Source organism: Meriones unguiculatus, chromosome 3 (genome assembly GCF_030254825.1).
Source record: "Meriones unguiculatus strain TT.TT164.6M chromosome 3, Bangor_MerUng_6.1, whole genome shotgun sequence".
Classification (NCBI taxonomy): domain Eukaryota; kingdom Metazoa; phylum Chordata; class Mammalia; order Rodentia; family Muridae; genus Meriones; species Meriones unguiculatus.
In genome coordinates this window covers 61,677,811-61,821,989 of record NC_083351.1, presented here as the reverse complement: position 1 = coordinate 61,821,989, position 144,179 = coordinate 61,677,811, and the positions used below count along the sequence as shown (strand labels likewise).

Below are 144,179 nucleotides of genomic sequence, written 5' to 3'. Positions count from 1 at the left end.
ATAGGGGAGGATAGCCCCCTAGAGAGGGTGCAGGGGTCATGGAGGTCAGGGAGGGGCGGGATGTCAGAAGATCACGTGTCTCTGTGCTGAATTTGGTTGCAATCTGTCCTTACTGTCAATCTTTTACAAATACACAAGCACTTTTCCAGAGGAAAAGCCAGTGCGTAAGTTCAGCCCTCCTCAGTGCTCTCTCCCGTTTTGGTGTATTGTTTTCTTCCTTCATTTTTCTGCCCCTCTCACAGATAGCTCAGTTTGTGATTGGTTCAACCCCAACTTTTTAGTCAGTTGTCCTATTCGTGCCCTACTGACTTCTCCAAATGGCACACGACTCCCATCAGACTTGGCTCCAGTCAGATACTTAGACTAGTGTAGGATGAACTCAGTGTGCCCGTGGCAGCCCAAGATGACCAGTGTGGAGTTTTGGGACGCAGAATTACTTCGTGTTTTAGATTCCTCGGGCACAAGGCTCTCAGTGCTAAAACTGGGGTGAATCAGAGCCTTAATTCTTTTCTATTACTGTAAGGAAATACTAGAAGCAGAATATTTTATAAAGGAAAAAAGGTTATTTGGGATTTTGTTTTGCTTGGGGATGTGAAGTGGAAGTTTTGGTGTCTTTAAAAACTCAGTTATGTTAAATAAATATGTTTTTGTTTTAATCCCAAGTGTGAGATATGGGGCTGCTTTTAGTTTGTCTGCAGCTGGTAATTGCCTCATGGGGCCCGGAGAGAGGCGTGGTCTTTGCCAACTACAGTCAGTTTAATTCTGAGGATTGTGAGAGGGTATAAATACCAGGGCACAGAGAAACTAAGATGGATGTTTTGAGGAGATGGTTGGAGGAAGAAGAAGGCAGCTGCTGCTCCCTGTGCTGCTGCTGCTGGTTTACCCTGCTGTGTTTGCTGCTGCTGGTTTGCTGGACTGCTAGATATTCTGACAACTGAGATTGGTGTTGTCCCAAAGAACCTAAGGACCCTCACCTGCCGGAAGTAACCAAAGAGAACTCTGCCCCCGCTTCCCACTAACCTTTTTTCTCTCCTACCTAGTGTTGGGCGGTTGGAAGGTATTAAGAGGGATAAAGGGTGGAGAAGGGAGGTAGAGACATAAGAAACCTAAATAAAATCAATCATAAAAAGTATGTGCAACAGGCGTGTTTTAGGTTTTGGTTTTGGGTTTTGTTTTTTGGGTTGTTGAGGTTTTTTTTTTTTTAGATTTATTTAATTTTTTACGTGTCTGAGTATTTTGCCTTCATGTATGTCTGTGTGCCACAGGCCTATCTGCTGGCCAAAGAGGCAGAAGAGGGCATCAGGTATCCTGGAACTGAAGTTATAAGTGTTTATGAGTCAATGTGGTGCTGGGAATCAAACGTGGCTTCTCCTCAAGAAAAGCACGAGCTCTGAAGCACTGAACCATCTCTCCACCCCAGACAAAAAGGGGATACTATAGCTCACAGTTCTAAAAACGAAGGCTGAAGGACTGTATATGGCAATGGCTTTCTTCTGGCAGAGCCCAAGAACATCTCGTTGGCAAGACATAGGGAGATCACATATCTGACCTCTGGTCTCTCTCCCTCTTCTTATAAAGCCACCAGATTCAATTATGGCATCTCCCCCCTAGTGAAATATCTAATCAATTACCCCCAGGAAGCCCCACCTCCAAACACCATAGTTGAATTAAGTTTCCATCCTCTTGATACCTTACGACAGGGATTAAACTTCAACACAAAGACCCTTGGGAGTCACACTCCAAGATCACAACCCACAGCTGTCAGTCACCTTGCTGCCACTCCTGGCATCTCATACTCACAAACGTTCAAGGGAATCAATTCAACAGACCTGATGTTTCATTATTTTATCTCTAAGTATAAGATAATATTTATATCACGTTCTTCTCATTAGAAAAAAATGACGCGGGGGGACTAGAGAGATCGCTCAGTGGTTAAGAGCATTTGTTGTTCAGAGGACCTAGGTTCAGCTCCCAGGAACCATACGGTGGCTATAGCCAGCCAGAACTCCAGTCCCAGGGAACTCAAGACCCTTTGCTGTCCTCTACAGGCACCAGGCACACACACGGTATGCATACATACATGCAGGCAAAACACTTGCACAGGTAAAATTAAATAAATGAATCCTGATCTGTGTGCATGCACAGCTTTAAACCCAGCACTCAGAAGGCAGCGGTAGATGGACCTCTCTGAACTGGAGGCCAGCCTTGTCTATACAGCAAGTTCCAGGCCAATCAGAGCTACTTGGTGAGACCCTGTCTAAAGGCCCTTGAAACATAAAATCCCCCACTTAATTAGATAATTAATGGAAGCCACACTAGTATCAACTTAGTAAAAACAAACCATGTGGCCCATGGCTCATGATCCTCACACTGGGCCCTGGGCACCAACCTGGGGCATGTCAGGGCATCACGTCACTGTTTTCCTACATGGGTTTCTCTGAGCCAAGTGCATTGTCTGAGACAAAATGCATTGTCTCTTCTTGACAAGCTAATACAACTGCCTATGAATACTACAAATAGTGACCATTGAATGGAGGACAGAATCCATTGTAAACAAGTGATAGAGCTCACAGCAAATCTTATTGAAAACATTCCCCCTCACACCATCTGATGAAAAAAACTCAGCAGCTCCCCTCCAACAGCGATCACTCTTCTGTGGATGGATGATTACAGTTCTGACTATAAGCAATAATTCAAAATATCTCATGTGGTCCAGTGAGGGTGCTTGCTGCCAAGACTGATGACCAGAGTTCAATCCCCTGAACCCACGTTGTAGAAGATAATCAATTCAGCAAGTTGTCCTCTGACCTCCTCATATGCCATGAGGCAATGGCACTTGTGGGCTTGCAAGCGCCACGTGTGCAAACATACATATGAATAAGTAAATTTTAAAGATAAAACAAAAATGTTAATATGGGATGTGAAACAAATACTTAAAAGTTTGTAGGTATTGCTGTGTTCTCCCTAAGCCTGTGCAATGCTGACAGTTTCTTTGCAGTCAGAGTGCAAAGAGAGCCCTGTGTATACAGGGCAGGACACTGCTGGAATGGCTGCCATGCCCGAGATGCTCACGCCGTCTGGCTCCTGGAACAGCAGGGCATGATGAAAAGGAGAGCTGTGTGACACTTTTCTTGTAGCTCCTGAGGAATTTGCCACATCTGACTACTCCTTCTATGTACTTGGCAGACTCCGGCATTCACTGTGCCTCTGAGTTTTGCGTATGCCATGCCTTCTGCCTAGGAAACAGTCGCCCTTGTCATGTGATGTTCTGTGGAAGGTAGACATGAGTATTGCTCTCTTGAAGCAGCTGTGGTCTCCAGCACAGAGCCCTCAGAGGTCGGGCCTATGAAGATTCCCGGGCAGAGATGGAGAAGGGTCACAAGGGCTTGCCCTCCTCCAGGATATGTAAGAGGTCAGCAATTGCTAGGACGCTCTTCCATAGGGCCCTCGTGGATCAAAAGGTAAGCTCTTAGCTACTGTTCTGTTGGCATCCCATCCACCTGCTGCCATGGTCCCCACCATAAAGCTCATGGACCCCAGACAATGCTGTTTTCATGAGCTGACATCCATGACAAGCTGCATCCATGATGCAGCTGCCCAGGTTATTCATGCTACTGTAAGAGGCCCCTCACCCGTGGGTCACCAAGCTGGTCCTGCATGGAACTGTCTGTTTGACCTCTATCTCGAATAAACAGAAGTGGATTCCCCAAGAAGAGTCACACAAAATCTCCCTCCCTGAATGCCAACCTCCAGTCATCCCTATAGATTTGCCCAGCATGGTATCTCTCTGTCTGATCATGCCAGCTGTGGCTACTTTCTCTTCTGCTCCCCTAAAGATGTTTCCTGACATCATTGCTAGCATATCTAGCTCTTTTTCTGTTATTCTTCACATTGAACCGTGAGTCCGAGAAAATGCAAGGTAGACATGACAGTTGGGAGACAGTTGATCATCAGCTTCTGTTGATCCTTGTCTCTAATTCCTCATTTCTAAATTTGAAGTGTGTTGATACATATGGCTCTTCATAGGTCCACACCCAAAGGTCTGGCACCATTGTACTGCACATAGTAAGGTATCTTAGTTAAGGATACTATTATTATGATAAAAACACCATGACCAAGAGCAACTTAGGGAGGAAACAATTTATTAGGCTTATACTTCCACAGCACTGTTCATCACTGAAGGAAGTCATGGCAGGAACTCAAGCAAGGCAGGAACCTGGAGGCAGTAGCTGATGCAGAGACCATGGAGGAGTGCTGCTTACTGGCTTATTCCTCTTGACTTGCTCAGCCTGCTTTATTACAGAGCCCAGGACCACCAGCACCCTCACATTAATCATTAATTTTAAAAAGTGCCCTACAGGCATGTCCACAGCCCAATCATTTTTTGTGTTTTGTTTTGTTTTTGAGTTTAAAGTTTCATTTCTTTTTTTTTTCTTATTTTATTTTTTATTTATTACAATTTATTCACTTTGTATCCCAGCTGTAGTCCCCTCCCTCATCCCCACACAATCCCACCCTCCCTCTTCTCCTCCCATGCCCCACCCCAAATCCACTGAAAGCTGAGGTCCTATTCCCCTTCCATCTGACCCTAGCCTATCAGGTCTCATCAGGACTGTCTGTATTGTCTTCCTCTGTGGCCTGGTAAGGCTGCTCCCCCCCGTCAGGGGGGAGTTCAAAGAGCCAGCCACTGAGTTCATGTCAGAGATAGCCAATGTTCCTCTTACTAGGACACCCACTTGGACACTAAGCTGCCATGGACTACATGTGTTCAGGGGTTCTAGGTTATTTCCATGCATGGTTCTTGGTTGGAGTATCAGTCTCAGAAAAGATCCCTGAGCCCAGATTTTTTTTGGTTCTATTGTCCTCCTTGTGGAGCTTCAGTCCCCTCCAGGTCTTTCTATCTCCCCCTTCTTTTATAAGATTCCCTGCATTCTGCCCAAAGTTTGGCTATGAGTGTCAATATCTGCTTTAATACCCTGCTGGGTAGTCTTTCAGAAACCCTCTGTAGTAGGCTCCTGTCTTGCCCCTTGTATCACCGTCTTCCACTGTCTATCTAGTCTGCCTTTCTGAATGAGGATTGATCATCTTACCCAGGGTCGTCCTCCTTGCTTACCTTCTTTAGGTGTATAGATTTTAGTATGTTTATCCTATATTATATGTCTAATATCCATTTGTCAGTGAGTATATATCATGTGTGTCTTTCTGTTTCTGGGATACCTCACTCAGGATGATCTTTTCTAGTTCCCACCATTTGCCTGCAAATTTCATGATTTCCTTGTTTTTAATTGCTGTGTAGATTTCCATTGTGTAAATGTACCACAATTTCTGTATCCATTCCTCCATTGAGGGACATCTGGGTTGTTTCCAGATTCTGACTATTATGAATAAAGCTGCTACAAACATGGCTGAGCAAATGTCCTTGTTGTGTACTTGAGCATCTTTTGGAGATATGCCTAGGAGTGGTATAACAGCTGGATCTTGTGGTAGCGCTATTCCTAATTGTCCTCCTCCATCACTGGTGAGAATGTAAACTTGTACAACAACTTTGGAAATCAATCTGGTGCTTTCTCACACAGTCCAATCTTATGGAGACAATTTCTAACTGAGTTCCCTCCTCTCAGATAACTCTACCCTACATCAACTTGACATAAAAATAGCCAGCACAATAGGACAAAAATAGAGTTGGTTGAATGAGATGCTGCAATGTTAGACACGTGTGCAAAGCTGACAATACCTTGTTCCCTGTTCTGCGCCATCTTAATCCAGATTGCATAGTGTTTCTCATTCTGAAAAGGACAGAATGGTAATTGCTAGATTTTTCCAAATTTACATAAACGATTATAGGAAACTAAGAGGCAAGCTACAGGTGGTTAAAAGTCACTCTTTGCCAACACACTGGAGCTGCCCTGATTTTCAGGCCTGAGACAGTCAGAGCCACCTAAAGCAGGTACAACAACCACATGCTAGGATGGAGCCCTGCAGGGATCGTAGCTGTTCGTGGTTTCAAAGCAAGGCCAAACATGGACAGAAATGGAAGCATGGGCTCACAAGCAGTCCCAGCGCTACAAACAGCAGCTGCTGGCCATGTAGCTCAGTTGACAGAGTGCTTGTCTAGGATAGAATAAAGTCCTGAGTTCAGTCCCTGGCACTGCAGAAACCAGGTGTGGTGACACACAGCTGTAATCCCAGTCTAAGGGGGTTGAATCAAGGAGGGACAGAAGTTCAAGGTCATCCTCAGTTACTTGGTAAGTCCAAGGCTAACCTAACCTGCATGAGTCCCTGTCCAAAAAAGAAGAGAAGAGAAGAGAAGAGAAGAGAAGAGAAGAGAAGAGAAGAGAAGAGAAAAGAAAAAGGCCCCAAGTATCTACTGCTTACTCCAACGAAAGCCACAGTCCTCCTCCTGAAAACCTGCCTTATCCTAGAGGCCAGAGCTGACCTGCGCAGGGAGGGGCACTCTGCCCGCTTGACTCCCATCTCTGCAGGAAGGACCCAGGCAGGAGCTTTCTGGCAGGAATTCTTCCTGTCTTAGCAGCCCCTTTCCTTGGCCCTGGTGTTCTCTGTCCGCGCTGCATCTTCATTCACACAAGCACATGTCTCAAAAGCTTTTCACTCTTCTTTCAGAGGCTCCAGGTTTGATCCCCAGCACCCAGATGGCAGCTCACCACTGTCTATAATTCCAGTTCCAGGGAATCTAATACTCTCTTCTGGCCTCTGAAAGCACCAAGTATGTGTGTGGTACACACAAACACCCATAGACATAAAATAAATAATTTTTTTTTTTTAATTTAGAGCTGTGCCTGAAATCCCTTGAGTCGTGTCTTATCTCTATCATTTCTGGACCTAAAAACTCAGCTCCAGTAACAGGGCCACAGGAACACTTTCCCCACTGAGGTATTTGGCACTGAACTCTTCTTATACCCAGCACCAGATACACAGCTCAAGTCATCAACCAGCAACTTAGCACAGGGGTCCGCTTGGCCTAACGGTGCCTGTGTGTGTTCAATATAATATTTTTATTAACTCTGTGAGAATTTCCTTCCTACACAGGATGTATTTTGATCATATGCATTTCCCCTTCTCCCCTTAATCCCCTCAGATCCACCCACCTCCCTGCTCCCTCTCAGTTTCGTATCCTCTGTGGCTGCTGGTGTTTATAACTCACTGAACCCAAATTGTGCTGTCCACACACTCGAGAGAATGGAGCTACCCACAGAAACATGGTCAACCTACCAGGGACCATAACCTTAAAAATACAATAAAAGCTGTCTCTCGCTCCTCCAACTGTCGGTAGCTCCTTAGGTCAGGGTGAGGGTTCACAAGTTCCTCCTCCATGCTGGAATATTCACTGGCTTGCTCATGCGCAGGCAACTATAGCTGCTATGCCTTCATTAGCGCAGTGATGTCCAGAAGACACTTATTTCACTCCAGTGTAGAAGGAATCTCTTGCGTATTATATGGAAGCAACACTTATCAATTAAAAATCCTATGGCCTATGGCTGAGGCAGGTAATAGGTGGGACATCCAGAGAGGATTCGAGGATAGAGCTAGGCAAGCAGGAATCAGCCACCAAGATGTAAAGAAGACGGATGCATGATGGCTGAGCTCAGGTAACCAGCCACGTGGCAGGATGTAAATGAAAATAATGGGTTATTTTAAGTTATTAGCTAGTTAGAGAAGAGCCTAGGTATTTGTAAAATAGTAATTGAGTCCCAAGAGTTGTTGTTCTGGGATCTAAGGGACTGGAGGAAAAATAACAAAACACAGAAAACATAATAGTATCCTATGACACTCCAGACTTTCCCAACCTCCAGCTCCGACAACTTTTCCACCCTGTGGTGGTTTGAGTGAGAATGTTGCCCCACACAACCACCATGGGTTCATATATTTGAATGACTGGTCCATAGTTGGTGGAACATTAGGGAAAGATTAAGAGGTGTGGCCTTGTTGGAAGAACATCACTGGAGATGGGTTTGGAGATTTCGAAAGCCCATACCAGGCTCAGTCTCTCTCTCTCTCTCTCTGCAACTTATAGATAAGATGTGGGCTTTCAGGTACTACTGCAGTGACTGCCTGCCTGCCTGCCTGCCACCATGATGCCCATTGTGATGACCCTGAACTAATCCTTTGAAACTGTAAGCAAGCCCTCATTTATTGGAGTAACTTTCCTTCTTTTTGTGTGAAGGAATGTCTCTGTATTCTCAGTTGTTAATTCAGTACTGGCAGAGAGCAAAGTTCTGGCAGGATTTTGGTATTGGCACTTCTATGGTCAATCACTGGCTTTATATTTGTAGACATTTGTCCTTCCACACCTGCTCAGATACTTGAAGGTCAGGCAGCTTCTTGCTGATTGGCTGTAATAAAGAGCTGACAACCAATATCTGGAGCAGGTTGTAATAAAGACTTGACAGCCTTTTTAACTTCCTGAGTTCTTTACATATTCTGGATATTAGCCCTCTGTCACATAGAGGGTTGGTGAAGATCCTTTCCCAGTCTGTAGGCTGTCATTTTGTTCTGATGTCAGTGTCCTTTGCTTTACAGAAGCTTTTCAGTTTCATGAGGTCCCATTTGTTACTTGTTGCTCTTAGAGCCTGTGCTGTTGGTGTTCTGTTCAGGAAGTTGTCTCCTGTGCCAATGAATTCAAGTTTCCCCCACTTTTTCTTCCAACAGATTTAGTGTGTTTGATTTTATGTTTAGGTCTTTGATCCACTTGGACTTTAGTTTTGTGCAGGGTGATCAGTATGGATCTATTTGTATTTTTCTACATGTAGACATCCAGTTAGACCAGCACCATTTGTTGAAGATGCTATCTTTTTTTCCATTGTATGGTTTTGGCCTCTTTGTCAAAAATCAAGATCCGTAGATGTGTGTGTTTATTTCTGGGCCTTCGATTCAATTCCATTGATCCACCATTCTGTTCCTATGCCAGTACCATGCAGTTTTTGTTGTTGCTCTGTAGTACAGCTTGAGATCAGGGATGGAGATACCTCCAGGTGATCTGTTGTTGAACAGGATTGCTTTAGCAATTCTTTGTTTTTTGTTTTTCCATATGAAATTGAGAATTTTTTTTCAAATTCTATGAAGAATTGTGTTGATAATTTGATGGGAATCTAACTGAATCTGTAGATTGCTTTTGGCAGGATGGCCATTTTCACTACATTAATCCTACCAATTCATGAGCATGGGAGATCTTTCCATCTCCTGATTATTTTCTTCAATTTCTTTCTTCAGAGACTTTAAGTTATATATAGGATAAACATACTAAAATCTGTACACCTAAAGAAATTAATCAAGAAAGAGGACCCTGGATAAGATGATCAATCCTCATTCAGAAAAGCAAACAGGACAGCCATCGGAAGAGGGAGAAAACAGGGAACAGGACAGGAGCCTACCACAGAAGGAAAGACTCTACCCAGCAGGGTATTGAGGCAGATGCTGAGATTCATAGCCAAACTTTGGACAGAATGCAGGGAATCTTATAAAAGAAGGGGGAGATAGAAAGACCTGGAGGGGACTGGAGCTCCACAAGGAGAACAACTAAACCAAAAAATCTGGGCCCAGGGATCTTTTTTGATATTGATACTCCAACCAAGGACCATGCATGGAAATAACCTAGAATGTACAGATGTAGCCCATGGCAGCTCAGTGTCCAAGTGGGTGTCCTAGTAAGAGGAACAGGGGCTGTCTCTGACATGAACTCAGTGGCTGGCTCTTTGAGCACCACCCCCTGAGGTGGGAGCAGCCTTACCAGGCCACAGAGAAAGACAGTGAAGCCAGTCCTGATAAGGCCTGATAGGCTATGGTCAGATGGAAGGGGAGGAGGAGCTCCCCTATCAGTGGACTTGGGGAGGGGCATAGGAGAAGAGGGAGGGAGGGTGGGATTGTGAGGGGATGAGGGAGGGGGCTACAGCTGGGATACAAAGTAAATAAATTGAAAATTAATAATAAATAAATAAATAAATTTTTAAAAAAGTTACAGCCAATATCTGGAGCAAGAGGGTGGAACTTCCAGGAGAGAATGGGATGCTGGAAGAAGAAATAAATGCAGTTGATTCAGAAGAGACACAGAAGAGAACAGATGGACATGACGAGGGGCAGAGAGGTAGCCACAGGGCAGGTCTCAAGTACAAGAGTTGGATTAAATCTAAATGGTAGTTGAGATTCTGCCCCATGAAGGCCTAAGCTTTAAACTATAAACTTTAAACTCTGTGTCATTATTGATACCACTGGCAAGTCCAAGAAAGTCCCACTACACCCAGTAAAACGCTGTCTTTTATAAGTTGTCTTGGTCATGGTGTATCTTCCTAGCAATAGAACAATAATTAATGCACACCCGCTCCTCCAGAGTGGTCCCTGAGCTTTGGGGAGGGGAATTTGATATAGATTTGTGGCTGATTACTCCACAGACACTACTCTCCACACTTTTACCAGTTGTGTCTGCATTAATTGAAAAAAAAAAAAATCCCCTCTGAGGTCTGGGAGCTTTACATTTGTTTTGCTTTATTTTTGTTTCTTGGGTTTTTTTTTTTTGTTTTGTTTTGTTTTGTTTTGTTTTTTTGGCTGTTGCTGGGGTTTTTGTTTTGTTTTGTTTTGAGACAAGGTTTCTCAGTGTAGCCTTGGCTGTCCTGGACTCATTTTGTAGACCAGGCTGTCCTCAAACTCACAGAGATCTGCCTGCCTCCTTGAGTGCTGGCATTACAGGCATGTACCACCACACCGGGCTCTGGATGTGTTAGTTTTTGTTTTATCTTATTATATTATATTTTATTATTATGTCTTAGAAACCTATTCACTTTATTTTACTCTCTTTTTTGATTTTTTGTTTGTTTGTTTTTCTTTGTTTTTTAAGACAGGGTTTCTCTGTGTAGCCCTGGCTGACCTGGAACTCACTTTGTAGAGTTGAACTTGAACTTGCAAAGATCCACCTACCTCTGCCTCTCCAAGTGCTGGGATTAAAGGTATGTGCCAACAAGTCTGTCTCTGAGAACTTTACTAACTTTTGGGTATAGAGACATGAACTTAGAAGGCAGTTGGATAATACAGCCATTTAGCAAAATAATGGTAGTAGGTTGGTTCCTGTCTTTTTTATCCAACTGTCATATTTTTAACTTGTAGTTTTTTGTTGTTGTTATTTTGTTTTATTTTTTACCAGCTGTCCGTATTTGAAAACAAAACAAAACAAAACAAAACTGTTCTGGGGCTAGACGGAAGATTCAGTGGTTAAGAGCACTTACTGCTCTTTCAGAGGACCTGAGTTTGGTCCCCAGCATAGACACTAGGCAGCTTACAACCATCTGTGACCCCACCTCCAGGGGCTCTCACACCTCTGGTCTCTGCAGGCACCTGCACTCGCATTTTCTCACTCACACACAAAAACAAAAATTTTAAATAAAATAAATTTTCTAAAAATGTAAAACAGAATAATATCCACTTTTAGATAATAAAAATCAGATCTGGATGATCTGCTGCCTTTTTTCCATGCAGCAGTGACCAGCTGAGTCGCGCTGTCTTCAGTGGAACATGGCCTCTCTGGGGCCATGATGCCCTGCCTTTTCATATGGTCCTCATTCTCTCTGTGTGCCAGCTTTCTCTTCTGATAGTAATTGATGGTGTCTACCCTGATCCGTTCAACTTAATTACCCCTTTACCTCTTCCCAGGTGTGTCCAACCTGCTGTCCACTGCCCACACTCACGCCAGGATAGCTATGAATGACAAAGCAAAAAAAAAAAAAATGTATTAAAATATGACAGGTTTTTTTGTAACTTGAATATACAGTTCTCAAACATGAACCTTGTAGATGACATTGTGTCCCAATGTCAAAAAGTTGGACACACCTTGTGAGATTATTAGGGGTTACTAATTCGGTTTATAAATTGAGGAAGAATACAATTTCTTCCATGACATTCTTTATTCTAATTTCCTGCTGTGGCTCCAGCATTGTTAGCCCTGTCATGAGTCTTGCCTCACACTTCTCACGGACCAGGCTCCAGAAAAGCTATTCTCAGACAGTCTCTGAAACAGTACCATATTCCCTAAGTCTGAGTCATTGCTCAAGCTGGTCCTCCTGCCTGGAGCATCCATTTCTTTTCCCGTCTTTATCACTTTCCGCTGTCCATCAGAACCCTCCAGTCTGTATCAGCCTTCCATGCCTGCCCTCTTTTCTGAACCTGCCTTGTTTCCTTGATGGGACTCATGTCCTTATTCCTGCTCTCCAGTACCACATTTCTTTGCCTCTCCCTTGCCTTGGGAGAACAGCTTTCCATTCTATCTGTATTTGTTGAAGCTTTTAGGGAGAGAAAGCCTACCCACCAATACAGTCATGTTATCCCCATCCAAATGATCTGGTCCTCTTTTCTGTGCCCTCACTTCTGAGTATAAACACACCAGACCAGGTGGTAGTTAGAATGGACCCATCTAGCCACTTTGGCCCCAGTGGCTCTTGAGTGCCTTCACACAACTGCCACTGCTGCCCTGCTTCCTGTCATTCTCCAGCATCTGCTCAGCTCCTCTTCTTTACTCAGTGAGCTACCTAGAATCCCTTCAGTAGACCCACTGCTTCCCCAGTGACCTAAGTGGAAATGGCGTTTATATAAACTCAGCCATCTGGTTGTGAACTTTGAGCCTGCAAAGCCCAGTCTGCTCATCTCTTAACACCCGGTGCCAGCCTAGGTGCCGATTCATGTTTCCCTTCATACTCTCTCCCTCAGGAAAGCCCCACTCCCTGCATTGACCTCGTCACCTTTGAGCAGTTATTCACTTCATGTGTGTTACGTAAGGAGATGAGAGAGAAGAAAAGAGAGAGGTGCTTCTTACTAAAAGAAACGCCTCACAGCAAGGCATAAAGGACAGGGCATCAGACACCATTTGAAATAGGACTCTCTATCTCACATGCTCCCCAAACCATAGGCTCCAGGATGAGGCATAAAAAGAAAAGACGCAGCAAATGCAGAAAGCTAAAATGCCACTTGGTCCTGAAAGGAAGATGCATTTTTTTTCCCTGTGCTCCAGGTATAACCTTAGCGTGGGAGGAAGACCTCATCAAAAACGAATAAAAAGAAATCAATGTGTGGTGTGTTTAAGCATGAGAGGAAGGGGCACATGCTTAACATGCAATCCCCAACGGCTCAAAGCCGCTGAGAAAATCAAAGGGTAGACCCTGAAAGAAGAGTGGCTGCCACAGCTGCCTGCAGGTGCTGATGAAGTAAAAACACAGGGTTGTGGTAGGGGCGTCCAGCGGGTAGCGCTGACCGGGACAGGAGGGCCATAAAGATAACCCCCTAATGCTTTCAGATTAAGTAAACTCCTTGAATTAGGAATGACCCAGAAAATGGTGGGAACCCCTAGTTAGTTTATTTCCATTTGGTAGAAAATGAGGTTCAGAACAGACATTAAGTTATTAAATGAAATAGAAAAAGAAGGTATTCTTTTTATTTGCATTTATAACGGTCTCTTAAGAGGTTATTGTAAACCACCTTCAAAGGCCGCAGGGGGGCGGGGGGGAGAGGACTATGTACAGCCTTTTGGGAAACAGGCAAGGAACTAAGGAGGACCAAGACGAGTCTAGCGCCTTGGAGGGCACATTCCCCAGGGAGGGGACCCTGAAAGGGAAAACAGACAATCCAGTTAGACTCCATGAAGAGCAAAACAAACAGGTCTGTGGTAACTCAACCCTGGGAAATAGGGCCTCTGCCTCTCCGGAGCTACAGTATGTTGCTGTGCAAGGATTAAAGTATACCTGGAGGAGGAGGTCGCATCCTGAGAGGGGCCCACGCCCATTGGAGCTCTTCAGCCCGGAACCATCCTCACTGGGAGACCCATTGAAAGCCTCTATGCCAGGAGGCAGGTCCATAATACCTGGAGGAGATGCCCCTCTGCCCACAGGTGGAGGAGGACCCCCTTGACCAAGTGGGTACTGAGGTGGGACTCCTGCCATCTTGGCTAGCTGCAACAGTGCCTCTTCCTTGTGGACTCACCACCTGCTGGGAAGGCCCTCCACCACCATGGCCTGGCCCAGCAGGTCCTGCAGGAGCCTGGGGCACGAGAACACCAGCTGAGATTCCTCTGCCCGCAGCCCTGCGGATACCCCCAGCAGCCCCAGCAAGTGGCACTTGGGCAATGCCACTGTGTCTGGGAGGAGGTCCTTCTAGTGCCCTGGAGACCAGGTTCTTCCCTCCAAGCAACACCGGACCAAGGGCTGCTTCTCTTCCCTCTCTGCTTGTTTGGAGTCCTTTGGCTTGATCTTCCTGAAAACATCACAGCGACAGAGGATCAAACTCATACGCTTATCAACAGCTTTGAAGGTCCCGATGAATATCCAGCCATCTTGCAGGATGCATCGTGTTTTGTAGTCAACGTGCGGCAGCATCTTGCTGCTCTTGCCCACAGTCATGTGGGGGCCCCAATGGCTCAGATTCCCACCGGATTTGCTTTCCCCACAAAGACCAGTAGCCAGCCAGCTGCTCAGTTCTCGCCACCGCTAACGGAAGTGCAGCTTGCAAAATCCTTGTGAAGCTGAAATTAGTCTTTCTTATCTGGCTTGAATACAAAGATTTCTATCCCTTGCATACATACTTCTGTACCAGTGCCCTCCTTCTGGCTAAACTCAAGAGAACGGAGACTGTCGTTCTCTTGTCCTTGCATCTCCTACAACTGCCATCACAGAAACTTATGCAAAGCAGACGCTCAGTAATGTAATTTGGTATTGAGTTGGATTGAACCAAGTTCAGATTGAGAAATTTCCAGCAGGGTTGGATTACTGACAGCTACAACAAGTTTATTTTTGATTTCTAGGCAGAGCTTTTAACATTTTGCATATTGCTGTGAGAAAATTAAAGGATTTCATCAATGGTCTGGGAAGATAGATGGAATTTGCTTCCTCAGCAGAATGAATTTTTTTTGTTTTTTTATTTTTTTATTTTTTTATTTTTTTTTGTCCTAGTGACTAGGAGAAGCTGGCAATGTCCCTCACTTACATCCAGAGAGTACTTAAACGTCTGCCAAGTTGAGCCACGGAATTTGAGAACTGGAAAGGAAGTTAATCAGAATCTAGCCAACACGCTTACTTACAAATGAAGAGAAAACACAAAGCCCAGGGCAATCTGCCTAGAATGGAAGAGGCCATTGGAGAGGCTGAGAATGAGTCTGCCCTCTCCGCCTTTCCCCATGCAGCAGAGATCCACGGCCCACCCTTTCACCTCATTTCTTGCAAACCCTCAACTCTCTTGTTCTATTGTCTCCACTGTCCACTCTCCCAGACACCCAACAAAACTCAAATGAGATCAAGCCAGGGTTTCTGACCTCTTTGTCCCCTTAGGCTGCAAGCTCTGTTTTGGATGAAAGGGCAGCCTCCCAGATTGGCGCTGCCGCATGCTCATAACTGCCCTTCACTGGGGCCCTTGGCGAAGCCAGCCAGCCATGACTTCTCTGGACTCTACTCTCTGAGTATCCACTCCAGTTACTTCACAAATGCATTCTCACTCTCTTCAAACTCTGTCCCACAGTCTCTGCCTTGAAGTGACGTTCTTTGATGAGAAAATACAGATTCACACCATCAAAACTAAATAAAACCTGCATCCATTCATAGTGGACACTTTTTTCCCTAAAGCTCATTCCTCCATCTGTGCCCTGAATTCCATCTCTTCCCAAAGAACACTTGCTCCCCGCTCTCTCTGCTCCTTCTCACATATCTTCTGATCAGCAGCAGTACTTGGGTAGATGCATATATGTGGTTATTTATGTGAGGGTTGGTGAGGGTATACATACATACATTTTCAGTGGGGGAGGAGGCAGATGCCAGAGGTCAATGTCAGGTAATTTCCTGTATTACTTTCTCGCTCATTTTTTGAGATTGTATTTCTCAGTAAATGTGGAATCAACTGATTAATCAAGAGTGGCTGGCCAGCAAGTTCCAGGGATTCTCCTGCCTCAGCGCTGAGACTAAGGGTGCAGGACACCACACCTGGCTTTCTACCTGAGCCCTGGTCTTCCAAACTCAGATCCTCATGCTTCTGCCAAAAGGGCTTTATCAACTGAGCCATCTCTTCAGTCCCACAGACAGATTATTCTTATAATTTCAAAGTCAAACAAACTTGCTTCCTACAGTCACTTCCCTACCTGTCCCCTATTGCCATTGGGCCCTCTTTTTCCACATTTCCCATACCAATCTGCCTGTCATCTCAGAAGCTGTTGCTAAGTCTCTCAGCCCTGACTTGTTGGGCAGCACTTGACCGGCCTGGCAGGCCTTCTCTTGATGGAAGCTTTCCTTCTCTTGAGTTCTATGTCTTCTGAGCTCTCTAGCCATATCCTGTCAGGCTCATTTTCAAGTAACTTCTCTCACACTCTTAAAAGTTCAGTGTCCCTTGGTGTGTGTGTGGGGTGGGGTGGGGGGAGGAGAGGCTAACTTCCCTAATCATCCTAAATACTTTCTCTAGGCAATTTCATGTATTCTTGGGTCCAGTTACAATCTGCACTGATGTCCCCAAATCTGCTTTTGCAAGAATTGGCCTGGCTTTAGGGCAGTAGATCTGTAATTCTTTCAGGCATCTCCATGTGACATCTGTAATTCAATAATCTCCTAAAAACGAAAACAAATCACCCTCTTCTCCCAGAGAAAGACCGTGCCCCTAACCAATTGTTATCCATACCTCTTCCTCTACCTCAAGACCTTCAGTGTGAAACAATAGTCAGACACTAGGATTTTGATCCCAGATAAATCTTTGGGCAAAGCAAGTAGCTTAGCATTTCCCTAGTTTCTTCATGTTAAAACCTAGATGATAACGGAACCTTCCTCATGTGGACACTAGCATGTCCTCTGAGTTCATGCATGTTAAAAAGCACCAGGCATAGTAGTGCAGGCCTGTGACTCAGCACTTGGGAGGCAGAGTCAAGAAAGTATCAGTTTCACAGTCAGCCTGGCTTACTGAGCGTGACCCTGTCTTAAGAAGACCAAATGAAAAAGCATTCAAAGAGCATTTTGCACATATGAGATGTTGGCTCTCATTTAAGCTTTCACTACCCTATCTACCACCCACGATCTCTTCCCTAGCTGTCCTGCAGAACCTCCAGGGTGGTCTCTGCATGTGATCTTGTCCCAACTCTAACCTAGTTCTCACACTACAGTCAAGAAGGCCTTTTTTTTTTTTTTTTTTAGTAAAAATTGACATGTCATTTCCTTCCTAAAAACCCAATAGTGGTATCCCGTTGCTCTTAAAATAAATTATGACAAAATCTAACATAACTATCTCTCATGCTCCCCTATTCCCTATCCCCTTTTCGTACTGATCTCCCGTCTCTCCTAAATCCCTTTTCCAGCCAGCCACACGAGTCATTCATTCCTGTTTTGGTTCCTAGCATACACCCCACTGTCTGTTGTTTCTCTTCGGAGCCTTCTCCATTGTTGGTCACTCTCCCAGAAGCACCTCTCCCCTTGTTCTTGTCAAGCTGTCACTCCTAAGCTGTCTCCACCCTCCTCACCCTTCCATCCTCAGCTCAGTCTGATTTGCTGGAGGATGATGGGCTTTGCCTTTCCATGGAGCATGTCGGTCTTCTATGCACATAGCACTTGGCTCCATCAATGCTTCTTTGTTTCCTATTGGAAGGGTGAAGTCTGATTTCTTTTTTTTTATATTTTAATTTTTTTTCTTCACAATTTATTCATTATATATCCCAATTGGAGTCCCGTCCCTCACCCCCCCCATTTCTACCCTCCCTCCCTCTTTCTCCTATTCCCTTCCCCTAGTCCACTGAAAGGGGAAGTTCTCCGCTACTGCCATCTACCCATAGATTGTTAGGTCTCATCAGGACTGCCTGGACCCTCTTCCTCGGTGGCCTGGCAAGGCTGCATCATCAGGAGTGAGTGATCAAAGAGAAGTTGTTTTGTGCATTATCACCTGTCTCCACACCAGGGGTCTTTGGAGAAGGGACTTCTGGTTTCCCATTATACCCCAAGAACCTTGAAGACTATCTGGCATATGAGACGTATTCCATGGTATTTCCCGACTGAATTAAATGATGCCAGGCTATTCTTTTCTCAGAATACATGTCAGCATTTTCAGGTGGCAGAAAATAATGCAATTCATTTTGGAACTGAACACCCAGCAAATGTTAAAATCATGTCTCTTGTCCTTTCTCGGAGACTCTCATCTTACGAGTCATGCTTGCTCTTCTCAAGATGACTTCACACTCCAGAATCCCTACTTCAGTAAACTCTCTGGAACAGGCTCCTGAGACTCTTCACTGTAGAGGACCCTGAGCTCTTTTTGTGGCTGTCAAACAACCTGTGTGCTGCATTAATATGAGATCTTAATCTGATCATAATCATATCTGACAACTCTTTTCACCCAAAATTATTTATGAGCTTCAAGCAAGCAGTTACAAAGTTAATGGCAGCTCTGACATTCAATGACCCTTCCTTCCTGATGCTATTGCTGCAATGGCTTTTAATGTGAGGTAGGGACCAGCAATTTTAAAAAAGTAACAAAAAAGGAAAAGGTGCCACAGTCAAAACACTTGATGATTTTGCAGAGGCCCTGGGCTTGAATTCCAACATACACCCACGACAGCAGCTTCCAACGCTCTGTAACTCCAGTTCTAGGGTATCCAATGTTCTCTTCCAACCATCAGAGATATGTCATGCCAGTGACATAACATAAACATACATGGAGGAAAAAAAACATACACTTAAATTAAAAGTGAAATGAAATTTAAAAAGAAAATGAACTTTCTCCATGTTATAGTTATCTTTCCAAATGACTTGCCTTCATCCAAAACACATGTGATTCTAAAAGAACATTACAATTAAACATTTATTCTCTTCACACCATTGTTCTGGCTTTCTTGGTTGGGTGGTGCTGTGACTCAAACCCAGAGCGTCACCCATGATAAGCAGCACTCCACCATCAAGCTACATCTTCAAGCCTTCTTGAGGATCTTTTGGACCACTGATTATGTTCTTTCTCCCTTTCCCTTTTCTCTTTCCTCCCAAACTTTTCAAGGGAAAAGAAGAAGGAAGATAAAGTGTTGTAGTTGAAAATTAATATTTACTAATGATTATCTTTTAGTAATGCTGATGTTAGTCCTAAACAGCTGTATAACAAAATCACCACACAAACACTGGGTTTATTTAGTTAACCTAGAACACAATGCTGGGCAATAGTTACTCTCTCCTAAACCTCCAAGCCTTCAGTTTCCTAACATTTAGATTTTACTCATTATACTTGCTTTTTGTGAAATATTATGTCCAGTCCATCTCCATGTAATTCCAAGATCTCTCCTCCAGCTCCATTCTCCTAGCTCTCCTCTCGCCCCTTCTCCTCACACTCATTTCCTGTCCTCTGGCTTTTCCCTTTGCACAACATTGTGGCTAGTTATTTTATTTGGGCCTGTTTACACACAGTTGAGACAGGATGCTTAGAATAAGTATCACAATACAATATCTGGATTGAAACCAGAGAGTGTGTGTGTGGGGGGGAGAAATCAGCATTTGAATGAACAAGGGTAAGGTGTGCACATTTCAAAAGAACATTATACCAACATTTCCCCCTTTAAGTCCAATAAAAGGCTCCTTTTCTTTCAATACAATAATAATTATGAAAACTGTTAGGTAAAATCTACATGTGCAATGCCCAGTCCATGTGTATTTAGCAACTTAGAAAGTATCTGATCATCCTATCTATCTTGACAAATTTAAACTTCTATAACTAAATTAACTTTTATCCTTATTGGTATTACCTATATGAAAGGGTTTCTTAACTTCTAAACAACTCAAGCCTAATTATGGCACTATAACTATTTGGTCTTCAACCCCATCAGAGATCTGAGAAGGAATAAAATTAGTTATTAGAGTAAACAGGAAGTGCATGTTAGCAGCTTCCAAAAAACAAAAATTTGACAGAGATAGTATGCTGCCTGAACAGTCACCTATAACTCTCCATAATGTTGGAGCATCATCTTTAGCCTTCTGGCTCAGAATATTTGACAGACATATATGTGAAACAGGAACCATTTAGGACTTGCTTACCCTGTCTTGGCAGAGTTTGGCAGTCGACTTGTCCTGCATTTAAGCTTGCCCATTTTAGGCAGAAATTGTCTGTCATGAAGCAAGGGTATTTTTTTTTTTTTACCTGAGTAGCTTGTTTGCCACATTCAAAGCCATCTCCATATGGAGGTTCTTCAATGCTCATTATCTTCTTTCAGGTAAGTGGGCTGCTGCCAGAAAATGACTTGTCTCATTGTCAAAGAATCTTTAAAGTAATAAAAACATTTTTAAATTCCATATTCTGTAGGTCTCTGAAGTTTCTGAAGACTACCTATCTTTATGTAATCCATCTGTATACAAAATCATATCTATCTGTTAAACCTAACATGTATACTCGTGGTAAATTAGACTAATGTCTGACATGACTATGAGATCAATAACTAGCAAATAACTTGCATTACCTAATATCCTTTTTAATAGCAGTTTAAAAGTATTGGAAGTAACCTTGACTTTCTATCAATATACTAAAGCTTATACCAATGTATCAAAATAGACTTATTTTTGCATCAATATGCAAAATCCTATACCAGAGTTAAAATTAACCTTATTCGAGAATAACAAAACCCAAAGTTGAGTAGATTCAATAATCTACCTTTTTTCTATTCCTATAAAATGTTCCTGTACATTCCTTGTTTCACTTTGAATAAGACCATTAATAATAAACATCTCCCAATGATAATAAAATTTCGTAGCCATAGCAAACAACCAAAAACATACCCAACTCTTTAGGAAAAGTGAATGCTGTTCTCATGGATTTCTTCTAGCTGACATTTTGGACATGTAGAAATACTGTAGGGGGCCCAAAAAAATTGGGAAATATGGTTAATTAAGCAAGCAATAACATCTGTGGTTCAGTCTTTGAGTATTGAAAAATTTCACGCTTAATAAAAGTCCTCTTTGGAACAGTCTAAAATGCTGGACCAATTAAGATTAGTAGCTTTCTTCAAAGTTCTTTTGGGAGCAGGCTTTGATGAGAAACAGCAATTGAAGCAGTTAAGGTGAAAGGGTTAAACTAACTTTGTAACCTATATGTCTTCTAAAGCCTATAGTTTTGAGTTTTAGGTCCAGGTTAAGCCAAAGCCTCTTAGTACCTTTCCAGAGAATGGAGAAATGTGACCCTATCTGTGAAGACAGAAAGAAAAAAAGCAAGGAAGCAATGACCTTCACTCAGCAAAAGAAGGACCAGACCCTTGTCCTTGAGATAGCGTTTCTTAGCAACAAACCTAGACTTCTTCTGAGTAGCTTTTGACCTCCAGCCAAAGTCCACAGCCCCTAATCTTCAAGGATGAGCTAACCACCCCCACCTTAAATTGCAGCTGCATCCACACTTGGCAGGACTGGCCAAGCTTGACCACCTAAGACTAACCAATTATCTTACTTTATAGCTTCCTCATCCAATCCTAAATTGCCAAAACTGCAACTTCAAATTTCCAGCAATTTTTCTTTTAAAAACCTAAAGGCCTTTGTCTCCCAGTGCCACTCTTTGCTGACCGGCAGGGGTGACCCCATTGTGCAATCGTTAATAAACCTCTTGCTTTTGCAACAAGTAGTGGTCTGGGAGAGTTTCTGGGAAGGGAGCGATCTTGAACTCCTGAGCTGTGAGACCCCAGGTCTTACAAAGGCAGGAACAAGCAGAATGCTGGAACATGCAAGATGCTAGAACAGATCTGTCATGTTTCAGCATGCTGAAGGATGAATCCTGTCAGGTTTAATACAGCTTCTCTGGTGTCCAGTTGTTTTGTTCTGCAAACATATAATTTCTCACAAGCATTATAGAGTTCTAAAATTATGAATGTATGAGATGTGCAGGATGAAACTAAACTGTAAGCCAATTAAAAGAATGGCATAATAAATTTTTTGAGGATATTATGGCCAAGGATATATTGACCAAGTATTGTGGAAGTTTTTGAGACATATTTTATGTCTCAGTCAGTTTTAGAGTTGTTCCTATGTAAAGGGATCAGTAATATAAGTTAGCATTAGTACTGAACATACATTCATTATCATGTTGAAATCAAAACTAGGTTGGATAGACTAAAATATCTTTTTGGGCTCTTGTGTGCATGTTGTGTTAGACCAAGCTGCTACAAACATGGTTGAGCAAATGACCTTATTGTGTACTTGAGCCTCTTTTGGATATATGCCTAGGAGTGGTATGGCTGGATCTTGAGGAAGCGCTATTCCTAGTAGTCTGAGAAAGCGCCAGATTGATTTCTAGAGTGGCTGTACAAGTTTACATTCCCACCAGCAGTGGAGCAGGGTTCCCCTTTCTCCACAGCCTCTCCAGCATGTGTTGTCACTTGAGTTTTTCATCTTGGCCATTCTGATGGGTGTAAGGTGAAATCTCAGGGTCGTTTTGATTTGCATTTCCCTAATGGCTAATGACGTTGAGCATTTGTTTAAGTGTTTCTCTGCCATTCTATATTCCTCTACAGAGAATTCTCTGTTTAGCTCTGTTCCCCATTTTTTAATTGGATTACTTGGTTTTCTGTTTTTCAGCTTCTTTAGTTCTTTATATATAATGGATATCAGTCCTCTGTCAGATAAAGGGTTGGAGAAGATTCTTTCCCAATCAGTAGGCAGTTCTTTTGTTTTGATGACGGTGTCCTTTGCTTTACAGAAGCTTTTCAGTTTCATGAGGCCCCATTTATGGATTGTTGCTCTTAGAGCCTGTGCTGTTGATGTTCTGTTCAGGAAGTTGTCTTCTGTACCGATGAGTTCTAGGGTCTTCCCCAATTTTTCTTCTAACAGATTTAATGTGTCAGGTTTTATGCTGAGGTCTTTGATCCACTTGGACTTTAGTTTTGTGCAGGGTGATAAGTATGGATCTATTTGCATTTTTCTACATATAGACATCCAGTTGAACCAGCACCATTTGTTGAAGATGTATCTTTTTTCCATTGTATGGTTTTGAAATCTTTGGCAAAGATCAGGTGTCCATAAGTTTGTGGGGTTATTTCTGGGTCCTCTGTTTGGTTCCATTGATCCACCATTCTGTTCCTATGCCAGTAACATGCAGTTTTTATTACTGTTGCTCTATAGTACAGCTTAAGATCAGGGATGGAGATACCTTCAGAAGATCTTTTATTGTAGAGGATTGTTTTAGCAATCCTGGGTTTCTTGTTATTCATATGAAGTTGAGAATTTTTCTTTCCAGGTCTGTAAAGAATTGTGTTGGTAATTTGATGGGAAGTGCATTGAATCTATAGATTGCTTTTGGTAAGATGGCCATTTTTACTATGTTAATCCTGCCAAGCCATGAACATGGGAGATCCTTCCTTCTTCTGATATCTTCTTCTAATTCTTTCTTCAGAGACTTGAAATTTTTTTTCATACAAGTCTTTGACTTGCTTGGTTAGGGTTACACCAAGGTACTTTATGTCATTTGTGGCTATTGTGAAGGGTGTTGTTTCCCTAATTTCTTTCTCAGCCCTTTTGTCTTTTGTATACAGGAGGGCTACTGATTTTTTTTTTTTTTGAGTTAATTTTGTATCCGGCCACTTTGCTGAAGGTGTTTATCAGCTGTAGGAGATCCCTGGTAGAGTTTTTGGGGTCACTCAGGTATACTATCATATCATCTGCAAATAGTGATAATTTGACTTCTTCCTTTCCAATTTGTATCCCCTTGATCTCCTTCAACTGTCTTATTGTTCTAGCAAGGACTTCCAGAACTATGTTGAAGAGAGTGGGCAGCCTTGCCTTGTCCCGATTTCAGTGGGATTGCTTTAAGTTTCTCTCTGTTTAGTTTGATGTTGGCTATAGGCTTGCTGTCTATTGCCTTTACTATGTTTAGATATGTGCCTTGTAACCCTGATCTTTCCAATACTTTAAACATGAATGGATGTTGGATTTTGTCAAATGCTTTTTCAGCATCTAAGGAGATTATCATGTGTTTTTTTTTTTCTTTCAGTTTGTTAATATGGTGGATCACATTGATGGATTTCTGTATATTGAACCACCCCTGCATACCTGGGATGAAGCCTACTTCGTCATAGGGGATCATATCTTTGATGTGATCTTGTATTTGGCTTGCAAGTATTTTGTTGAGTATTTTTGCATCAATGTTCATAAGGGAGATTGGCCTGAAATTCTCTTTCTTTGTTGGGTCTTTGTGAGGTTTAGGTACCAAGGTGACTGTGACTTCACAGAATGAGTTTGGTAGTGTTCCTTCTGTTTCTATTTTGTGGAATAATTTGAAGAGAACTGGAGTTAGCTCTTCTTTGAAGGTCTGGTAGAATTCTGCGCTGAAACCATCTGGTCCTGGGCTTTTTTTGGATGGGAGACTTTTGATGACTGCTTCTATTTCCTTGGGGGATGTAGGACTGTTGATTTGCCTGGTCTTGATTCAGTTTTGGTAAGTGGAATCAATCAAGAAAATTGTCTATTTCATTTAGATTTTCAAATTTTGTGGCATATAGACTTTTGAAGTAAGTCCTAATGATTGTTTGGATTTCCTCAGTGTCTGTAGTTATGTCCCCCTTTTCATTTCTGATTTTGTTGATTTGGATGGTGTCTCTCTGCCTTTTAGTTAGCTTGGCTAAGGGGTTGTCTATCTTGTTGATTTTCTCAAAAGAATCAGCTCTTGGTTTCATTGATTCTTTGAATTGTTTTATTTGTTTCTAATTGATTGATTTCAGCCATGAGTTTGATAATTTCCAGCTGTCTACTCCTTTTTGGTGTGTCTGCTTCTTTTTCTAGGGTTTTTAGGTGAGCCATTTAGTTGCTTGAATGAGCTGTCTCGAATTTCTTCTTGAAGGCACTTAGTGCTATGAACTTTCCTCTTAGCACTGCTTTCATTGTTTCCCACAAGTTTGGGTATGTTGTGCCTTCATTTTCATTGAATTCTAGGAAGACTTTATTTTCTTTATTTCTTCCCTGACCCAGCTGTCATTTAGTAGCAAGTTGCTCAGTTTCCATGTGTGTGCAGGCTTTTTGCTATTTCTGTTGTTGTTGAGGTCCAACTTTATTCCATGATGATCAGATAGGATACAAGGGATTATTTCAATCTTCTTGTATCTGTTGAGGCTCGCTTTGTGACCAACTGTATGGTCTATTTTGGAGAAAGTTCCATGAGGTGCTGAGAAGAAGGTAAATTCTTTTGTGTTTGGGTATAAGGTTCTGTAAATGTCTATTAGGTCCATTTGATTCATGACCTCTGTTAGAGACATTGTTTCTTTGTTTAATTTCTATTTTGTTGACCTGCCTTTTGTTGAGAGTGGGATATTGAAGTCTCCCACTATTAATGTGTGGGAATCTATGTGTGGTTTAGGTTTTATCAATGTTTCTTTTACAAATGTGAGTGCCCTTATATTTGGGGCATAGATGTTCAGGATTGTGATTTCTTCCTGGTGGAATTTTCCCTTGATGAGTATGAAGTGTCCTTCCCCATCTCTTTTGATTAATTTTGGTTGAAAGTCTGTTTTATCAGATATTAGAATGGCTACTCCTGCTTACTTCTTAGGTCCATTTGCTTGGAAAGCTGTTTTCCAACCCTTTATCCTCAGATAGTGTCTATCTTTATGGCTTGGGTGTGTTTCTTGTATGCAACAGATTGCTGGATCTTTTTTATGCATCCATTCTGTTAGTCTGTGTCTTTTTATTGGAGAATTGAATCCATTGATGTTGAAAGAGATTAATGACCAGTGGCTGTTAGATCCTTTGATTTCGATGTTGGCTGTGGTCATAAATTGGTGTGCTTGGTTGCTTTTTGTTTTACTGTAGTGAGATTATTTCCTGTGTTTCCTCGAAAGTAGCTAGTTTTCTTGGGTTGTTCCCTTCTAGTGTTTCTTGGGTTCCCTTCTAGTGTCTTCTGTAATGCTGGATTTGTGTGTAGGTATTGTTGAAATTTGTTTTTGTCATTGAATATCTTGTTTTCTCTATCTATGAGAACTGAGAGTTTTGCTGGGTATAGTAGCCTGTGATGACATCTGTGTTCTCTTAGGGTCTGCATGATATCTGTCCAGGCCCTTCTGGCTTTCATAGTCTCTGTTGAAAAGTCAGGTGTGATTCTGATGGGTTTGCTATTATATGTTACTTGGCCTTTTCCCCTTGCAGCTTTTAGTATTTTTTCTTTGTTCTGTATATTTACTGTTTTGATTAGTATTTGGCAGGAAGATTTTCTTTTCTGGTCTAATTCATTGGGTGTTCTCTAGACCTTATTGGCCTCTCCTTTAAGTTGGGGAAATTTTCTTCGATGATTTTGTTGAAAATATTTCCCGGGCCTTGGAGGAGGGAATCTTCTTTTTCCTCCATTCCTATTATTCTTAGGTTTTGTCTTTTTATGTTGTCTTGAAATTCTTGGACGGTCTGTGTCAGGAATGTTTTAGATTTGATTTCTTCCATTGTATCTTCCACAACTGAGATTCTTTCTTCCATCTCTTGTAGTCTATTGGTTATGCTTACCTCTGTAGTTCCTGTTTTCTTCCCTAAGTTCTTTCTCTCCACAATTTCCTCTATTTGTGTTTTCTTTAATTTTTCCAATTCTATCTTCAGATCTTGACCCGTTTTATTGATTTCCTTCACCTGTCTGACTGTATTTTCCTGTTTTTCCTTCAATTCCTTTGGCTGTTTGTTTGCACAATCCTTTGTTTCTTTTATTTCTTTCAGTGATTTAAGTATTTCCTCTCTAAAGGTCACAAACTGTTTGGCTGCAATTCCGGTGTTTCTTTACAGATGGCCATAATCTGTTTGTTTTTATCTTCCTCTATTTCTTTACAGATGGCCATATTCTGTTTGAGTTTATCTTCCTCTAGGTCTTTGTACATTTTATTTGTTTCCTCTATTATCCTCTTCATGAGAATAGATACTAGGTCATCTTCTTGAATTTCAATTATGCTGGGGTGTCCAGGGCTACTTGCCCCTGGATACCTGGGATCTGGAGATGCCATATTGCTCTGTCTTTTGTTGGTTGAGCTTTTACGCTGGCCTCTACCCATTGGGCTATCTTAGGTGTTTGGAGTTAGTTTCTGGTGATTCCTGAGATCCTGTGGTGGAGAGAATTCCCTTGGCAGGAAGATGTTTTTTCCTGAAAGAAGCCTCCTCAGCATTTTGGGTATAGTTGCTGTATGGCTGGTGTTTTTCAGGAGTTGCTACAGCTCACCTCAGGCATAGAGACCTGAGTGGGAACTGTGGACCTTGTTAGTTGAGAGGGCTCTCCTCTCACCCGGAGAAGTCCTGGAGACAGCTGCCCTGCTTCTGGGTTTCTTGCTGTAAATTTAGTGAGCTGCTGCTGTAACCTGTGTATCCCTTGGTTTGGTCAGTTTTGTTAGGGATAACTGGTTGCCCCTTGGAGCAGTATCTGGGGGTTGATCTCGGGGATCCTGGGCTTTTGTAGGTCTGAGGTTGGGGCTCTGTGCCCCAGTACTGCTGGAGCCCACCAGCAGAGTCGAACTGTTCTTGAGTCGGGAGTGAGAATTAAAATTAATAAACTAACACACAACACACAGGAAACTTTTTAAGAGGTTCCAGACTCAACCGCTGTAGCAGCCTTAGCAGCCTCAAGCCTGGCTTTTTTATTGCAGAGGGCTTTTAAGGCAGAGTAGAAACATCTCAGAACAATGGGTTAAATTTCCACAAGGAGGTGAAGCAAGAGGCATGATCTTCACAAGCTATCCCACCTGCTGTCACAAACAAAAGGAGATGGACTTGCAAATTCTTCCCTGACTTCAGTGAAGGCCTGGTAAAAGCAGTTTTTCTGCTGAGATTTAAATATCAAAGCAGCTGCCAGAGCCGCGGCTCCCAACACAGTACCCAAGTGGTTATCTGTGGCAGTGAGTACTGCTCTCCTGGTATCAGCAGGCTAGCTGGTTCACAGCAGGCCCCTGGGTTGGGCTGGTCTGTGGGACCTTTTCCAGGGATATACTGGGTGACCCAATTTGGGTCCCGTTTCCTTCCTTCCCTGTGGGGTTAACTCCCAAAAGGGACTCCCAGTCTCTGTTGCCCGGGGCACAGAGCTCTGTCTGTGCCAGAGAGCTGGGTGTACAACAACTGTCCGAGCTTGTGGCTTGAGCCCAGTTCAGTGATGGCGGCTCATACCCACCAGTCTGTGAGACCTTCCCCTCACAAAGCCTGGGTGACCCAAGCCAGCACCGTTTCCTTCCTTCCCTGTGGGGCCCTCTCCCAACAGGGACTCCCAGTCTCTGTTGTACTGGGGCGCACAGCTCTGTCTGTGCCGGAGAGCTGGGCGCACAACAACTGTCTGTGCTCGCGGCTTGGGCCCAGTTCAGTGATGGCGGCTCTAACTACCGGTCTGCGAGACCTTTTCCAGTGAAAAACTGGGTGACCCATGGCCAGTCCCGCTGTTTTCCTTCCCTGTGGGTTTTTTTTGCAACTGGGACTCCCAGTCTCTGGTGTTTTTGTGTCCACTGTTCAGCCTGGGAAGGTGACTGGGACACGCAGGCGTGTGGCTCTGGTCCAGTGACCTAGTGCCTGCACAACCCAAGATCTCTTCCAGGTTCTGGCTGGGTGACCTGAGAGTGGACCCGACTGATTCCCATGCCGTGGGGGTTTCCTCTCACCTGGGAAACACTATCACTGTTGTTTTAGGGCCCAGAATTCGGTCTCTTGGTCGCTGTACGGAAAATGTTGTCCTCCTGGCACTGCCATCTTGTCCCTTCCGTCATTTTGAATCTTAGACTATCACTGTAAGTGGATAAACAGCAGAAGTTGCCATCCTGGCTTTTATTATGTAAATTAGCTTGATCCTGAACTCAGAGATTTGCCTGTTTCTTTTGACTTTGTGTTGGGAAGAAAGGCATGTGCCTTCACCAACTTGTTTAAATATTTTTTCTCAAATTAACATCAGTGTAACTCAAAGCCTTTAAATGAAAATCAAAGAGACAAGAAATTTTTAAGTTTGGGGTCACTTGTGCCAACTTACGATGTAAAAACAAAGCCCAGTTGGTTATTTTTATTGATGTTTCAGTGAATTGGCGGACCCTTACCAGAAAGAGCTGACAAGTATCTTGCAGCCAGAAAGCTTTGGATTTTAGCCATTATTAATCTAATTATTAGGAAGAGTGCCCTTTTTCTTGTCTGTAACTTAGTACCCCAATCTTTGGTTTTTTCCCTATTTTCTCCTTGAACTTTCTTGGAGAAAGTATGGAGAAGAACCAACACCATTAAACATATTGCAACCAGATCCATGACTATGACATCCAAAACAAAGTCAAAAAGGATTAAAACACCCTCTGCCATGGCAATTTTTTTAATTTTAGATGCAGTTTAGGCCAAAATCTGTGTAGAGGTTTGTCTGCCTTCAGTTCCTTTTTTTTCCTGCCATGGCTGTGGAGCCGAGCCAGTTGAGCCAGCCACAGTATAAAAGAGCCATGCTTGCTTACCCCTCAGTTAAACTGCAGCAGCAGCCAGTTTTGTTATGGAAGTCTCAGGTCTGCCCACAGGAGGCTGTCTTTTGTTCCTGGGTGGGTTTAAGAGTCTCTCTTAAAGAGACAGTAACTGACCTGGGAGTTTTTAGGTTTTAAGTTTGGGTTTATCTCTGGGAGCTTATTCCTCCCACCAAATTATGATAAAGTTATGATTTAAAGGGTGTGGATATTAGGTTAGTTGGGCACCATTTGTTATATGAATCTATTAATATTTACTATTGATATATCTTCTGGTAATGCTTGCTGTTATTCTTAAACGGCTGTATAACCAAATCACCACACAAACACTGGGTTTATTTAGTTAACCTAGAACACAATGCTAGGCAATAGTTACTCCATCCTAAACCTCCAAGCCCTCATAGTTTCCTAACATTTAGATTTTACCCATTATACTTGCTTTTTGTGAAATATTATGTCTAGTCCATCTCCACGTAGTTCCAAGATCTCTCCTCCAGCTCTATTCTCCCAGCAATCCTCTTGCCCCTTCTCCTCATACTCATTTCCTGTCCTCTGGCTCCTCCCCTCTTTCCTGTCCTCTGGCTTTTCCCTTTGTACAACATTGTGGCTAGTTGTTTTATTTTGGCCTGTTTACACATAGTTGAGACAGGATGCTTAGAATAAGTATCACAATGCAATATCCAGATTGAAACCAGAGAGTGGGGGGGGGGGGGAATCAGCATTTGAATGAACAAGGGTAAGGTATACACATTTCAAAAGAACATTATACGAACAATAGAGAGAAGAGTGTACGATATATACAGATATACACACAGAGAAGAGAAACCTCATAGTGACCTTCATATATGAAGATCTGCACATAATTATATACAATCTAGATGTGTATGTGTACACATATATATTACTTACAATAAGCTCCAACACCTTTATTATTAACTTAGAAACATCTTGAAGTGGGTAAAATTTCCATAGATATGTAGACACATAAATATATATGCATGTATATGTCATATAAATTCATAGTCATATATAATAGATCACACAATATAGTATGTAATATAGTCTTGTCTTTAGTAAACATGTGCATATACGTTCACATAACATAGCTGTAATATTTACATGTACATATCTATACATGTATACAAATACAAACACTATACATGTATTATCATGTATAGTGATACTATGAATATATGCATAGTATCTGTATATGAGACACATGTACATTATATATATGAATAACATATATTAATATATATAATATATATAATAATATATTATATATAACACATATATGTTTATATATATGTTATATGAATACCAAAATAGTTACATGCATCTATGTAAGTTATATTTATGTATGAATATGATCCTGGAAATGAACTAAAACCCATGATAGAGACCACTAAGTGTAATGGTTAGTGTCAGAATCTAAAAATGCCTGAGAGACAAGCCTTTGGGCAAGCCTGAGGAGGAATATCTCAACTGCATTCGTTGAGGTAGGAAAACCTGCCCACTGTGGGTAGTGCCATTCCCTGGGTGGATCCTCAGCTACCTAAGTGGAGAAGGGTGATGAGCAGCAATGGCCTACGTTCACCTCTTTCTGCTTTCCAACAGTGAACACCATGTGCTCAGCTGCCTCCGACTCCTCCTGCCTCACTTCTCTGCCATGATGAGTCAGTCATGAACTATGAGCCTGAATAGGCCCTCCTCCCTCCCCGTCAAACTACTTGTGTCGGAATATTTGATCACAGCAACTGGAAAAGAAACCAAGACGCTAAGTATTTATGGCTCTTACAAAACTGCAGCAGTGTGTGTACTAGTTTGATATTTCTTGCTGCTGTTGTTAGCAATCTCCAACTTTTTGAGAGGAAATATTGCTAAACTCTCCATGTGGTCTAAATTTCTTTCCTTCCCCGAAGTGTCCCATGATAGCCAGAGTAAATCCAATGCCTCACAGATTTGTGCACTGGAAATCAGTGAAGCACCCCAGAAGGTGACAGTGGCAGGCCCACATATCCTGCTGAAGGCCAGCTTATGTTTCCTGCATGACATACTCCCTATGTGTGCCAAACAGGAGTCTATGCATCAACTCTGCTGTGTTCTTGTCTCAGAGGACAGGTGACCATTTTCTAGAAGATGCCAAGGCCTCCCTGCTGTCTGCCCCTGGCTGAGCCACTCCTTAGGAAGCCTGTGGGATGCTGTGTTTCTATGGACCAGAAAGCCTGGATTTTTACCAAGCCGTATTATTAATTAGCCGTGGATATTTCTTCCTTTCTTTGAACCGTGGTTCCTCTCTTTCAACTAAAGGATTTGAGCAAAGTTATCTCTAAGTTTCTGTCAGTTCCACAGTTGTTTTCTAACTTTCTTAATCTCCTTTCACAGATCTGGACATAAAAAACAGTCACTGCCATTCCAGTCTATTCCATGTGGTAAAAATGTTCGAGAGTTTAATTACAGTTAAATACTTTCTCTGCTACATACAAAATTAGGAGTCTCGGTAATTGAAAAGTAGATCTGATAGTAGTCAGTACTTGGGAAGAGGCTCTTGCAGCAAACATTCCTTCTACTAACTGAATCTTAGCAGAAGAAGCAGAATGGAAAAGCAGTTTGCAGACTAGCTTACCTCACTTAAGAGATCAGGAAACAACAGAACATACAATAGCAATATTTTTGGCACAGATTCTGTTGCAACAGGAAGAATATGTAGGAGAGAGTGGACAAGATGGATAATGGAAGACTTGACTCTTTACTGACGTATTTGCATTTGATATATAAAACCATATGCTACCTTCACACTTAAAAGAAAAAGGTACACAAAATTGGTCAGATGTAAAATTCCTACAGCGCATTTCTCATGTTCCCATAGGGTTTATTTTGTTCCTGGCTGCTCTCGGGTGTAACTCTGTTTCCCTTCTCCCCATCCACAAGAAGAAAGGAAAAGTCTTACAATTCAATTAAGTAGAATACTAGAACCTTGTACCACACGGCCGACAAGAGGGCCAGGAGCCCATCTGTCTTCTCTTCCCAATGAATGCTTACTTCACAGAACTTTGAATCTAGGAACGTCTTGCCAAGATCAGGCCAGACACAGTACTTTACCTGTGCAAAATGAAAGTCAGCATGACAAACAAAACACACGACGAAAGTCCCTTACTAGTCTTTCAAGGAGCCTTAGAGAAATTGTCTTACCACATCATTTTGCTGGCATTTCCTATTGATAATTTTACAGTAAAGGGAGGAATTAATACTCTAGTGAAGTATTTCATTTTTGTAAAATCTGAGTGTGTGTGCATGTGTGTGTGTGTGAGAGTGTGCGTGCTTGCGTGTGCACTGCTACCACAACATGCATGTGGGGGCCAGGCTGGCCCTGCAGCTTCTGAGAAGGTCTCCTGCCTCTGCCTCCCATCTTGATGTAGGGGTGCTGGGGGCCAAGGGGCTGTGCCACATCTGCCTTGCGTGTGGCTTGTGGAGACTGAGCTCTGTCAGCAGGCTTGCACAGCCGGCACCTCTACCTGCTGAAGTGTCATCACGCCCCATCCTGTGGCAGAAGCTGCCAGTTACCCTTAGTATCTTTTTACCCACTTTCTTCCTTTTCTATTGTTATTTCAATTGTACAGATTTATGGGCTATCGTGCGATAATGAAATACATGTGTAATGATCAAACCAGGTAAATAGCATTTCCAACTACTTAAACACTTAAATTTTTCTGATGGTACATATTTATTAGATACAGTATTTACTGCTGTTCCAGTCACAAGGTACAGGACCAATCTACCCTCCTATCAGTGGACGAATGGGTAAAGAAAACTATTTCACTGGCTTGATATTTGTTTTTAAGGAATAAAGTGTCACTGAAACACAGCAACATGCATTAATCTATGTGTTGCCCGTAGATACTTCACCACTGCAATAGCAGAGTGAGATGGTTCAGACAGAGGCAGAAAACTCACAAATATCGCCAGCTGGTCCTTTTCAGAAAAAGCTTATTGACCCTCATTCTGTAATAGAAGTCACAGTTTCAAGTGCGTTGGAGAATTCTTTGGCTTTCCTGGAGACATATCCTGTGTCTAAAGGTTAATAATAAAGCAACAGATAATAATGTGTGGTCACTGGTAAGTTGCTTATGCTCACATAACAACATTAATTGAACTCAATGGGCTATTTAAAGATAGGAAAGACAACTATTTCAGGGAGGGGGTGGATACGGGCAGTAATGCCAGGGGAACCGGGGTGAAAATGATCAGGCTACATTGTATACATGTATTAAAATGTCAATAAAGAAAAATATTTTAAAGAATAAGAGTGTAATAAAGTTGTTTTCAGCTATGCATAAAAATTTTGGAAAATAAATAATAGTCATCCTAGAAAAGACCCCTAGTCCATTCAACAAAAGCATTCTCATGGAGAGGTTCTCTCTCTCTCTCTCTCTCTCTCTCTCTCTCTCTCTCTCTCTCATTTTCATCTAACGCTCTAAGATCTCAGTTTATCATCCCTGTCCTTAATTAGATGAGGACAGGATGTAATTTCTTGTAACTGATAATAACTATTAAGCAAAGTTGTCACGCCCCAAGTAATTGAGAATGTTAAATTCAAAATTTCTGCTTTCCCAAATTATTTGACATTTGTTGAGAAGAATAAACCAGGGACATACTGGCTGTGTCCCTCTGGCTGTGACTTTCTGTCTGCCTTCTTTGTCAGGTGGTAAAACTATTCCATCATGCCAGGCGAGAAACCTGCACCTGGTGACACAGCAGGCGGGAGGCACATGTTTTAACAAAATGCCTTTTTATTAATTTAATTAGCACCTGTGATCCCGGATGCAAGAGTGAGAAGCCAAAACACATACTATGAAATCTCCCCTCCCCCACAGTCCCCGTCCCAAAGACATTTGTCATGTTTACTCCTCTCTGGCAGGTTAAAATGTGAAAATGGAGTTGGGATTCCAGTGCACACCTTAATTCCCAGCCCTGGAGAGGCAGCGGCGGTCGCATCTCTAAGAGTTTGAGGCCAAACTAATACACAAGTGAGTTCCAGAATAGCCAGTGATACCTAGCCACCCTGCCTTGAAAGGAGGGGGAGTGAAAATAAGTCCTTTTTTCTAGATCTGCAGTGATTTACCCAGCCAGTTCATTTTGTTTTGAGAGAGAAGGTTTGGATGTTGGAGACTCTGTGTAACTTAAATGCTCAGAGCAGAATTCCAGACTGTCAGTGGTAATAAGTAGCCTTGACATCTCCTGGTATCCCCTCCTTACTTTCCAGAGTTCTGGTGCTTGTGGAAGTGAAGCATTTGGTTCAAACTGATGGTAGGATGAGTTAGGAAGCCATCTTTGATCCTGTACTGCAGGCTCCTTCCACATGCTTCACATACATACCCTTTCAGCCTCAAGCCTTATCATTTTAAGGCCATTTGACACTGAGCTCATGTGACAGCTGGTGCCCCCATAGGGGAGGTTTCTCAGGCAGCTTGGACGTCTCATGGCATACCTACAGGGTTAGGATGATGACAGGCAAAGCACAGATGGCAGTAAACAAATCTACAAAGATTCTGCTGTCCAAGACAACAAGAAAACCCTACAAATTCATCAATCTTCTTAGTGTATGGACTTGGCTCCACGAGGAAACTATGGGATATGACCATCACTCCAAGTATCATGCCATTGCTTTTGTTTCGTTTATTTGAGACAGGGTCTCACTGCGTAGTCTTGGTTGGCCTGGAACTCACTAGGTGGACAGGCTGGCCTGGTACTCAGAGAGATCCGCCTACAGATCCTTGGGATGACAGGCATGTGCTACCTCATCTAGCCACGCCACTGCTTTGTTACTCTCTCTATGACCTAATAACAACACCGTTTTATTTCAGTTGCAGAAGATGGTCTTTAGTTCCTAGTGATAGACCAGAAATAGAGGACAAATGACTGATTAGATAACAGAAGAGTCTGAGAGGCAGTAACTTCAGACAAGCTTGGATGCAGATGTTAAGTGACATCATTCAGAGCCTGTTTCCATCTGTCTGCGTTGCTTCCTCCTCTGTTAGCTTCCATCTTGAGCCTCCTCTTGATTTGTAACGAGAAAAAGACAACAGCCAGCTGGGTGCCTACATCGATTGGTGACCCGGAGGGGTCATGAGTGTACCTTGGAATTGCTACCTGTGAGCACACGTGTATGAACTGAGAACTGCATGGCGGGGAAGGCCGGTTGCTGAAAGATGTTTAAACAAAGATTGGGACAAGACCCTCATTTGTAGTTTGTCAGCTTCCTCGTAAGCTTGCACTGGGCACAGGTTTCAAGTTACCGGGGTAGTTTCTGTACTGAGAGAATGTGTGGACTGTCACAAACCTTCCTTACTGATAAGTTTCAGCAGCTCTGAGACCATGGAAAGTCAGAAATTAGGGCAAAACAATTAAAAAGTAATGACTTCTGAGTATAGGTTAGACCCCCCCCCTTTTTTTTGAGACAGCTCTCATGTAGACCAGGATGGCCTCAGAATCCTTATGTAGCTGTAGATGACCTTGAATTCCTGATCCTCCTGCCTCTATCTCTCAAATGAGATTACAGACATGAGCCTTCCTGTACAGTTTATGCCCTGCTGAGGGTCAAACCCACATCTTTGTGCCTAACAGGCAAGCATTCTACCAACCCACTTACATCTCAACCCCTAAAAGTTTTATTTTTTGACATAATGTATTGAACTCATTGTAGCTTCTCTGCATCCCAAAGGTTGAGATTACAGGAGTGTGGCACTGTGCCTGTCTTAAATAAGTTTAGACACACAAGTGTGATGAGGTGACAGCACTTGGATACTTCTGACCTGAAGTGCTAGTGAGTACACAATAGCTGAGGGACCACACTGGTTACCCTGGACAGTGGCCTTCTAACATACTGCTCCCATTCTAAGCTCTGAGCTGAGATCAGGCTGTGCCCCACTCTCAGTCATTCCTTGTGCAAACAGTAGCTTCCAGAACTGCTTTTCCCCTAGTGACAGATCTTTATAAGCAGCACTGACTCCATTTTAAACTCGAATGCTGAGAAGGAATGACCCTGTGCTTGTTTAAACGCGTAAACAACCACTGCGTTTCTGGCACTAGCCACGACACTTAGTGATGCCTAACTCACTGGAGTGAAATATTCTCAGCTATGAACCTGTGAAAGTAAGTCAGGAGGCCTACGCATACATCGACCCTATGCTAGAGGGGGCTTTGCCCAGGAAAGCGGTCTCCATGGGAAAGTCAATGTATTCTGCTGTTTCCTTGCATTTGAACATGGTGAGTGCCAACGCAGTGTTCCTGACACACACAAAAAAGTGCGGAGGGGTAGCTTCTCAAGTCCCAGGAAGGCGTTGGCGCTCCTCCACTTCTATTACTAATTCTCTATTACTTCAGTCAGGGAAAGCTGAAAATACGAATTCAAGGGGGAATCCAGTTTGTCTATGCCCAACTCCCAAGCAGCAAAATGGAACTTAGATGGCTAGGCTGATGGCGCCACAGTTAAGAGCGCTGCCTACTCTACAGTGGACTTGGAGTTGGTTTCCAGCACTCATGTGACAGCTAACAACCATCTGTGATTCCAGTGCTGAAGGATCTGACCCGCTCTTCTGGCCTCCAAAAGCACCAGATATGCACATAGTCCACAAACATACATACAGGCCAACGCTTATACACTTAAAGTAAATTAAGATTTTAAAAGAGGGAATCAGAGAACTGCTCAGGTTGTCCCCTTAAGATGCTGAAAAAGGGAATCTGAAGATGGGGAGCTGGGGGGGGAGGGGGGAAGGAGGCAGTGGCTTAGCACACACCAAGAGAAAAGGATGTGGTGAGAGTCCATCACAGATACTGAAAAGGAACAGAACTTTCTTATTTATCTTAGAATAACAATGTCCCCTGTTTAATCTGGCATTCTATGTAAATTCTGGCACGTGCTCATTTAATAGGCTTATTAAATTTGTTTTTAAAGTGAAGATAGAATTTGGTGATTCCAAAGGAACTAGGTATGGTCTAGAGATGCAGCTCAGCCAGCAGAGCATCCCCCTAGCACACACAAAGCTTGATTCCCAGCTCTGAATAAAACAAGGCATGGTGGTCACATAAAACCAGCACTCAGCAGGTGGAGGCAGAAGGATTAGGGATGAGAGGATATCCTCAGCTACATAGTGAGTTTGAAACAAGCCTGGGCTGCATGTGACCCTGTCTTAAAACTAAACTAAACTAAACCAAACCAAAACCACAACTATTTATGAAATTGTAAGATTTGTAAGATTATGATCATGTAGTTTAATATTTAATGTAATGTGGTATGTCATTTATTTTACGTGTGTCCTTGCTAAAATCAAATCTTTGCAAGGTATTCTGGCTACTACTAATCTGCCTCCTTGAGATGGGCTTACATCTTTGTGCTGGAGCCATTTTTAAGCATGTGATTATTGGAATGATGCTATATTCTTATTTAAACGTGACATCTGTACACTTAAAATTACTATTAATTAAATTGACTCTCTATCATCTTAATTTTTAAAACGTTTTTATCTGTTTTATTGGGTGGCATGTGTATCCCACAGTATGTGCGTGGAGGTCAGAGGATCCCTGTGAGCACCTGTTCCTGTTAAGCTGTCTCACCAGCACCAAAGCTTCTAAAAGGCAGATGGGGTGGAGACACGGCTCAGTGGGTAAGAATGTGCAGTGCTCTTTCAGAGGACCTGAGCTTGAGTCCCAGCACACATCCCAGCATGCATGTATGTCACAGCCTCCCATAACTCCAGCTCCGGGGGATCTGACATCTCTGGCCATTGAGGGCACCTGCACTCAGATGCACAGACCACCACCCCCCTACATGCATAATTAAGAGACACATGAATAAATCTTTAAAGTTGTTAGTCAATAAAGCACCATAGTCCACGTTCGCCCTCAGCACAGAACTATGCATTCCTTATTTTCTAGCATGTTTTCAAGAATACCAGTGTCTTGGAGAGGTAGGCCAGATAGCACTTGTTAGCTGACATTCTTGCTTCCTTGTCACACATTTCGTTTTGCTGACAATTTTCAAAATCAACCAGGTTTTTAGCAGGCATCATTTTTGTGTGTGAAATGTGTTTGAAGTAAATGCATAACTCCACGCATAAATACACACACACTCAGAAAAACAGGTTGGTGAAACAACCTGCTTATCAAAACAACAAAAGTTATAGTCCTTTAACTTGGTCCATATAAAAGGAACAACCCCTTTGTTGTAAGTGACTATTAATATTTACTATGGGTTTATCTTCTGGAATGCTGCTGTTAATCCTCAGCAGCTGTATAACCAAATCACCACACAGAGACTAGGTTTTTAGTTAACCTAGAACACAATGCTGGGCAATATTTACTCCCTCCTAAACCTCCACGCCCTCAGTTTCCTAACATTTAGATTTCCCACACTATACTTGCTTTCTGTGAAATCTTAGGTCTGGTTCATGCTCCACGTCCTCCAAGATCTCTCCTCCAGCTCTGGCTCTCCCAGCTCTCCTCCTCGCCCCTTCTCCTCCCACTCATCTCCTGCCTTCTGGCTCCTCCCCTCTTTCCTGTCCTCTGGCTCCTCCCTGCTCAACATTGTGTCTAGTTGCTTTTATTTTGTTCCTGTTTACACAAGAGTTGAGACAGGATGCTTAGAAGGAGTATCACAATGCAATATGCAGATTGAAACCAGAGAGTTGGGGGTGGGGTGGGGGAGAAATCAGTATTTAAATGAACAAGGGTAAGGTGTATACATTAAAAAAAATTATACCAACACCCCTTAAACTAGGATATGGCAGCATCAGACCATTTAGTATGCTTACCACCAGACTGACAGGTGGCCAGAGCTCTCATCTCTGTCCCTGGGACTACAGCTCGGCCTTTGATTGAAAATGGCCATTCACATGGCCATATGCCCACACACAGGGCACAGGTGGCCCTACAGCCCTGTGCCCCATGGCCTTGCCTGAGTTTACCTGGAGCTTTAAACCTGCTCTTCGCCTTCCAACAACTCCCTGCTTGCCTTCTTTATCTAACCATCTACATACTTTTGATACTTTTCTTTGCTTCTCCTCAGCTCTCTGCCTCTCCCTTCTGTGCCAGCTTCTTTGAATATAGTAGCTCCTTTAACCCATTCTTAGCCATTTTAATACATACATACATACCATTGTGTGATGCTCAATAAGTGAGCTGGGAATAAAAGAAGCTATAATTGCCAGCAGCTACACTATCAAGTGAAATCAGAGTTAGTGATTTAGAGCCAACAATTTCAATGTCACTTGTGAACTTACTATTATTAAATAAGTTCTAAAAAGACACAAACACATCCACCTGTATTTCTGTGTGTGAATTAATAATTGAAAATAAATTCAGAAAAGCCCTGTATAAACCAATGGAATTCTGCAGTGTGTGTGTGTGTGTGTGTGTGTGTGTTCAGGAAAGATGTCAGTTCTCCTGGAACAAGAGTTAAAGAGGGTAAGAAAACCTTTCTGTGTATAGCCAGTTATATGTCACTGTGACAAAATAACTAAAGAAAGCAGCGTACAAGAAGGGCTTACTTCTGCTCCTGGTTTCTGAGGCTTTAGTCTGTAGGAACTTGGCTTCATTGCTTTTAAGGCTATACTTGGTAATACAGAAGATCATAGCAGAGCACCATTGGAGCAAAGTGGGTCATTGCATGGTGGGCAGAAAGCAGAGAGCCATAGAAAGGGCTTGGAAACAAAACACAACCTTGTAGATAGTGGTAGAACCCAACTATCTACTTCCTCCAATGCAGACCCACCTCTTAGCTTCCACTACTATAGAAGGAAGCCCCCATGTTTGAAAGTGATGTTTAATTGAGTGGCAGAAAAACTGACAAATCAGAGAAAATTTGACAGAATATATACCCAACTCTCATTAGAAAGGAGAGGAAAGTGAAGCTACTTGAGGGGTGATACGGAGAGAAAGAGGGAGCTGTTTTAACGGAACAGTAATAGAGAGACAGGTTGCAGAGAGACAATTCAGGTGAAGACCAGATGACCTAGAGAATGAGAAGGAGCCAGAACATTAGAAAAAATTGCTGGAGTTAGTTTGAAGCTAAGCAGAGCAATAGAGAAGATGAAAAAAGACAAATTGAATAAGTGAGCTTATTGAATAAGAGGAGCTTGGGCCAGAACAGCTGAGTTAAACCAGCCAGCCAGAGTTCAAAAAGAACAAGAAAGGGTGAGCTTATTAAGCAGTAAGTCTCAGAGGCTGAAAATGGGCCTAGGTTAGATTGTACAGAAATTAGAAGTTTCTGGAACTAGGCCTAGGTTAGCAGACAGAGGCAGTAAGCCTCCGAGACAACAATTACTTCAGGTGAATAAAAGTTCCTTTGACACACCACCTCCCAATATGATGTTTTCCAGAAACGCCATCAAATTAGGAATCTATTAATGGAGTCATTCATTGATTAGGTCAGAGCACTCCTGATCCAATTGCTTCTACAAAGCTCCAACTTAGTCTTTGCCTTAGTAACAAGGCCTTCAATGCACTAAATTTCAGGAGACATTTTATAATCCAAACTACAGCCTTATCCTCGTGACAGACATCCTGTCCTAAATCTACCCTCACTAGCTCACAATGCATTAACTTCCACCTCTCTGAAGCTCCGCAATCCTTAATCATGTCACAGTTTATACTATTAAAAACTTTGTTATATTTTTAAAAATCTGATGAGACTAGAGAGATGATTGGTTAAGTGTAATTAATGGCTGTTCTTCTAAAGGACCCTGATACCATTCCCAGAACCCACATGGGGGCTCATAACTGTTAGTACAGTTCCAGGGGACCTGGCACCCTCTTCTGATGTCCTCTAGCACCAGGAACACGCATAGTTTTAGCCTGCTAATCTGGTCATTGGCTTTTCAATATTTATCTTTATCCTCAATAGTTCTGAGCATTTTTATTAAGCGTATACAATGGGCTCCATTAAAAGTATATTGACAAGAGAAATGCACATAGAGCAACAATTTTCTGACTCCTACATGTTACATTATAGAAGACAATAATGATTTGGTGAGCAAGACAGTCAACGACATTCAAATGAGACATGTAAATGCTAAAGAGTGCCTGAAAATCATTTACTCCCTTTGAAATTTTACTAGTAATGCAAATTTGTAAGTTTTACAAAGATTGTATACTGGGTGGTGGTTCAGGTGAGAATGGCTCCCCTGGGTTCATATGTTAATGATCGGTCCCCAGCTGGTAGAACGGTTTGGAAAGGATTACGGTGTGTGACTTCGCTGGAGGCGGTGTGTCAGCGGGCGGGGGGGGGGGGGGGGGGGGGAGATGAGGTTTCAAAATCTCCCACCACTCCCGGTTCCCTCCCTCCGCCTCATGCTTGTGGATCAAGGCGTGAGAGTCAAGTTACTGCTCCAGCTCCAAAGCCGCCTGCCTGCCGGCACGATCCGGGCCGGGCCATCGTGGACTTTAACCCACCCTCTGGAACTGTAAGGCCCAAATGAACTCTTCCTTTTATAAGTTGCTTTGCTCATGGCATCTTATCATAGCAAGAGAAAAGCAACTAAGACAACTGGTAAACTGTGTTAGACCCAAGTTAAATCAAAATTATATCCATCTGGGCTAGCATACAAGATTTCATTGAGAATTAATAGCAGCAACTCTATCTTTGTCAGTCCATTATAGCCACCACATACAAGATGTCTGTCCATAACAGGGCAAGGAGGCATACAACGATAACTGAGCTGTGGGGAGACTGAAGCAGGAAGAGCTCAAGATCAGTGCTGTCCTGGATTAACTAATAAGACACTCTCTCTCTGTGTCAGTCTCTCTCTCACACTCTCTCTTTCTTACACACACACACACACACACACACACACACAAATAAAAAAGAAAGAAGAAAATAATTAAATAAATGAATAAATAAAGGTGGGGGAGGAGAGGTGGGAAGAGGGAAGGGGAGGAAGAAAAGACCCTGATGAGCTGATGCTTTCTTCTGATGGTTGGAAGTCAGGTGGCCAGTTTCTTACCACAGAGCTTAAGGTTAGACATCATCTCCAGCAGGGCTTTCCAAGATGAATGTGAAAATCAGCACTAAGTCAGTAATCATTTCATCTACCTTGGGAGGCAAAGTCATCTTTCTGGTTAGAAAGCCAGAACAATTATCACTTAATCATCTTAATTGTTCATACCACACATTGGGAAAAGTCAGAGTCTCTAATAGTGTGATTACGGCATCTATGCCGCCTCTGTGCTGCAGCTGTTCCCTAGACACCCTGCAAAATACCTTCCAGCTAGAGGCCCCACTTTAAAGGAGATTTACACTGTGTTTCCTTCTGATTTTTATGTCGCAGTCTTGTTGGGCCAGCTGCCTTAAGCAGATGGGGATTTGGTCCCTTAAATAGTCTGCGTCTGTTGTGTACCCACTGACATCATTGCATCCCATTTGTGTTGAATTGCAGATACCTTTGCCTGTAGGCTTCTCCAGCCACACCTTAAATTACAACCAAATTTAACTTTCATTCTAAGCACAGTCTCTTAGAATGGCAAATAAAAACACCTAATTAGAACTGTGCAAGTTCCTCGTATAGCACTATATGGAGAACAGGGGGAAATGGTATAAATGCTGAATTTAAGAAGGGGCATGCCTAGCCTAGCAAGATGGCTCAGCCAATAAAGGCACTTTTTATGAAACCTAATGTTGTGGGACGGATGCCCATGAGCCATGCCATAGAAAGACGGGATGGACATCAACTCGGACAAGTTGACTTGCACACACACACACACACACACACACACACATCATAGCACAGGCATGCCCACACTATCCCAATTCTCATAAAATAAATAGATAAAGAGAAAGCATGTGCCATGCTCACAGTACTGTTAAACATCCCTTTACCTAGATACAGAGAGAATGCAATATTTTGTTTTAAATTGTTTTTTTTAATTTCATGTGCATGTATGTGTGTGTTAGCCTGTGTGTATGCATATGAATCACATGCATGCAGTGTCTTGGAGAGGCCAGAAGAGGGCATGAGGTCCCCCGGAACTGTACGTGCAGGTTGTTCTGAGCCTCCCGGTGTGGGTGCTGGACGTTGAACCAGCAAGAGCAGCCAGTTAGTTCTCTTAACTTCCAAGCTATTTCCCAAGCTGCAGAAATAGAATCTTTTCAAACTATCACCAAATATTCCTGATATCCCAAAGATTCGCAGAATGTGATTTTTGCACAGCTGGCTTTCTCACACAGCTAAACAACTATGCCTTTAAGAATCAAACCTTCGGACACCACCACAGCTACCAGCCCAGTGGTGCCAGGGCGCGAAGAGACCAGCCGCCCGACCTCCCCCGGTCGCCGCCACGTCCTTACATTTGTTCCAACACTGTTAAAACATGGTGGATTACAATGAAGTTCTGGGCGTGCAGAGACATGCCTCACCTGAGGACATTGAAAAGGCATATCAGAAACAGGCACTTAAATGGCACCCAGACAAAAATCCTGAAAACGAAGAAGAAGCAGAGTGGAAATTCAAACAAATAGCCGAGGCATAGGAGGTATTATCGGATGCCAAAAAGCGGGACATCCATGACAGATACAACAAAGAAGGATTAAATGGTGGTGGAGGAGATGGAGATCACTTTGACAGTCCATTTGAGTCTGGCTTCATGGTCCGGAATCCAGATGATGTCTTCAGGGAATTTTTTGAAGGAAGAGACCCATTTTCATTTGACTTCTTTGAAGACCCGTTTGATGACTTTTTGGGGAACCGGAGAGGTCACCGAGGAAGTAGAAACCGAGGTACTGGCTCGTTTTTCTCTGCCTTCGGTGGATTTCCTGCTTTTGATACAGGCTTCTCTTCGTTTGGGTCAATAGGTCATGGGGGTCTTACTTCATTCTCTTCATATGGCGGCAGTGAAATGGGCAACTTTAAATCAATATCAACTTCCGCTAAGATAATTAATGGCAAAAAAAAATCACTACAAAGAGAATTGTGGAGAATGGTCAAGAAAGAGTAGAAGTTGAAGAAGACAGACAGTTAAAGTCCTTGACAATAAATGGTAAGGAGCACCTCTACGCTTGGATAACAATTCAACGCACGCATATAACTGAAATGTTAAACCATAACAAGCACCATTTGAGGAATAACAGGAATTTTTTTTTTTTGAAGATTTCAAATAACTCAACTTTCTGTATAACTGTAGCTAATCTAAAGTATTTATAAAACAGCTCATCGGAGCCCCTATTTGTCATAGATTTCTGAGTTTGTTGTTTGGACCACAAAATAGGACCATTTTTTTTTCTTTAAAATTGTTGTAATCTCTGTAGGCACTTTGATTTAAACAAAACGTAATCTGAGGTGAGCCCTGTGACTCTTGAGCAGTACGAGTGCGAGGACGAGACGGTTTTTCACACCGGGATGGATCTGCTTCCCATTGTGTCGAAATGTGAGTGCGTCGTGTCAGCCTGCTGGGATAGTAACATTGCCAGACGAATCTTCTACAGAAATATTTCAATTTTATTCTCAGTATTTAGTGACGAAAGCTATTACTGCATCAATGGTAGTACATTTCTGGTTTAGTGTAAATTAAGGATGTTTTCTGGTTGTGCATGGATGCTGGCAACTTTGTCAGTTCTGACAATTGTTTAAATGTGTAATGTTAAGCTTAGGTTTTAAAAAGCTGGTTAATTTGGGTCTTTTGTTATTTGCTAAAAAGAAAAAAAAGAAAAGAAAATAGATGCAAATGTGTTTGGTGCCAAAAAAAAAAAAAAAGAAAAAAGAAAGAATCCAACCTTCGTAGATGGAGAGTTAACACAATAGTTTAGAGCACTCGTTTCTCTCAAAGAGAATTTGGGTTCGATTTCCAGCACCCACATAGCTCACAAACATCATTAACTTCAGTTTCAGAGGACACCCTCTTTTGATCTCCACGAGCACAAGGCACACAGAGAATACCTGCAGACATTCATGCACATGAAATAGAAATAAATAATTCTTTAAAACTAATCAAACCTTTGAAATATAATCATTCTTACTTGAATACTTTTCAAGATGTATTCTATTAAATTTGTGAATATTTAATCCACTTCATGATAATTCTTATAGGCAGTGTCTCTTGGACAACATATTTGTTACAGATAGCACAATGAGACAAAAATAAGACTTGTTCATTTCCTTTCAATACCACAAACATTTGCTGTCCTCATTGCCAGGCATGATGCTGGGTCCTAAGAATAGAAATGAATAAAACATGGGTCCTGTGTCCAGAGTTGTTCATTCTCACAGAAGTCACATGAGAACACAGGAAACGAGAGGCCCAAGACAACTGGGTCTCTACCAGGTTAGCGAGAGTCAGATTATGAGAGAATCTGGACTTGACCCTGAAGCATTTCACTGGGAGAGTAACCTGATGAGACTCAAGGGATGGCTCAAAGGGCAGTGTGACAAACTCAGAGCCAGGAGGAGGAGAAAGGATTGAAATCTTTTTTATGTGCATGAGTGTTCTGTCTGTGTGTGCCTCATGCCCATAAAAGTCAAAAGAGGGTGATTTGGAAAGAACAGAGTTGCCAGGAAAAGTACTGAAATGGGTTTTTGTTGTTGTTTTGTTTTGTTTTTGTTTTTGTTTGGATTTTTTGTTTTATTTCTGAGACAAGTTCTCACTATATAGGAGAAATGATGCAACATGAACAAAAGTAGAAATGGACTTAGGAGGCAGAATTGATCTGGTGTCTGACTAAATCGTGCAGTAAGGAAGGAACTGTCTGGAGAGATTTCTGAGTCTTTCGCTGGGACAACCGTGTAGATGGTATTATGACCTAGAAGGGAAATTTGGAAAGAATGGAGCTGCCAGGAAAAGTACTGAAATCTTTTTTTTTTAAGGGGTGTGTGTTTGTTTGGACATTTGGGGTTATTATTGAGACAAGTTCTCACTATAGAGCCCAGGTTGACCTCAAATTCTTGTGCCTCTTGCCTCAGCCTCCAAAATATTGAACTTATAAATATATGTCATTGCGCTCTACACCCTGAATCTCATTTTTATTCCCTCATTCCTCCACACTTATTGGCCACACAGGATATGTCAGTCACTACACTGGCACTTGGGATACAAAGGTAAACAAGGAGACAAAGTTCCTCAATGCCTGAGGTTACAAAATAGGATTTGCTGATTAATTTTCTAAGTATGTATGGAAACACATGAGCTGAGATGGTTGCTCGAAAGGAGAAGACTGTGGGGCTGTGAGGGCTTTTAATTAAAACCACTGGAGAGGTTTGGACTCCTAAGAGAGTGAAAGGATCTTCCTGGGGAACCAGTCTTGGCTTAGAGACAGGACAGATGAACAGGAGAGATGGAGGAAGGAAACAGAATGCTCAAGGCTGTGTAGTGGAAGTGAAATATTTTCGAGGAACTTAGAGAAAACCAGTGTGATTGGGGTGGAGATGATGGGAGACAAAACTAGAAATGTGGACAGATGCTGAATCACAAGAGGCCGTGGAAGCAGTCTGAAGGAGTGCCGATACGTGCCAGTGTGGCAATGACGCGATGGCCTTACCCATCCCCAGGCCAGTTCTCACCCATCCCCAGGCCAGTTCTTGCGCTTAGAGTGTGAAATGCCCCCCACCACAGACTCACGTGTTTAACAGTTGGTCCTTGGTTGGTAGCACTTTTTGTAAGCTTATGGAACCCTTAGGAGATGGGGTCTCACTGGTGAACATGGGCCACTGGGGTTACAACTAGACCCCACCTCCTGTTCCTTCTGTGCGCCCCGACTGGATGCAAAGTGGCCAGCTGCCTCATGCTCCTGCCTCCGTGTTTGATCACAGTACAGCAGTTGCCAGCTAGCTGTTAGACTGGCAGTCCCTGGTGTCGTCGCCCCTCACCTTCGACATCCCCACAGCTGTTAGCACAGGCGTCCCTCCCCATCTGGGACTTCCCTAGGAAGTAGGAGCCAAAGTAATGATGCCTGATGTAGAGTTGGAGGGATGGGAATGCTTTCTCCAAGATGCTACCTGTTCTCGTGAGTCACTACTGTGCACTAGCAGTCATTAAATATTTTGACAAGAATGACGAGACACTCTGAGGCAGGCAAAAGGATCAGACACGTGATTTGAGAGCAGCACTCCAAGCGCAGGGTGAATAAGAGACTGCAGAGGACCCAAGCGGAAGGAGCAGTCGGTAACTGATCCATACTGGCTTCTATTGGGATTCGGCTGTGGTGAGGATGCAGAGAAAAAAACAGATTCGAAACATAGAGAAGAAACCCCAATAAAAATCCTACCACTCAGGCTGAAGAGATGGCTCAGTGGTTAAGAGCACTGAGAGGTCCTGAGTTCAATTCCCAGTACTACATGGTGGCTCACAACCATCTATAATGGGATCTGAGGCCCTCTTCTAGGTGTGCAAAAACAGATCACTCACACATAAAAATAAATAAATAAATATTAAAATAATAATAATAAAGTCCTACCACTTAGGCAGTGAGATGGCCCTTGATGCCAACCCTGATGGTCTGAGTTTGATCCCTGGGACCTACATGGTGGAAGAAAAAAAAAACAATCCCCTCAAGTCATCCTCTGACCTTCACACATGCACTGTGGCCTGCCCAAACAAACAAACAAACAAAATGTAATTAAAAAGAAGTCCAAAATCCCAGTAGTCTGCACTAGAGAAATCAACAGTCTGGCTATAAAGTGTCTGAAGAGATGCAAAAGGTTTTCGCTAGTCAAAGTCTAAGACAGACAGACAGATAGACAGACATAAATAAATAGATAGATAGATAGATAGATAGATAAACAGATGAATGAATAAATAGATAGATAGATAGATAGATAGATAAATGAATGAATGAATAAAGTTAAAAGACTTGACATTCCCTAACTGTAAGAGCTACTAGAAGAGGCACGGCTTTCAGGATGGTACTTTACAGCATGATGATAAACAGGACATTGTAACAGAATGTAGTGCTTGCGTGTGCGTGTGCGTGTGTGTGTGTGTGTGTGTGTGCGCGTGTAGTCACTTGTGCACACCTATGATCGTGGAGGGCAGAGGCCAACTTGCAGTGTTGTTCCTTGGGAACAATCCAATTTTTGTTTTGTTTTGCTTGTTGTTGTTTTCAGCCTCGCACTGGCTTGGAGCTCACTGAGTAGGCTAGATCCCTGCCAGTGAGCCCCTGCGCTCTGCCTGCCTCTGCCTCCCTAGTGCTGAGATCACAAGTGTGAACCTCCATGCCTCATGTTTTGTGTGGGTTCATGTGTGTGGGCATGTGCTTGCCACAGCTCTAGCTTTGCAGTCAAGGGAAAACTTGCAAGCGTCAATTCTCTCCCACCAGGTAAGTTCTGGTGGTCAAACTTGGGCAGTTAGACTTGGCAGCAAACGCACAAACCCTCTGAGCCATCTGACCTTCCCAGCTAACATTTTAAAACATTGAACAACCCTTGCCGTCTGCTGGCAAATCCCACTCTGCCTGACTGATTTTTCACAAAGGGCCTAAAGCAAGTCAGTGGAGGATTGTTGCTTACAGTCGGTGCTCACAAGAGTCGACTATACCTGGGGGACATAAACAAACCTGGACTCTAGCCTCACACGGCAATCCAAAACTAGCAAAATGAGTAGTCAGAATGAATCACTGAAGAAAGATAGCAAAAAAAAAAAAAAAAAAAAAAACTACTGGAAGGAAGCACTGGACAATATCTTTGTGACGTGATTCGGCAGTAGTTTCATAAACAGAAGTTTTTAAATCCCAAAGAATAACTTTCAAAAGGCACCTTCACTTTTGCAGTCATTTGAAGAACTAATGTAGACACTTAGCTGACAGTCCTAGTCTTCCGATCGTTGCTGTAATAAGTGCGAAAACCAAAAGGCCACTTAGAAGAGGAAAGGGTTTATTTCAGCTTATACTTCCAGGGACAGTCCATTATTGAAAGAGGTCAGGGCAGGGAGCTTGAAGCAGAAGCCGGGAAGGAAGGAACACTGCTTGCTGGTTGGTGCTCTGGTTCATTCTGCCAGCTTTCTTATGCAGACTGGATAACTTACCTATGGGTGCTATTGCCTGCTATGAGCTGGGCCCTCTTACATCAGTCCTCACAGACATGGTCATAGGCCAATCAGAACTGAGCAATCTCCCAATTGAGACTCCCCCAGGTGACTATGGGAGTGTGTCAAGTTGACAGTTGAAATGGAGGACACCATAGAATCCAGTTGTCAAGCCCCTTGGTATTTGCCCAAAAGAACTGAAAACTTAACCATACACAAAAACCTGTACAAGACCACTTATGGCAGCTTTAGTCATAGTTGTCATTTCTTGGCCTAGGAGTGGCTAGATGGTCCAGTGGCTAAGAGTGCTATACAGGCATGAGTGTGTGAATTTGCACCTGCAACATCCATGCTTATAACCCCAGCAGTGTAGGAGGCAGAGACAGGAAGATTGCTGGGACTTGCTAGCCACTAGCCTCTCTCCACGTTCAGTGAGAGCCCCTATCTCAAGGACAGGAGACAGACAGGACTAGAGCAGGACACCTGAAATCTTCACTAGACTCCATACACACATATACCCCCATCCCCACCCACAGAGTTACACAAGCAACAACAAGAAACGCTTACTAAATGATTTAGCATATTTTCTAACGTTTTTGAAAATTTCATACATGCATCCAACATAATTCAGTCATATTCCCAACCCCTACTTTTCCTTCCAAGTCCTCTTAGATCCTTCACTTCACGGCTGGAAGCAACCAAGACTTTTGTTGTTAGTAGGTTACTGGGTAAAGAAATCATGTACATCCAGAGAGTGAAATACATTCTGTGATGAAGTTAAATAAACTATAAAACCACCTCAAGATTGGGAGAAAAAAATCAACGCATGTCATGAAGTGAGAAGAAACCAATCTGAAAAACCGACCTAGTGTACAGTTCTAGAGAAAGTCAAAATTCTGAAGAGAGTGGTTGGTGAGGTTGGTTGATGTGAGTAGACGAGCAGGTGGAACACAGAATTTCAGGGCAGTGAAACACTTCCATGTTACACTCCACTTGTGAATTCACATCGTTTTACATTTGCCCAAATTCGTTGAGTGTACAAGACCCAAGAGTGGTCCCTGATGCTTTGGGTGATGAAGATGCGTCAGATAAAGCAGGGTCAGGACACATAAGAGTATCTGAGCGAAGTGGAAATTCTCCCATCTTCTCCTACTCCCAACCAGGTCTCCAGAGAGAATCAGTACTTGTGGGGTACGCTCCCTCAAACCCTGTTACTGCAGCAGCCAGCGGCGGCCACAGCGCACAGGGTTCTGTCTCTCACAAAGACAGTCTCCCAGCAGAATGTGCTCTGCAGTCAGCTCTTCTGTCTGAACTTTGGCCACTTCTCCTGTACTTCCCACCCGCTTCTTCTTGCTCAGACTTTGGAGTCTCTGACCTGCGCTTCCACAGCCAGGGATACGCTCTGGTTCACCTTTTGGCCTCACGGTGTTTGTGTTGGGATTAAAGGATGTTTCAATCTTTTCCCCACTACAAGTAATGCTGGTATGTGTGCATTGTGGTGAGAATATTTTTTTGGAAAATAAATCCATAGAAAGGACAGACTAGACTTTGTCATGTTTTTATTCTTTAAAAAAAAAAAAAAGGCATTTTAGAACCATGTGTGGTAGGTCATGCCTATAACCCCAACTCTCAGGAAGCAGAGACAGGACGAGCAAGAGGTCAAGGCCATCCACAACTACACAGAAAGTTTAAGGCTAGCCTGATCTACCTGGTGAATTCTAGGCCAGGATTACATAGTGAGACTGTCCAAAAACAAAACAATACAAACAAATAATTTTGCTGCTGGGGTAATGGGACATTTAACTTAAGGCCACGGCAGAAAGATACTGATTTAGTCAGTATTCCATTGGTGTGAAGAGACACCATGGCCACAGTAACTCTTATAAAGAAAAGCATTTAATTGGGGCTGGCTTACGGTTCTCAAGAGTTAGTCCATTGTCATCACGGCAGGGAGAATGGCAGCAGGCAGGCAGACAATGGGGGAAAAAAGTAGCTGGGAAATCCACTTTAAATCTTCAGGCAGCAGGAAGAGAGAGAGCTCCTGGGCCTGGCTTGGGCTTTTAAAACCTCAAAGCCTACCCCCTGTGACACATTTTCTCCAACAAGGCTCCACTTCCTAATCCTTTCAAGTAGTGCCTCTCCCTAAGCATTCAAATAAATAAACCCATGGTGGTTTTATTCAAACCACCACAGACGCCATGAGTTCAAGGCCAGCCTGGGCTACAGAGTGAGACCCTGTCTTGAAAATGAAAACAACACCATTTAATGACTCTTAGCAAACCTAGCTCATGTCCTCAGTGCTAAATTCAATTTATGCTTTAAAATAATGGCATGTGTTAAAGTATGAGTATGTTGTACATGCATAGTATTCTTGCGATTGAAATGTTTTTGTGGTTTTGTTGTTACCATCTAAGAGTTAAAACCTCATTTTGTCAGGTATGTTTTAATGAAACTTTTCTGCACTGAAAAAAAAAGAAGCAAGAAAAATTGTTTAAAACAATAAAAAGAAGCTAAGTTTGATGATGCGGAGGTACACTCCTATCTCCATGGGAGGCTGAGGCTACTCTGGGGCACAGATTGCTTGGGCTCCAGGAACTTAAAACCAGCCTGAGCAACACAGGAAGATTTTTATCTCAGATGAGTTGATTATTATGGTAATTTAATTACATTACTAAAATACGAGATGCAGGGTGGAAGGAAGTATTTACAATAAACATGCCTGGTATTTATATTTAGAATATAAGCTGGTTATGTTAGTCTCCACCTTTAATCTCAACACTCGAGAGGCAGAGACTGGCAGATAGATGTCTGTGAGTTCAAGACCAGCATGGGCAATAGAAAATTTCAGGCCAGCCAGAGCTACGTATTAAAACTCTGTCTCAAAACCAAAATAGAGCATAAATCTCTCTTACAGCGCAGTAACTAAAAGAGAAAATGTGGTTCCGTGTTTCAGTGAGACCCGCTGGGCTGGAAGCGCACACTGCTGGGCCAGTCAGCTTCTGGGCGGACCAGATGAAAGGCGGACCGAGATGCTGTGGCAGGAGGTCTCCAGGCAAGCCAGGGGATTCGTGAGGAAAGAGTTCTCGGAAAATAAGTGTTACAGTTTTTTAGGCTAGGCTGGCTGCACTAGGCCAGATAGCAGCGGGGAGCTCGGGGCTCCAAAGCTGGAACCAGGCAGCAGTGAGGGCCTGGCCTGACCCAGACTAGTTGTGGCAGTTTTGGGAACGTTGGTAACAGATGTCCATGTCTCCGAAACTGACAGGCAGTAGTGGAACCTTGTTCGGTTTGGGTGGACAGAATGGCTGCTCCGAGAAAGATGGCTGCAGTAACAACAGGGGTGGAAGTGAGGTTGCCTGAGCCTGGCGGTTCTGCCGGGACTGCTGACCCAGCAGTCAGGTCCAGAGGCCCAGCCATGAGTTCTTCAGGGAGTAGGGAAACCCTTCTTTCCCCAAAAGAAACGATGACTCTCTGAAAGTCATGGTGTGTGAAAGAAGTGAGCAGAAGAGAGAGAGTTTATTTCGTGAATCAGGGACATTTACAGACCTTGGGCAGTGGAAGGGATCTCAGGGGTGACTCTGTTGTTAGAAGTGCCTGGGACACCTCAGTTGCATGTCCCCAGGGGCTTGCTGAATGGGTTCCTCATCTCCGTGAGGGTTATGTGATGCTCCTTAGAAGATCTGCAGATTCCCAGATCAGGCAAAGAGGAAACCCAGCTGAGAAAGGGTGTCTGTCATCTGTACCAAGCTTAAAGGCTATCCAGAAATGCCAGACTTCAACCTTAATAGCCAGGTCCCACAGCAAACAAACAAACAAACAGCTCCAGGCTGCAGGAAGCATCTGTTTTTGAAATAGGGAGGTGTGAATTTACCACTTTGACCATTGTAGATGTGTGGTTTGGTGGCACGAGACACCTTAATATTGTTTCAATGTGGCAATTACCCATAGTCAGAGCTTTGCACTTTTCCAAACTGAAAGTCTGTACCAGCTAAATAATTATTTCCTATTTCTTGTTCCTCCGTGTCCTGGCAATCCCCAGTTGACTTTCTGTTTCTGTGAACTAGGCCCCTTTAGACATCTCACAGAAGTAGAATTTTGTGGTATTTGCCATTTTATGTCTGACTTGTTTCGCTTAGGACAGTCTCTGCAGGGTTCATCCATGTTGTAGCCTGTGTCAGAATGCCGTTGCTTGTTACTCTACAGACTGGCCACATTTTGTTTATCCATTCCTGTGTCAGTCAACCCTCAAGAGTCTTGTCAAAGACATCGTGTCTAGGTGTACCACTTATGCACAAGTGTATCCCAAAGAAGGAAGGAACGCCCCAGAAGGGATCGGCGCCCAACTGAGCACTTCCCGAACACTGGGAATGGACTTCCCAGAGATGAAACCCAGGGTTCTTGGGTATATATAAATGTGTGTGTGTGTGTGTGTGTGTGTGTGTGTGTTAGTTTTCATAGATACCGTCTATGGATGGGTAGGAGCCTATACCACCCAGACAGCCTTGGTGGTCACCAAGAAGCTCCAAGAGTTGATTCCCAGCTTTGGATTGTCCTTCTCACTGGGGTATGAAAATGGCCCAAAATCTTCATGGCTAAAGTTTCCCAAAATCTGGCAAAGATCCTAAATGTTGATTGGAAACTATATTGTGTCTAGAGCCCACAAACTCAAACCCAGGTGTCGGAGCAGTGCCTCTGGCAGCTGCTTTGATATTTAAATCTCAGTGGAGAGACTGCTTTTACCGGACCTTCTCTAAAGGCAGGGTAGAATTTGCAAGTCCATCTCCTTTTGTTTGTGACAGCAGGTAGGATAGCTTATGAGGATCACACCTCTTCCTCAGGCTCCTTGTGGAATTTAAACCATTGTTCTGAGATGTTTCTACTCTGGCTTAGAAACTCTACAATAAAAAGACAGGCCAACAGTTACTGCAGAAGGCTGAAGAAGATGCTCCAAGCATCCTGTCTCAACTCTTGTGTAAACAGGACACAAATAAAGCAACTAGATACAATGTTGTGCAATGGGAGGAGCCAGAGAACAGGAAAGGGTGGGAGGAGCACGAGGAGAGGAGAGCAGAGCACTGGTGAGAGCAGAGCTGGAGGAGAGAGCTTGGAGGAAGTGGAGCATGAACCAGACCTAAGATTTCACAAAAAGCAAGTATAATGTGGGAAATCTAAATGTTAGGAAACAGAGGGCTGGAGACAGAGGAGGAGGCAGAGACTTGAGACTTGCTGCTTGCACTGCTTGCTGCAGCAGCCTGCCTTTTGCTGTGGCTGTCGAGTCTGGACCTTTAAAAAAGTTTCCTGTGTGCTGTGTGTTTATTTAAATAATGACTCAAGAACCATTCGACTCTGCTGGCTGGCTCCGGCACTCAGGACAGGTAGAAAGGATAAATAGGTCCTTGAAGGAAACTTTAAAAAAAATGTCCTTGAAACTGGTGAAAATTGGGCCAACCTCCTATCAACCTCCTTCAAAAAGCCAGGTACACCTTGAATCGAGATGATTTTGCCTCATTTAAAATTATGTTTGGGGGTACTACCCAGCTCCAAACTAAGAGATGTCCCTCCTCACGTCCCACAGGCCCTGTAACAAGCCCAGAGATTTATTCATCAGATGATTTGAGAAGCTATGCCTTTTACCCATGTCTGAGACTGCCCACAAGTTCCAGACTGTGATTTTATGTGGGTAAAGATCCCAACCCAGAGCCTGGAACCAATGTAAAAAGGCCCATAACTTATGGTCCTCACCACCTCCTCAACAGTAAAAGTCACCAGTGTCACCTGGTGAATCCACCATGCCTAGCTGAAGGAGGCTACTGAGGACAATGGCATGGGTCATCAGCAGGTCATCTTACCCACTAAGGATATAATTGACCTGAGCCTTATGACTACAGTTGTCTTATTTTTGCCTTCTTTGTCTCCCTGTGGAAAAGTCCCATAAGCCCCATAAGCCAAGACTCTGGGTGTCCTAGTCACTGTTCTATTACTATAAAGAGACACCGTGATCAAGGCAACTCTTATGAAAGAAAGCATTTAATTGGTGTCTTAGTTAGGGTTTCTATTACTGCCATTAAAGTACCATGACCAAATAGGAAGTTGGGGAGGAAAGGGTTTGGCTTACATTTCCACATTGTAGTTCATCATTAAGGGGAGCCAGAGCCAGGGTAGGAACTCAAATAGCTGACCTTGGACTCAAGCTATGAGCATGCATGCGCATATACATATGTGTTTTTATGAGGACTTTGTCACATCACCAAAGAAAACCACCACCACCACCACCAAAAATATATTAGTTCGGGTCTTTTCCAATGAGGAAGGATATGTGGGCAAAGAAAACACAGGAAGTCTTTTGGGTACGGGGAGGTTGTAAGTTGGTGCAGGAGGTAAAGGCACTTGCCACACCTGAACACCCAAGTTTCATCTCCAGGACCCCACATCGTAGATGGAAAGAACTGACTCCTACAAGTTATCTTCTGACCTCTGTAAGTATGCCATGGCATGAGCAGACACACACATGTACAAATAAATACATCTAATACAAAATGAAAGAAAAGAAAAGTCTCATGGATAGAGTGAGTAGAGAGGAGCAGTGTTCTGCACGTAGGTGAGGCCACTGAGCTGTCCAGATCTGCACTTTGGACTGTCAATAGCAGTGGGTGTAGTAGGCAGAGTAACAGATACCCAAAGATGTCCACAAGCTGATCCCTGGAACTTGAGAGTATATGACCATAAATGGGCATGAGTTGTGCTAACGTCAGCTGTCACTCTTTAAAAACATGATCTGTGTAGGTAAAATTGTTCAATTTGTGTGTAGCATGCTAGCAGAAGCCCCACTGTGGCAATCCAGCTGTTAATATTCTTTTTGGTGTTTTTAATATATAGACACCTTTTTGTTAAGTGGATCCAGTTTTCGGTTTTTCTTTTTCCTTTTCTTTTCTCTCCCTCTGAGTATATGGTTGTTGATTTTCCAGCCAACAGAGTGACATGGACATGATGACCGAGTTTCAGGAGACTTGGTCACAGTGGCAGGGTGACTTTTTCCTGGGATTGCCTGCCTCTCCAGATTGTTTCAGAGTTTAGACAAATAAGCTGTGGTGATTTGAACGAGAATGGCCCCTATAGGCTCAAATGCTTAAATATTTGATCCCCAGTTGGTGGGACTATTTGAGAAGGTGGAAGGTGTGGCCTTGTTAGAGGAGGTATATCTTTGAAGTTTACAACAAAGGTCAGACTCAGTCTCTCCCTTCCCCTCCCCCACTTCCCTCTCCCCCTCCCTCTGCCTGCAACATTTGGAACAGATGTCAGCTCTCAGCTACTTCTCTAGCAACATGTCTGCTTGCTTGCTGCGATGCTCCCCATTATAATGATGATGGATTACCACTCTGAAACTGTACCAATTCAATGCTTTCTTTTATAAGTTGCCTTGGTCATGGTGTCTCCTCACAGCAATAGAACGGTAACTAAGACAGAAGTAAAGCCTCTTTGTATTCACAGTGTTGTTAACACAGGTCACGGTGAGAAGTGGACATGTGTATAAAACCCATCTATTAGCTAAGAGCTGTTTTCAGAGAGCACCACTAAATGATTTTTTAATATATCTTATGTAATGATTTGCCAAAAAAAATCTCAAAACACTGAATATCATATTGTATTGTCATTTGGAGCTTCCTTTTTGCATTACCTATTAGCATATTGAAGGGCTGTCTATTAAGTAACTATGTAAAGATGTATGTACTGGAAACTTAAAGGCTAGACAAAAGCTTCATGATAATGTGTAAATTCCTGAGAAATCTTCTCTAGCTTTCTTGTTTTTATATTTAAAAAAGCTTCTTTTTTAAAAAAGCTTTTCCTTGTCATTTATTCCAGTCATCTGATCACATATAGGAATTGTGTGTGCTCTAGTTTCTGCATCAGGAAGCCCCAGGAAAGGTTATTCCCAAGCTAATGATGCAAAGACACCAAAGTCTGCTTTTCAGAATCTTAAAAGCTAATTCAGTAATCAGACAGTGCCTAGACGTCATTGGATCCTGTCTTTCAGCAACAACAAAATGGTTAAGTACTATGTGGCAAGCACTGAGCTAGGCAAGGCAAGACAAGCTGTTACAAAAGGTCTTGAGAGCCCTTAAACATGCACAGCTCAGTGGAACAGGCTAGAAAACCCAGAAACAATAGGTCAAATATGTTTGACTGTTTTTGTTTTGACAAATTTTCAAAGAACATCCAATGGAGGAGAGACAGTTTTTCAACAAATGCTGATGCAGCAGTCAGAGACCCACAAACAAACAAACAAACTTTGGCCTAACCCCCAAATCCTACATTAAAAAAATCAACTTAAAATGAATCCCATAGTCAAGTAAAACATAAAACTGTAGGGCCAGCAAGATTGCTTAGTAGATAAAGGTGCTTCTTGCCAAGTTTGATGGCCTAAGTTTGATCCCCAGAATGCACATGGTAGAGAGAAAACGGACTCTGCGAGTCTTTCCCGGGCCTCCACAGATGTGCTGTGGCATTTCTGTGTATACATGAAAATAAACAAGTAAATAAGCGAAAAGCCATAGCCTAGTTAGAGAAAACTTTAGAGCCTTGTCAAAGTCTAGGATGAGAAAAACAGTTCTCAGACTTCACAGAATAAGAAGACAAGCTGGGCAGCATGGATATTATCAAAATTAAAACTCTTTACACTCTGTGAAAGACAGTACATGAAGATAAACAGACTAGAAGTCTAGCGATTAGTGAGAAAGAAATACAGACAAGACAATGTATCCCAAGTATGTAAAGGAAGACAGTCCCTGTCTGCCCAGGGACTCTTCAAAGTCTGACCTAGGATTTGAAGGACAGGAGGTGCAATAGATGGATAGACTCAGGAGGGTAAGGAACATGCGACAGAATGAGCAAACTTCCAAGGAAGGAAAATGCAGGATGTGCTGTTGTAAAAATGTCTTGCCCAGTGCAGGTGACAGTACGTGGGAAAAGAGCCAAGAAAAGAAAACCAGAGAAAAATTATATAATTGATACTGGGGCCATAGCCCCACTCCAAATTGGTTGACTAGTAGAAAGCATTTAATGCCTTAAGAAGAGCAGACAGACATCGCTGACAGATGTGATCTCTGGGCACTCAGGAGAATGGGGTTGTTAGGTTAGAGGCCAGGCCAAAAGATGCCCATTTATTCCACAGAGCTTGAGGGTGGGGAGAGCAGAAAGGATGCTGAGCTGTCTTCTGTGTAAGGTGTAAGTGAGGCTATCCCATCCTGTCTTTGTCCCATGGAAGCATCTTCCATCTAACACTATGTGCACAGGTGGAAGGACTGACTTGAAGCACAACTTCAGTGGGGTTATGCTCACCATGCACTATACCCTTTGGCTTTGGGGAGGAGAAAAAGGAAAAACAAGGTCAAAAAAAAGGTTATCAAGGGGTTCGTAAAGTATTTAATTAAGAAATACATTTCAGCAAAGGCTTTACTTTGTTCCCCAATCCATGGTGTCATAAGTGACTCTCCACCAAGCCAAGCAAGCTGCCATCTTGGGACATTCAGCTGTGCACACACACACACACACACACACACACAGACACACAGAGAGAGAGAGGTAGGAAAGGAGTAGTGTCTAATAGCTCCCTCCCACTTAGCAACTCTATTCTTGGTCAGAGAAGACTGTGGTGGGCTCCCTCTGTGCAGCTATGAGGAAGACCTGTCTCTCCTGGGTAAGGCTTTTCAGGTGCTGCCTGTTGTGGGAGGAATGCAGACATTCCTGTAAGTAATCTCTTTCCTAGACTCTGTAAGGGTGCCCAATAAACTTATTGGTTCCCGAACGAATTTTGGTAGAACTGTGCCTCAGTCTGTCATTAGAACCTTGGGAGGAAGGGTGGGTGTGACTTTGTTTGTCCTTAGGAATTTTAACAACACATGGACATCCTGGGTTTTTTTTTTTTTTAAACCATTTTGACAGTTTTATATATCCTCTCTATATCCACTTCCCTAATTTGGTCAGGAGAGTTGGGTCCTAAGCAGCTATGACTCAGAGTAAACTTTCACCAGTTCCATTTCCCTCCAGTGCTGTTGGTACCATCACAAGTCCTTTTGCATTATTCAAGCAAATACCGCAAGGCAGCTAAGCCAGTAATCTCTTTACAGCTAGGGACTAGATGGCTGGGTGACCACCTAGTGCCAATCTTTTAATAAAAGTGAAGGGTTGGGGTGTCGCACAGCCGTAGAGCACTAGCCTAGCATGTACGAGGCCCAAGGTTTGAACACCAGCACTGAAAAAACAACAGTTAGAGAAACTGTGGTGGTTACTGTTGGTTGTCAACATGACAGGATTTAGAATCACCTAGGTGACAAGCCTCTGGGCACACCGGTGAGAGAAAACCTAGATTAAGCTAGCCTCTGGGCATGCCTGTGAGGGAATATCTAGAGCAGGCTCATGAGATGAGAAGATGCATTTCGATTATGAACAGTGCTGTTCCATGGGCTAAGATTCTATACCAAATAAAAAGAAGGCCGAAGCTGAGCACCGACGTTTGCCACTCTGCTTCCTGGCTGTGGATGCAAAACCAGTCAACTCAAGCTCCTGCTTAAGCTCACCATGTTGGACTGTAGGTCCTTGAACTGTAAGACTAAATAAACCCTTAAGTTGCTTCTTGGCAAATGTTTTGTCACAAAGAGAAAAGTACCTAGCACAGAGGAGCTGGGGAAACACAACAGAGAAGGATGGGAAAGTTTACCAAGTAGGAGGTAAGTTTAGATGCTCTGTGTTTTGAGTTGCTGACTTTCTACCTATCTCATGTCTATTGCTCAGCCTATCAGGTTATTCACAGAAAACATTTACCATACTTGTTCCTATACCATGTTTCCCTTGAATGTTTAACTTGATTTGCACAGAGGCAGATTTGAGGTTGATGGCATCTTCATGCTCAGAGAAATCAACCCCTGCCAATGACATGACCCTAAATTTCTGTGACATTATCAGCAAAATAATATGTAGCACTTAAGGTAGAAGGGTGGTTTGAGTTAACTCAGCATAACTAGCCAGAGATGGTAATCAAGATTCTAACTCTACATTAGATATACTGCCTTTAAAAATGGTCAGAAAAAACTTACAAATTCCAAAGAGGTATCTTTATTGCCAACAACAGAAAATTTTAATTTTGCCCATTATCTGTTTTGCTTGGCCTCTGGTTATTGAGGGCACCAGTCTTCAGGCTCCTTGTATCTTACATTTTCTATCCCTAAATTAACAGTAGAATTGAAAGCAATTGACCATACAAACCAAGAAACCCAAGGAAATTTCCTTTTATTTTTTTAAATTTGCTTTTTCAAGGCATGGTTTCTCTGTGCAGCCTTAGATGTCCTGGACTTGCTTTGTAGACCAGGCTAGCCTCAAATTCACAGAGATCCATCTGCCTCTGCCTCCCCAAGTGCTGGGATTACAGGTGTGCACCACCATGAATGGCTACAAAATTTCTTGAACTTGCTGTGTATATTCTTTAAATAGTAAAACCATTCTTTAAAATATACAGGCAAATACTGGTGGTTGAGTAATTAGTTACTTTTCTATTGCTGTGATAAAGCACTGCAAACAAGGCAACTGAGAGAAGGAAGGGTTTATTTAGGGCTTACAGTTCCAGGGATAAGAGTCCATCTCCATCACAGCCACAGGGGACTGTGGCAGCAAATACCAGGCATTGTGGCAGGAACATCTGACAACTTACATTTTAACCTCAAGCACAAAACAAAGCAAGTGATTTGGGGATGGCCAAATCGCTTCCAGCAAGGCCATAACCCTGCTCTCTCCCAAACCACCACAATGGGTTATCAAGTTTTTCCCGGCTTAAATGTGCTTATGACATGGAAAAATATACTTCATTACTCATGATTAGAATGTTCTCTCTAATATCCTCAGACTTGGAATATCTGCAAAGTACTACACAAGTGTTACATGGGTGCATGCATAGGACATTAGTGGTGCCAAGCTGAAACTGTTGGCAATTGACAGAGTTCAGGGAGAGGGAGGGCCTCAGAGGTCCAGCATCCAACGTTTACGGAAAATCCCCCAACAGAGTGAATGTGTGGCTATAACTTAACACTGTCGTGTGAAGTGTGCACTATTTCCATTTTATAGACGAGGAGACTGAGGCTTGGTCAGGTGAGACGACTTTCTAAGGTCAAACATGAGTAGTGATAGAGACATTACAGCACGGGCCACCCAGCACCAGAGCTCCTGCTTCTCTCAGAAGTCGTTATTATGCTGCAGAAAACATGGTGGTCCTGTGGATGGTGGATCGGAGCACAGACCCAAAGCTGGAAGACCTGCCTGGAGGCCCGTGAAGCCATCCAGTGAAAACTGGTCTGAACTGGCCAGGATGGTCTATGAGGTGTGGGGGAGGGGGACACGGTTGACAAAAAGTGGTAGCTGATAGTAAGTGCAGAGCCTTAGGTTTGATCTCTGCCACTCAGAGGGCAAGACTAAGAAGAGAGCAGAAAAACAGAGGCTTCTGCTCTGAATGACAAGGTGGGTGCTGAGAACACAGTTAAAAATGAAGAAGGGGTTGCATGAGAAGACCCATGGTTTTTGAGACTCTGATATACAAAGACCATTCAAATAGAGGAGCCTGGAGATCAGAACATGGGAGAGAGTGGCTTGAAAGAAGTGGTGAGACTTTTGCTTCTGCATTTGTAAGCCTTTGGCAGGGACCTTAATACTATATTACAAGGTCATTCCATCTTATTTTTCTTTCTTTAGGTTTTGGTAAAAGTGAAAGCAAAAGTAGGTCATCTTAAAACTAAAAATGTTACCCTTTTCCACCCTGAGTTGTTTTTGTTTGTTGTTGCTGTTTTTAGTTGTTTCATTTTTGCATTTTGGAGACAAAGTCTCATGATCTCCTAAGACTGACCTGGAAACTCATCAAGTAGACCCAGCTGGCTTTGAACTCGCAACATTGACCTCCTGAGTATTTCAAGTGTTAGGATTACAGCCTTGTACCATGCTGCCTGACCCCACCCCAACTTTCTCTTCCTTTCTGAAGATGGAATACTCTAGGCATCTGGTAGAGCATGTTTAGGTGAACTGTTTGGCTGAGCTAGAAATATAACTTGAGTCTTATGTACTTTACCTATGAAGTTTTCATGAATATAAGCGATTGCTAGCCATTTGAGTACAGACATTAGAGAAAGGCCAACCTCTAAACTGTACAAAATACAAGTACCACATGTGTACCACTACATGTGTACATGTAGGACAGAACTGGAGGTGACAGGTCAGTACAGACAATTGATACCAATAAGGTCACATGATAAGAGGATAGAATATGAAACAATAATAATGAATTGAGATTAAGGAGGTGGAAGAAAACCAAAGGAAACAAATATCATCAGCTAGAGGAATCACAGAAGTGCAGGAATTTGGCATAAGAGTAATAAGTTGGGGCTGGAAAGAGGTTAAGAGGTTATGAGCACTGGTCTTCCAGAGGTCCTGAGTTCAATTCCCAGCAATCACATGGTGGCTCATAACCATCTATAATGAGATCTGGTGCCCTCTTCCGGTGTGTAAGCCCATTTGCAGGCAGACTACTGCATAAATATAAAAAAAAAATAAGTTGCAAGATTATATCACATCATATCACATACAGAAGAGACACTGTTAAACTCAGTAGTTAAATTCACTGTTAAACTGAGTCACTAGAAGGCCAAAAAAAAAAAAAATCTGAGGCTTTGAGGATATGAGTATATATTCTTTTTTTTTTTTTTTTTGCTCTTGGGTTTGTTTTATTGTTTTTAGGCAGGGTCTCATGTAGCCCAGACTGGCCACAACCTCTGGCCCAGGATGACTTTGAACTTCTGATCCTCCTGCCTCCATCTCCTGAGTACTGGGATTATAGGAGTGGGATACCATGCAGGGCTTTATTCAGGATCTAACCAGGATTTCCAATATCAACTGAATTATACCCACAGCCCCTCTTTTTGCAGAGTAGTCAAGTTCTGTTTGCTGTGTTATGCCCAGGGATTTCTGCTCAGTCCTTATGGTGACTACTCTTTCATGACAGTACCTTGATACCTGACCAAACATTACTTCCCACGTTTCTATGAGGGTTGTTTTTTGTTTGCTTGTTTGTTGGGTAAGATTAACACACACACACACACACAAGATTAACACTCACCAGTAGACTCTGAATGAAGATGATTACTATTCCAATGAAGCAGATACAAGAAAACCACAGGAGAATGGCATCTAAGTTAAATATGGACATAGCAGTGATTGAAGTACAGAGGGTCATAGTGTCCTGAATGAAGGGATTTTAGAACAGTTCTGAAACTCAGAATACTTTCTGATAGAGACTAGGCTGAATCACTTGAAAATGAAATTTCATGAATCCAGTCTAACAATGTTAAGACAATTAGCTGCGTTCCCTAAAATGGCAGATTTCAAAATAACCATTTTACAGCAGCATTTTTCTGGGTCTGAAAACATGAGGCCTAGAACTGGCAATACACAAAATCCAAACTTGGACAAACTGGTTTTGAATATTTTCCTTTTCTGCATTTCTTTTCTTTTTGGGAGACAGGGTCTCCTGATATAGCCCAGGATGGCCTCCAAGTCACAGCCACGCCTTCTGCTCCAGTAATTATATCTCAGGGTAATTCTGAAGCCAAGTCAGTTCAGGAAGCAACCTGTGGAATTCATTTACTTTCCACGGATGGCTAGTTCCTTACCCAAGTCTTAGAAATAATAATTCCTATGGCTGTTCAAGCGACTTGGTTCTCTTCTGAGTAGTAAACATGCTGAGGGCAGGCGTCAGTGTTTCTCCAGCAAAATGCTCAAATAATCCTTGCTCACACGGCACACCTGAAGGCACACGAGACGCTGGCAATGAGGTATTTAAAGACCAGCTAAAACGAGCCTTTTCTGATTCATGAAGCTCTATTTTAATCTCGTTGACTTTGGCTTTTGAGACCGATTTGACCTTTGATTCTGGTGCTACTATCTTTCCAAACTGGCTCATCCAGAAAGATATCAGTTTTACTGAGACAGAGAAGATGAAGGGTGCTTTGAGGAGGAAAGTTTACTATTATATCTATGTCCTGTTGGGTAGGGTTATCTGCTCAGAAAAGATGCCATCTAGTTGCAAAGTCCAGCCAATGAAGACGATAGTGTTGCCAGTAGATAAGAGACTCTTTAAAACGAGGAATGGAGACAGTGAGAAGAGGGCAGCGGGTTCAGATAGACTAGTCTAACTTGTACTTAACCGGTTGGAGAAAACCCTCAAACTTGACACACACAACTCAAATCTAGAGGTGGAAAATCACAGAAAAGAAGGAATCCAGTTTAAAACGAAAGCCAATATATGTAAGGGACAAACCTTCCACTTTTTTACCTCCACCCCTACCATGTGTCTACAAAAAAGTTACTAAAGTTTCTTTTGACTGAGTTGAGGTGTCAAGATATAAAACAAGAAATCAAAAAATCCTTTTCCTAGACAAATGTAAGGAAAACATAATTTGGGGTATACATATACAAACACTTAACAGATGTTGACAAAAGCTACGGTTCAATAGAAGGGACTTAACCAGTGGGTCTCAATCTTCCTAATGCTGCGACCCTTTAATGGTGGGTCTATGTTGTGGTGACCCCAACCAAAAAATTGTGTGTACTTCAAAACTGTAATTTTGCTGTTATGAATCATAATGTAAATATTTGTGGAGAAAGAAGTCTGTTAAAGGTGTCGGGACTCACAGGTTGAGAGCCTCTGGGCTATCCAGCAGAGTCTTTTTGAGAAGAAGGTGACTCAAACTGTGGACTTGGGACTGTCACAACTGCTGAGGATTTCTGATCTGAACACAGAATCTCTGTGTTCTAGTTTGGTGAAAACAGGAAGTTACAGCAAATACATCTTTTGTCCAGATGATGTGCTAACTGAAAATCTTTCCTTGCTCGGTCAAGGAATTTAAGGTAGATTTAAGCCAGGATATCAGAACAGCTGCCTCCAACTAGATGGAGGGTAAACCCACTCTTCCTCCAGCCTCTCACCTGTGGCTGGGGTGCTGCCAAATTTAAAACTGAATTACTACGAACACAAGACGATGGCAGCTGATTTCCAACGAGGGAGATTTTGTTTTTTTTTTTTTCTAGAAGTAAACTCAGTACTATTTCATGCCATCACAGGCTGGGATCACAAACTCCAAGCCTCCAGGACTGCACCTTCCGGAGACTAAAAGTGGAAAGGAACTGCCGAGCGAAAGGAGAAAAGTATTAAAGAGGGAGACACACAACACGTGGGCCTGCGGCCGGGCGGGAGCTTTCCGCAGGGATCTCCAAGGCCTGCAGGTAGGAAGGGGGTCGGAGAGGCGGCTGCACGTTTCTCCGGAGTCTGCGCCGAGCTGGGGGCCGCCTGCCCGTTTGACTTTGTCATCCGGCGGTCGGGGATACCGTTGCCGCCCTCAACTCCGGGACCCGAGACGCCCGGTCCGGCGCAGTCGGGGCCCCGCGTCAGCTCCCGGGACGTGCGCGCAGGAGATGGGCAGGGGAGGCCGAGGCCCCGCTCCCACCGCCGCTTCCGGAAGTTTCCTCAGAGGCCGGAGCCCCCCAAGCTCGGCTCAGCCCCCACGACAAGTCCGAAGTGGCGGGAAGCCGGGACCGGCGAGGCCGCCCCGACGCGAGGGCGGCGGGAAAACCTGGCGGAGGATCCGGCACAGCCCCCCGCTCGGCGTCTGGGAAGCGGAGGCCATGGCTCGCAGGTAGACTCGCCGGCGCGAAGCGGGAGCCGGCCCGGAGGGGCGGCCGGGGCCTGCGGAGGGCGGTTCAGCGCCCCTCCCGCGCCGCCGCCGGCCGGGCGATGGCGGCGACGGTTTCCCGGCTCCCCCGCCCCGGACGCGGACGGCGGCGCGTTCCGGCCCTCCCTCCCTCCCCCACGGCTGGGCCCCGCGGTCGCCAGAGCCGGTGAAGCCGGGAGGGCGGGGAGCGGCGAGGGACGGCGAGAGGGCGGAGGTTGCGTGGTGCAGGCGGCGGCGGCGGCGGCGGCGGCGGGAGGAGGAGGAGGAGGGCCGGCAGGCGGGCAGGGGAGGAGGAGGAGGAGCGGGCGCCGTGTCGCACGCAGCTCCAGGCGGGGCAGCCCGGGCGCTGAGGGACGCGGCCAGAGCTCGGCGGGCCCCGCGAGCACCCCACGCCGTCGCCCGAGCGTCGGGGGGCGCCCGGAGATGCGGGTGAGTAGCGGCTCGGGCCCGCGGCGGCGGGAGGCGGCGCAGGCCCCGGCCGAGCCGCGGCGTCGCAGTGACTAGGGCCGCGGCGCCCGAGCCCGGGCTGCCGGCGAGGCCTGAGGCGCCGCGCCGCTGCTCGGCGGAATGGCGGCCGGGCCGGAGAAGTCGTGGGCGTAGGACGCCGAGGGCGGAGCGGAGCCGGCAGGCCCGGCCTGAGTCACCGGGCCGACCGGGCTCGGCCTGGGCCGGGACTCGCGGGGCCAGGCCCGGGCTACGCACTGGGAAAAAGCCGGCCTCGCCGCGGCCTGTGGAGCCGGCCTCCGCGCCTCGCGCGCCACCCCTCCCTTCCCCTCGGCCCTGCGGGTTCCGCTCGGCCGGCGGGACTCGTGCTCTCGGGCAGCCCGGGGCACGCATTGTTGCGACGGTGCGGGGCATGATTATTGGGTAACAGCGGCGCCCCGGGCTCCATTCTCTCGGGGAGCGTGGCCGGGCAGGCGCGGGGGCATGCGGTGTGCTTTTCCAAACGAACGGAGCCCCGGGGTGTCCGCCAGCTCTCTTCAGCCGGGCTGGGCCCAGCCGGCGACCTCGGCGCGCCCCCGGGCCCGGCGGGAACGCGCGCTCTGACCCCAAAGGTAACCGGGAGCCGGGCCAGGGGGACCGAGTAGAGGGCCCGTGGCCCCGGGCTCGAGCGCCTCCGTTCTCAAACCCCGCGTGGCCCTGGACGCCCCTTCTTCCTGTCACCTGTGCACTCTGGTGACCCTGGCGATAATTAAGAAAGCGAGGGACGCTTACGCGCTCATTCTTTGAGCCTCGTCTCCGAAGTTAAGGGAGCCAGGTCTGCCAAAAAGAGGATTCCCCTTTCCGACGAGGTCACTGTTGGTGCTCGTAGTTGGCTCGCAGTCGTTGGGGGTCTGTGGTGAGGGCACGCATACAGAAATGCAGTCAAGTTGTTCAAGTGGTTTGGGTTGTTCTCTGTGTGTACTTGCTCTTTGCTAGAGTAGCATTAATACAGCCAAAAGCTAAGAACGGAGTAAAAGAGTGCTTTAGAAAGGCACTGGGGTGACAGAAGAGGAACTAAGTTCTTTTGTTCTTTAAGTTTCTAGGACCTAAACCTAACACACCGAAAAAGCGAGTGTAGTTGAGGAAAATCGGGATATGAGGTTTTTCTTTGTTTGGAAAGGTTTCAAGATGTTGGAAATTTTTCCCCCCCTAAAACTTGTATTTGTTGCATCCCATAGTAAGTTGAAACAGATATCTTATTTTAAATTGTAAGTATGCAAACGCAAGACTGGCTTGCTTTATCTTCTATTATGCCCATTTTTGGAGGTTTTGGGGGAGCACTTACTAAGCCTGGGAGGAAAGGCTGAAGTGCTTTCAGAAAATGTTAACCTTTCCCTTCCCCTCCCCCCTTGGCATCATCTTTAAAAACTATTTTGCCAAAAGCCAGCTTTAGATATGCTAGGATGTTTCATCAGCGTGTAAGGTGTTTTTGTTTTATTTTGTTGTTGTTGGGTTTTTTTTTTTTTTTGAGCCTTATGGTCAGGCCATGGTAGGTGTGGCCCAAATTCCTAGTATGTCACATCTATCTGAAGTGTGAGCTAATTTGGCCAGGTGGCTTTAGATACTACATAGACTCTGTTGTTCTAGGGAACTCCACCTTCTTGCTCTGCTTAAGCTTATTTCCCTTATATCTGACTATGAAGTCATTGAAGACAGGGAGTAAGTCCTTTACTTTGTATCCCGCAGATAACAACATAGAATGTGATCTTGATGGTACCTTGAGTGAAGTTTTAGACTAACTCTAAATTAATTTTGGGGGTTTTCCTGCTCCTCCTAATTGTGGCTGCAGAGAACAGTCAGTGCTGCTGTTGAGCTTGTTAAGAGTGCAAGTTTATTGCTGTGCTGCGTGCTTCCCTCAGTGCAGGCTGTCATCTTTCTTGTGTCTCTCCCTCCACCCCATATCTAGTTACTATGTCCTAGGGAAAAAAATGCTGAGGGTTCCTTTAGTTGTGGAAATGAAGTTTGTAAAATTAGTTATTCTCGTTTACAGACTTGGTATTTAGACTTTTTGTGTTAGTTTTGTTTTTGTTCTGTTTTGTTCTTGAAAGAAGATTGTTTACTCCTTTGCCTTTGAAGTAAGGCAGGTTAGTGCTTAAGGTGGTTCCCTACTAGGAAGATAGGCCAGCCCCACTGTACCAAAAGTTTCTGTGGGAGGGTAGCACACCTTCATTTCAGCATGGACAATTAAGTTAAAATGAACAAACTTCAAATCAAGCAATAGTTACTTGGCGTCCATCAGATTTAACTTGTTAGTGCCCCAAAGTTATGAATTCCTTGCAGTTTGAGCACTCCAAACATCCGAAAGCATAGTCTTTCTACCCTTACCAGTGAAGTCATGGGATAAGTTGTCTTTGGGGATCAGTGGTTTCGTTTTGAACTTATCTTTTAGGTGAGTCTGGAGAAAAAGCTGTTTAACCATTTATTTTAAGAGACTGTCCTAAATTCATCTTTTTTTTTAAAAAAAAAAGGAGTGTATGCATGCACGCTTGCATGTACATCACAGCACATACCTGGAAGACAAGACAAACTTAAGTAGTCTGTTGTGGATCCCAGGGATTAAACTCAATTCTTTAGACTTGGCAGCAAGCTCCTAAGGTGGTTTTTAAGTGATACCATCACAATTTTCTTTAAGTCCTTAAAGTATGTGGATTCCATGGGAATGTCATAACTTTGTAACACAGGCAGTGAGACATTGGAGAACTACCTTATTGAACATAACATACCATTCATGTTTTACCACCAGAGTTACAAAAAGCCCAAGTTTGATAGTATTTAATTTTTCTCGTGGGAAAACTAGATAGAAGAAAGATTCTGCTCTCTGGCTTCCACTCATGCTTCAGTTTGATTGCATTTCTGTTCTGTTCTGGGTTAACATCATGTCTCTTTATTTTCTTCTAACCACTTGACAGCTCAGGCATCTCCATCTCAGGAAAGCTGGGCCCTGCCATCCTTGCTAGGACGTTTTCCTAGGTCTTCATGATATCCTGTTTATGGACTATCTCAGTGCTTAACCTTCTGATGACATGGTTTCTTCTACTAGACTGACCTTTACCTTTGGGGCAGGGTGGAGCGAATCTGACCCTAGTACCTACCTAGCACAGTGCTCATGTCCACATTCGTGTACATCCTCCTGCTTCAACTCTTTACAAAGCCTTCTGAAGTGTAAATACTGACACTTACCTCCTTGTAGAAAATAGGTTTTGGGCTTTGTGTAGTTTCCATCAAGGCTATGAAGTCAGTAAAGCTCCAGGTAGGAGGTTAGAGCAAAATGGTGATTCTAGAGCTTGAACTTTTAACCAAGGGCTCACCCTGAAAGTGTGATGTAAATGAAGAAGTTAGATTAGCAGAGACTAGAGTGAAAGCGCCTTTAAGCATCGATGATGTCCTGTCATTACAACAGAATGTATTATATGTAACTATGGTTGGCTCCCAAGAATGAGTTTATTCTTCCTGGTCCTTCAGAAAACACTGGAGAGTGCTTAGACAGTGATGGTGTAGACATCAACAGTTTTAGAACTGGGGGGCTATTGTTAAATTGGGGATGCTGTTATGATTCATTGGCCTTGCAAAAATTCTTAAAATCATTTAATATGCCAAATTTTTAAAAGGCCTGTGTCAGAAAATACTTTAGAAAACAATGCCAGTTTAAGTATGTATAAAATATGCTCTGGTATAAGTAATTGAAATTGTCGGATGGTAGTGATTTTAGGTGAGCTTGTGTGCTTTAAAAAAACAGTTTCAAGTCTGTGTGGAGAAACTTAAGGATAATATAAAAAACATAGATTTTAAAGATGTGCCAATTACTTCAGAATTATAAAACTTCCTTATGATAAAATCTTTTAAACAGAGCAAAAGGCAAATGACAAACTAAGGAAAAAAATTTCTTTTTTTTTTTTTTTTGAGACAGGGTTTCTCTGTGTAGCCTTAGCTGTCCTAGACTTGCTTTGTAGACCAGGCTGTCTACAAATCCTCCTGCTTCTGCCTCCCTGAGTGCTGGGATTACAGTCATGTGTCACCACAGGGGCTGCTAAGAAAATGTTTTTATAAGCAAATTTGGTTTCTATACTATCAAGGTGGGCGAACTGAAGTAGGAAACATGAAAAATCTTCAGCTTCTCTAGCAGTATTCCCAGAACTGGAAATCTGTAATGTTTTAAAATAAGCCGCTTTTGTTGAAGATGGAGAAGTATTGCCTACTCATTGCTAGAAAGAATATAAGTAAATATAATTTTTTAAAAGCTTTTATTTTTTGTGTGGGGGTGTTTATATTCACATATATGTATACCATATGTGAGCCCAGTGCTCAGAGACCTGATGACCACAGAGGCTGGAAGAGACCATCTGATCCCTGTAATTGGAGTTACAGGCCACCATGTTGGTCGTGGGAACTAAATCTGGGTCCTCGGGAAATACTCTTAAATGCTGAGCCATCTCTTCAGCCCCAACTAAGTATAATTTTTCCAAGAGCAAATGTGTAATAAAAACTTTCAAAATGATGTATAATTTGAAATAGCTATCTTGCTTTTAAGGATTTTGTTAACAATATAAAAAGTGATTAATATATTAATGATTTTCTCCCAATGTCATATATGATGTATGTAATGCCTTATTGTGCATTCATTTTAAGTTTGGGCCTATTATAGAAGACTGTTTCAGCATTGTTTAGATGAATCTACATTTCTGTAATCTGTATTGAATATTAAAAGTCTAAAGATACTAAAGATTAATATATGTATATAAAGTTATTTTTTTATAATTTATTTTATGTGCATTGGTGTGAGGGTTTCAGATCCCTTAGAATTGGAGTTACAAACAGTTGTGAGCTGCCATGTGGGTGCTGGGAACTGAACCCAAATCCTATGGAAGAGCATACAGTGCTCTTAATTGCCGAACCATCTCTCCAGCCCCTATAAAAAGTTTTTTAACATGTGAATGTATGCATGTTTGAAAAATAACTACGTTGGTAATGATTATCTTTAAGAAGTCATTTGGTTTAGTTTTTCTATACTGCACATGTATTTATAGATAGAGAACTGAAAATACAATATGGTGGATTGGTGCTTTGGAAATGTTTTTGGGCCACGCTGCTGGGGATGGAACTCAGGGGAGTCTCAGATGCCTTGTATGCTAGGCAAGTCCTCCAGCACTGAGCTACATTCTCAGCTCAGATAATTTTCAAAAGCATAAATTCTAAGAAAATAGTAATACAAGAATCACTGCCAAGAAAGGCTGCTGCGTATTCAGTATAGAGTTACTTGATATTTGATTTACCTCCTTTCCATGTGGTAATGGGTAGGGTTAAATGTCTGACTTGGTAGCCTGATTCCAATGGTCAGATTCTCCTTAGTCTTCTGTTTTCATTCATTCTTGTATATGTATTCCTTCACATACTTCGGATCCCTGTCATTAAACTGTCTTAATCTCAGGAAGCACAATGTTTTGATATTTTATTGTTTATTTAAAATAGCCTTCATAGTGGAGGTTTCCTTTCTTTTCCGCTAAAAGTGTGTGTGTACAGATAATGTGGTACACATGCATACCACATTATCACACAGTTGTGGAGGTCAGAGGACAGACTTGTGGCACTCAGTTCTCTTCTTCTACCATGTGGGTTCTTGGGATCAAATTCAGGTTACCGGGCCTTGAGGCAGGTGCCTTTCCCTGTTGAGCCATCTGGGCAGCTGACTTTTTCTTTTCTTAGGTGATAATTGAACTTCTCCTCCTGTTTTGCTTACTTTATAACTCCTAATAATAGGAGATACATTTTAAGTTAAATGTTTAAACTGTAATCAGTTGTCTATGAAAGATCCTCTAAATTAGAAATACTGTGGGAATTAGTAGAAGATAGGTACACAGAAATGTGTGCATAAAATGCACAGAAACTGCCACCGGACATCAAGGGGGAAATGTCTCTGCTACACAGAATACACTAATTATATACTCGCTAAAATAGTTAGCTGTGCCTGATATGCATCTTAAACTCACAAAGTGGAGAAAAGGCAAGAGAACTTAGACCTTCCTTTTTGGGGGTAGAGAAGAGGCCTTCTCGGATCAGACTAGAAGGAAAGGTTTGGGACCTTGCATGAACATGAGCTTGATGTTCATGAAATGGACTCCTCAGTCCCACATAGAATCCTAGGAGTGGGTTCAGAGCTCAGGTTTGGGAAAGATGGAAGACAGTATAGAATGGTGGACTTCTCCATCTTAAGGATTAAATAAAACACAGGTTAATGTTACAGGAATACTGGTGTTCAGCACTAAGTTCATGCCGAAGGATTGCTGAATACATGCTTTTTGACTTGCTGCCCCTCAGCTCTCTCCTTCTTACAAATTCCATATATTGGAAGAAGTCCATCTTCGCTCTCCTGTTGGAAACTAGATTTTGACATGTGTTACAGAACTGTATGATGCTAATTATATAGTTACTGAAGTTCAGCTTAAGTGCTTCCTATTTGGTATGTGATGAAAGACCACCTCAGAAAAGTACGTAGAGAGAGGTAGGTCACTACTACCAGGCCCCCAAAGGATACAGAAAGAAGCGAGGGTGAAGGGATGTTGAAGACTGATAGCTGGTGGAGGAATTTTACCTGTTAGCTCTGCAGTGGTATCTTTGTATATGTTTTGGGTATAATTGACTTGGCCTTGTACAAAGATTTCTTTTTTTGGTTTGGTTTTTTTGTTTGTTTGTTTGTTTGTTTTGGTAAATGTATATGAGTGTTTTGTCTTCGTGTAGTTTGAATAAGAATAAGAATGCCCGCCATAGTATCATATATTTGAATGCTTAGTCGTCAGGGTGTGGCACTATTTGAAAAGGATTGGGAGTTACAGCCTTGTTGGAGGAAGTGTGTCTGCACTGGGGGTGGGCTTTGAGGTTTCAAAAGTCTAGATGCCCCTTCCCCAATTACACGTAACCCTTAGTGGATCAGGATGTTTAATGGAGGGTTTCGGTTTGTGTGTTATGTAAATATGTTTTTGTTTTAATCCCAAGTATGGGTCTTTAGTTGGGCTATAATTTGTCCACACTCATTAATTGTCACGTTCAGAGTGTGACCTTTGCCAGCTGGTGTTGTTCAGTGTTGGCATGTGGTGTGGAGTTTAGAGAGACCAGAGGCAGTGAGGCAGTTTGGAGCAGACAGACGGAGGGAAATGCTTTAGGATGCAGCAGTGTATCGTAGAGGAGACTGCTAGCGGTTGGTGGAGATTGGAAAAGAGCCCTAAAGAACCCCATGACTCTAACCAACCAGGAGAAGTAAAGAGGTCTGGGCCCCCTCTACCCATTAACCTTTTCTCTCTCCTTCTCAAGGTTAAGGGGTTGGTGGGAGGCAAGCAGAGGCCTAAACATCCCAAATAAAGGAGAAATTTTAAAAAGGACGACTACAGATGGCTTTCTGCTACCAGATGTAGCACTCAGTACTCCAGCACCATGCTATGCTCCCTGCCGTTATGGTAATGGACCTCTGAAACTAAGCAAGCCCCCAGCTAAATGCTTTTGTAAGAGTTACCTTGGTCATGGTGTCTTTTCACAATAGAACAGTGACTAAGACAATATATGTGTACCTCCTACATGCTTGGTGTTGGAGGAGGCCAGGAGAGGGTGTCACATCCCCTGAAACTGGAGTTAACAGCTGTTTGTGAGCCACCGTGTAGGTGCTGGGGACCAAACTTGGGTCCTCTGGAAGAGTTAACAAGTGCTCTTAACTGCTGAGCCATCTTCCAGTCCTTTTGTTTTTAAAATATGGGATCACTTTGGCTATTTCAAAGTTTTGATTTGTTTTTTTGATTCTAATGTTTTATAATGAATAGACTCATTCTGCTTGTTAACTGCTTTTTCAGAATTAAAAAAAAGATTTCCTTGTGTGTGTGTACAAGGGCATAACACACATGCAAAAGTCAGAGGGCAACTTTGAGGAGTTGGTTTTCTCCTTCTACCATGCGGACTTGAAAATCTAAGGTCATGAGGCAAATGCCTTCATCTACTGAGCTCTCTCACCAGCCTTTGTGTCTAATCTCAGTGCTGCTAAAAGATAAACACACACACACACACACACACACACACACACACACACACAAAACCTGTGGGAAAAATCTGGATTTTTGTAGTTTTAATGTTTTTATCTTTACAAAAATGAGTATATTTTCACCTGGAAACACGAATAATGTTTGTTTTTAAATAAGATACTTAAATATAAGCTTGAAAAGCCATTCTTGAGCAATACCCAAATAAGTGAAGCCTGGGATTTGGGAAAGTTTCCCTGGCTTCCTTAGCTAAAATTGCAGGTCTGTGTCGTTAGTCTCAGTCATCAGCATGGTTGTTTTTGAGTGCAGCAGTAAAGACAGCGTGTGGCTCAGTGTAACACCAGTTAAAACTGCTGTAAGAACATACCTTCATGTGGCAGGTACTCTTTATGCTTCTCTAAAATACAGACTTCAGGGTTCTTTAGTTTGGGTTTTGGTACCGGGGAGTGAATCTAGGGCCAGACATGAGTTACTGCAGATGAGCTGCTAGTGTGTTTCTCCTGCCCCTCAACAGTAACTGCCATCCCAGCTTCTGAAGGGCTTAAGGTGGGAGGATCATTGGAGCCCAGGATGTGAGATCAGCCTCGTCCAGTTACGAAGACAAAGGCTGGAAACCCTATAACCACTCTTATATTTGACAGATAAAAGCAAGTTTTGCAAGTTGTAAAGATTTTGTAATTGAAAAGAAAGCCATGAATCTTGATTGGGAGAAGGTAGTTGAAGAAAAATCTGCAGCATATACAAAATACCAGAGACTAGTCTTTTTGAAAACCATCTTCTAAGGGGAAGTTGGTATTGTAGGATGTGGGAGACCCTGTGTCAAAAACAAAACCAAACCCAAAGTGGGTTGGTGGCATCTGAGAGGCACTGAAGGTTGGCTTCTTCTAGCTTGCATATATACAAGGACATGACGGCTTTTTGTAAATGTTGCATTGATCACATGCCCAGAACAAGGGTGGCAGCAAGAGGTAATGTCAAACTTACAGTGAACTCTTGGGTGCTTCTAGAATTACTCTGAGTAGCTCACCAGAAAGGGGTTGGGATGTACAACTTGACCTCTTTTCTTGGGGTAACTTGTCTTCAAAACAAACTTGGTAGAACTCCAAGTTGGGTCTGGTGTGAAGATCTATAACCTTGGCTACTCAGCAAGCCAAGGCAGGAAGATCACAGGTCAGGTTAGCACTGGCAACTTAGTGACCTGCCTCAAAGTGAAAAATATGCAAAGTGTTAAGGATGCAGCCATGTGGTACAGTGCTTGCCTAATGTTCATGATGACTTTTGTCATGGGGGGGGCAAATAATCAAAAACATTGAAATATGTACTCGCTTCAGCTAATTTGTTAATTTGTAATGGGATAGGAAGATTGCTTGAATGTTAGTGGCCTAACTAAGGAGAGTGGCTGATGAGTTTTCAGCTCAGGGTTACATGACTTATTTTTGTAAAGTAGAAAAAGAGTTGTTTGTTATTTTGTCGTTAATTGAAAACCCTGACGAGGTGATGAACAGCTGCATGCTTTCCTCATGATACTGAGCAGGTAGTTTCTCAGGGCAAAGTGGTCACTGTGCTCATGAGGCGGTTGGAAATTGACTGAGTAAGACTGTGAGACCTCAAGTTGAAGTACAGTTCATTGCCACAGTCATTGCATATTTGTACTACTTAGCCTAAGCAGTTCTCATGTAGAAGCCTAAGTGAGAGAGGGAGAAAGACAAGGGACCATTACCATACACCTCTGCTGGGAACATTTTGGTCTAGATCTGGGGGCACTACTGTCCTGGTATCATTGTATCAAAAGTATTGTGGAATTTACAGGCAGCATTTATTTATTTCGTTTTGACTAGAAAACCACTATTGTCCCCCTAGACAGTGAAGGCTCAGCAGTGAAGAGATCTGCTAGTGAGTGGTGGAGTGAGAATTTCAAGTTCCATAAACACTTAACGTTTGTCTTTGAAATACTCTTGTAGTATTTCTATAGTGCTGCAGGCATCTGAAATGCTTAAAATCAGAAACATTGAGGGCCAGCTCAATGCTCCAAGTAGGAAATCCACACCAAATTTCATGTGACTTGTCACTGTTAAAACACTGGCACACTGACAGTGTTGTATGAGACTACCATCATTTCAGCCTCTGTATAAAGTGTGTGCCTAAATGAGGCTGGTATTTAGATTTGAATCGCATACCCAAAATATCTTATGTGTGCCTATGACATTCCAAAGTGGGGGAAAAAGACTTCTGGTTCTGAGCACGTGACTAGGAGTACTCAGCCTGTAATGCATGCTTTGCTAGGCCCTATGAGGTTTGCTGCTTTCCCACAGAAAGTAGTTCCAGTTGCTATTTACTAAATTGATTTCCTGACCTGTAATAATGGATTATAGCTCTCAGTTTGGACAACATGCATACTATAGGTGGTTGATTGTGATAAAATATAATTCTATTTCTCCTTGTTTTTTAAAGAAAAACTGCTTAGCAATAAAATACATAAGGTAACCAATCTTACTGGAGAAATTTGATTTAACTAGATTATTGAGCGAAAGTATTGCCCTGGAATTGAAAATTGAAATTTAGTTCTTTAGCAATTAAAACTAGGCTATTTGGGGGCTGATGAGATAGCTTAGCGCGGGTAAAAGTGCTTGCAACCAAGCCTGACCACCTGAGGTTGAACACACATTGTGGAAGGAGAGAACCAATTCCTGCAGGCTGTCCTCTGACCTACATACAACACACACATTCTCATTCTTTGTCTCTCTCTCGGACACAATGTTTCTTTACCCCCCCAAGTACATAACTATAATAAATTTTTTGAAAACTAGATTTTGACACATAGATCAGTTCTGTACGTTATCTTTAGGGTCTCATGTGTTCATGTTTCTTGGCAAATTTTCAAGTTTCCTAAATGCTCTGTTGGAATGATAGTGGAATGATAGTAATTAAAATAGGAAGACTATATAGAGGATGGCTGAGCTAAACTTCAGCATGAGTTGAGGAATTTTAATACTTTTAATGCTTGATAGATATTTAGGCTTTAATAGAGATATTTTTCTAATAATCATTCTGGTTCCAATTCTAAGGGAACCAAAATTGTTTACTAATTGCTAGATATTCCTATGAGCAAATTCCATGCTTTATGATATCTGAGATTTTTTTTTTATAGTTGAGAAAGTATGTGTGAGAGAATGATTATGTAACTATTCTACAATCAGAAGATCAACAAAAACGACGAAAAGACTGCTGCATTCATTTTGTAAAAATGATTTCAGAGCTCTGTTTGCTTTTGGAGGGTGGTGAGAGTAGGGCAGGGAGCTATGAGGCTCAAAATACATAATTTATTTGCTTTTGTCCTCCTCCAAGACTGTGGGTCATTTTCTACTTTCTAATACCATCAGTTTCTATAGTATATACAGCTTTTTGAATAACTGTATTTCTCTTAAATCTTTAAATGATTTTTAAAAATTTTATGTGTATGAGTGTTTGCCCATACATATATATGTGTGTATTATGTGTGTGCTAGGTTGCTGTGGCCAGAAGAAAGTGTTGGATCCCCTGGAACTGGAGTTGTAGATGGTTGTGAGCCAACATCGTGCCAAGAATTAAACTGTGATCCTCTGCAAAGTATCCTCAGAGTCAAATGTATCCTCATAATATTTAGAGTACTTAACTAACTTGTGTTCCTAGAACATTTGTATTGTGCTAGGGTACTGTTAAGTGCTGAAAATCAAACTGTCAAACAGGCAACAACTCCAGCCATAGAACCGTGGACCTGTGGATCATTGGTTTTGCTTTGTGAAATCTGTAAGGGAGTGAGATTTTCTGTATACAGATACTCATACATACATGTGATAGTTAACTGATAAGTTGATGGAATTTAGAGTCACCATAGAAACAAATCTCTGGTCACATCTGTGAGTTATTGTCTAGGTAGGTTGGGATGGGCAACTAGAATCCTGAGCTCAATAAAAAGGAGCAAGCTGGCTGAGCATAGACTTCAGTCTGCCTCTGCATACTGACTATGGATGCAGTGTGCTCAGCTGCCTAGACTCCTGCTGTCATGCCTTCCCCTTTATGATGGACTGTACCCTTAAAATGATTTGAAGGAAAGCCAGCCTTCTTGGTATTTGATATCAGCAATAGAAAAGGGTAACTGTACATTTTCCATATAACAGTATAAATATAAAACATACTTAACAAAAGCGATTACCCAAATAGCAATACTTATTAAGAAAGCCTAATTTTGAATTAATGTCAGTTCATATTAGTGTCCTTTGTTCACTAATGTTTTCTGTCTTACAGAATACAAGTGTTATCAACAGTGAACTTCTAGTTTTCTTAAGGAAAGTTTTACAAAATACTATATGAGTAAGTTCATCCTAGGATTGCCCTTGCTTTTAATGGATTGTAAGCAATTTCTAGTAAATGCATATGAATTAGAAACTCATGGATTTTAAAGAACATCACCTACCGCCCTGGGTTTTAGAAGGCATCATTGCCAGGAGGGTTCCTACTATTTCCAAGCTGGTTTTGTTGTTGTTTTGTTTTTACCTATGGGGTCTTATTTAATCTTTATGTCAATTCTGAGAATTTCATGTTTAATTTCCTGCTCATACCTTCTTAAGGTGAACTTGTTTATATTTATGACTTACAGTGCGATAACTTACTCTTTGTTTTGTAGTAGTAGTAGTTGGGATCCAGGGCCTTGTGCATACAGATCAGAGCCCTTACTGCTGAGATAGTATACTTCAAATCCCCTAAATATGGTTAAATGATAAAATCAAGCTATACATAATTCAGTAACCTTACATATTTATCCTGTTATAAGAACTTTCAGGATTTCCTCTTAGCACATCTCTTTTTTTCTGTATTTTTCAGCATGTATCCAGTATCCAGTATGTTATTAACTATAGTCACTATGCTATACAGTAGCTTCCCAGAGCTTATTCATCTGGTACAACAGAAACTGAGTCCCTTGAACAATGCCCCTCATCCTTCCCACACCCTGTGCTTAATTTTTAAGGATTACTTTAACATGAATGAATGAATGAATGAATGAATGAATGAATGAATGCATGTGATTAGAATTGTCAGTATGGAAGGACCCAACTGTTGTTGACTTATAGGTGAATCTGCTAGTCACACTTAGGTTTTGCTGTGTTTATCTCGTCTCAGCAATTGGTGTGTTTATACAATGCCATCTGGTGGTGAGCTGAGTTGGGGGTCACAGGGTTGGGGTTGCCAAGAGAACTTGGTTTAAGGGAGTGGAAAGCAGAAACATAAGCATGCTGTAGAAGAATATGGTCTGTTTTGTATCAGATTGTGAATTCATGGTCACATAAATTCAGCTAGGAGACATACAGAAAGGTTTTGAATAAGGTATGTGGTATTTTTGGTAATTGAGGCATGATAGCTATCATAGCTATTCATTTATTTGTAAGTTATACTTGCATTCTAGCTTCAGAACTTAAAACTCACATCTCATTCTAGTGCCGTGTTGTAATGAGGAGTGGGAATAACACATCTGAGGTGTTCTGGGGATTCTGCTGTGACAGTGGTCTCAGAAAAGCAGTGTCTGTGTCTATTAGCAACCGGAATCCACCATCTTCTCAGAATTGTTTTTAGAGGGCTGTTCACCATTTCCACTGGGCTGTCCGCTGGCTTCTTGCTTCCCACTCTGGTAGAGGCCTCTGCCTACCCCATGAGTATTGGGGGTTGGAGTATTGGGGCCTGTGTACATGTCCACCACTGGCTATTCATCTGGAGCAACATTCTTTAAGGCCATCAATCCCCAGACACTTACTACAGTCAATGACTTTTTCAAAATAGATCTTTTTTTTTTTTTTTTTTTGATAGGTGTTCAACCTTTTTGCTGTTGGACTCTTTACACTGCATCCAGTGTGATATAGGATCCTGTGTCCTGATGCTTTTATTATAAGTGCCAGTCATCATCTCTGTTCTTTTTAGTACACTTTGAATATTGTCCAGGCTCATGCCTGTACTTGTACATTTCTGCTTATTTCTTGAGGCGTGGTTTCCTTTGGGCTTCAGATTTATGTTTTATTCTTTTACACATATTTATTTTGATTTTCATCGAGAGTAGGGTTAGGCATGCACATCATGGCACACCTATGGAGGTCAGTGGACAACTTTGAGGACTTGTTTCTCTCTTTTACCATAAGAGCACAGGGTGGTCAAGCTTGGGTCATCAGGCACAAGGATTTTTACCTACTGAGCCATCTCACTGGCCTAGTTTTATATTTTTTAAAACTGCATACTTGGGTGTTTTCATTTTGGATTTTTTTTTTCTCAAAGTTAACATATAAAATTAAGACCATTTATCTCCATTCTTGAGGCATGCTTCTTCACGTAATTTATTGCTCATATAAGGCTGTTTCAGGTTTCTTTGGTTTTGAGGTTTTGCAGCATGAAAACTGTTGAATCAAGTGTTCAGTTTAGTACTGCAGAAAGTCACAGAAACCCACTTACAGATGTCTAAATGATCATTTAGCCTGTCTGTAAGTATTGTAAAATAACGTATTTTTGAACTCCATGTCTTTTTACAGTATATTGCTAGATGAGTGTCTAAACAGGGCATAGTTGGTTGAGATTATATGAGAAGCTATGGTCAGAACATTTTTTATTTTAATTAATTAGGTTTTTTTGAGACAGAATTTCTCTGTATAACACATCCCTGGTTGTCCTGGACTTGCTTTGTAGACCAGGCTGGCCTCAAATTCACAGAGATCCTCTGCCTCCTAAGTACTGGAAATTAAAAGGTGTGCACCACATCCAGCCGTTCTTTTTTTTAATAGCTCTTAATAAATTTTTAATTTAATTTTTAAAATTTTACTTATGTTTGAGTGTTTTGTGTGCATGTATTACAGTTGTGCCCAGTGCCTGAAGAGGTCAGAAGAGGATGTTAGATCTCCTGGGACTGGAGTTTCAGATGGTTGTCAGCCTCTGTGTGGGTGCTGGGAATGGATCCCAGGTCCTCAAAAAGAAGTCAATGATCTTAATTGCTGAGTTACCGCTTCAGACCAATATTTGAGTTGTTTCTGTGGATCATGAGAACAGTTTAAGTGTTACTGACCTGTCCACCTGAGACTTAACATTTACTTTCCACATAAAAGCTAATGAGTGGATTCTTTAAGTACTGTACTGTCAATATTGGTGGGTGTAAATGATATTGGTAGTAACTGTAACAGGACAATGAAGAAAATCATTGGCACTTTCCTTCCTTTTCTTCCTCTTTTCCTTTTTTTCCTTCCTTCCTTCAGTCCCTCCCTTTCTCTCTTTTCTTTCTTCTGTTTTTTTTTTTTTTCCAGACAGGGTTTCTCTGTGTAGCCCTGGGTGTCCTGGAACTCACTCTCTAGACCAGGTTGCCCTCAAACTCTGCCTTCTAAGTGATGGCATTAAAGGCATGCACCACCACTGCCTGGCCTTCACTGTTCCTTACAGTGCTGTTCATTTATGATCAGGGAATTGTCACATTTCAGACAGGTTAGTGAAGATGTCATTTTCTTTCTTCATTCACAGTGTCCTTGAATTTACCTATTAATGAATGTGAAAGGATGTATGAATGTTCATATAGAAGTTAGAGGATAACTTTCAGGAGTCACTTCTCTCCTTCCTGAACTCAGGCCATCAGACTTTGAGCACTCTAACCACCAAGCTTCTTCACCAGCCCTATGTAGCTCACCTAGCTTCCCAGCCAGTACCCATGCTCCCCTGAAGGTGGCTATTTTATTTCTATCTTCCTAGAAACAAATATTCTTATGTCTCTGTTGGCATTTACTCTTCCCTACATGTAGGTCTCCTTTAATCAGCTAATGTCTGCTGGGAAATACTCATTTGGTCAGTACCCGGAGGCCCTCCTCAGCCCTTTGAATAATTGCACAGGCCACCAAGGTGTGGACATACCAGAGTTAGGTCTTGTCTCCTTCCTGTTAATGATATTTTTCTTTTTGACCAATTGTCAGTCTTTTGCAGTGACTAAACTTGAATTTACAACTTCTGATGATTTTGGCCTGTTTATTTGGGGGAGAGAGTCTTAGAAGTGGATTTCTGGGCCAATGCTTTCATTTTTAGGGGAAAAAAAAAAGCCAACTTCTATCATTGAACATTCTGTGAGTTATAGCTAAGTTGAACTTTCTAAAGATTTATTTCTATTTCAAATTATGTGTATATAAGCAAAGAGGTATGTGTGCATTTTTGCATACAAGTGCCCTCCAAATCCAGAAGAGACATCATCAGATCTGGAGTTGAAGTTACAAGTAGTTGTAAGCTGCCTGGCATTTGTGCTGGCAACTCTAGGCCTCTGTAAGAGCCCCAAACACTCCTAATGATCAAACCCTCTCTCCAGCCCCTTGAATGTTAGTGTGTTATTGCCTGTCCTAGAATTGAAAGAGAGTTGTTGTAGGTTTGCAGGTACAAATTTGAGGCAGCCATTGTCATCTTCCACTCTTTCCCTATTTGTGCCACTCTTAGCCAGTCAGTCAGTTTATTTACCCCGATTCTTGCTTTACATTGTCTTTTCTCAGAAGTCTGGCCCTGTTTTTGACTGCTTTTGTGGGTATTGAGCCATTATCTCAGTTTTGTTAAAGTTTCACTGCTTGTGTCCTCTCTTGGGTAAACATCACAAAGTTGCCAGAGTTGTGAACTCAGGTTAGTAGAACCTGTTATCTACTCATAGCTGCAGACTCAGGCCTCGTGTACACTTAGCACCAGTGTGCCCTCCCTTCCTCTCACAGCTTTCTGTATGCGTTCTTCTCTCAACTTTGTGTGATTCCCTCCTCCCTTCACTGTTCTTCTGTTTGTACTGCTGCTGTTGAGATGCTAGTTACCCTTGCTAAAAGATGGAAAGCATTCAGTTTGAAAACCTTCCATCTTGATCATTGTGTCTAGACAAGACTTCTTTCCCTTCTGAACTTGTATTGCCAGTATTATCCATGGCTTTAGTAGGGTGATGAATTAAATACATCACATAAACAGTGCATTTGGGCAAATGTTTGAAATTCTATTTTTGCCTGTTTACATATTGTTGTGGGGCAAAATAAACACCTCTGCTGATAAGTTAAGCTTTAAATTGGAGGGCTCAGTAATCTGACTCTTACACAAATGTATGTAGAATTCTAGGCATCTTGTGGAGATGTTCTCATTCCTGTGAATGAAGTAAATGACTCATAAAGATTTAAAACTAGCATGTTTAAGTTTGTTTTTCCCCCCTAAGGATTTATTTTTATTCTAGTGTAGGAGTGTGTTGCCTTTATGTGTGTACAGTGCCCAAGGGTGACAGAAGAGGGCACTGGATCCCTTGAAATTCGACGTAAGGATGGTTATGAGCGTCATCTAGGTGATGAGAACCAAACCCAGGTCCTATGAATGAGTAGACAGTGCTCTTCACCACTGAGCCATCTCTCTAGTCATTCTGCCTCCTTAATACCTTTGTTTAGGTGTTATATACCTAAAACACACTTGTTTAAATTTACAATTACACTATCTCTAGGAAAGTTAGAGTTACGCAGCCAAAGCTACATCTAATTTAGAATGTTTCTACAGCCTAAAAGATATCTGTGGCTATTTGCAGTTAGTTATTCCCACCCCTGACCTAGGCATCCACTAATCTATCGGCTGTCTAGACTTGCTTCTTCTGGACATGTCACATAATACAAGGAATTAGCTAACATCTGCTTAATTGATAGTTTTTTAGGGTTCCTATGTGTTGTATCAGTACCTGATTTTTTTTTTTTAAGTTTATTTTGTGTGTGGGTGTTCTGTCTGTATTTATTTATTTATGTTCCAGTGCCCCTGGAGGCCAGAAAAAGTCACTGGATCACCTGGAACCAGGTGATGGTGAGCTGTCCTGTGGGTGCTGGGAATCAAACTTGAGGTTCCCTTCAAGAGAACAAGAGCTGCTAACCACCAAGCCATCTCTTCACTCCCTAGTACTTCATGTTTTAAAATTATTAGTAATATTTAATAGTAGAGCTGCCTTATGTTTTGCTTAGCATTCACTTGCTGATCAGTGATATTTGAGTTGTAAACTTCTTTTACTTTTTCGCTGTTAATGTGCCCACAAACATTAAACATTTTGTGTAGATGTATGGTTTTTTGTTTTTGTTTTTTAGTTTGGGGGTAGATAACTTTTTGGAATTGATGAACTACATGCTAAATTTGCTTTAATTAGGATTTCCTTAAGTTCTGAAGATATTTACTAACTTGGAAAGAAATAAAATACTGCATTGTAAGTATTTATGCTATCTCCACGTTTTGAGGATTTTTGTTTTTTTCTCTCAAAGCTGTTGACTTTAAAACCTTGAAGTGACCTAAAGAACTGTGGATAAAGCTTGGCTAATGTTTGTGAAAGCCTTTACTAGGATTTTATTTAAAATTGGTAGTGCTGGGGATAAAACAGCATTCTACTGTTGAGCCAGAGTGTCAGTCCTGACTTAATTTTTATGTGCTTCAAATCAGCTGTTTGAATAGAAGTTCATATCACTTTGTTTAAAGGAGAAAATTAAAATTTTTTTGTTTTATTTTTTAATTTATCTTTTATAAATTACAGTTTATTCACTTTGTATCCTAGCTGTAACCCTCTCCTTTGTCCCCTCCCAATCCCGCCCTCCCTTCCTCATCTCCTTCCCTGCCTCTCACCAAGTCCACTAATAGGGGAGGTCCTCCTCCCTTTCTCTCTGACCCTAGCCTATCAGGTCTCATCAGGACTGGCCTCATTGTTTTCCTCTGTGGCTGGTCCTCCCTCAGGGAGAGGTGATCAAAGCTCCAGACACTGAGTTCATGTCAGAGACAGTCCCTGTCCCCATTACTATAGAATTTTCAAAAATAGGTACATTTGATTTATATTTTGTGAATGAATTCATAGTTCTAGATATGCTTAAAAACATAAACATATTTATACATATATGCCTATATGTAATACATCTGCCTTGTAGCCATTGCACTGTATGTTGTTATATACATACATAAAATGCATACACAGATAGCGCTACCTACAAAATGTATATAACCAGGCATTTTAATTTCTTTGTTTATAAATTTCCATCTTAAAATATGTCATTTAAGGTTCTAAACACAGTTGATGTACAAATAGGAAGTAATTTTGAAACTGATTTACTACAGAGAGTTGACATGCTACCATGATGTCTATTATAAAATTTAACATGTTGCTTCAAAACTAATAATATATTTTAAGTCAGAACGTGTATGGCAATAAAACATTCTCTTAAGTTTCCATGTCAGAGTGTAATTATTAAATAAACTTAAACACATGAAAAGATTTTGGAAGAGTTACAAGGATGTTGGTTCTCATTTTCAGAAACTTAATTTGGACTTATACCACCGTAATACTTTCATGACTTTAGAGCAGCCAGGAAACGATTTATGATACAGTCCTCTATCTCATGGAGGGCTGCTCCTGTCTTCCTTGTTTCATATTCATGATCAGTGATCTGCCAGGAGTCCCACGATTAAATTTTAAGTGAGTTTTGTAAGCCTTGAGTTTCAGTACCGAAACATAAAATAGTAAATGCTGTCCTCAATAGCTATACAAAAAGAATACTGATTTTTGAATACATAGTTTGTATTCAACAGGTTCCTGTTCTGGTGTGCTTAAGTGGATTTACAAAAACGGGGAAAATTAAAAATAATTAGTGAAGATTCAAACAAAAGTTTTGTGTAGTAATTACTAGCTCTTTCTGACCTGCTCACTTGGCAACAGTGTAAACTTGTCATCATATACCTGCTCTTTGAAGCTTGTGGCTCTTTTGGGAGCATCTGCTGCTAGTTGTAGTATTGAATTAAGAGTAACTATTTGAGCAAATTATTTAATGTCTCTGAGCCCAAGTTTGTTTGTAAGATGTAGATAGTGTCATGCAGAGTGTAGTTAGTATAAGGATTAAATTAGCTGAAGCAGCTTCTATCGGAACCCTGGGTGTCGAGATGCACACCTGCAAACTCTGCTTCTCTGGAAGCTTTTGAGTTTAGCAAGACCCTGCCTCTGAAACAAAAAGTACTGTTTGGAGCAGTCCAGTGTAATACTCTGTAGTGAATATTAGTTCCTTTCCTTCTGTGGTTGATAAATGGACATAGAAAAGTTCTGCATGATAGAATGATCTGAGAGTGGTTGGGGAGGAGGTACATCAAAAGCCGGCTGTAGAAGATTGTGCTTAAGTTATTTAACAGAATGTGTGTTTCTGTATTGTAGAGATTTCCTGGGGTAGCAGTGTAGAAAACTTACTAGAAGGGCAAGATTGGTGACAGAGCAGTGAAGACCTTTTAGTTAATAACCCAGGTGGAGATAATGCCCAACCTCTAGTAGTCATGGGTGTAAAGAGTCTGAGTGGATTTAAGAAGTAATGGCAAAACTAAAATTAATAAAACTGACTTTATGTTGGGATAAGAAAAAGAGGAATCAAAGACACTTCTCTTCCCAGGGTGGGAAATACAGAAGTAATATTTGTTGAGGACCCAGGGAGAAAAAGAAGGGTATGATGGATAAGCAGCTTAAGGAGAAAGTGGTGCACTCCCGTTTTGAGTTGACCAACAAAGCCTTCCTTTAACTAAGGGGGAATATCAGGTAGAAAGAATGAAGGAAAGACTGATAGGTTTTGGGTAGGATTTTTGCAGTGAAGTTGCCTGCAGTTTTGTTTGTTTCTTGAGATTGGAAGACTAAGTATAATAGAGACTAGTTGGCAAAGGAACTTGAAGGCAGGCCAGGTTCAGTCTGTGGCTGTGGTATTCCTGGCTGTTTTGAGCCAAGTAAACAGAGAACTGTGAGTAAAGTCGAGTGCAAATGTTTAGAAATTTTGTAATTTTTGTGAGAAAAGAAATGAATGAAGGTAGAGAACAAAAAAAAAATTTTTTTTTGGCTTTTGAGGAGATTAGAGCATTAAAAATAAGCTAAGTACTTCACATGACATAATAGGAAAAATGCTTTGAAGACATAAGAATTAGCCAGACACCACCCATCCCAGGCTCAAGACTGTGAAAGAGTGAATTCAATTGACTTTCCCTTGACAATACTTTTAGGGGTACCCTGCTCCCATAGGGACATCTTAGAATTTCCCTAGAGTTTATCTCACCATACTTAACTATCTAGTACTCAAAGGCCTATGTGACTTTTTATTCTAAAGGCTCAAGTCTGTTGCTTGGTCTGACAGACTTTGACTGCATGGTACAGACTTTTCAGGTGTGGAAAATGCCAGAGGATGAGATCTTAGAGAATTCACCCAGACTTCAAAGGAAATCTTGGAAGGCCAGGCAATCAGTGACAGAATGAGAAGACCCTTCAGTTAACTCTTGTAGTACATAAAACTTGAAGGTCAAGTCTAACCGTGATGGAGACACCAGGAACATGGAACACTGCCAAGGAAAGCTAAGGCCACAGTCAGATAAAACCAGACTAACACAGAGGCCAGGTGGACTGCAGTAGGAAGATCATCCACATACTGCTGCTGAAGCCCTTTGACACAGCTCAAGATACTAGGCATGACAGAGATTTGCTTCCTCTTGTAGATAACAGTCTTCCTTTGGTCCTATCCTTTTCTGTCTCCCATTTCCTAGCTTTTAGAACAGGAGTGTTTATTCTGTAAACTGTATCCTAGAATTGTATAGCTTGTTTTTGGTTTTACAGGGGCTCTCAGTTGAGTTTGTCTTGAGGGTCAGAGGAAATTTTGAACAGTGTTGGAACTGTGAAGACTGTGTAGAATCTTGGAGAAGGAGGTGTTTTGCATTATGAGATGGGTATGAGCATTTTGAGTGCCAGGGAAGATATGTTTGGGTGTCAGGCTAATAAGGAGTAGACTTGTGGCTAATCTTCATGGTCAGCTTAATTGGACTGAGACATTATTAAAGCCCACCTTTGAGTGTATCTGTGAGGGCCTTTTAGGAAGGGTTATTAGCCAAGGGGAGAAGACCACGCCTGAAGGTGATTTGCACTCAGCCTTACCTACCTGCCATGATGCCTGATAGACCTCTGAAACTGACTAGCATTAATTCTTGTTCTTTTAAGTTATTTCAAGTATTTTGTCATAGCATTGAAATAACTAATTCATTAGCTATCACATAACTTATTTCTGAATTCTACTGGTGGACATGTGGGGTGTCCTTCCCATTCTTATATGCAGTGTATAAATAGAGGAGTTTCTCTAGGTCTGAGTACTCCAAGTAATAGCCAGTGTGTTGACCAAGAGATAGAAAATGATTAACAATTTTATAGAGTTATGTCCAGGATCATTTCCATTTTTATCATATTAAAATGTTATTGTACTGAGGCAGTGGAGATGGCTCACTGGGAAATTCATTTGTCACACGGAGGTAAGGACCAGAGTTTATATTCTTATTCCCAAGTAAATTCTGGTGGGCGTGGTGGTCCACCTGTAATTCCAGCGCTCAGAAGACAGAGATATGATCCTCAGAGCAAGTTGGCTGGCTATACTAGCTAAATTGGCAAACTTCAGGCTTAAGTGAGAGACAGTTTGTATGGCGGAGAACAGTTAGGAAGATGTCCCACATCAGCCCCTGGCCCCATGTGTGCATTCCACGCCTACAGATATGTGATAAGTGACCAAACTAGAAAAGCTAAATTTAGTCTTATTTAAATTTAAAAGCATATTTTAGATGTACTTTTCATTAAGTCTAGGCTTTAATTTCAGAAAGCACTGTAACATTTTGTCTTGCTAGGTTTTTGTTTTTGTTTTTGTTTTTGTTTTGTTTTTCAGCAGCAATCAACCTAACCAAAGCAGCTAAAATTCTTGAAAATTCTTAATTCATGTGTTCCTGTTACAACTCTGATTTGAATCATCTCACTTTAACACTTCTCAGCTTTGGATTCAGCAGCAGCATCTGTTTTTGGTCTCAGTTTATAGAAATGAAGGCAGGTATGTCACATTTTGGAGTGCTTGAGGGAAAATTGAGATAAGCACACAGTTGTTACCTTAAGGTTTATGGATTCTGTCGTTGAGTAGAGGTGTACTTAAAAGTCTTAAGAATTTCTATTCTTTGATGCTAGCTATTCAGAGGAGTGATGCCTGAAGAAACAGCTTTCTGACCTTGAGTTAATGCAGTTAATGGCTCTGACACAGCCAGGTCTTATAGAGTGGATGCTATCCATTTCCTTGAGTATGCAGCCTTTTCTCTTAGAACTGTTTGTTTTGACTGCCGTGTTCCATTGTATTGTTCTTAAAGACAAAAGCGAAGACGGAAGCTATTGTAATTTACATAGGCAAAATAACCCAGTGGCCAGTGCATGAACTTACAACTGGTTTGCCATCTGTCTCTGTCCTTGGTTGGTGATGTTTTGTGCCTTGGTTGCCTATCAGGTATATGTGACTTGTGTATCTTCCAGGAATTGGAAGGAGCCTGGAGAACACCGAAGTGATATCGTTTTTCCCACTGGCAACCTAATATGGAGGCTGTTAGGAACACACTCAAACTATGTAGCAGGTCTGCAGATGATGTTCTCTAAAACTTGTGGAACTTTGTTGCCCACCTTAGTAATCCTATAATTCCAGTGGTGCTTAAAAACGGCCCGATTTCCTAAGTGTGTCTCGTTAAGATTTTGTTGAAATTAAGTTTTGGAGAGCCCTTAAGCCCTCTGGAAATGTGATAAGAAACTTTTTTTTTTTTTACTTCTTACTTAAAACTGAACTCTGACTTAGGAAATCTGCTCAAATCTTCAGGTTTTTGATGACTTAGTTACAAGATAAGAGGCTGTGTAGTAGGTAAAATAGTATATTTCTGAAAAATCAACACTAACAATAAGCCAGTCATTTGTGGATACCAATATTCTGCTTTACTGCTCTAGTTTTGCAGTCAGTTCATCTCACCAGCATTGGGTGGTGTAAAGGCAGATTAAGCACAAACATGACCTAGTCTGGCAAATTCCAAATCTGTAGTCTATTGTGGCTGTTGGAGCAGTCTGGTAGATAGCCCTAACTTGCCAAGGTATCCTGTGTGGAGAGACTGGGTCTGCCTTGTTACAAGCTGCCCTGCTCTCTTGGACCTTGCAAGTTTGTGAAGGCATAGTTCGCTGCTTGGTTGGCCTTGGGTTTTATGGCCTGAATAACAGATCACCTTCCCAGCCAATTGGCTTTCTGCTCTTTATTTCACAAATGTCTATAACTTAAGACTGTTTGCCTACATTGGGGACCATACCAGCTTGTGATCTGCCCTTTAGACATTTCAGCAGTGTGCTTATGTTTTATAGTTTTTCTGACTTTGATTTGGGTTCCTCTGCCATATTGGTTACAGCATACTGGGGTGAAGCTTTCTTGGGAATATTAAAAATAAAAGGTTGGTCTTTACACTTGCCCTCTTATGTAGATACTGATTTGGAAATTTTTGAGGATCTCCAATTAATTATGAATTTTAGATAATCAGTTTGGAAAACTGGAGAGAAGGGAACAGGTAGTTAGAAATTTAGGCACAGAATACACACACACACAAAATACAAAACACTTCATAGAGTATGTATGTGTCAAGCATATTGTTTATGTTGGGATGGAAAATGTGTTGTGTATGCATGTGCCAGGCAAGTGTGTAAATAATAGAGGACAGTTCGCCAGGCCCATGGTCCTGGGGATTGACCATTTATTTGGAATTAGGATGACAGTTTCAGGCTCTGCTGCTTTAAGAGACAGAGCTGGGTACAGATGAACCGATATATGAGAGAACAGTTTAGAGAAATGGTGATGGTCACTGGAAGAGGAAAGAACAGAAAACAAATTGATGTGAAGTGGCCTTGACAGCATCAGTAGCACTCTGTATTAGAATCCTGAAAGGTGGATACAGTGGTTTCCAATTATGAGTTGGACTACTCATGGAGAATGGATTCAGGTGCTAGAGATATTTTCCTCCATTGCTGGTAGGAATTAGAAGTAACTGCACAGTTGATTGTAGTTTGGACATATTTAAGTTCTCTGTGGGGAAATAGTAAAGAAGCGACAGGGGATTTAGATGTAGAAGTTGATGCTATTACATGGCATCATTGTTCTAAATGCTGATTATTATCAAGTGGGGATGTTACTGTGATTCTCCCAGGATGAATAAAAGGAAAATTGAAACTCTAGGAAAACATTTCTTTTATATTTGAAAGAATCTTGCATTGTATCGGTTATGTTTCACATTTGAACACATATTTGAATGTATGAAATAAAATACTGTTAGAATAGGAATAATGTTGTGGTTTTATAAAATATTCAGTCTTATATAGCTCATGTTATAAATGTTAGAGATGGTTGAAGTTTCAGTCAAAACTTAACCCATATGTATGATCTATAAGGGCCTTAAAAGGGTTTTGTGTTGTATGGAGCTTTCTGATGTTGACCAGGAGATAATGGTGTACTCAGTGGCTTGAGGTATCTCAGGCTTGGATTTGTAGACTAGTACTGACATCTCTCATCCCATTTACTTCATTAATACTTACTTTGTGAAGCCAATAAAAGAATTCGGTGTTTTGGAATTACACTTAAAAACACTTATTTAAAACCTCTACATTTTTATGTGATGTGAATAAACAGTTCTAAAGTAGGTGAACATTGTGAAGTACCAGCTAAATATGCTATGATATTCCATATGGCCCTTGATCGGTGGATCCACATCAGAAGCATTACAAATTGTGTTTTGAAGTAGCTCCATACACTTAAAAATAATAACCAATGAACAGTAACACAAAATACTCAATAAAATACTTGCAAATCGAATCCAAGAACACATCAAAAATGTCATCCACCTTGACCAAGTAGGTTTCATCCCAGGCAAGCAGGGATGGTTTATTATACAGAAATCCATCAGTGTAATTCACCATATAAACAAACTGAAAGAAAAAACCTACATGATCATCTCCTTAGGTGCTGAAAAAGCATTTGACAAAAATCCAACACCCATTCATCTTAAAAGTCTTGAAGAGATCAGAGACATACCTAAACATAGTAAGGCGTATACAGCAGGCTTATAGCCAACATCAAACTAAATGGAAAGAAACGTAAATCAGTTTCACTGAAATCAGGGACAAGACAAAGCTTAGAAGGAAAGCTTCTGTAGCTCTTCAATATAGTACTTGAAGTCCTAGCTAGAACAGTAAGAGAATGAAAGATCAAGGTATGGATACAAATTGGAAGTGAAGAAGTCAAAGTATCGCTGTTTGCCAATGATATGATAGTATGCATAAGTGACCCCAAAAATTCTCCTAGGGAACTCTTACAGGTGATAAACACTTTTTAGCAAAGTGTCTGGATACAACATTAACTCAAAAAAAAAAAAAGCCCTTCTATATAAAAAAGACAACTGGGTTGAGAAAGAAATTAGGGAAACACCCTTCACAGTAGTCACAAAAAACATACATAAACTATCTTGGTGTAATTCTAACAAAGCAAGTTGAAAGACTTATATGAAAAAAACTTCCTCTGAAGAAAGAACTTGAAGAAGATATCAGGAGGTGGAAAGATCTCCCATGCTCATGGATCTGTAAGATTAACATAGTAAGTAATTCTTTACAGATCTTGAAAGAATAATTCTCAACTTCATATGGAAAAATAAAAAACCCAGAATAGCTAAAACAGTCCTGTATAATAAAAGATCTGGAGGTATCTCTATCTCTGATCTCAAGCTGTACTATAGAGCAACAATAATAAAAACTGCATGGTTTTGGCATAGAAACAGATTGGTAGATCACTGGAATTAAGTTGAAGACCCAGAAATAAACCCACACACCTACAGATACTTGATTTTATTTTACAAAGAAGCCAAAGCCATACAATGGAAAAAGATGGAATCTTCAACAAATAGTGCTACTCTAACTGGATGTCTACATGTAGAAAAATGCAAATAGATCCATATTTATCACCCTGCAAAAAACTAAAGTCCGAGTGGATCAAAGACCGCAACATAAAACATCAGTAATTAGTAAATTAGTAAATGGAACCTTATGAAACTGAAAAGCTGCTGTAAAGTCAACAGAACAAAACGACAGCCCACAGACTGGGGAAAAGATCTTCACTAACCTTACATCCAACAGAGGGCTAATATCTAAAATATATAAAGAACTCAAGAAATTAAATACCAACAAACCATTTAATTGGGGGCTTTCTTACAGTTGCAGAGGGTTATTCTATGACTATCATGTTCAGATATAGCCGATAGGCAACTCAGTCTCCATATGGGTTCCCTAGGGGAGTAGGGGCTGTTTCTGATACGGACTCTTTTGCTCACTCTTTAATCTCTTCCTCCTGGCAGGATGCCCTTGCCAGGCCACAGAGGAAGAGAATGCAGCCAGTCTTGATTAGACTTGATAGGCTGGGGTCACATGGTAGGGAAAGAGGGCTCCCCTTTTCTGGGGACCAGGGGGTCCTAGAAGGGAAAAGAAATTGAGGGTGGAACTGGGAGGAGACAGGGGAGTGGGGCTGTGATTGGGATGTAAATACATTAAAAAATAAAATTAAAAAATAACTATATTATTACAATAGTTCTATATTAATAATGCCATTACCATTTGGTAAGCTGTCCAGTATTCTATACATATATATATATTTAAAGATTTATTTATTTATTATTTATACAGTATTCTGCCTGAATGTGTATCTGCAGGCCAGAAGAGGGCACCAGATCTCATCATAGATGGTTGTGAGCCACCATGTGGTTGCTTGGAATTGAACTCAGGATCTTTGGAATAACAGCCAGTACTCTTAACCTCTGAGCCATCTCTCCAGCCTCATATTGTATATATATATATATATATTATCTTTATATTTTGAAATAGCTATGTAAGGAAGTAATTTGCCCCTATTTTACAGGCTAGAAAGTTCAAGCTTAGTGAAGTATGAGCTAAGCTTCAAAGCCAATACTCTTGAATCTAAGGTACATTGTAAATTTTGATAATTCTTCCTAAATTCCCTTGTAAAAAGGAAGCCAAATGCTAGATAAAAAATTCCTAAAACTCACAGGCAACTAGTGAGACTACATTGCTTTTCCTTTTTGTTAGCCAGCTCTTTTTATCTTTCTGGGAATTTCCTAAGCATGTTCTCTGCTGTGTCTCCTTTAGAGTCTGTCTAATTTTTATGTAGTTCCAGTGCTGTGTTTCAACCTTTGGTGACTTTAGAGTGTCAAGAATGACAATAGTCTCTTGTGCTTGTTTTTCTCAACTTTTTTCAAGAGCACTAATTGTTAAATGATTTTGGATAAAATGTCTAAACATAGTTTATACACATACCATAGAGTGAGTTTATTTCCATGTAGAAAGTGAGATGTCTGAAGTACCTATAGATTGTTTCTGTCAGAGTGTGTTGCCTTGTTACTGACCCCAGAAAGTAGAATTGATTATTTCTCCTTTGTTTCCTTTTCAGGTTTGCCTGCAATGAGATTTTATTCTCTACACTTAAAGAACATTCTTTCTGAGCTGCTGTGAATAAATTTGGAATGATATTGTCTATTTTCAACTAATGGAGAATTAGCTGTATCTTGAACAAGGATTGCTGTACTGGACAACTTCAGAACATTACTCACAATGTCATCAAACAGAAGTCAGAATCCTCATGGACTGAAGCAGATCGGTCTTGACCAGATCTGGGATGACCTCAGAGCTGGAATTCAGCAAGTATATACCAGACAAAGCATGGCAAAGTCCAGATACATGGAACTCTACACGTATCCTCTTGCTTGAGCTGTGGTTGGTGTCTATAGAGTTTTGATTATTTAGCGGTATGCTCTTTGAATTATTAGGAATGTTATGTCATATTTTGTTCCTTGTTTATCTGTAACAAAATCAAAAGTTCATTTTTACCTTTCTCTTTTTTAGCAGATGTGATTTGGCTAGATATTTAAGGTGGTGCTGGATAGTATCTACAGATCTTTTACATGTGCATGCGTGTGTACACCCAGAGAGGACAATTTTAAAGAGTCAGTTCTGCTGGCATAGTGTAGGTCTGGGGGTTGAACATAGGTCTTTAGGCTTGGCAGCAAGTACTTCTACCTGCTGGGGCTCTTGTCAACTGTATAAGCCTCCCCTTAGACCAGCAGGTTCTGTGTCCATAGATTCATTGAACATACTTGAAAAAAGTCTCTCTATTAAGCATGTAGCCTTTTTTGTCATTATTCTCTGAGCAGTATCACTGTTGTGTAGCATTTGCATTGTACTAGGCATTGTAAGTAATCCAGCAATGATTTAAAGTATAAGGTGAGGATGCAGGTAAATTATATGTAAATACATTATCATATTTTATAATGTAATAAATCAGATTTTTCTGTTGGGGAGGTCCTGTAATGAGCACCCTGTTTTAGTTACTCTTCATTTTATTGCCATGATGAGACACCATGACCAAGGCAACTTATAAAAGAAAATATTTAATTGGGGGCTTTCTTACGGTTTCAGAGGGTTATTCCATGACCATCGAATTGGGGAGCCTGGCAGCAGGCAGCCACATATGGAGCTGGAGCAGTAACTGAGAGCTCAAGTCTTATCAACAAATTGGAGGCAGACGAGTTAACAGGGAGAGCTGTTACGAACTTTTGAAACCTCAGAGCACATTCCCACTGACTCAACTTATTCCAACAAGGCCACACCTTCTAATCCTTCAGAAACAGTTCTACCAAAAATGGAACAAACATTCAAACATAAGAGCCTATGAGATTTATTCTCAAACCACCACACCTGTAAACACTGGAAAGTAACTATAAAATTTAGGTCCTTAGCTATAATCCTATTTCTAAGTACTCAATGGCTAAATAATAAAATATAAAGTTCTATGAGCAGTATTGGCCTAAGTAGGTTTAAGTGCCCATTGTGGCTGCCTTCATGTTACAGGAGAGTAGGGTAGTTGTATCAGAAACAGTCAGATCCATAAAGCCCTAAAATACTTCCTGTCTCTTGTCCTTTACCAGTTTTGAAGGACACACCTAGAACAAAAAGCTTGAGTATTATGTTCCTGTTTGCGTTACACAGTACTGAGAGAGTACAATAGTTAATTTTCTGGTTGCTCTGACAAAACAGCTTAGGAAAGAAGAGTTTATATGTGTTTACAGTTCACAGGTCCAGTTCATCACAGTAGGGACGATGTGGCATCTCTACTGTGGGCACTGTGATCGCAGGAGTGTGGCTGCTGGCTGCAGTGTCCAGAGCAAGCACTGTGAGGAGTGCTCATTCTCCACTTGCTTCTTTCTCCTCTCAGTCTAGAGATGCTTTGCTGCCTGAGGTGGTGCTGCTCAAACCCAAGGTGGGTCTTCCTCCTCAGCTAATTCCTCACAGGCACTCAGATGTGTTTTGTTTGGTAATCCTGAGTCCTAAGCCAATCCACAATGGAGATTGAACATCACAAAAAGCAGTGCATTCGTTTTTTGTTCTTATTGTATATAAAACACTATGCTGTCTCTTGCAAAGGTTATGAGATTATTAAAAGGTATAGTTCCTGCTGCTACAATGTTCAGACACAGTTAACTATAGTTTTTTTACTGTGTATGAGTGTTTTACCTCCATGGCCAAAAGGGTGTTCTGCTCTCCTGGAATTAAGGAATTATGGATTATTGTGAGTCACCATAGTGAATGGTAGAATGTAAAAGTAACTCTTATTTGCCTGATGTAATTGTTGTCTCCAAAGCTTGCTGCCTCTGTCTGCCAACCTAGGCCTACTTCTAGAAGCTTCTAGCCTCCATACAATCTAATCTAGGTCTAGAGTGTTTTCGGCCTCTGAGACTTATTGCCAAATATGCTCACTCTTACTAGTTCTTTTCTCAATTCTTGCTGCCTGTTTTAACTCAGCTGTTTTGGCTCAAACTTCTCTTCAGGCTGACTGATTCAAACTGGCTTCTCTCAGTTTGCTTGGCCTCATACTAACTTTGGCAGTATGTTCTAATCTTCTGGCTCCTTATTTTCTGTCTCGTTCTGTCTTTACCAGTGTCTAGCTTGTTCTTTCTTCAACCTCTCTATAAAATTGTCTTTTTTCTCCCTTATTCTCCGTGCTGCTCCCTTAAGTAGTTTTCCTTTCCTCTCTCCTGTCTTGAGAGTTGGGCATATCCTATTCTGTCTAATCTCTCTCTAATTTCTCACTTTGTTTGCCACTCAACTAGACATCACTTTCAAACATGGCTGCTTCCTTCTACAAACCAACTTTACCTTCATTGTTTGGGATTAAAGGTGTTTACCACTGGGCTGGAGAGATGGCTCAGTGCTTGAGAGCACTGGCTGCTCTTCCAGAGGACTCTGGTTCAATTCCCAGCACCCACATGGTGTCTCAGTAGCTATCTGTCACCCCAGTTCCAGGGAATATGACAACCTCACACAGACATACATGCAGGCAAAACACCAGTGCACATTAAAAAAAACAAATAAACAAACAAAAAGCCTTCAAAAAAAGGTGTGTACCACCATGCCAGGACCTAAGCTTTTCTTTACCTGAAACTTACTCTATACCAGGTTGGCGTTGAACTCAGAGATCTGCTTACCTCTGTCTCCTGGGAATGAAGCTGAGCACCACCAGTCATTCAGCGTGCCTGCATTCAAACTACATCACATAGTCCTAGAAGGTCTTTGGTTGTGATCTCTTGGCAGAGCAGCCATATTCTGAATATGGCTCTACACTAGTAACTGAACCCTGTCAAGAGCTACAAGTGTTCTATACTCTTGAGCCTTACTTTGTAGTTTCTTGATTCTATACAAATATAAAATTGAAATTAGAATTTACCTGTCAGGCTTGGTGGCATGGGTCTGTAATCCCACCAGCACTAAGGAGGTAGAGTCAGGGTGATTAGAAGTTCAAGGCCATCCTCAACAGAGCAGGTTCAAGGGCAGTATAAAGTACATATACTTTATACTTTATGAGACCTTCTGAAAAAATAATGAATGAATGAATAACTAAAGCTCAGTTAAGTTAATGGAGCAGATACTGATTCCAGAACTTTACAGTTGCACATTTAATTGGGATGTAAGTTTAAAACTTTTAGTATATATATATCAGTACTTATCCAATAGGTTATGTGACATTTCAGTTATTTTAATTGTAGAATACTAAAATAACCTAGATAGATAAATATAGATGAAACTATCCAAATTAAATGTATGCATAATATACATGTATTTTTATATTTAAATAAATTTATTCTGTAGGACTTCTTTTTTTTTTTTTTCCAACCATGTTCGTAGCAACTTTATTCGTAATATCCACAACCTGGAAACAACCCAAATGTTCCTCAAAGGAGGAATGGATACAGAAATTGTGGTGATTTTACACAATGGAATACTGCACAGCAATTAAAAACAAGGAAATCATGAAATCTACAGGCAAATGGTGGGATCAAGAAAAGATATCCTGAGTGAGGTATCCCAGAAGCAGAAAGACACACGGTATATACTCATCTATAAGTGGATACTAGACCTTATAGGTCTAGTATCTATAAGTGGATACACCTATAAGGTCTAGTATCCACTTATAGATGAGTATAATTAAATTAAAATCTGTCTTTCTAAGTGATGATTGATCATCTTACCCAGGGCCCTCCTTCTTGCTTGGTTTCTTTAGGTGTACAGATTTGTGTAGGTTACTTGAAACATCAGCCTACTATTTTACACTTCTGGATATCAGGAGTCTAACTTAGATTGTGTGGTAAGATTCTTTCTGAAGGTGATGGGAAGAATTTGTTTCTTGGCAATTTTTAGCATTAAAAGACTCCAGCTTTCTTTAGCTTAGAGCCCTTTCTTCTATTGATCAATTTTTTTGCTTCTATCATCTCTTCTCTTTCCTACCTTGTATGTATATGCATACACACACACGTGTGTGTGTGTGTGTGTGTGTGTGTTCATTCATTTTCTCAGAGTGGGTATTTAACAATGTCTTCTATATGGTAGGGAAGTATTTCTTTAGCTCATAAGGAGTCTGATGATTATATTTGGTTTACCTGAATAATCCGGGATAAGCTCCTGATTCAAAAGCCTTGATATTATCATATTGGGAAAGTCTCTTTGGCCGTGTAAGATAATAGAATAAGATCTTCTCATGAAAACTCTATCTCCCCAAATTATCAGGCAGAATAAACCCTTGCTTTCTTTTCTTTTTTTTTTTTAATTTCATTTTTCTTTTTAGTTACATTTTGTTAACTCTGTGTCCCCGCTGTATCCCGCTCCCTCATTCCCCAACCCCACACTCCCTCCCTGGTCTCCTCCCTGCCCCTTTCCAAGTCCACTGATAGGGAAGGACCTCCTCCCCTTTCATTTGACCCTTTTTTATCAGGTATCTTCAGGGCTGGCTGTAGAGTCCTCCTCTGTGACCTAACAGGACTGCTCCTCCCCGGGTGGGGGGGAGTCAAGTGTAGGACTTCTTTTAAAAAAGCAGCTTTGAAGGACAGGAGAGATGATAACTCATAGTTAAGAGCACATACTCTTACAGAGAACTTGAGTTCAGTTCCCAGCATCCATATTGGGCAGTTAACAATAGCCTATACCAGCCTCAGGATCCCAGCATCTTCCTCTGACCTCCATGGGCACACACATTCTATTAATGCAAACTTTAAAAGAAATTTTTAAGGTACTAACAGCTTAATTGAAGTATTCACACACTTAAAAATTAACTTATTTTACAAGTATGCAGTAATTTTCAGTATAGTTAGTTTTACAATCGTCAGTGTCTACATTTAGGATATTTTCTTTTAATTTTTATTTTGCTTTACTTGTGTGAGTGATTTACCTCTAGGTATAAGTCTCAGATCCCCTAGAGCTGGAATTATAGACAGCTGTGAGCTGCCATATGGGTGCTAGGAATTGAACCCAGGTCCTATGGGAGAAGATGTGCTTAACCACTGAGCTAATTCCCCAACCCCCTTAGGATATTTTCATTACCTTGAAAGGCTCCTTGTTCTCATTAGCAGTTGAATCTCCATGCCCCCACCCCCTTCTCTGGCAGCCATTGATCTAGTTTCTATGAATTTGTCTATTCTAGACTTTTCCAGTAGACATTTATATAGTATATGGCATTAGTGCCTGGAATCTTTCAGTAAGCATAATGCTTGTAAGCTTCATCCTTGCAAAATTACAGGAGCTTCATTTCTTGAATGACTAGGCTGTATGGACACTTTACATTGTGTGTATGCGTCCATCAGTAATGCCTTCTGTTATTGCCGTGTATTTGTGTTAGATACTCTGTTATGCACTTCATGTACTAGTTGCTGAGTGACCATATTTCACTCCTTCTTTTGAGTAAGGGATCTGTTAGAGAAATTGCTGGGATAGAGATGTCAAGAAAGGAAAATGGACTCTTTGCCAAATGAGAAGCTAGTACATCTTATGGGGTTTGCTTGCTAGGTCTGACTTGTGGCTCACTTGCTTGTAATAGAGCCAGTGGGAAGCAAGATACCTGGTGGGGTTTCTTCTGTGCACAAAAGCAGACCAGCATTACTTTGGAGACCAAGGAAACTTCATTGCTGATATGTTTTTTAAAATTTTTATTATTTAAAAGTATTTTCCTTTTTGACAGGGACTCACTATTATAAGAGTCCAGACTAGCCTTAAATTTGACTCTCCTGCTTCAGCCTACCAAGAGCTAGGATTATGGGATTATAGGTGCCTGGCCCTGGGAAATTATTTTAATTGATTTCTTAATTTGAATCCAAGACAGCCAAGGCTACATAGAGTACCCGTCTCAGAAAACCAAAATAAAATAAAATAAAAATGTAAAAGGAAAAGAAAGGGGGGAAAATTTTACTGACTTCTTTTATTCTGTAGATAACTATAATTTATTGCTATTCTGATAACTGAAAAATTTTTAGTCTTGAGCCCTTGTTTTCAACTAGAGTTCCCCATTAGCACTTCTAAACAATTTTGTCTTAGACATAAAATCACAGTGGAGCATTTTTCATTTTGGGGGGGAAAAAAAGTGGAGTATTTTCTAGGTAGGTGAGTAAATAATAATTTCTTCCCTTTTGAGCTTCTATTAAGTAATAGATTTTATATTCGTTTCTTAGGGATTTTTTTACATATCATGCCCTATACTCGGGCTGAGGAAATTTTAGCTTTAAAAAATTCTAATGTTAAAAAATTAAGTGTTCAAAGCTTATTTTCTGACAAAGACCATCAGCAGGCACTGGAACTATTTGAGGTGCTTATCCATAGAACACATTGACAGAAGAAGCCACTCCTCTGCATTGGCAGCTGCTTCTTTGTGGACACTTTTAATATTGTGTTCACATTCCATTCCAAAAGGAAGAGGTTAGCTAGAGTCAGGTGGAACAACCAAGAAACAGAGCTTGAATAACAGACACACATTTCAAGAAAGGCCTTTGACACACAGGAGAAAGATTCCTCGTTAATAAACCGGGCCTTTCTTCCTGAGACCCTTAGTAACATTTCATTGACTGTTTAATATTATAGTAATAAAGAAATCAAAAGAACATCTTGACTATCCAGCTGTTTCTTCCAGCGCAGCAACTTTGAGGTTTCAGACTGGCCTGGGGCTTCTCTCAATGGTCATAAAGTAGAGAGTGGGGCTCCATGATAGAGTGCTTGCTTATCTAGGTACATAAGCCTCTGAGTTTGATCCCATATGGCCAAAAAAAAAAAAAAAAAAGATTATGATTACAGGTTTTTTTTGTTTTGTTTTGTTTTGTTTTAATGAGGTAGAAAAATCAAAGCTTATGCCCAGGATTTTGTTATTTTCACTTCTCTGGCCTTCATTCAGCACTTAGGAAAGAAATCCTAATAATTTGGCAGTTGGGCTTACTAGCATCACCTGAGGCAGTGCTGTGCTAATGTCTTTCTTTTTCCTATTGAATGAATTCTCAAAACTCTGCCTTTTCTATTTTTTTCCCCCAGTGGTATTGTGAACTGAAAATGTTTTCTCGGCTGGATTTTCTAAAGTCTTCTTTTTCCCAGCAACCCTGTAAGGGTCCATGTTTCATGCTTGGCTGTTTACCTCAGCAAGTCTCTGTGCCAGTAGGACTGACTAGTACACTCACCCAGTGTACTCGACTCTTGTGCCTGTAGCACATGCTTCTCTGTAATGCTGGCAGTTGCCTCCTGGCCACTATTGTTGCTCAGATCTGCAGTTTCCCCTGCATTCTGTACTGTAGACACTTAGGGTGGGAAGGAGTATTGCAGATGACAGCTATTTCTGCCTGTTTGCTGCAGATCTCTTTTTCTTTTGTTTTGTAGAAAAATAGTTATAGAAAAGCAAATCAAACAACAAATAGATTATTTTCCAAACAAATTGATGATATGCATACTTTTTGGAAAACCATCTAAACTAACGATGTATTTCGATATTTCATCTTGTTCTTTAGGTGTCTTATACTGACCCGACAGTGCTCACCTGCTAGCACAGCTTACATCAGATGAGCTGAAACATAGGAAGGTTTTACAAACTTTTTCAAATGTGGTCTTCCATTTTAGTAGGTCTATATTTGTCCAAGTATTTTAGAATATGACTCAGCCAAGTCAATACCAGGCACGTCCAATTCTAGCTCCTCAGGAATCAGGAAGCTGAGGCAGGGTTCTTACAGGTTTAAGTCCTGCATAGATTACAGAGGCAGGTTCAAGGCCAGCCTTGGCAACTTAGTGAGGCAACTCTATGAAGTAAACACAAAGGAGCCGAGGATACAGCACAGTGAATGGTAGGGCATTTGCTTAGCCTATGAGGCCTTGGGTTCAATCTCGGTGCTGCAAACATGAATTAAGACTCTAATGGGAATAACTAGTTCATTTAAAGAAATGTAGCTAGTAAAAATGGGAAAATACTCAGCCTTTTGACTTCTAAAGAAAAGAGAGATTATAGTGAGATTTCTTAGAAAATGTAGTCAGGTGGAAAATGTTGTAAAGAAATGTTTATAGCCAGTGTTAGGGGTCCTAGGAGAGAAGTGGGCTAAACTCCTACAGTGTAGATGTGAGCATTGCTGTGATCTTTCTGGAGAGAAATTTAGAAACACATTTCTCAAGAGATAAAACTATGTGATGGCTCATCAGTTTATTTATATTTAAATTTTAACTCTCCCTTAAAGAAATAGTAGCTAAATTTTGTGTTCAAGGCTCTTCATATTTTGATATTTTGTTTCTTACTAGAAACAACGAAAAACAGCTTCAGTCTTAACTGTTATATCTAGTCATCAAATGTGTAAGGATGTGTAGCTCAGGAGTAGAGCCTGTGCTCAACTACCCAAAGTGCTGTCTTCAACACCAGTACTACCAAAAAGATGCCCTGAAGATTGTTAATTGACATGGTATAATGTTCACATTATACCTTGCACAAACTCTTCTGCCTGTGACATAGTTGGTGCACATGTAGTGCTGTGTAGAAAGTGGCTGCTTGTATCTTGGGGTTGGAGGCTGCTTTTTTAAATAGCTCTTTCTTTGTTTTCAGTATAAACATCCATTTAAAAATAGCTTTTTATTTTTCTTATATAACTCTTGTAGATTAGTTCACAGAAATTATTGCCATGTAAATGGTTAATGCACTATTTTTTGTTTGTTCTTTATCAGTATAAGTATAGTATGTTCATACTTTTCTTTAAAACTTAATGGATGGTCAAACATTAAGATTTAACATCAGGTTAAACATTTACATTATAGAACGAGTTTTAGAATGACCCCATGGTTAAGAGCACTGGCTATTCTTCTGAGAATCTGGGTTCTGTTCCCAGCACCACATCTTCAGCACTGATGTGTGTGGAGAAGACACACTGCATTCTTCTTCGGGTAATGGTGAGATATGGTTGTTGGAGATGAACTTTGGGGAGGCAGCGTCTCCTATGGTTGTCCTTCAGCAGACCTGGCATAAGGCAGGTTCCTCAGGGATTACTTATTACAGGAGGCCCCCAATCCTGTTACAGACTGTTGTTATTTTTAAGCCTGAAGAATCCATAGCAAATGAGTCATTTCTTTGATGTTGGGAGAGTTGTGGGGTCATTTTCGGAGCCTGAACCTAACTTGGCTCTGTAATACAATAACCACGCTACTGTCTCAGAGCATTTTCCACCCACTGCTAGTAGGAAATCCCAGCAGACCGACAGAAAAGTGTAGATTGCTTCGTAGGTTCCTGTTGGCTTTCTTGCCAAAGAAACAGAGGAAATTCTTGGGAAAGAACCCAGTGTTTAAAAAGTCACTGTGTGGATTTTTTATGGTCTGTGGCTGACAGCAGTATACAGTCAACCCATTGTCTGAAACATAAAGCTTTTATTTTATTGCCTTTTGGATTTTTTTTTTAGGACTAAATATTATGCTTCCTCTTTATTCTTGAATTCCATACTTTTTGTCATGTTGTACCTTATTTTTGCTTTAAAATGATTTGTGACTAGTCTTTTCGATTTATCTGATTTTTAGATATCATCCATTTTATACCATGTATCAGCATTCCATTTGTTTTTATAGTAGAATTACTCCCAATATATGTGACTATATCACATTTTGTCTTTCCATGGGTTGGTGGGTATTTAGGATGTTTTAAATTGGCAAGGGACTGTTATGAATAATCCTCTCTGTGTGTGTCTGAATTGATACAGTTGGAAAACTGATTTTTATTAAATGACTGCATTATTTTGCTTACCCATTAGCAATATATGACAGTTCTGTTTCTTCCCATTCTGGCCAATCTTTATTTTAATGAACATAGTGAACATAAAGTAGTAGCTCATTGTGGTTTGATGTGCATTCCCTTGGAGGTTGATGGTATTAAGGATCTTTTCATGTGTTTATTGGCCATTAATTATCTGTTAGATTTTTTTTGTGTGTGTGTTCAGTTGAATTGTTTGTCCTTTTGTTACCGTGTTTTAAGTGTTCTTTATATATTCTACTTATCGGCAGCTCTTTCTCAGATTATGGCTTACAGTTGTTTTTTTTTTATATTTTGTGGGTTGTTCTCATTAAAAAAGGGTGGGGGAGCTGGAGAGATGGCTCAGAGGTTAAGAACACTGGCTCTAGTTCTACCAAAGGTCCTGAGTTCAATTCTCAGCAACCACATGGTGGCTCACAACCATCTATAATGAGATCTGGTGCCCTCTTTTGCCCTGCAGGCACACATGCAGGCAGAACACTGTATATATAATTAATAAATAAATAAATCTTTAAAAAAAAGATACTATTTTATTTGTATTTTATTTGTGCATGTGCGTGGGCCTGAGTGAGTATATGTGCATCGTGTGCATGCTGGAGCCCATACAGGCCGGAAGAACATGTCTGATACCCTGGAACTGGAGTTTCAGATGCCTGTGAACTGTCATGTGAGTGCTGGATTCAGAAAACCTGGGTTTTCTAAAGAGCCGCTGGTACTCTTAACCAACCTCCACTCTCTCTTCAACCTCTGCTTGTTTTTGGTTTTGTTTTTTGTCTCGTTTAATGTTAAAATTTTTATTTATGATTGTGTGTGTCTTGATTGTATGCCACATTGCAGGTGCCTATGAAGTTCAGAATTCTCTGGAACAAGAATTACAGGCACTTGTGAGCACCTGCCCAGGGTTCTGGGAGCTGAACGTGGGTCCTCTACGAGAGCAGCAGCACTCTTAACCCCTGGGCCGTATTTCTAGTCCCTCAGTTATGTTTGTTCTCTCAAGTTCAGGGATTCTATTAAATACATATATTTGTGTGTGTGTGTGCGCGCGCACATTCATAGGTGCACATACACGTGTTTAGAGGACAAAGATTGATGTCACTTGTCTTCCTCAGTCACTGTCCACCTTTTGAGACTTAACCTGTGTCAAATTCTGTTATTTAATGAGAGTGTCTGACTAGCAAGCCCTAGCATGATCCTGCTACCCCAGCACAGCCCCACCACTCTTGACTTTTGATGTGGGTATTGGGGATGGAACTCGGGTTTGTGTGGCAGATCCTTCAGCTGTCCCACTGTGCAGTCCAGTCTGGCGTGAAACTTACCATCTCCCTCCTCCCACCTCCTGTCTGTTAAGGTCCAGCTTAATTTTTGAATATGTAGTTATTCAGTTTTCTGAGCACTATTTGTTGAAGAAACTTCACCAAAAACATCACCACAAAAGTCAGTTTACCAACATACTGCTGAATATGGCATTAAGCAAAAGTTATTGATAGTGGTATCTGATCATTTGTATTTCACTTGCTATTTTTCTTTGTTCTAGTTGCTGAGACATTAAATTCTTATGTAATTATGAAAGTGTTTTTAGCTTTTAGACTTTGGTATATTTTGAAGCTATTATTAGGAAAATATGCTTATAATTAGGTCTTTTCAGTTAATTACTACTTTTATCATGGAACAGCCCTTTTAATGTCTGAGAGTTCATTGTTTGATGATGTGGCAGTCTTTTCTAGACATATACTTTGAGCATTGTGACATTTATTTAAATTGTGTCCTGTTTTAGCAGTGAGGAGTCTTGTAGTTCTGTCCCTTCTGACCATCTGCCTTTGATTATAGTAGCCCATTGATAGTTTATTTTAATGACTAGGTTGATTTTTTTTTTTTTTTAGGCCACTATTTTTTTTTTCTTCTCTTTACTTTTTTGTTGTTGTTCATGTTTTTCTTCCTCTTGGACTCTTTGAAATTTTTCTCTCCTTTCCTATTTCCTCCCATTCCCTTCCCACTCCTCCTCAGTCTCTTGTAACCCAGGCTAGCTTCAACTAGCTGTTGCTGAGGATGATCCTGAACTTCTGACCCTTCTGCTTTTGCCTCCCAAGTGGTGATGGGATTACAGGTGCACAACACCACTGCATCATGAGCAGAAGGTACTCATTGTCATCTTTGGATTCACTGCACCATTGAAACATTTAGTGATCTGTTGCTTTAAGTTGTAGTTCTTTGGTAAAGAACTGCAATTGGGTATTTTATTAGCTGTCTGACTGTCAGTTTCTCTTCTGTCTGTAGTATACGTTGGTCATGTTTCTATACAGTCTTTGGTTTTTTCGGGGCAGGGTTTCTTTCTGTAGCCTTGGCTTTCCTGGACTTGTTTTGTAGACCAGGCTGGCCTTGAACTCAGAGATTTACCTGCCCCTGCCTCCCCAGGTGCTGGGATTACAGGCATGTGCCACCACATCCATCTTATTACAGTCTTTTTTTTCCCCCCTATTGTTTTAAATTATGTGTTTTATGGTGCTCAGTATTAACCAGGACCTAAATAGGCAAAGTCATCTACCACTAAGCTGTATAGCCCCAGACCAGTTAATTTGCTGAAGATAGGAACTCTTCCTTGAAGGTAGTTCTACTTTAACCCGTTCAGATTTTCAGATTAGACATTTGTGATTTTGTTTGTAAAGGTCATCTCCAGCCTGAGAAAAGATGTTATTCCTGTGTTTTCTTGGTTTTATTCTTTGAGTTTATATAATTTTATTGATCTGTTGTGATATATTTCGAAGTATACTTAATGTCATTTGTTAAATAATCTTTTACCTACTGATTTTTGAAGTATCTTCAATATAGTAAATTAAATTCTTAAATATAGCAAAATAGTATGTTTTATTATTGTGTGTCCTATTTAATGTTCTCCCTGTCTGGCAATAGTAGTTATCATAAAGATGACCACAAAGGCAGTTCTCTGCCTTTCTCCTCCCATCCCCAAGTCCTGTCATGCTCATATCTAGAGGCAAGCTGGGTCATCCTTCTATTTCTGTTTCTGTAATTTCCATGCTCTGTTTCACCATGGTGTGTGGACCTGATGCTGTTGTCCAGTTGTAGACATTTATGACTTGTTGTATGAAGATGTTGCCCTTGGTTTTCATTCTCAGAATATATTTTTGGTTATTTCAGAATTTGTAATATATGTTTCTGGATATGTTGACCTATGATTATTATTGGCTTTTTTGTTTTTCCTAAAGTAAATATTGGAATTGTTTTTTTCCTTGTCATTTGCAACCTTTCCAACCTGTTGGGGTTTTCAGGACAGTTTTCCACAAAAATCAGTCATGTTAGGCAATTTTAGAGGTTTGGGGTTTTTCTTGGCAGTCTTTCAAGAATGTTCCATTTGCTTCTCAGGCCTATGGTTACCCTTGTGAATGGGCTTGCTGTCTTTTAACTCTAGTTTTTATCAGTAGTGTGAATAGCATCTTTTTCTACTCTAGTTTTTAGCAGATTTTGATCAATATATTGGGAGTGTATTGATATGTAAACAGAAGGAAATACATTCACATTAATCAGTGTTAGCATCTATGGTATGTGTTATTTTCCTTAACTTTCTCTAAGTCATGTTTATAACTACTGTACTAGTGTGCATCAGTCCAACCAAGCCCGGGGGGCTGGAGTCCCTCCTTCCAAGTCAAAAAAGGGGCAGACTCCTGGGGGAGCTCAGTTTGTTGGCTTGGAGTTATACAAGCGATTGAAGGAGTTTTTGAAGAATTACTTGACAAATCTTCTTAAGGTAAGATGTCTCACTGCTATAATAAGCATATACAAATGTTTGGATTTTTCTTGAGTGCAATGATTTTGCCATGACTACCATCTCTCATGTTCACTGCTTTAGATTGATACTGTGCCTATGCTGGGTTGGCCATTGCTACAACTACCCACACATCCTGTGAGTTAGAGGGTCATTAGCTCAGCCTCTTACTTGGGCAATGGTGAATCTTTTACCTTAGCCATCTATCTGCCTTTGATCTTTAGTAGTTTGCTCTGTAATAAAGAAAGTGGGTTTTTCATATTCAGCTAATGGTTGGGCAGGTAGCTAGCTCTCTAGTGTGTTCTGTTTTCAATAGCTACTCCATCAGCAGCATATTTGCATTTTACTTCCAAAATAAGTCAGCTTTACATTTTGAATTCATTTCATTTAAATAAACAAGACATTTGATTGTGTCTGGGTGTGACTAGGTATTTACATAGATGGTTGGGTCACTTCAGTGTTATTACTTGTAGAACTAACTACAGGTCTACTGAACTTTGGCTTTCCACAGGAAGACATACCTCTTGATAGACTCAGCATAGCACCTTTAAATAGTAGTGCATTGTTTATAAAGGTAGCGCATACTTTGGAGGTATCATTAATTCCTAAGAATTTTTTCAAGTTAATTTTGTTCAAATTAGTGAGTTTAATGTAAAAATAATTTGAATAACTTCTAGTTTCCTTCCTGAGGTTTTGTAAAAGAGGAAATGTTTTGTTGTTATAGTTACATTTTTGTTAGAAAAATACAACAAATACCACAAATAAGATGACTTTTTGTAAGTTTACAAATTTGTGAAGCATTCCATATTTTTAAAAAATGAGTATAATAGCTTTCATTGTAATTCGTTAATAGGGTAGATTGATATAAAAAACTGGGAAGATGTCAGAGATGCTTTGGAAGTAGATTATGTAATAAGAAATTGCTTAAAAACTAAACAAAGCAGAATGTGGAGGAAGGTGCATACCTGTAATTCTGTCTCTGGACTGAAATCCTAGCTTTCAGGAGGGAGAAGAACAGAAGTTCATTCTCAGCTACATTGTGAGTTCAAGGCCAGCAACTTAGGAGGATCACAAGTTCTAGGTGTACTTGGCTGCACATTTGAGTTTAAGGCTAGCATGGGCAACTTACTGAGACCTGTCTTGAATTAAACATAGAACAATTGCCTAGCACTAGACCCTAGGTTTAGTCAGTAGTACTAAAGAAAAAGCATGAAAGAAAGAAAAAACATTCCCATTCTCAAAGCGTGGGGTATACTCAGCCAATCCATATGCTTATTTAGCCCATGAAAAGTTTCAATTTAATTTAATAATGAAAGAACTTGTGAGAATTACATTAGCATGTTTTCATACACATCAGTTAACCCATCTATAAACATATGTATTTGTGTGTTTTGATGTAGTAGCTTTTTAAATAAGTTTTATTTTGATTATGTGACAAACTACTGATATTAAAGTCTTAGTGAACTTTCTTTGTAGGATGGAGAAGATTTAATGGATGAGAGTGTACTGAAGTTCTACACCCAGCAGTGGGAAGATTACCGATTCTCCAGCAAAGTGCTGAATGGAATCTGTGCCTACCTCAATAGACATTGGGTTCGCCGCGAATGTGATGAAGGACGAAAAGGAATATATGAAATCTATTCAGTAAGATTTTTTTTTTTTAAGAATAAATACATAGCCTTTAAATATGTTGTGTCAAGAAAGTAGAGAGGTGGGAAATTGGAGCTGTAAAATACAGTTAAACAGTTCTATATTTGCTTTTAAAGTGTCTTCAATTAATTAGCCACTTATGCTGCTTATATTTTAGCACTAGAATCCTATGCTGGCAGTTGCCAGCAAATCAAGTACCTTTTCTGAGGATTAAGCTCTTAACTTGGGCCTTTATACACTTTGATCTCAGAGTTCTATATTTGAGAGAGGATTCTGAATTAATTGTTTTGTTAGTCTTCAAGGTTTTTGTTTTAGGCCTTCTGGTTTCTCAAAGTATGACCTAAATTTGTTGTCATCAGTGTCACCTAAAAACATGGTAGAGATGCAGATTCTCAGACCTTCTAGGCTTGGAGACTTTTGAGATGGGCCAATGGTAGGGACAGGTAGCTCAGTTAACAGAGTGCTTGCCTAGTGTTTATGAAGTCCTGGGTTCAGTCTGCTGTACCACAAAAGTCAGGTGTGGTGGTACACACACCTGTAATCCCAGCATTTGGGATGTAGAGGCAAGAGAATCATAAGTTTGAGTCATTTTCTTCTTTATAACACATTCCTGGCCAACCCAGTTAAATGAGACGCTGTTTTGGGGTGGGGGAGGGAGAGATTTAAAAAAAGAACTCCACAGAATTGGTGTGATAGCCCAGTCAATAAAGTATTTGTTTTGTAAAGACAAGGACCTGAGTTCACTCCCCCAGAACCTGTGTAAAAAGAGCATGATATTGATGTTTGTAATTGCTGGGGAGGTAGACACAGGCAGATCCCTGGAACTCATTGCCGGCCAGCTTATTATTCTGACAAGTACAGGCTGGTAGGTGGGTGGTTCCTAAGGAACAGCAGCAGAGGTCCTCTGGGTTCTGCATACAACCACACATAGAGTTATTTTTACAACAATAAATAAACAAACAAATACTTCTCCACATAAGCAGAGTGGGAACTTTTATTTGCCTGTTTAATTTGTGGTCTCTTAAGGCTTACTAACCTAGGCCTGGTCCTGGAAACTTGTAGCCTCTGTACAATCTAACCTAGGCCTGGAATGTTTTTTAGCCTTTGAGACTTAGTGCTTAATTAGCTCACTCTTACTTGTTCTTTCTGAGCTCACTCAGCTGTTCTGGCTCAAATTTGTCTCCCAGCTGGCTTATTCCATCTAGCTTTTCTCTGGGCCTCTGAATTGCTCTGCTTAGCCTCCAACTAACACCAGCAATCTTCTCTAATCATCTGAATCCTTCTCATTCTCTCTTTTCATCGTCTCTGGATAAGTGTCCTGGTAAAACTACTGCCTTCCCCCCTCTCTCTGCATTACCCTTAAGTAGCTTCCCTTTCCCTACTCCCCACCCCCACCCTCCAGAGAGAGAGGGGGGGGAGGGAGGGAGGGAGGGTTGGGCATATCCTATTTTGTCAAATCTGTCTGATTTGTCATTTTTTTCCCTGACACTCAGTTAAACATCACTTTAAAACATAGGTGCTTCCTTCTGCATACTGTCTTTTCTTTCTTTGTTTGGAATTAAGGGTGTGTGCCGCCACGCCTGGACCTAACCTTTTCTTTACCTGAAACCTGAAACTTGTTCTATACCACGCTGGTATTGAACTCAGATCTGCTTGCTTCTCTCTACTAGGATTAAAGGCATATTTGTATTTTAGCTGGATAACACAGACCTAGAAGGTGTTTGGATATGATCTCTTGCCAGAGCAGCCATGTTCTGAATTAAAATTTAAAATTGCTCTACAAAGGAGGAATTCACTGTTCTAGAGAAGTTGAGGAAGGATTCATTGAAAACATTAGTATATGGATGTATCAGATCTAAACCTTTTGGGATCATTTTTATTAAAATGTCATTCGGGTGTTATGTTATAATAGCAATATTTGCTTTGACAAAATTAGATGAAAAGTAGCTTAGATGCAGGACTTATCACTTAAAGAGCTCAGTTTCTGAGCTGTACTTCATAGTAAGACTTTATTGTGTAGCCACATAGGTTTTTATTTTGGGTTTTGTTTGGTTGGTTTGGTTTTCTGTTTGCTTATTTGCTTGAAACAAGATATCATTATAGCCTTGGCTGGACTGGAACTTTACTTTGTAGACCAGGCCTCAAACTGAGAGAAGCCTGTCTTTGCAGCCCAAATGCTGGGATTAAAGGTGTCTACCACTTCATCCGGTTAGTTACATGCTTTTAACATTTTCTAGGTTCAGTTCTTTGAATTGAGGTTTTTTTGTATTTTTTTCTTTAATATATTTTAACTGACCAAGTATTCATTTATGCCGTTGAACATGTTTTGAATTCTGTCCATCATGGAATGGCTAATGTACTTCCCTTGTGTTAGAGTTTGCAGAGTGGACTCTATGGTTGGTTTCCTTTTGGAAACGGCTTGATCTAAGTTGACCATTCCTGCTTTTTCACTTTCCATGTGCTTTGTTCAACAGTTAAAACAAGTTTAACTGTTTTAAACATTCTCAAGGTATAGTCAGACATGGAAGCACATGTCTTTAATCCTAGTGCTTGGGAGGCAGAGGCAAAAAGATATCTCTGAAATTCAAGGCCATCCTACGTAGAGTGCAGGTCAGCCAGTACTACATAATGACACCCTGTCTCAAGTAGATAGATTGATGGGTGGGTGGGTGGATGACAAACAAGAGTTAGCCACTTTGATTACTTTTTAAATCTACTTTCAAAACCCACACCGTCCATGTCATCCAGTAGCATCGCTACTGTTTGGAAATGCAGTATGCAGCCATAAATTCTAGCAAAGAACAATCAGTATCCCCACCTAGAAAAAGCATTCCCATCTGCCGTCCCAAATGTGCTGCTTCAAGACCTACTCAAGTCATTTGCTAGTTTGTATTGAAGCTCAGCGGAACAGTTATAACCTGTGATTTTTGTCAGAGGCGCAAAGTCTTTAGCAAATATGACTTCTTTGTCATGTAGTGACTTCATGACAAATTATAAGACTTTTACTCTTTTCTAACCTTTTTTTTCTTTTTAGTTAGAGTTGCTTTCTTTCTAAGTCACCCAGGGGTTATAGGTTTGATTTCATTGTTAGTATGTTGAAGTGCTGCCAACAGACTTGTTTCCTCTAACCTGCTCTGAAGTTTCTTTGGATTGCCTTCACAGCTTCTGTCTTCTATTGCTCTTTGACTTTATCCCTTTGAAGGGACAGATCATCCAGAGTCAGGCTAGGTCTGTCTAAGGAGGGGGCTGCTAACTAATTTACAAAGTAGAACAAAATGATTTTTTTAAAGTGTAGGGGTTTGGTTAGAAGCCGATACTGTAGCCCTGATATTTCCATTGTCTCCTTACTCCTGTCTGAGGACTAAAGAAGGAGGGAAGAAAGGGATTGGGGTTAGACATACCTTTCCAGGTTCCTTTTCTCCTAGACAGCAAGACTGAGTCTTCCTACACACCACAGCACAAAATCCTAATAATGCTTGGCCTGGCAGTGCATGCCTCTAATCACAAGAAACTGCATTGAAAATATATCATCAAGATATAAAAGTTGGAATATTTCTAAAATCTCTATTTTTCTTGATGTGTTAGGAAACTGATAGTGACTGGAATCACTTTTATCAGGTGTATCTGGTTAAAACTTTTTGGAGCCAGGAAATACATTTAAAGTTTGAGTCTACTGCTGATTATTGAATTTAAGCTGATACAAGTGTCCTCCTTAAATCAGGATTTTCTTTTTGAACTTCGTTGTTAAAATGTGAGCTTGTGAACATCTGTGCAAAGTGTGTTTAACTTAAGAGGGCAGCTTAGATTTCATTGTGATAGTAGATTTTTTTTTTTTTTACTAAGGGATAATCTAAAATTTTTGGTAAAATTAAGAAATGAAATTATATGCAGTTTGGGGGAACCATAGTGAAACACAGAGATTTAATACGTCTTTTCCCCTTTTTCATCCAGCTTGCATTGGTGACATGGAGAGATTGTTTGTTCAGGCCATTGAATAAACAGGTATCTACTGTGGGATATGTGTGTTTCCTTAAAAAAACAAAACAAAAAAAAACTTCCCACTTTTATCTTGTCTTCTCGTGCCTTTGAATTATCTCAAGAGCATTTGTTGGGCTGGGGATTTGGCTCAGTTGGTAAAGTGCTTGCTATGCAAGCATGAGGGCCTGGAGTAGACCTGAGGACCTGTAGGAATGGTAGTGCCCACCGGCGTTGGGGAGGTAGGGCACCCTGTCCAGTGTCAAACTTGCCTCCTGAATGAGCTCCATGTCTGTGAGAGACTGTCTCAAAAAAACAAGGTGGATGACCCCTGGGGAACAGTGCTTGAAATTGTCCTCTGCTCTACACTTACACACATTCATGTGCCCAAACCTCAAAAATATTGGCTAGCTTGTATTATTTAGTGGCTTTAAGTGTGTAAAGGACATGTAAGATATATTGTGACCTGTAGTACTTCTACCATATGTTTTATGTGTTCTTAAAGGTAACAAATGCTGTCCTAAAACTGATCGAAAAGGAAAGAAATGGTGAAACCATCAATACAAGGCTCATAAGTGGAGTTGTACAATCTTATGGTAAACAATTTGCCTTTATTCAGTTTTTAGATCACATGACAATTATAATAAAGATCTAACATTCAGTTAAAAATATTTAACTATTATCAAGAGGGTTAATACTTCTTTAAGGTACTTTTAAATAGTAATTTTACAAATCGTAGAATATGTTTAATCTTTTTGTACTTTAAGGACATTTTGTTGAAGAATTACTTATATATAAGTTTTGAGCTAAATGATAACCAGGAATTTATATAAGCTTGACATTGAGGTGAGACACTGATTAAGTGCAAGCTCAGTTGGGTTTGCATTTCTGTGAAAGTTTACTATGCAATTGTGCATTGTCTTCCTCTGTGGCCTGGTAAGGCTGCCCCCTCCCCCAAGGGGAGGTAATCAAAAGAGCCAGCCACTGAGTTCATCACATTGATCTTTTAAGTGTAACTTAAACTAAGTGCTGCACCAAAGTATTATCTGTGAAATTAAAAAAACAAAAACAAAAACATGACAATTGAAATATAGCTCATATTTATTTCTAGTGGAACTGGGGCTGAATGAAGATGATGCATTTGCAAAGGGCCCTACGTTAACAGTGTATAAAGAATCCTTTGAATCTCAATTTTTGGCTGACACAGAGAGATTTTATACCAGAGAAAGTACTGAATTCTTGCAGCAGAACCCAGTTACTGAATATATGAAAAAGGTAAGCTTAAACATGGTATGTAAAGTAGCTGTAAGTTAAACAGTCATTACTCCTCCAGCAAGTTCTTGGTAGTGCAGTGTTGCTTACAAGTCAGGCATGGCTCTGCTGTTATACCATGCCGGCAGGTCTAGCTCCTACAACTTGTACAAATTGATAATCGTGAGTACTCCCTGCACATATGGGAGGTGCCTTGATAGCTGCATGCCTTCCATGTTTTTGAACCGTCTGCTTTTAAATGTTGTCCTGTATCTGGCTAGTGGACCTCAGAATTTTATGTCAATGAGAAAAGAGTAAAAAGCAGATATTTCCAGATTTGCTTTTTGTTTTGTTTTTGCTGTTTTTCTTCCAAAATACTCCCTAAGAGTCATAGCTTAGCCTTCAAAATTATATTAGAAGGGAGGACCTGAATTCTGACTTTGGAGACAATCCAAGGGTGGAGCCATGCATTTTAATTGCATTATTTTGCTACATGATGCTTCCATGAACTTCTAATAGGATTTTTCTTTGCTATTTTTTTTGGAAATTCAGGTATTCTGGATGTAGGGTCGGAGGAATGACTATGTGAGGAGTCGGCAAGCTTTCTGTGATGTAGTACCAGGCAGTAAATATCTTTAGGCTTTGAGTACTATCTTTGGTTTCTTCTGCCACTGTTTAGCTTTGCTGTTATAACACAAAAGCAGTCATGGTAATGTGTAAATAAGCAGAAGAAAGGTGCAGCAGGATTTTGCCCATTGACCATATAGTTTGGTGACCCTGTTGCCTGCATGTTCTAAATTTTCAAGAGTTTGGTTCATAGCAAGTCTAATACCTACTTTGCCTTCTTTTGGCCAGGAAATGGACTGCCAAGTCATTTCTTTCATTCTCAGAAGGAAAATAAGCTCAACCACCCTGCTTCTAGCATATAGAGAAAGCCATGCCCAGCTTGTGTGCAGAGTGCATTTTCATATGGTGCACTTACTCCATGGGTATAAGTGTGCCTTCTAAGTATTACATTGAAAGTTACTTACACATTTCCGATAACTTAAAATCCAGCAGAAGTGGAACTAGTCAGTTGTATATGTGTAAGAGTAGTAGTTCCTTTTTGGTGTGTTTTGTATGTAACTGAAACCTAACCAGCTCCTTAAGAGTATTTGAGACATAAAATCTGTTTTGAATCCTGGTATTATTCATTATTTAATTTTGTAATATAACCGTACTTTTTCAGTCAAGTCTCTTACTGCACTGTTGTAATTTTCTTGCATTTATTTGTTTTGTGTATGTGTATGTACATATATAACATGTCTGCATGTGTACACATGCAAGTGTGTGTGTCATGATAACATACATAGACTGGTTCTTTTGCCATATGGGTACCAGGAATCGAGTTCAGACCATCGGGATTAGCGGCAAGCACCTTTAAGCCCACTGAGCCGTTTTGCCAGCCCAGTAGTGATTTTTTTTCTTAAACTATCTTTAAAGTGGAACCTTCCCCAACATTGCACGCCACTTTGGTACCAGCTCTGCCCTTAAACTTCTTCATGATTTGTGGTGATGTCTGCTGCCCATGCAGATGACAGTACTAGTAATATATCAGCTCAAAGAAAGCAACTTTAGGACAGTGCTTCATGCACTCAAAACAAGGATGTCTATTTTTTTAAAGTTTGCCATCTTCGAGAATACCAGTGTCTTGTGGCTAGGGTGTTTACAGTCCAGCCTGCCCCCAGCTTCCACACAGCTCTCTAAAAGATTAAAAGATTTGGTCTGACCACTTAAAGGTCTTACCAAACATGACTTCCCCTCTCATTCTTGAAACCTATAATTCAGTCTCTAAAAGCCATAAATAATGTATGAAGTTAGCCATAGCAACGCTTTCTTTATAAAATGGGATGTTATGTATCTCAAGATCAAATATCCTGTATCTCAAAGTGGGGCACTAGTTTTAAAGGTTAAAGGATGACCTCAAGTATTCTGTTCCTTATTTTCCTCAACTGTGAAAGCGGACTAATAATAGTAGGTGGTATTGAGGATTTGGCGAACTTTAGTTTTAAAATAATGTAAAATATTTGAAACTAGTATGAATTAGCAGTTTGTATTAAAGGCCCTATAGAAACATGTGGCAAAGCAAACCTGATGGAGGGCTTTGGCCTTACACATGTATACCTCAGACTCTCCAGCCTGTGCCTGGCCAGGTATAGGATCACCAGATAAAAATGGGCAATTTCAGTAACTTAAGGAGAAATTGCATTTATATCAAAACAATCAAGTAGAATACAACATCTTAGAAATATTATTGAGGTAAAAATTAGCTTTCAGAAAAGAGCCTGCTTTTCAACAGCCAACTTGGGCTAGGTATTTACAGTACGTAGGGGTTGCTGTTCAGTTTGCTTATCATTAATTACACAGTATTTTAGTGTAAACATTTGATAATTGCTGGTTTATCCAAAGGTGGCTCTGGCTAAACAGCTATAAGCCATATTAACACTTTAAAATCCATCTCATGTGATTGAGATGAATATGACCTTTAAAACAAACAAAAATAAACTTGTTTGAATATTCTAAATTCCTAATCTTTTTTATTTATTTAAAAATAAATTATGGGCTGGAGAGATTGCTTAGCAGTTAAAAGAGTAGGTATAGCTCTTGCAGAGGACCTGGGTTTGGTTTCCAGCGCCCCCATGTTAGATCATAGCCATCTGTCAACACAGTTCTGAGGGAGCCTCTAATCTCTGTGGGTACTTCATGCATAGTGTATATACATACATACATACATGTAGCCAAAGCATTCACATTAAAAAAAAACCAAAAAAAACTTATTTTATTAATTTGCTTACCAACCTTTCAGTTTTGTTTTGTTTTTGTTGAGAATTGCTTCTAATGGAGTTAATCAGGATCATTTTCACGAAGTTTAGGGTACTTAGTCATTCAAATATGATCTTGGTGTTCCATGGTCAGTAAATAATACAAGCGATGGTAAAGATACTTGGCACCACAATTACGTTCCAATTCGGGACCTGCTTCTACTTTTCTGCCATTTGGCCCCTGGAGGAAGCTCTGTAAACTGCCAGTAGAGTCAAGTGTCCCCAGTGAAAATCAAAGCCTAGCCTCTCTTCTGAGAAGAATGAGTTTTGTTTTGCTGACCAAGATGATCTGTGTTCTCCCAAGAAACAGATGTAACTTAAACAGGAAGAGTGGTAGTTCAGTATTCATCTGCTCTGTTCTTCACTATCAAATGGAATGAAACCCTGAAATCTGCAGCAGAGCCTGAACTTGGAATTTATGGTTCTAGAAGAACTTTGTAATCCAGGAAACAAAAATACAAATTAAAGACTTTCTGGAATACACAGTGGCAGACCCACACGCCTGGGATACTTACTAGACTGGAATGTTGCTGTGAACTTTTTTTTTCTTTTTCCAGGGGTCATTCTTTTACACTGAACTTACAGATTAATGATATATTTTACTGGATACTTTTCATTTATCAAATAATAAAATATTTTGGCATATTTTTATTTTTTTTTTCATATTTTGATTTTTAAGTTTCTCACTGGAAATTTACTAACTTCAAACCTTTCATGTTTCTTTATTGTGACTTATCTATTCTCTCATTTCAGTTTTTGGATCTACTTACTGGCTTGTGAGTTCTGTGTTTAGAATATGGACTTTGTGAAGGATAGAGTTTGCTATGTTGAACTTTACTTTGCATGTTTAGCTTTTTGCCAAGTATGAGTGTATGTTGTGGCTATAGCTGGTCTCCTGTGGTTGAAAACCACCCAGGGTCACATTTGATGGTCCAAACTTTGCATAGTCAGTTGTTTTCTTTTATTCAATCTCAGTGGTAATTCTCCAGTGGTAATTGTACCAAATCTGAGAAGTCTGTGTGGAGAGTGAAATACGGCTTTTGTCTTTTTATTCACATCATTTCAGTAATTCAAGACTATCAATGAAATGTCTTCCTTATTCTGATAATGTAGGATTCCTCAGTGACTATACCACACTTTTTCTTTATTGCTGATTATTATTTTTGAATGGTCATTTCTAGGATTATATTGGTTGTGACCACTGACTTCAGACATCTTTCAAACCAAAGTAGAGCTTCTTAATTCAGTGTCCACATGTTAAAGAGGACCTGCAGCTTTCTCCCACAGGGTTGGTGTTCTTCGCCTTCAAGATGTGAAATATTATTTACCCAAAGAAAAATGACATGAAGACATTTGAACTGTTAATTATGATAATGTTCTTAGGGCTCTTAAAGGCGTAGAGCATTGTATTGAAGAGAGAGTAGAGCATACCAGTTGCTTTCTAATGTGGTTGACAGTCACCCTACAGTCTAACGTCTTCCTCTCCTTTCCTTAATCAGGCTTTACTAGAAGATTTGTGAATTTGATTTGTCATTCACATAATAGTTCTTTAAAAGTGATAAACCATTCATTGGTTTGACTTGATTTAATTCTCTGCAGGCTGAGGCTCGTTTGCTTGAGGAACAGCGGAGAGTCCAGGTTTACCTCCACGAGAGCACACAAGATGAACTAGCACGGAAATGTGAGCAGGTCCTTATCGAAAAACACTTGGAAATTTTTCACACAGAGTTTCAGAATTTGTTGGATGCTGACAAGAATGAAGGTGAATATAATTTGTTCCACTTACTTACCTTGGCTATTACCCGTGGTGGCAGAATGTGTGTGAGTATTCTTCCCTTGAAAAGATGGAAAGACTTTTGTTTTCTCTTCCCTTGATTGCTTCTCTGTGCTGGTAGGAACTGTTAGTGGTTCTGCCACATTGTTGGGCCTAGGATTTCCCATCTTAAACCATCATAGATTGAATACATATATGAAGTGAATAATTTGAGTGATCCCTGCATGACTTATAGTTGAAATGCATATCTATATTGTGTGTGTGTTTTTTTTAAACAAGTGTTTTAGTACCTTTAGGGGCATAAATATCTCAGCAGGATTTTAGAAAACATTGAGTGCTTTTTCTCTGTTGTAAAATTAGTGGATTCTTGTGGTAAAGGAAAAGTAAACTTCTAATAGACTAAATTCATTGTCGCTTTTAGCAAACTATACCAGATCTAGAAGATGGTTTCCTATTTCACAGTATATTTCTGTTTGACGTAAGTGTATAATGAGCAGAATAAGTACAGTTGGTTTCCATGCATAAAATTGGCTCCTTTTTTCTTTCAGATTTGGGCCGCATGTATAATCTTGTATCTAGAATTCAGGATGGCCTAGGAGAATTGAAAAAACTACTAGAAACTCATATTCATAATCAGGGTCTTGCAGCAATTGAGAAGTGTGGAGAAGCTGCTCTAAATGTAAGTAGTGCCTGGCTGAAAAGTAGCTGAGCCCGTTATTTTCACATGCCAACTGCAGGCGTGTGCAGTACATCTTTGTAATTGTGTAGTTAACATTTTGTTGACACTCACAGAGAACTTGTTTTGACTTGAAAGTAGAGAGTTAACAAAATCCTTAAATTATTCTTGCATCCTTTTTAAAGACTGAGTTTCATTATATAGCTGATACTGGCCTTGAACGCACAGAAATCCATCTACTTCTTCTACCTTCTGAGTGCTAGGATTAAAAGCCTGTACCACCACACTAAGCCTTCTCCAGCACCTTTTTAAATATGGATAATCTCCTTTTTAAATCTTTGTCTTGTTTTAGTATGTAGAAGTATTTCTTACTGAATGTATGTGTGCCTAAGGAGGTCAGAATAGAGAGGGCCTCAGAGCCCCTGGAACTGGAATTAGGAAAGGTTGTAAGCCATTGTGTAGGTACTGAGAATTGAACCCTGATCCTCTGGAAAAGCAACCAGTGATCTTAACTGCTAAGTGATCTCTTTAGCCTCTTATTTATTTCTGTGTTAAAAATGGGTTTGTGTTCATGGGTGCAGTGCCCACAGAAGCCAGAAGAGGATGTCATATCTCATAGAGGTAGTTGTTGTGAACTTGGGTGCTGGGAACTAAACTGGTCCTTTGTAAGAACAATACACATTCTTAATTGCTGAGCCACCACTTATCTTAAGTTTGTGAATGTTAGGTCTGTAACCTCAGAACAAGAATGGTTCAACTTTTCCTTATCATGGAACAAAAAAAGGAAAAATATACAATAATTTTTTCATATCTAGCATCCAGGATATAGTGTGACATTTTTGAAAATCCTGGAATTTTGGTTTCTTTAAAAAACACAGAATTATTGCCAGACAAGGGGGATCGTGCCCTTAATCCTAGCACTCAGGAAGGCAGAGGCAGGTGGATCTCTGAGTTCAAAACCAGCCTGCTCTACAAAGCTAGTCCAGGACAGCCTTAGCTATACAGACACCTCCCCTCCCCCCCCCCCAAAAAAAGAAGAAGAAACAAAACCAAAAACACAGAAATATTATAAGAATATGTTTTCATTTTAATCCCAGGTATGGGGCTATGGGGCTGCTTCAGATTGTCCACATCAGCTGACTATAATTTGCCTTGTGCTGTAGATAGTTTCTGCTATTATGTGACCTTTGGAATTATGAGAACAAGAGGCTATATAAGTTCTCAGGCCCCTGAGAGGTGGGGTTGCTGGTGGTTCAGAGGGGTGAAACTGAGGGCAGGGGTTGGGAGATAAGGGGTGGGAAAAAGAAGAAACAACAAATAGGAAAGGCAGCCACACCATTTTTTTTTTTTTCCAACAAATGGAATTCTTTAATCTTTCTGTAAACGAACTCTTTGTGGAAGCAATTCATTCCCAAACCAGTCTGTATACCACATCAAACTAAATTCTCATGTAAACTGTGCTTTACCAAGACAAATACTAAAGTGAGCTTCTGTTGGTCAAGGCCCTTTAGAAACGCATCACTAAACTGTCCATCCTTCATCAGGTAGGCCATGAATTCAAGGCCTTCCTGGGCTGCCTGGTGAATTTTAGAGCAGCCTGGGCTTAGATTGAAAGGATTGTTTAAATCTGTTAGTGGCCCAGGGAACACAAGTTTACACACAGGAGGAGTGAGATGTTTCTTAAAAGCCTATGTAGAATTATACTCCCAGTTCACCTCTTTTTAACAGTGTTCTTGAATAGTACTCGGTCAGAAGTTAAAATCACACATGATCATCAGAAGTAGAATCTAAGTCTTACCATACAGCTCAGGGTGGCCTCTTCTTGTCTTGGCCTCCCAGGTTATCCTACTATGGGCATATACCCCAACGCCTAACTCAGGCCTTTTGAAGACCAGTGTTGGTCTCCTTGTGTGTGTTCATTGGAACTGGGGGTATATACATGTGTATACTGAACCATTATATGTAGAGGCCATAGGTCAATGTTGAGTGTCTTCTTCAGTCACTTCCCACCTAGGCAAAGAGAGATTCCCAGAGAGCCCTTCAGTCATTGACTATAAACGAGCACAAAGTAAAGACAGAGGATTTAAGAAGAGACCGGAAAGGTAGAGATAGCTAAGTAGATGTTGGCAGAACTTGGAAGTATATTAATTAATTATGTCAACCCCAGCTAACGGGCACAAGGGTATTATTGTTAATAATAATCATGCATTTGACAGGCTAGATTTTTAGTCAAAACATTGCTACCATGTAGAACGTGATTGAAACTAATGAGTGGCTGTAAGAATAGCAGTAGGCTTTGTTGAAACAATTAAGAGGGAATGACAATGACAGGGTGAGGGCAGTTGTTCATTTTTGGCTTAGGAAATAGAATCACACGGCTTCTGAAGAGTAGGTTGTACAAGCTTGCTGGGGACTTTGGTCTAGATTGTTAAAAGTGTCAGTCATGGATGTCATAATCGTTTTTAGAATCATGAGCATTGAATGGGATCCCTTGGCAACTGAGAAGGGTTGTGTTTCTTATATGCAAAACGAAACAAAACAAAAAAAAAAAACCCTCTCATGTACTGTTTGGATGTGAGCCAGACTTATCACTATTATATTCATTTTTTTTTTAAGCCTAAATTTTGTTTTTCAAGTCAAGCATGTTGGCATATGACTGTAACTGTACCACTCAGGAGGCAGAGGAAGGAAAATCAGACCCAAGGCTGCCCTTGGCTATATAGTACATAGGAGACTAGCCTGGGCTATGAGACCCTGCCTCAAAAAAGAACAGGGCTGGTGCGATGGCTCAATGGGGAGAAGACCAAAGTATTGACAGCCTGATTTTGACTCCTAGGGCCCATGGTGGAAGGAAAGAACTGATTCCAAAAAGTTGTCTGAACTCCACCCTAGTACTGCGGCACCCCTTGTCCATAACCAAACATGTCTTGTATACACATAATAATAATAATGGACTTTTTAAAGCTACGTTTTAGGACTGGCTATCTTGGCACATTGTTCTATGGATTCCTGTCAATCCACGACCTCAGCCATACTCTGCTGGGTCTTCCTGATTATGAAGCATCTAAAATCAATCTGGAGGCTACTTTATTTTTTGCAAAGCTTTGCATCACCACATGGGAATTTCTTCTGGCCATTTACTGAGAAATTTGTTTCCAAATCCTTAATTTGAGGGGAAAATTTTTTTAAAGTGAAAAGACCAGAGAAATGGTTATAATTCTCCCTAGCACATAACAGTAAATGTAGAGTCATTACTGTTGTCTAAGAATCCAACTTGTAAGTCAAGACAGAGCAGGAGAGCAGATGCATGGAAGAGAAGGCTGAGGTCAGTCAGCACATAGGAGCCACAGTGAGAGGCAGAGCATGTGGTAAGGGATAATGCAGGCTCATCACCCAGCTTCTAACAGAATGTGAGTTTATCGCCCTCCACTGCTAACTTGAGTCATTGTAAAATAAGCACTGGAATGTTTACATATGTAATGTACCTTATATGAATCTTATCAGTGATAGTCCCAAAGAAAAAGGTTTGTAGGCGGTCTGAGTCTTTAAGTTGGTAGTTTTGACAGGCAGTTGGTTATTTGCAAGGATATTAAGTGGTGCCTTATGGGATCTGAGTGGTCCAGTAGAAACTACTGCATTTTCCTGTGCTAAGATGTCACTGTAGGCTAGAGTCCTTTGTAAAAACCAGTGACTATGAAAATTGTAAGGGAAGAGTTTAAATGTTCAGTAATTTGATGTGAGATCAGAAAGCACTTGAAAACCTGAGTCCACCAAAGTAATACAGGCTTTAATGATAAACCAAAATTAAGTCAAGCAAAGGAGGAAAATGCAGTCCTTACAAAAAAGGAGCACATATGAAGTGAGTGCTTGCTTGACTTGTAGGTACTCTCTGATGCTTTCTTTAGAGTGGTGCCATCTCTGCAACATTCAGGAATAGTTGTCATGAGACAGGGACCAGATTATCTGATTATATCAGGTAAAGACCATCTTTCCATCTCAGTGAAACTCTGTCATCACACTATATACTTTTTTCATAATAATTTTGCATCTATGTATCATATTTTTAAACAGAACACACCTGCAGTGTATAGAGAATGATTGTATTGTAGGATTCTGGTTTTACCCATTATTAATTAAAAATAAACTTTACCAAAAATGTAATGTAATTAGTATTCAGGAGTTTCTATTTTCTTGTTCCTGAATCATTCAAGATAGTGTGTCAGGAACTGGGATCTAGGCATGGTGGTGCACCTCTGTAATCCCAGCAGGGAAAGTGACAAGGTCACAAGTTCATGATCAGCCTGGCCTATTTAGAGAGACTGTCTCAAAAATACCAGCAGTGAAATCGCACTTCAGGAATTTGGAGGCATTGCCAGAATATTTCATTTCTGTGCACCTGAAGCTCCTGGTTTTGAAGGGTTAGTCAAGAGCTTTCCTGCCTCTATGTGTTCATCAGCTGGGCCTTCTCCATTCTGAAAACTGCAGAGAACATTTCAGACTCAGGAGTCATCTACCTGAGTCCTTTCCTGGCCCAGCTGCCACTTAATTTGGTAAGAAGTATATCTTAGTTTAAGCTTCTAAGATTGACATTAAAAGCAATACCTGAGTTAATAATAAAATGTAACTAATAATAAAATTTTAAATTTTTTAAAAAGCGATACCTGCTGGCAGATAATGACTGCTAATCAACCATTGGTATTGTATGATTCCTCCCCCATCCATCTCTTTTATCTTGTACTATGTTCTTTTGTCTGAAGACTCTCTGTTGCCCACCCCAAGCAACACACTAAATCCCCAGTACTTGTCCCTGACTTTGGCCACACAGTTGCTATTGTATATACCCTCCTGCATTCAGACCTTCTGAGGTTTGAAAAATACTTTAATCTTTTCAAGTTTTTTTAAGATATTTAATTTTTAATCTGAAGAGTTACTTTGTTTTACATATAAACACAATGTAAACAGTGTTTCAGTGGTGGGATCAAAAGTATTTCTGATCATATTAATTTCTTTGAAGGTGTTGTTAAAACTTACAGAATGTTTTAGAGCAGCAGAGAATGTGCTCTTATAATTCCTGCTTAGTTGTGGTTTTCCCTCTACCTAAGGACCCCAAGATGTATGTGCAGACAGTGCTGGACGTTCACAAAAAATACAATGCCCTGGTGATGTCAGCATTCAACAATGACGCTGGCTTTGTGGCTGCACTTGATAAGGTAAATGTGTTACTTTGCTGCCTGTTCAGTATGTATGTGCAGGATGCCATTTCTCTAACTGTTGTTTATATGACACAGGCTTGTGGTCGCTTCATAAACAACAATGCAGTTACCAAAATGGCCCAGTCATCCAGTAAATCTCCTGAGCTGCTTGCTCGGTACTGTGACTCCTTGTTGAAGAAAAGGTAGTGACTTAATTTTGAGTTTTTCCTAGTACCTTGTTTAAACCTCAGTTTTTACAGAAGGAATCAGTATTTGCATTATATTTCCTTGCATTGCATTTGTTGAAACTTGCATCAGCTGCCACTGGCTTTCCAGGCAGTAGAAGACTGAATACAATATGGATTAAGTGTTGGTATATAAAATTTGTTTTTGACAAACCTGCTTTGTAGCTCAGGCTAGCTTCAAAACTCCCGGCAGCCCTCCTATCCACAGCCTTCTACATACTGAGATTACAGAGTGCATCACCATGTCCAACTTTCTGCATACCTTAAAGTTTTGTTTTATTTGGTCATTTGTTGGTGCTATTTATACTTCGTTTTTCAGACATCATATACCTGACACTTTTTCTTGTCTTCTTAACTGTATTCAGAGCTTGGAGGCAGGCTGAAGAAACTTGGCTTCTTCCTCTGTGTTATTATGTTCCACACATGTTTGTGTGTGTCCTGGTTCCCTCAGCCTCTCCCTTTCACAGTTTTTTTGATTCAGGAATGTTCAAGATTTGCTTCAGTGTCCCACATACCACATCACCAAATGCTATGAAGGGGACACAGGCCTCTTTATTGAAAAGCTAGGCAATGAGCCTGCATAGTCCTTAACATGGTCTCACCTCTCACTGTGGCTCTTACATGCCAACTTCAGCATTCTCCTCCTTGCAAACTGTCACTGTATTATGCTTTTTATAGTTCTTAAGGCTAAGAGAGCACCCTCAAATGCCAGTGTGAACAATCACAGTCTAACTCTCAGAGCCAGAGAGATCAATCAACTGTTAAGGACACTTGCTGCTCCTGCAGAGGACCTGAGTTCATTCCGACATTGGCAGCTGACAAACACTTGTAATTCCAGTTTCTGGGAATTTGATGCCCTTTTTTAGCCTCTGTAGGTTCCTGTGTGCATATGATGCTCGTACAGAAAAGCAGGTATGCACACATACACATAAAATCTTTCTTTTTAGGTTAACAGATCATCATCAGTGAAGTCGAAAATAATTGTACAAAATGTAGACCATGAGGCATCTTTGGATTGTGGTAGTAGCTCAGCAGCACACCTGAAGCAGCTCACTGTGCTTAGAGAACTGTGCTGTCTGCTTGTTACATGCTGGGAGACTTTGGGTAAAGGGTCACTTACTGTCTCTGTTTTTTAAAATTACTTTTTAAAAGCTGTCTCTCTTAGTTTTGCCAGAAAACCATCCTGCCAGGCCAGTAGGAACTGAGTATTTTATTCTGGGGCCTATGTGTCATAGTGCATCTGTGGAGGTCAGAGGAGAACTTGTAAGAATCCGTTCTTCCCTTCCACCATGTGAAATGCTGGCTTTAAACTGGAGTCATCAGGTTTGGTGACAAGCACCTTTCACTGGGACATCTTGCTGGTTTGGAAAAAGGAGTTTAAACTTGGGGTCTCTTAAGACTTGATACTGCTTCTCAGGTTGTTATAGAAAGTGACTTAAATACAGAGCTACTCTGTGAGGCCTTCAGTTTGTCCTTGACAAACAGTTGTGTGTCCACAACTACATCCAGTTAGTTAATGCTGTTCAAGGTGAGTGGTAGAGACATTCCAGAGTGCTCCTTTAACAAGTGTATGTTGGTAGTTGGCATTGAGCGGTGAGGAGAGATTAACTCCCTGACCTGTCAGTGCTCCATAGTGGATATGATGTTGCACACCTGTAATCCCAGCACTCAGGCTGAAGCAAAGGGTTTCCATGAGTTGGAGGGAAGCTTGGGTATCAAAACAACAACAAATCACAACATTGTTTTAGAGATATTTTGGTGACGAGGTTATTTTTCCTTTTTTCCTTTTTGAGATTGTAATATAATTACCCTTTTCTCCCTCCAGACCCCCTCCCATGTTACACCCCCACCCACCCAATTTCAGATGCGCAACTTCTTTTTCTTTAATTGTTGTTGTTACTGTGTATGTCCTGAATAAATAAATACAGCTCAGTCTGTGTAATAGTGCTTATAGGTATATGATTTCAGGCGTATGAAGTATTTGGGGTTAGATAACCAACTGGTGTTGCTCTTGAGGAGACCATTTCTCTTGTTCTGTGTATTCTATAGTTGTCTTTGACCAAGGTTGAGGCAAACCAGTTCATTTTACACAGGATCCTTCTACAAAGTCCCTTTTAGAAAACTGACCCTTAATTTGCTTTGCATCCTGTATATCCACAGAATAAATTGATCAGTTGTTTTCTAGATAGGACCAAAGGAATGAGCCTTACCTGTGCCTCATACCTTTTCCTTATCTTTAATTATTAGACCATTAAACAGAAACTGCTTTTTTTATTTTTTCAAAGTAAAAGTATACAGATTTGGGGAACAATTTTAAAAATTAAGCTCACTTACAGATATTTAAATGGGTTATCTTAGAGGAAACTTTATTATTAATGTCTGTTGATTTTTATCTTAGATATTCTAAGTGACTATTTTATAATCTCTATAGTGGGGTACAGTGTGACATTGCCAAATTACTGGAGGACAGAAAAGTAACCTCCCCCTGCTCACCAGCTGATCTGAGAGCTCAGCATTTAATACTTGAAACCACATGTGGCCCTGCCAGTTTGGCAGAGTGATATGTGTGCACATCTGCTTGCTTGTTTGTAAACACACTGCCCTTTTAAATTTCAGTTCCAAGAACCCAGAAGAGGCAGAACTAGAAGACACCCTCAATCAAGTGGTAAGGCGCTTCATGGCCGCACCCACTGCCCTTTGTAAGGCTGTTTACATAGGGCCTAAAATATGCCTATTAATAGGCAGTTAGTTTTTAATTTATGGTTTTACTCCTAAAATTTTATTTTTAATGTTGTTACTGTTTTGCTTCTCTTTTTTAATTTTTCGAAGATTGGTTTATTTTATTAATGTATATGAGTGTTTTTCCTGTGTGTGTGTGTGTGTGTGTGTGTGTGTGCGTGTATGCGTGTATGCATATGCATCACTTGTGTACCTGTGCCTAAGGAAGTCAGAAGGGTCTATGGTTTATGGTTTATGGTCCCCAGAAATGGAGTTACAGATGGTTGTGAGCCACCATGTTCTAGGAATGGAACTAAGGTCCTCTGTAAGAACAAGTACTCTAACCCACTGAGCCATCTCTCTAGCCCAAGTACTTGCTTCTTGCTACTAAGTCTAGTCTAATCAACTGCAATTTAAGGAATAGGTGGCAGTGCTTACTGTAAACATTCCAAGGAGAGTTTATGTCATCAGTACAGGTTGCAACCCAAAACCCAGCGATCCTTAGATCCTGGTGTAGCTAGAGATAGTCAGCTTCTGAGTTTACTTCACTAATGTGTTCTTTCCCTGGCTTTGCCAGATGGTGGTCTTCAAATACATCGAGGACAAAGATGTGTTTCAAAAGTTCTATGCAAAGATGCTTGCCAAGAGACTGGTGCATCAGAACAGTGCGAGTGACGATGCTGAAGCAAGCATGATCTCCAAATTAAAGGTACTGTTCTGGAGAACTCCAACTTCTCATGCGTTATTGATGTGGTATTAGTCTCCCCACGCTGGCAGTGGGCAGAGGAGTTTGTGCAGTGTGAGCCCTGCTTCCCAGCTGGGCCGCCAATGCTTTCCTTCCTCTGCCACCCTATTTTGGGAACCGTCTGATCTGTGTAGCCCTTCTTTGGCTGGGTTCTAATCACCAATTCCACATCCTCACCTGCCTTCCATACACTCAACCCTGTTGGTTTTGAGTGAATGCTTAGTGGTTTTCTTAGCTTAAACTGCCAAAACAAAATACCATGGACCAAGTGACTTCGTCTTAGAAATTAAGTCTGAGGGCTAAGAAGTCCAAGATCAAGGTCTGAGAAGTATTAGATCTCATTCCTAAAGCAGATTCTCCTGGCTTGAAACTAACCACTTTGTTTGGCAGAGTACTCTCAGAGAACATCTTAAAGATGTAGCAAACCCATGATAAGAACCCTACATTCATGGACTCGCAAGGGCCTATCTCCAAACACCTCCACACCAGAGGTGTAAGCTTCAGCAGGCACATGGTAGAAGAGATAGTTCAGTAGTTAAATAAGGGACAAGCAAATTAATTGGGACATGAAAAGGCATGATTTGAGGGTCATTTGATGCAGCCTAGACTATCCTCAAAACTTTGATCCTTTTGGCTCCACCTCCTGAGTACGGGATTTTCAAATATGTACCACTCTACCTGTTTCTAAATCCTTTCCTAGTTGTAATTTACTGCAGCGTTAGAGTACCTTGCTTTAAATGCTGCAGTATGCTATGGCATATTGAAGACTCAGTTGTTCAACTCTTTTTATAACACTAATTTTAATCAGTATATATTTATTCCGTAAGAGATGACTAAATGTTGGTAGTAGTAGCTTCATAGAACTAAAGATATATCCTGTACATTCATGTTTCTGTGCAAATTAATGAAACAATTGCTTGGGTTTATTTCAGCAAGCTTGTGGTTTTGAGTACACTTCCAAACTTCAGCGAATGTTTCAAGACATTGGTGTAAGCAAAGATCTGAATGAACAGTTCAAAAAGCATCTAACGAATTCAGAACCACTGGACTGTGAGTACCGAGTGCTCATATCAGGACTGTTTCCCAGCTCTTTGTAGCAGATGAGAGAAATGAGGGTGGTAGATGTCAGAATTTCAAAGACTAAAAAGCCTCTCCTCCTAAGAGGCCTCTCCTAACTCCCAGGATAGTATGATGGTGGCCTTTGCCCCCAGGACCAGTCATATGCTTCCAACTTCAGTCTGAGGCTGATATATGGGCTTGTTTTGTCTTTTGAACTTTAGTTTGATACATTTCTGAATATTCTCTCTCTCTCTTTCTTTTCTCTCTCTGATGAAAGTTGGGAGAATTTTATTCTTCCCAGATTAGAACTGCTGTCATTATTAAACTTTTTAAAACAGTTTTGCTAGTGGATCTCTCAGTTATCTGTGAAGATGAAATTGTCCTAATTCATAGGTTATACCTGTCTCTACTGTCTTCACAGTATAAGTGGTAAACAAGCCAAAATAGAGGTAGTGGGTTGCTTGTTGAGCTTTCCATTTTCTTGTGTTTGGGGCTGTTAAACCATTCCTAGTCACCACACACTGTGTGAGCAGGCTGAGCTTCATATCCAGGGGGGAAATGAAATTGAACAAGGCAGACTGTCTTAGGAATTTGTATTGACAGTAAACTGGAATAACATTGCCTTGGAGGCAAACAGTTTCTGGTTCTTCAACCTTTAGTTTGAGTGTTTGATAGAGGGCATCTGGCTGTGCAACTTCGTAAGCCTGGAACTTGTGCTCTTCCTGCCTCCGCATCTGGTGCTGGGATCACAAGTGCGCACCACTGTTAGGCTTCCAATTGTACTCATTTTAATTGGATACGTTGAAACTCTTTATGTTTAATTCTTAATTTTATATTTAAGGAAGACTTTTAATGTATTTTCTTTAATTTTGACCATTTCTTGTTTGTATGAAATAATAGAATTTCTTAATTTGTAGAGTAATTAAATGTGTTTTCCACCTCCAGTGGACTTCAGTATTCAAGTCTTGAGTTCCGGATCGTGGCCCTTTCAGCAGTCTTGCACATTTGCCTTGCCATCAGAGGTAAGGGTGGCTCTGTTATCTGGTCTCCTCAGCTGTGGAGAAGGAAAAGGGCAGCCTGGCCATTAGTGTGCTGACTGCAGTGCTGTGTCAAGCAGTCAGAGCAGTGTTGGTGCTGATTATGAAACTGGCCTGGGTTGGCTAATGGAAGGCTGCTCATCTCTTTTGCAGCAGCAAACAGTGTTGATTTACTCCTCAACTAGAGAATCTCACTGGTTGCCTGGTGAACTATTGATGTACCTAGTGGGCCTGAAGTAGAAACCTGCTTGGGTTCTACTCTCGGGTATCTTAGAGTGCCCACAAGACAGTCGCCTGACATCTGTAGTGCACTTCTCTGGAAGCACTGATTGTGTTCTCGGAACATGGGGTCAGGGAGCTTTATTTAGAAATGCTGACTGTAGAATGGAGAACCATAGATGCCACATAGTGCTGTTCTTTTGTCCAGTTGGAGCGCAGTTACCAGCGATTTACAGCTTTCTACGCCAGCCGTCACAGTGGCAGAAAATTGACGTGGTTGTATCAGCTGTCCAAAGGGGAGCTAGTCACCAACTGCTTCAAAAACAGATACACTTTGCAGGTAACGCCTTTTTATTTGGGGGAAGCAGTTAGCACTAGATGATAAGACAAATTACAGAAACTCAGACAGCTCATGAGGTGGGATGCAGTTCATCCTCTGATAAAGGAGTGTAGGGAGCATAGTGTGCTTGTCACGGGCAAGGGAGCTGAACTCTGGCTGGAGGCGCAAGTTATCTTCTTACTCTGAGCCTCAGTTTTCTCCTCAGTTGAGTTAGGAGTATGTGTGCTTACGTCATAGAAGGGGTCTTTGATAGGTGTTTGCCATGGCCCTTGCCTGACACGCTTGGGTAACAGATTTAAAAGTTGACATTTCGCTGTCTACGCCCAGTCACACATTGGTAAGACTCCCTAGTGCTCCCAGCTGTGTGGAGTGCTTACTGTTGAGAGCTGGGGACTAATAGCATCTGCAGATAAGAAGCTGAGGCCCAGCTCACTGACAGTGCACTATAGCTTGAATGTTGCATGGTTAAATTTTCTGTTAAGACATTTTCTTTCAAAGTCTAGGTTCTTTCTACTCTTCTGTACTCAGTGTTTCACAACTAATACTTATTTCATATCTTGAGAAGGGTAATGATAATTACAAATTTCTTTTAGCATTAAACTTTAGAGTAGGTGACCCAAACTACTTATTAGTCTAACCTTTGAACCCCTACCTAATAAGATACTTAAGTAACCTCATCCCTGGTCTGGACTTCTCTATCAGCTTGAACACATACACATTATGTGTACCAAAAAAATAATTTTTTTGTTCTACTGTGTATGAAAATACAACTGATGATTAATGTCCCTGTACCTGGTCTGTATTTACACAAGAGTGGAGATGCTTATCTAGTTATGTTTACATAGAGGACACATTTCATGGGAAAACTGAAAGTCCTTTCAGTGTTTGAGTGGTATCTTCAAGGCAGATATGTACCTTACCCTGGCCTTGTGCCATTTTGTATTCTCGTTCCTTTTTTGCACTTGTTTAAAGAATGCATTTTGTGAAAGTAGGTTGTGCCTGTGAAGACTTTGGTCCATATTTTCACATTTCCTCCTTTGTTTTCTCTGGGCTGTGAAGGCGTCCACGTTCCAGATGGCAATCCTGCTTCAGTACAACACAGAAGATGCCTATACTGTGCAGCAGTTGACTGACAGCACCCAGATTAAAATGGTATTCCCGTCGTTTCACACTCCCTTTGGACTTTGCAGCTACCTTTTCTTTGCTCATCAGGATGCCGACTTTGACTTAATAGATACTTGCAGCATGGAAAAAACAAAGACAAAACCCCACAAGGTTCATTTGAGCAGAAAGTTAACCTGAGTTAACTAGTTGTTAAGCTACTGTGAGGGACATCCAGCACATTCCAGATGCTAGTGGCGTTAAGATCTGGGTTATAAAGCTCCATGTGCCACTCTAGTGATTTTATGACTGTTGTTTTGGAGAAAACAGATGTTTACTCAGGCAGACGTGGTAACAAGCATTTGTGATGGTGGTGGCCAATTTTAGTTAAACCCTTATAAACTTTTATGCCAGCATTATAAGGGTGTTACAAACGCTCTGTTTTGCCAGCGTTGTAAGGACATTACAGAAGGCTCTTTTTTTTTTTTTTAAATGGTTTTCCTGTAGAGCCCTGGCTGTCCTGGAACTCAGGATCAGGCTGGCCTTGAAATCACAGAGATTCACCTGGCTGTCTCCCATTTGCTGGAATTAAAGGCGTGTACTACCACCATCGCCTGGCAAAATGCTCTGTTTCTAAACCCATTCTGTCACCCACACACTCACTTACTTAGTCTGTCTGTCTGTCTGTCTGTCTCTCTCTCTCTGTGCATGTATGTTAGTGTGAGTGAATTCCTTTCATTCATTTAACTAATTCTTTAAGACAAGGTCTTATTGGGCAGCCCTGGTTGGCCTGAAACTTCCACTCCCCGTTATCCCAGTTGTTAAGAATACAGGTGTATACCACACCTGGCGCTCTCGTTTAACCGGTTCTTTTCCAGCTAGATTTTTCTGAGGTTGAATTTTGACTTATTTTTCCTACTGTTCTTCCCATTAGTCACATTCTCCTGCAGTATCTTTCAAATAGCATAAAATTTCGCGTAACATAAAGCTGTTAATATTGTTTATTTAGTCAATAAACAGTTGTTATAGCCCCCGCTACTATCCAGTTCCAGAGCATTTTCGTCCCTTGAGAGTAGACCCATGGCCAGTGGGTCTGTGACAAGTCTGCTTTCTCTCTTTGCCCCATGTCCCTGACACCGAATAGCCATTATGGACTCTCCTACTCTGGGCATGGCATAAAAGTGGAGTCAAGCTGTATGTGTCTTTCTGTACTTGTCTAACTTCACTTAGTATTTTGTCTACAGGGTTTATTAGGTGTCAAACTTTATTCACGTGCATGTTTGTGTGGCTATGCACATTTGCGCGTGCGCGCATGTGTGTGTGTGTGTGTGTATTGTGCGTGTGTATTGTGTATGAGTGTTGGGCTGTATAGTGTTCATTATTAGCCCTAAGATTATCGTAGTGATATTATTTAACCAACTATAACAAATAATGACACAGACAATTGTTAGATTTATAATTGCTTTATTTACCTTAGGCCAGGCAGATATTTCAGTTACCCTGTCTCACTAGCCTCACCATCTACCTCCCGGCCATCCTCCTTAACCATCCTCATCTGAACTATCTTCCATCCACAATCTTATAAATACTTGCTTTTATCCTTCATCTGGCCCATTTCACACCATTGTAGAGTTTTCCTCTCAGCCCACATGTTTTTTTTTTTTTTTTTCTCCATGCTAACCCATTGTGGTGCCCTCCTTCTTCCTGTCCATCTGTCTCCTGTGATTTCCTGTCCTCCAAAATCCGGGAACCTTAGCCATGCCTGCCCAGGTATAGGCTGTTTAAACATCAACCAATCAGATATGTCTTAGGCAGGATTACAAAACAAGGATAAGGTTTAACCAGATCTTAAGGGCCAGGAACATGCATCAGACCAACCTCCAAAAGTGTGTATATATATATATATACACACACACACACGTGTGTGTGTGTGTGTGTGTGTGTGTGTGTGTGTGTGTGTGTGTATGCATGCATGCATGCATGCATGCATGTTGGAGACTGGAATTGTCGCTGCTGAGCACTTTCCATCCCTCCTTTGCAGCAGCATCTCACTGAATCTGGAGCTTATTCAAACATTTTCTCCCATTCACGTTGTTTCTTTGAGGGTTTTTTTTGTTTGTTTGTTTGTTTTGTTTGGGTTTTGTTATTTTTGAAACAGGGTCTCCTGTAGTCCAAGATGACCTCAAACTCACTACATAGGTAGAGAATGGCCTTGAACTTACTGTCTTTCTGCCGCTCTACATGCATCCTTGAGTACTAGATCACTGGTATGCTGCACCACACCTGCTGGTATGCAGCATAGGAGATTGAACCCAGGGCCCATGCTAGGCAAGTATTCTACCAACTGAGCTGTAGTCCCAGCCCCCATTTTGCTTCTTACTTGACATGCATTTACTGATAGCTATAGTATCGACATTACTGTACACACATTTTATTATTTTGATGAAACCTACTTTTATTTTTTGTTGGCTGGTTGGAAGGACTGACAGGTCTGGCTGGCTCTCTGCTTGGCTTCTCCTCAAGGCCATACCAGTTTTTCTACTGTTAGTAGAATTCCCTTACAGGACTTCAGCTGCCCTTCAGTCCTCACGGCTGCTTCTGACAGATCAACCTGCATAGCGTCAGACCAGTGTGGGTGCAGTTATGAAGAGGGCTAGCCTTCTGTCTAGCCTTAATCACCAGACCAGTTACTACTTACAGATAAGAGGTCACATGGTGCACTGAGTTCACTAAAGCCAAGTCAGCAGCCAGTAAGCATGGTCATGTAACTTTGGCTCTGCTGAAGCTACTTAGTGCTTCGTTTGATGTTCAGGGGTGTAGTTCAGTGGTAGAGCACTTGTCTGGCATATGTAAAGCCTGAGGCTTGCTCCCCCGAACCACAAAACTTTCTTGTGAACCTTCAGACTCTGGAGAAGTTCATTTCCTGTAGGTTTAATGAAGTAGGGGAGGCCACATATTGTATCCAGTGTTAGTGGAGAACTGCTTTATTGCCTTTGATTTTGGGGTGCTTCAGGCCATAAAGAAGAAGCCATATCACTTTCTCTGGGGTTCTGCTTGGGGTGATGACCATTTTTGTGGACAATGAGCCAAATCTCTGGGACAGCCACTGGGAAGAAGTGTTGTTCCTTCTTGCTCACCATCTTTCTCTCTAATTGCAGGACATTTTGGCACAAGTCCTACAGATTTTACTCAAGTCCAAGTTGCTGGTAAGTTTTTGTACTTTTTGTTGAACTAGAAGAAAACCTTTCCCTGGGATGTGCCTAGTAATAGTTATTTTCTTCTAGGTCTTGGAAGATGAAAATGCTAATGTTGATGAGGTGGAATTGAAGCCAGACACCTTAATAAAGTTATATCTTGGTTATAAAAAGTAAGAAAAATCTAATACACAGCTGCTGGTCTTATCCTCTGGCACCTGGCATACTTCAGCATCGGCATGAGCCAGGGGAAAAAACTGTACAATCTTGACTGCCTGGCAGTCCTCAATGCTGCTTTGTTTGATGCTGAGTGCTGGGTTTGATTTTCTCTTTATTTCGAAACTAAGTCTTCTTGAGAGGCTCGTATGGAATGTTTATACCTTAATGTCAAATTATTTTGATGTTACCACACTTCACAAAATTGAAGGATCAAATGTCACATCATAGCTCTGTGGTAAAATTACATGGAATTGGGGGAGGGACAGTTCCCAGGTGGGTGGTAGAAATGATACAGAAGAGATGGGTATGAACCACCTTCTGCCCCAGTCCAGGGAGGCAAAACCTGCAGCGTTGAAAGACAGGAGCAGACTTTTCAATGACTTTTCTATTTCCTCTCTTTTCTTTGACAGTAAGAAATTAAGAGTTAATATCAATGTACCAATGAAAACAGAACAGAAGCAGGAACAAGAAACTACACACAAAAATATAGAGGAAGACCGCAAACTACTGATTCAGGTGACTGCCATGTCTGCTGAATCCCTGGGACAGCCACTGTATACTTAGGCCAATGTGTTGGCCTTGTATGTGCTGTAATTGGCAAGTGCTGCCAGAACAATACAGGGTTTAGGAATGGCCAAAGGTGACAGTGCCCAAAGCCCAGGACATTGGTGTCAGGGTGTCAGGGATGAAGTGATCTATGTACCAAAAAGAAATAATCTAATCTACTTGCCTAAGTATTGGGAAACAGATAAATATGACAGATTGAAAGAAACAAGAGAATAAGTAGAGTTGAGTACAAGACTAGGTAGCTTCTGTGGCCTTACAGACACAATTTTTCTTTATTCCTTAGTGCTTTGTAGTTGGCCAAAACATTTTAAAGATTTACGTTTATTTTATATGCATGTTTTGTCTATATAGAAGGGCACATGTGCATGACTGGTGCCCCCAGAGGTCAGAAAAAGGTGCTGCAATTCCTGGAACTAGAGTTAGAGTGTTGTGAGCTACTCATGTAGTTGCTAGGAACTAAAATCAAGTCCCCTGCAAGAGCAGCCAGTGCCCTTAATAACTGAGCCATAGGTCTAGCCCCTTGGCTAAAACATTTTAAAGTTTGTTCTGTTAGGGTTGAAACATCATAGAGCCAACTTTGGACACTTGTTACCCTATGCGTGGAAATAGAGCTGAGGTGGCCTATGTACAAGCTGCCTTTAACTTTCATGCTCAGCTCTAAGCGGGCTTTTCCTTGTTGATTTTATTAGGCGGCTATTGTGAGAATCATGAAAATGAGGAAAGTCCTGAAACACCAGCAGTTACTTGGTGAAGTCCTCACTCAGCTGTCCTCCAGGTTCAAACCTCGGGTCCCAGTGATCAAGGTATGTGAATTACAGAGCAGCAGCTGTCCCTTCTCTTGTTAGGATGCATGTAGCAAAAGGATTAGTGGCTGTTTTATAAAATGGGAACTGGCTTACTCACACAGTGGAATCCGCTAACTTCATTCTTGAAGTAAATACATCGAGGCACACAGGTCACAAACACACTTCTGTAATTGGTACTCTGACAAAGAAGAAGTCACAGTTATCCAAGACTTCCCATGTTTCCCCTATCTCTACATTTCTGTGGTAGTTAGGGGTCCTGGCTTGTGAGCCATAATGCAGCCTTGGCTGGTTTTGCCTAGGAGGAAGGAGTGTACAGAGTGCTGTCTGCTGTACGGGTGAGAACTTGCCTGGCAGTGTGAGGGGGCCCATCCGGGACTGCATTGTTAGGAAACATCTCTCTCTGCTGCCATGCAGGGTGTGTGTTATATGCACATACTGTCTAGGGCACTGGTGATCTCATTTGCCTAGTTTCTGCTGTCAATAACTCAGCAGGCCTTTCCTTTTCTGAAACTATTTGGGTGAGCCTCAGCTATTGGAGCGCCTCCAAGGGTGGCAGTGAGTGGTTAGTCCTCCCTCAGTGGTAAGGAGCCCAAAATATCGTAGGGAACTATTGGCAAGGTGCTTCAGGTCGTTCACGTCCTGCTTCACACCCATCCTGTGCTGCTGATGGCGCAGAGTCCTGCCCAGAGGTAGCTGGGCTTGGTTAGAAAGGGAGAGAGTGGCCTAGATGTGGTACAGCACTTGCCCCCTTAATGCCTCAAACAGATTGAGGGGTGCTTAGTCACTCTTAGCAACTCTTCCCAAAGGACTTCATTCAGGAAAGCAGTGTCTCCTCAGTTCCAGGCTGAGTAGACAGGTGAATTTGCTCCCTGCTGAGCTCAGTGGTGGGTAGCCATGGTGAGGGTGGTAGGCCTGTCCTGATGGTTATTTGTATTTGTCTTCCCTCTTCCTCCTAAAATAATGCCCAGAAATGCATTGATATTCTCATCGAAAAAGAGTATCTGGAGCGAGTTGATGGTGAAAAGGACACCTACAGTTACTTGGCTTAACCCATCTCAAAGGGTCTGTGCGACCCCAAGCAAATAGTTTCAGTGAATAGAACGGAAACAACTCAAGTTCATAGCAGCCAGCCTGCCGCCATTTGGACCTCCCTTTTTAAAGCTGAGACCACAGTTCCCACCAGCTGGTCTCAAGCTACAGCAGGACTGCTCAGGACTGACACATTTCAGTCTGTAAACAGACGCCAACGCCATTTACCCTACCTTATGGACAGAGGGGAACCGAACCTTCCATGCTGAGGCTGCATGCTACTGCACTTAAATCAATACATTGGCTCCCTGGTTAACAGCTGTCGTCTAAGGCAGCACACGAGAGCGAGTCTGAATGGACCCACGTGTAATCTGCTATGAAAACCATTTGTATAGTGTGTTTCATTTTTTTAATGTGTGGAAATAAAGAAAATTAAAGGATTTCTGTACAAGTTGCATTTGGTTTTGTTTTAAGTTTTACTAATTTCTATATGTAAATAAAAGATTTAATGATTGTGCAAGTGTATATTCCCAGTGTCTTCCTGGAATTCAAAAGGGCTGCATTCTCTGGATTGAAAATTAGTCCTTAATTTTTAAGGCCCCCTAAACCTTTTGATCTTGTTTCTGAGTCATCCTCAGTGCTGTGAGTATAGCATGAGAGGCAGTGACTCCAAATTACCACTGTTGACCCTGCAGGGACTAGATGATGCTGGTCCTTGTTGCCCTACTAAGTAGAACTAGACAATGGAAGTAGAACCAACATGAGCTCATGACCTCCTGGTCTCCTACCTCCATAGTCCTGAGGTCGGTCAGTGACAGGAGGTGGCAGCTACTTACTGTTTACAGTTCTAACTATAAAGAGGCTGCCAGTTGAGGTTAAAGACCTGAATTACTGCTCACTCCTGGGTCGGCAGGGAGGATGCTCAGCCCTCTCCACTTTGGCTCATTATGCATGAGAACTGAGAATCCCACCTCAGGTCTCTCCCAGTGAAGTTTTTCCAAGGAGGCTGCCATTGTCACCCCAGGATGTCCCTGGAAGGAGGGCCCAGGTCAGGGGTTCAAGGCTCGGATCTTCCTGGGATTGGTCCAGCCTAGGGCTCAGACCTCCAGGGACTCTGCCACAAACAAGGCAGTGCATCAACCTTTGTTCTCAATCTCCATTTCTTGGCCAAAGGGCAAGAGGAATGCAGAGGCAGCGTAAATCTCAGTAGTCCCGGCACTGCCACTCCACTAAGGATGCCTTGAGTTCTTAGACAGTAATGCTTAGTCACTTTTAACAAGCTGTCCCTACGCTATAAAGTCTAAGCAAGGAACCACTCAGCTCTGAATGCACTTAAGTTTCTACACTGCATTTTGGAGGGAGAGGTCACAGCTGTAATTCTCAACCTGTCTTGCATGTGTTAAGCAAGTTCTGAACCTCTGAGCCACATCGTTAGCCCCTTGCTTTGAAAGAACGTCCCGTTAGGCAGGCTGGCCTCAAACTCGTGATCCTGCTTCTGCCTCCCTAGCACTAGGATTCCCCGGCATGCTTTTTCACACTCCTCCCTCCATGCCTCTTAGTGTATCTACTCTTCAGTCTCACTTAGTATATAAACCAGGTAAAAACAGGTGACCCAGCCATTCCACTCTGCTTTCCCTCCACCCTAAAGGGCCCCAGAGAACACAGACATGATTTGAAAACTCTATTATAATTTGTAAGCTGAATGATGCTCACAGCTTGCTTGTCCTTCTAACAGTTCATTTTTATATCTGAGACAAACATGCTGTAAAAAAATCACCATGGACCTACTTTAAGAATCTGGCTTGAGTCCATGAAGAGGACAAGGAACTTTGGGATCTCTTCAATTACTCCAGGATCAAATGTGCCTTTAGGTAAGTATACAGGAACTGGCCTGCAGGCCGGGTGAGGGCAGGTCCAACCTCACGTCTTAAGATTGCTGGTAAGTGAACAGTATTGGTGTTAGTGTGTTCACTCAGCTTTATGCTCTTCTGCCATAGTGGACTCTCACCCTCCTAGAACCCAAATAAGTTCGGGATTCTCTAAGTCAGCATTTGGTTGTGTTTTATCACTGCAAGAGAAGAAACCGACATTTACTTTTTGATCATGTAGGGAGCTAGACAGGCAGATGTCTGAATTCAAGGACAGCCTGGCCTGCCAGGGCTCCATATGAGACCCTGTCAAAAAGAGGTGGGGGGAGGGGGACACTAAAAGAAAAAAACCTGTTAGGTCCAAAGGAAATTTCAATTTCCCAAACTCTAAAAGGCAGTCCAAATCTTCAGAAATGAGCTCAACCTGGACTATAGGAGAGGTTAGGTAAAAGCCAGCATTCCTTAGCCAGTTTCCCTCCACCAAAATGTCACAGCGGCCATGAGCTCATGCTGGCCTCAGGGCTTCCTCAGCACCTGCCAGACATTCAAAGTCCATGCTGGCCTCTGGCCCTTCTCACCTCCCCTTCCTTAGACTCCCTTCAGCTCACAGGCTGTCATGCCCACAGCTATTCATTCTCCTTATAACCATTATGATTGCAGTGTGTCCCCTTCCACTCCCTCTCCCTTTTCCTTGCTGTGTTCCTGCCTCTCACGGGATATTCTGTATCCCGTTCTTCTCCCCTCTTAAAGCTATCCCTGCCATGTCCAGTCTTTTCTGCTTCCTCTCTGCCCCGGGCTCCTCCAGATGCTTTTGGCTGTGCCCTCTCTCATATCTATAAAATCCTTTCAGACCAGGGGGTGGTCGGTTTATACACCTACCAACCTGAATTTCTACCCCATCCTAATTTTGTTATCCCACAGTGACAAGATAACTGTAAAACTATTTTTGAGATAAGATATAGGTTATACTAAAGTATGCCAAAGCGCACACCTCCCTGGGCCATGAGTTAACAGCTAGAAAGGAAAAAAAAAAAAAAAACATTAAAAAGCAGAACCTAGATTCAGGGAAAGTCTACTCATTCCCTAGAGATGATGCTGTGCCCACCCCTCACCACCCTTGTTACTGCTTCCCTAAGTCCTGGAGTGAAAAAGGACCAAGTATTGGGGCAGAACTGGCAACTACTAGATTACTAGAGCAACAAAAGTTGACCTTTTAATCTTAACAGTTTTGACTTGTTTCCTTTAAAACAATGTTCTAGTCTGAAGACATGACTGGTTAGGAGCACTTGCTGTGCAGCCATAAGACAAGTTAGGATCCCAGCACTTGTGCACACAAGGCAAATATGGTCTCACACCTGTAATCACAGTGCAGTGGGAGACAGGAGAGGTGGGTCATCAGGGACCTTTACACCCCAACTGTTGGCTGTGTAGATTCTTAGTGCGTAGTTGTGTAACCTACTGCTGAGCCCACCGAGTTCAGACGGATAGCTCCAAACCCAGTTAGTAACAGACAGCCCTGGTCAACTGGGCCGGTTGAAAGCTAAAGGGTCAGACCTGAGCGTTTAAAGTGTATGGGCCTTGGGGGGGGGGATGATTAGTATGCAGAGACTGTGTATGTGAAAACACAGCTGTTTCCTCCACACCACTCTCCTCTACTACACATAAACCCAGTGGTCTACAGAGCTGGCCTTTTAACTAAGAACAGCTGACAGGGCTGAGGGAGATGGCTGTTAGCCGAAGGGGTCATCAACACAGCAGCTCACTGCTTTGGTGGGGACTTGAAGTCCTGCTCCAGGGGGTAAGAACAGAGGCTGCTGAACTGGAAGGCTCCCGAAATTTAAAATATTAGGCATTTTACAGTGTTTCTTTACCAAACATCACTGCCTAATTTTCTTTAGATTGGGGGTGAAAAAAAAAAAACACACTAAGGTCGCAGCTACCCAACAGCTACATCAATCTTTTCAGTTCATGCATTAGTTAACCGGTGGCAATCCAAACAATGCCTTTGTCTAACCAGGTGAGGATGGAGTTATTTCTAATAATGCCTACGTAGATATCCCTCACTGGGAATCATTTATAAGGGTGAAGTGTAAAAACAAGCATTTTTTCAACTAATGCCAGTCAGAATTAAGTAACAAAACACTTCAGTTCTTTCAAAATGGTCACATCCAGACTATCTTGATGACCTTCAACAAACTTTAATCAAATAATGTTAGTCTTCATAGCAGTAGCCAAACACTTGGGGAGAAATGAAAGTCAGAACTTCTAGTGGATATGTTAGAGGTAAGATGATTCTCAATACTGAAAAACAGTGTTTCTAGGTAAGACTTTTTAATACAAACTATGAAATACCTTGAATTTGGCATGTAATGACATGTTTTCCTAGGCATCAATCTGGATGAGGTAGTATGAGCTGTTCACCCATGCATCAGGCTTTGTGCCATGAACTTCAAGCTGACTGGATCTAACTAGAATTGAAGTTTACAAAATGGATTCAGTGGGTGAAGGCACTTGCTGGCAGGTCAGGTGACCTGACTGAGCCCAGAGACACATAAAAGCCTCCTGTAACTTGCCAGCTTGTTCATCCGTGTGTTGTTTTTCTGAAAGGTCTCACTAGATAGCCCAGGCTTGGTTTGGTCTCTCCAACAACTCACAACCTTCCCGCCTTGGCTCTCCAAGTACTGGGATAAACTATCACACTTCTCTACACACGAGCATCTGTAAGCTGTGTCTAACCTG

The 144,179-nt window shown here is 41.4% G+C and overlaps 1 protein-coding gene and 2 pseudogenes across 5 annotated transcripts; 2 read left to right on the top strand and 1 right to left on the bottom strand.

Annotated features, from left to right (window-relative positions):
* Window positions 1-13,783: 13,783 nt before the first annotated feature.
* On the bottom strand, window positions 13,784-14,387 carry LOC110547510 (small nuclear ribonucleoprotein-associated protein B-like; annotated as a pseudogene).
* Window positions 14,388-43,718: 29,331 nt separating this feature from the next.
* Window positions 43,719-44,453, top strand: LOC110547496 (dnaJ homolog subfamily B member 6-like; annotated as a pseudogene).
* A 21,190-nt stretch (window positions 44,454-65,643) lies between these two features.
* Window positions 65,644-140,097, top strand: Cul1 (cullin 1). Of its 5 annotated transcripts, none has more exons than XM_021635092.2 (22): window positions 65,644-65,680; window positions 94,964-95,264; window positions 108,722-108,896; window positions 110,391-110,558; window positions 114,516-114,566; window positions 115,045-115,135; window positions 115,651-115,814; window positions 120,251-120,413; window positions 120,974-121,104; window positions 126,204-126,311; window positions 126,390-126,496; window positions 129,155-129,203; window positions 129,834-129,965; window positions 130,934-131,051; window positions 132,006-132,082; window positions 132,525-132,656; window positions 133,716-133,808; window positions 136,916-136,963; window positions 137,042-137,124; window positions 137,581-137,686; window positions 138,427-138,540; window positions 139,512-140,097. In XM_021635092.2, exons 2-22 carry the CDS (start codon window positions 95,125-95,127, stop codon window positions 139,590-139,592), a joined length of 2,331 nt encoding a protein of 776 aa, XP_021490767.1. In that variant the 5' UTR covers window positions 65,644-65,680; window positions 94,964-95,124; the 3' UTR covers window positions 139,593-140,097. The 5 variants fall into 5 exon arrangements, with proteins under 5 accessions (XP_021490767.1, XP_021490766.1, XP_021490765.1 ...); XM_021635091.2 differs by lacking the exon at window positions 65,644-65,680 and adding an exon at window positions 65,960-66,090; XM_021635090.2 differs by lacking the exon at window positions 65,644-65,680 and adding an exon at window positions 66,419-66,555.
* Window positions 140,098-144,179: the final 4,082 nt, after the last annotated feature.

Bases quoted from the DNA above. Each gene is read 5' to 3' on its own strand.
- Cul1 (XM_021635092.2), top strand. From the start codon at position 95,125: ATGTCATCAAACAGAAGTCAGAATCCTCATGGACTGAAGCAGATCGGT. The intron at 108,897-110,390 runs GTAAGATGTCTC...CTTTCTTTGTAG, and splicing joins ACTTGACAAATCTTCTTAAG to GATGGAGAAGATTTAATGGA. The intron at 137,125-137,580 runs GTAAGAAAAATC...TTTCTTTGACAG, and splicing joins TTATATCTTGGTTATAAAAA to TAAGAAATTAAGAGTTAATA.